Source organism: Diadema setosum, chromosome 14 (assembly GCF_964275005.1).
Source record: "Diadema setosum chromosome 14, eeDiaSeto1, whole genome shotgun sequence".
NCBI classification, from domain to species: Eukaryota; Metazoa; Echinodermata; class Echinoidea; order Diadematoida; family Diadematidae; genus Diadema; species Diadema setosum.
Genome location: NC_092698.1, coordinates 34153698 through 34271854, shown reverse-complemented (window position 1 = coordinate 34271854; position 118157 = coordinate 34153698). Strand labels below are relative to the sequence as shown.

Sequence of the window (118157 nt, the reverse complement as noted above, 5' to 3'; positions counted from 1 at the left end):
CATGAATTTTCCAACGTCATGAATTTTCCCACTGTGCATTCATGAGGAAATTCTAGGACGTACATCGGGTTTCATGTCACCCCCTTGGGAAGATATCATGATGCCTATAGCTGCTCTTGAATAGACATTCTCCACACAGAATTCTCTCTTTTTTTCCCCTGGTTTTTCCTTTTCTAATCAGAGAGCGACCTTTTTGAACATCACATTGCTTCGGGTGCAGCAAAGTGTATGTACGTATTGCAGTTCCGAAATTGCGCAGGCCCACTAACAGGTATTTGTGGTACGAAGTGCTTCAAGCATAACGATGCGGTAGAAACGCAAAATGAGGAAGACTAGGATGGGGAAGAAGATTTATCATTTACCCATATAACCATGGAACCATGAGTTTATACGATTGAGACACGTTTGTCTGCTTCTAATCTCACGCCAAATTCATGTAAATACCTCAACGCAGTTTGAAAAAATATGGAAAAGCCAGATATACAAAAATACAAACAGAAAAAAAAGGCAAACAAGTTTCTACCAACAAACATAACCTGTAATGAGAATCTTTTGTGGAAGCCAATGAACTCATGCTGAAAGAATGTTTGTTTTATATTAGTCCTTGCTGAATTATATGCTCTCGTGGGAGGAGAAGATGTCGAATCTTTTGATGTTGTCTGAGATGAACGTAAATAAAATCACTGTGAAGAGAAAAACAAAATAAAATGCATCAAAATGATGTGTAGATAAATATGTGAACCACGTCAATTGGAACGTGTGAAGTCAAATGAAAACAGAAGGGAAAAAGAAGGGAAATCTCCGAACTGATGAAGAGCCTATTGATTAAATGCATCAGTATATCAATCAATCAATCAATTAATCAATCAATCAATCAATCAATCAATGGCAGAAAGGCATTGCTGATACACGGGGCCTGATGTTACGTACATGTCGACGGTGTCCCAAACAGCGAGCTTCAGATCTGTGACGCTAATTGCTATACGCGCTTCGTCCCGAATTGAACACAAGAGATTATAATCTCTTTGGTTGAACAGCTGTCTCGCGCATGTGCAGAACACCATTTTCGCCTAATAGCCGCGTTGTATAGGATTAGCGTCGCAGATGCACAGCTCGCTAGAAGTGGTAAAAACGAAGGTGATAGGTTTAAACCTAGTAAGATTTAACTTGCTAATCATGATGCGCCGTCAAACACCGGGACTGTGGGTGTATAGACGGGAGGATGGGAGCTGTTGCTCATCCTTGCCCGGGTTCTCAAAGGACCTGGCAAACAATCCATTTCTTCTCGGGAAGCGTGTAAACAAACCAGCGGGTAATGATTACAGCCATGACGTTATGGCTTTCCAAATAGACCTCCGTATTCATTCCGAGGAACAGCAAAGCGTGCGCAATGATAGACACGATCCATAGAATAGATAGAAAGAATGCAATAATTATAGTCATTACATGGATGCAATGAATAAAGGCTCATTTGCATCTTCGAGTCTTGCCTATCGCTAGTACTGCGTATATTGAAGATTTACAAAATATATATCGAGGGTAGTTTACTCAACTGACACACTACAGGAATGTGATAGATGCATTGAGAATACTATTACGTATATAATTATGTTTAAATTTCTTTATAAAAGAAAACAACACAATCACCATGGTTGTATTATGAAGAGAATCGCAATGCGCGTGCGCTTTAGCGCATTGGTTATACAATAATACTACACCACGCAGTGAAGATGATTAGAATGTAATTTAATAGTAAATCCATCACATAGAAACACACACACACACGCACACACACACACACAAACACACAGAGTTTATGGTAAACATGTATAGACACATAATACGTACATGCATAGAACTATCTGAGATTATAGGCAAATCTAAGCAGAATAAGCGCTTACGGTACCTTCGCGCAGTCGTCTTGTTCTGTTCATTTCGCCACCCATTATGGAGGTCCATGGTTCTGTAAAAGCCGTGATAAAAGCGGACCTACAAGCACAATAATAATATCATCAACTCCCGCTTGCATCAATCCGTGGCACCTGAGTAGCACTATACATAAATGCAAAAACATGCTCTCAACTACGGGGAATAGCAGTAATCACCGTCGGTTCGCAGAGGGTTAAGTACCCATTTTGTCATTAGGCCAATCTTCGGCAAAAAGAAAGGAAGAGCGAATGCTGTTCCTCGCCCCGCCGCGCAAGGCTGCCCGAAGGCGAGGCATGCGGCTGGACGGTAAAGTGCAGGTACGGTTGTTTAACGCGATGAATAATGATTCAAGGACCAACTTTCTCAATTATTTGAAGGAGGAAAGCCCCGAGCACATGTTGGTCTCTCATCTATTTTTCACGCAAAGGCCACTGTCTGACATTTCGGGATTTGTTTTGCTCATGCATCCTATATAACGTGCCTGGCAATAGCAACAAATTAAGTCAGAAAGTCTTCTTCCTTCCTTCGCTCCCCCCCCCCCCCCCTCTCTCTCTCTATCTCTCTTTGTTTTTGTCAATATCCTACACCTTCCGACTATTCGTCACTCCAGTTCCTTACTCTTCTTTCAATCTCCATTTTCTGGTCTCGTTTTTACAGTGCATTTGTATCTACAAGTTGAATAAAAATGTTCTTATTTGAATGTTCACGTAAAGATAATCTACAGCAAGGGTTATTCATATATACATATATATATATATATATATATATATATATATATATATGATAAAAAACACCTACACCTACACCCACACGCACACACATGCACACATACGTTTGTATCGTATGTGTATATACCAATACGTGCGTATGTGTATGGGTGTGTGCATAAATGCGCAGCCACCTTATCCCTGTCCATTTGCATCATAAAATGCTCGCACACACCAAATATTTCTGAAATTGGCTGGCTCACACGTAACTTGTCTTTCCCCAGCCACAAATCTCGTCTCTATATAATTTCCGCGCCAGACGAGATACCACTGGGGGCTCTCGCGAGTCACTAACCTCGCCCAATGTATAGGAGTCAGATGATATGATCTAATAAACTTTCCGATCGTGGCGTAAGCAGTGACATAGCCAGTCAGCGAGGGGGGAAAGTGCATCGTCATTACGGGGCCCGACTGTTGATTCAAGAGATCGATCCATTTGTCTCCACATGCAGACGGGGTAGATACATTTCCCTGCTGAATGCTAAGAAATCCACATTCGGAGCTCCCGTACCTTTATCGCTTTTACGACGGGCACTTATTACACATGCGGTACCCGTCCACATCAGTTAAGAGAGTCGGATGCAGAAATCGTACTTTTATATGGGTCTCTGCTATACGTGTATGTATTCTAAATATTAGTGTGACATTACGTTTACATTTGCGTGGTGTATATGATGTCGTAACAGGGATGAACTGTAGTCCATATTATATGTTGAGTACCTCATTTATGTAAATTCATGACCAAAGCAATCAACACTTACCCCGATATGCCTTCTGCAAAATGGACAAATTGCACTAGAATTTTAGTATCAGTTTGTAGAAGACCGGTTACAAAAATTAAAGAATCATCACAGACTAATATTTTTTGTCTGTTATTGTTTTGCTGTTAAAATCCTGCTTATTATGTAAAAATGAAGCTTTGAAAACACACGGGTTGGAAATTGGTATTAGATCATTTCAAAACGGTAGACGAATTTAATGTTGTGAATATTCCGTCAGAATACACCCGTTCATTGGTATAGTTTGTTATCGGTGTTACGGTGATAAATACAATATTTTTGGTAGAAGCACTCCTTTCAAAACTACTATGTTTTCTCATCCATTCATACATCATCATAAGCCAGTACAGTTCGATAATAAAAGAAAGACGAAGAGATATAAGCCACCTTGATTTCAAACCGTGTCTTTCGGATTTCGAACTATCTAACGAAGATATGAAAGAAGAGGGAAAAATGTGATAATTATAGTCGTATCAACCATTTCTCCTGGGCTAGTTGAAAAGATTTTTTCAAAGATATATATCACTGTAATCATGTAAAGGCCACACAAAATAATCTTTTCCTTGTTTTCACTTTTCTACTCAACCTTTACATTCTTTACAATGGATATAAAAATTAAATTATGTGAATCTTCATCCAGATATTGTTTTAAAAAATATTTCCTATGGGTGTCGTCTAGACATTTTAAAGACTTTCGGCATGAGAACAAACATGACACGGAATTTGTGTGTGTGTGTGTGTGTGTGTGTGTGTGTGCTTCCATTTCCTTTTGGTTTGTTCTATTTGTTTGTTTGGTTGCTTGCTTGTTTGTTTTGTAGTATTTTTTTAAGACCACAGTTAGACGCGTTGATAAATATACGTGGTCCAGGTGGACGCTTAAGAGCTTCTCCTGGAAGCAGATCTGATGTTGATCAGCATCCATCCTGGCGGAAACCTGCCGCTCTTCTCAGCCTTTGGGAGTATTTTTCACGCCAGTGCCACCCGCGAATAATGATAGGTGGATGGCGAAGAGATAGCAATGAATATCAACTGCCGATGCAACGTATTGAAATGGGTCCCAGCACACAATATGTGCAAACAGACATCACAGAGGCATCCTATCATCGAATTGCCGATGGTCTAAAGTGTGTTTATGAATAGTCGGATCATTGAGTATTTCTGAAGTGATTTTCATCGTTTGGGGCTGTTTTTTTTTTTTTCAGCTACCCGTATTTCCCTCGGTACTATTCAACAGCGTCGTTTTTAGTGCGAAACACATACGGACATATCCCGCATTCTCTTCAACCGACAGACTCGCCCAATTTGTTTACGTACATTCCCAATCAATCGGAAAATACAAAAACCATGAGACTGTAATAGAGTGAGCTCCTGTCTGTCGATGTGATTGCCCGCTGTCGTTAAGCACGTCATGTTCGAGACCCCCTGCCAGAGACAATCACTGGAGCCTCGTCAATCATTCCGTAATGCCACATATTGAATCAATGTCGGCGCGAAAAGTATGTTGCTATGACAACCGACAGTCAAGTTGCTCTTTCAAAATGTGATCAACGGATCCCTTGATATCCATGTAAGATTGCCAGTTCTCATGATTGCTCACTATTGCTCTAAGTTCACTTTGTAAATGTCGACTGAGACTCCTCCAAACTTTGAAGAATATTGTGTCTACACACATCTGATAGGTACATCGAGATTGAATTGACAAATTCGGAGTTCAAGACCTTTGATTTTTCATTAAAAATTATAACTTATTGAAAATATTACAGTAGTTCTATGTATTAATCACTGTTTGAATATTTTCTTACAAGATCTCAAAAATAGTACCCCTTTGCCACAGCACGTAAATACTTTAATACTCCTGCATATTCAGTGATGACTATAATTATGGTGCTGCTCTAGACAAACATTCTGGTCTCAATGTCTGCAAAATTAACTCGATTAGTTTTGAGATTTTTTCAAAGTTAGTTCAATGTCTGGCAATAAGTAATGACATGTAACCCAACAATTTTTGTCCCAGGTGTATCTTCCGTTTCAGGAATTCGGGTTAATTGCGTGTAGACGAAGCTTATTACCGGCACCCCGGGATGAATTTGAGAATCATTCAGCACCAACTTTTACCACAGACGGCTCGCGCATGGTTGAGTCTGTTTGAGTTAAGGGAGCACGGCTTGGCAATTACCTTCGATTATTCCACACATTGCAAGCCGAGTTCTGAATCTCGTTTGGAGAGAAGATGAGAGAAACAGACAGAGAGAAAAAGGAGAGAGAGAAATATATAGAGGGTGATTTGTAGAGAGAATGAAGTAGAATAAGAGAGGTATGGAGAGCAGTTGGAGAGAAAGAAGAGAATTGGAGAAGGTGAAAAAGGAGATGAGGAGACGAGGTGGAGAGGGAGATGAAGAAGGAGGAAATAGACCGAGAAAGAGAGGGATAGAGAGAGAGAGAGAGAGAGAGAGATGGGACAGCTGACAATAGCGGAGGAAGAAAGAATAATTATGAAAGAATTTTAGAAAGAAAGAGAGCAAAGGTAGGTAGGTAACAGAGAGAAAAAAAAATTGATAGAAAAATGAAGAACTGGGAAAAGAAACAAAGATACGTGGAAGACTTCTCAAAGTTCTTTATATTCCTTGTCACATCATTTCGCAACTTTGTAAAAGCCCTTTAAGGTTTGTGAACAGCACTGCACATTAAAGATAACGTCGAAATCAAGCTTGTAGCATTCGCGTTTTCGACAAGGGTATGGACTTCTGCTTAGAACAGAAGCATAATGATGACAAACGGGACACATTCCAGGACCAAAATGTCATTCCAAAGAAGTGATTATATATCCCCGTAAGAGGGTTATATAATGTCTAAAGCCACGTTTCAATCTCTCTAAATTAGACTGACATGCTGAAAACGTTTAGCTGGTTTCCAAAGCACATACCTACAGAAGCATGCGGGGTGAGATCAGATAGGTACAATGGCACCAAGTGGAGAAAACTGTGACTAGTCATGAATGAGCATCATTAACCAAGCGGAGACAGCACTTTCGAAAAGACGCCACGAATTAATTAAGGTCATTCGTCAATAGTTTGTCCACTTACGATTGCTTTCTTTTGCAATGTATATGTCATGTACATAATAAGAATGATGACGACGATGATGATGATGATAATAATGATAATGATAATGATAACAAAAATGATAACGGGGCATTTTCAATGCGCACGAACAATATGAAAGTTTGTACTCAAACATTGAATAGAAGATACATCTATGAGTCTGGGTAAGAACACATAGATTGTTACTATCAAGGACAGATCCAAGTATACAACATAGCTTCGAACATGTCAAATCTTGGAAGATAGTTAGCTTGAGGCATTCATGGACACATTCGTGATTATTAATGAAAAACACCTTTCTACTCCTGTCATAAGAATAGCTGAATCCTAGGTTCAATTAACATCAACTCCGCCAAAATATGGCATGTTATATCCAGGACTATCTTTAGTAATTAATTAATGTGTTTTAGGTTAAAGCATAAGAACGCATAATGATATACAACATTGCATTACATACAAAACCTATCTTAACTATCAAGTTCTCTACTGGATTTATGCATCCTATGCCCAATTGCGATCGCCTCTAAAGGCCACATTTCACAAGCTTGAACAGAATATTAGGGAAAATTCAGACCTTCTTTCCTTTAGTCATTTACTCTGGTCAATATAGTATGTCACTCTACCTGTCTAATTTATAGAATTCACATAATTCAGGAGTGATTATACGACGAGAGACTGTATACATGTAAGGCAAAGATATTGGTGCTTATAGTCTTTAGTTAAAAACCTCCAGCTATCTCTCACTACTGTAAAACCTGCGTCATTATAGTGTATCGTAACTACGGACACTGACATCCCGGCTGTATATGGCACTTTCACGTAAGAATTTTGTCACATGTAATAAAATGGCTATGATGTCAAACGAACAGTTAATCAGGCGTTTATATTGATTAGGAATACAAAGCTAAGTCGGTTTTTTTTTTTGATATAAATTAACACAGGTACTTACATTTGTTCGGAGTTTATAGGCCGGTCAGCCATGGACACTCTGCGTAATATTCCTTAAGTATGCAGGCCGTGGCAAGGCTGTGGTATGAGCCTGCCTGGGGAGGCATGTTGGGTTACCGTCACCATTAGCTCGGGACAATCTGATGGGGAATCGGAGTTCTTTCTACCCACTTGTTGACCCGGATAATCTCGGTGCTGCATTGGGCACAAGAGTACCTCGTCTGCTGCTGTCCGTCCGTGCGGGGCGCCTACTTAGTAGTGCCGAAGGCTTTTACAGCAACCACTGGCCTACTCGTGGCGAGCGCTTCCTTGCTCCAGATCGATATTTCGGCTCTCAGCCGTTTTTGCGGAGTAGTGCTGAAAAATGCTTGCCAGGATATACAGCACTCCCGTGCACACTCTTCACGTTTGGGATTTATGTGGACGTGAGGCCTAATGTAGTATAATCAAAGCGATGTGCTCTCCAGAACGGCCAGTGGGATGCCTTTGCTGCAGGCGACCGGCGGAGATTCGGGAGGCGTGTGTGAAATTCAACAGAATTCAAGGCGCCTCACACTTGAATGCGTTGTCGACCCACGCCAGCAATATCCTTCCGATCGAGAACACGTCCGCGGGTAAACTAATAATGGGGATTCGTAGCAGGCATGAGTTCAATTTAGAGAGCAGGAGACTGCTCAGCTCCATTCTAATGAAATGAACCAGCCTTATTTGTCTCAAGCCCGACAGCAAACGGTACTCCGATCCCTCGTAAATAAGATCAATATCACCAGCCTGGTTACCAGACTAATACTGCCCGAAGAGGGTCCAGGAAACTCAACATGAGAGGGTCAAATTTAGGAACATTGTGCCTTGCAATCTTTCATTATGAAAACCGGAGCCCCCGACAGGCTATATGCCCATTTCACCTTTGTCAAAACTGAAATGAATCACCCGAGACGCCTTAATTTGAAATGCCTCCCTTGCTTCTCGCAAACTTGAGAGTCTCGAGTCAAAAGGTGATCTGTGAGAGTCGGGATTGTGCGGAGCGGAACGTGAGTAGGATTTTTCGTGCCTGATTATGTGCTCTCTTACAACGAGGCTGGCGGATCGGGTGATGCGATCATGTTCATAAAGAGCCCGGCGGTGGGGATATCCTAGGCCAGTGTATTGCCACAACAGCCTCTAGCTGTCCCTCTATCCTTGTCTCATTAGCTCTCCCCTTTATCAATCAGCGATGATTTAATTAAGGGAGAGAAATTTGCAAATGAGGGAGTGAAAGTCGGGGGAAAGAATCAGCATACATAATAATAATAATAATAATAATAATAATAATAATAATAATAATATATATATATATATATATATACATATATATACTATGTGTGTGTGCGTGTATACACAAATCCACATAATTAAACGTTAGGTGTGTGTGTGTATGTGTGTGAAGCGAGTCGGTCGATCACTGTTAGCATGATCATACCTTGATGAACGAAATCGTAAAATGACTCCTTACAATGCAGTCTTCAGGCTTTATCAAAACTTAATGCTATGAAACAAGAAAAAGAAAGAGATATACACAATATATCAAGGTGAGACTAATTTTTGTTTGCTCAAGACCATTTTTAACTTTGGTTCATTAAAGAAAATGGCATCGGCGTGTCTTAAACCAACTGATCAGTATTATTATATTCTTGTTACAAAGATGTTTGTCATTATTGTCACTAACGTGACTCATCAGAGAATATTACATGGTTAAGGATGTTTTAGAAATAAATATCAGAGATACAATATCAGAGTCACTGAAGGTCTGACAATGACCCATCCAAGCACACAAGCACACGCACACACGCACACACAATCTCAACGCAAACTAACGCAAAACGTTCAGTGTCAGTGCGAATTAAGAGTACACTTTCGATGACACTGACATGAATGGATGTGTCTTGACGCGCGAGCTCAGCTGTTGTGGTACTTATACCCCAACTGCGTCCGCATCGGGCGGCGCACGCATGTCACTCTCTTGGCGTCATCATTAATCAAACTGTTTGCTCAGGCGAGATCGAAATCCCAAAGGATTGCGAGTGAATCTGAAGCTACGTTGAATCACACCAAACCATACAGCTACATGGGGACCAGGAAAATGATGGGGTTGACAACAGAGAATTCTGAAATTTTCCCCAGGAAGGACTGGAGATGCACTTCACTCAAATTGAGATAAATAAGGATGATCATATTGTGTGAAAAGTCAGGCCACATAGATGTTCACTGGATCTACACTATTCTCTTCCCCATACACCTAAGTACTTTTTTGACGATTGACATTAAAAAAAACCTGTGAAAAGATTTTTATTCATAGTGTCTGAAATCGCAGAGGATTGGAAAACTGTGAAAAACACATTGTAGTGTCACTTCATACATGTCCATACATTTTTTTATTTCGCCACAATGTCACTAACCGAAATACATGTATCTTTCTCTCTCTCTTTTTTCCTTTCCTTTTCTCATCATCCATATCAATCTCTTTTCTCTTCTCTTTTCTATTCCTATCTGTTCGGAACTCTTCTTTTCTGTCATACTCTTCATCCAATGCCACTCCTTTTCTTCACAGCTCTCATAGTATAAATTTGCTTTCTCTATCCCTTCTCTTATACAGTGATATGTCATAGCAATTCCTTTCCTGGGGACAAAATTGAGCAAATATTCTTTTGTCACATTGAAGGTGCGTAATTCGGTTCATACTTACTGTTAACACTCACCATAGCATTATTTTTTGCGGCTTTGATGATCTTTTTGCATGAAAGTGTTTGTTAACAGTTGCTTTGGGTGCAATTACGATCTCGTACTTGTCGTAGCTTTCCTGATAAAAAGGCCCAAGTGAACTTTTGCAATCACTCATCGTCAGGCGTTCGTCCATCTTCCATCGTCCTTCGTGTGTCGTGGTTAACCGTTTAACATTTTCATTCCCTTCTCCCATACAGAATTTTATTTTTTTTTTACCAAACCTGACAGATAGCATCACTAGGGTGATAATAACTCAGTGTATTCAAATTGACACAATGACCCCATCCCCCGTCTCCTAGGGGGCCCCAAACCCCAAGTTAATTAAGAAATCTGGTTAGATATCTTTTTCTCTAAACCGAAAGTGATAAAGCTTAGTTAATATGTAAGTAATGTGTAAGTACATCTATGAGTATGCCTACAGTTTCAAGTTTGTTCATGGCCGATAAGGGTGGGGGCAGGGGTGCAAAATTAGTCCCAGATTTCTTTTTTTTTTCATATTTTTGAAAGCCCATCTTCAAATTGATACCAAGCTTTGAAGGTATCATAATTGGTAGAAAAAGGGAATAAATTCTTGCAAAAATGGACGCCATTCCCTACTTGGGGCAAGTGGTAGCAATTCCCGGGGATGGGGTAGGGAAGACAAAGAACGAAGTTAAGGTATCTTGGAATATCATATCTGAAACCTTTACTCTTTATGCACCACGGTGTAAACCCCCAGTGTGCCACGTTATTCTGAGACTGCAAGACAGGCATCCTTTGTGAAAAACTTCCGTTTGTCATCTTGATGATTTTTTTTTTTTGTATAGATTTCTGTTTTGCTGGATATACTGTGATTAAGGTTGTAGATAAAAATCCAAGCGTCGACTTTACTTAAGTCTTAGAACAATTCTATGAATGTCTTTTTTCACTGAAATGACCAGTAACTATACATTATTTTCCAGGTATGACTTTTGCACTGAAAACAGTGAAAGAGACTTTTAGAATTTACTCGAAAAGGCATTAGGAAACACCGCGCAATATTCAATCACCACACAATAGAAGGTAAGTGTGAGAGGAATGGGATACCGATTGAAGCTTTGATAGTAAATGTTCCATTTGTGATTTATCGACTTAGAGCAAACTATGCGAATTGAGAAAGGCGTCGTCTGAGTCGGGTGTGCAAACGTGGCACATAAAGAGTTAAGTAATAACTAAGCTGGAGATACAATTGAATAGATTGGTGACTGTAAATTTTGATCACTTTTTTCTTCATTCAGAGTAAGTTGTCATAATAATTATTTTCATCTGACACGTCTGAATTCATCAAAATCAGTGGCGTACCGCGGGTCAAGACATTGGGGGGGGGGGCACCTCATGGCAGCAACACCAGAATTGCATAACGGTATGAATAAATGCGAGCGAACGGAGCGAGCGAGCTTGAAAATTTTGACATTTTACAGTCCCCAAACTGCCGTTTGTAGCTATATATAATAATATATTTGCTTTTGAAATTAAGGGCGTTGCACTGGGCGCAACTGCTGGCAGTTACTGGCAGTAACATGAATGGCATTACGATTAAATGCGAGCGAGCGAAGCGAGCGAGCTTGAAAAATTTGTCATTTTACAGTCCAAAAACTGCCGTTTGTAGCTACATATTTTCGCTTTGGAAATTATTGGGAGGGGGCGCACCGGGCGCAACTGCTGGCAATTACTAGTACTGACAGCAACATCAGGGCCGGTATTCCATAAACGCATTTAAGCAAGAAATCTAAGCATATTTGCTTATATTCAAGCAAACCTGCTTAAATAGTATGAAATTTTGCTTAAATTGTAAGCAAGTTTGCTTACAAGAGAATTTAAGCAAAATCTCCCGATAAGCACTTTTGCTAAGACATTTTGCTTATTGTGAGCAATTGTGCTAAGCCTTTTTACTTACAATGAGCAAATTTGCTTAAACTGCGTATAAGCAAATTTGCCTAAACACGCTTTGGTATTCCATAAACATCTCAAGGTAAGTACTTTTGCTTAAATATAAGCCACCTTTTTACTTTGCTTATCTTTCTTCTAGCAGTAAGACTTATAAAAAGAGTGTTCAATCCCACGTAAGGCCGCACATGCAGTTCACGATTGACGCGTTGAATAAGGCATAATTGAGAGTCTGTGATGGCGGCTTTTCTCCGCATTCACGATCACGTGAGGGATCGCAGACAAATCGCCGCAAACGCACGCTTTCACCCGCTTCAGATTTATAACGACGTAGAGCTGATACAGAGATACCGTTTTTCGAGAAACGGTATTCAAAGGATTGAGAATCTAATTCACAACGACATTGTTGCGAAGGCAAATCGAAACCACCCAATAGAGCCCCTTGACAAGGTATGCGCTGCTCTTCATTTTTTCGCAACTGGATGTTTCCAGCGAACCGACGGCGACACTCTTCATCTGTCGCAGGCATCCATGTCAAGGTGCATCGCCCAAGTCAGCGATGCCCTGTCGAGACGCCTGCCAGACTTTGACCGTTTACCAGACGAAGATGAAAGAAGAAGATCGAAGATGAGGTTCTTCGAGATCGCGGAGATTCCGGGGGTGGTAGGCGTGATCGATGGTACTCATGTTAAGATTATTGCTCCTACCGAGCATGAAGACCAATTTGTGAACAGGAAGAGATACCACAGCATCAATGTGCAAGTCGTGATGGATGCTGAATGCAAGCTAATAAATATCAACGCTTGCTGGCCTGGAAGCACCCATGATTCCAGAGTCCTACGGGAAAGTAGGCTCGAAGAGCGTCTAGAAAACATCGATGGCCATCTCCTCGGGGACAGCGGGTATCCTCTCCGCCCATGGTTACTCACTCCTGTATTGCGCCCGCAATCTCCGGAGGAGGGGCGATATAACCAGTCACACAGAAGAACACGTTCTTTGGTAGACTTAGAGAGAGGTATTGGGCAACTCAAGAGACGATTCCATTGCTTGCATGAAGAACTCCGCGTGCACCCTTCACGAGCAAGCAAGGTAAGTGTAAACTGTTATTCTGCCTGTGAAGATGTAATTGTGATTTGTGTATGGTGCTTTGGTTAATATCTCAGTCTTATTACTGAGCATCCAACTGAATTAGGCCTACATCGTCACCTTAATTTCAATATACATATTTGTACTTTCAAAGTGACCCCGTTCTTTCAGGTATAAGGGAGCTTTAGATTTTAGACGCGCGGACGTTCAAAGAGAAAAAAACATGATCTGAGCGTGCGCAGTAACTTGATCCGCCCTACTGCGCACGCTCAGATCATGTTTTTTTCTCTTTGAACGTCCGCGCGTCTAAAATCTAAAGCTCCCTATATATTATATATATATATATATATATATATATATATACATAATATATTAATAGATTTTTGTCGTCGCATTACGTGTATCGCATATCTAATTGTTTTGAATTTGTACAAATTTTCTATAGAAGGAAATGCGTATCACACGTGACTCCTTTACTATAATATAACGTAGTCTTCGGGAGCGGCAGTTTCATTTCGGTATGTGATATACTGTATATAATTATGTGTATATATACCTGTATATACACATACAATATATATATATATATATATATATATATATATGCATATATATATATATATATATATGCATATATATATATAATTTATATATATATGTGTGCATAATTTATTCATTTCAAGAATATATACACATATAATATATACCATCATTTCGTTCTAGCCAAGCATATGAGTATATAAAGATGTAATGATAATATTTGGTCCTTAACAATCTTTTCCTTGTAATGATTGTTAGTACAGTGTTTAACAGTGTGTTACAAACGGGATTACAATGAATTTTCATTTCTCCTTTATACATGTGTTTGTTATAGATCATTGCTAGCTGTGCCGTTCTCCACAACCTGGCGAAAGATATGGGCATGCCCGATGTAGCTGACCTACTGCCAGCATATCCCCAACCTCCTCTTGAAGTTCATGCAGGAAACAACGCTGCTCGAGCTCAAGAATACAGACGGCGCATTATCCAGGCACACTTTAGGTAGTCATCTTTTCACACGTCGTGAAGGAAACCAAAACTCTTTATATTCAAGTTTGATTTATGGCTTAATCATATTTTTCATCTGCTTCATTCCAGGCCTAATTCAAATTATATGTTGGCCTGATTAAGAAAAACGTTCAAGATTAAAAGTATGCACAATCATACATGTATATCAGCCTTGACACAAAATTTTTGGTTTCCTTACAAATGAACAAAATTCTAATTCTCTGCAAACACTCCAATTCTCAATTTCTTCTTTTACAAGACAGACATGGAAATTCAATCAATATGAAAAATAATCATAATTTCTTCTGTCTTATGGTAGTACTTTATTAAATTTCTTCCTCTTGAAGCAGAATCTTTCTGGGCATACGTCGTGCAAGTGACAAAACATAGTATGAATGGAATCTCTAACTTCCTTTTAAACTGTTAGGATGAGGCGAAAATTGAAATGAGGATGAAAAGGCATATATAATGTAGAAGCTGTTTATTATCAAACATTTTCAAAAGTAATTATGATAACCTGCTAGCCTTTTAAAATGCTTTTCTTCCAAACACAACTGGCTGAAATAATTCCTCTACTCAACCATTCTCAACTTGATTTGAAAGAATCAATAACATTGCCTGGAATAAGACATGTTGACTGAAAAGAATAAAAAAAAAGGGAGAGAAATTACATATCTTAACTTTCCCTATGTGTATTATGAAGGGAATCACTCCATATGCACATGACCTCACAAATGTAGCCCTATATCTTGACAAATAACAAAATAACCAAAAAAAAAAAACCTCAATTCTGACATAAATGCTACATCCGTTCCTCTTTACATTTAAAGGTGAGCAGGTACAAGGAGTGTTCCTAGTCAAATCACTGTAAAATAAAAGTCACAGCACCATACTGCTATCATTATTATTTACAGATTTCATTTAATACCCGAATATATAACATGAAGTAAAATCAAAGCATACAAAAGATAAAATTTATATGGTTATATACATTTTGATAGCAAATCCTTTGAGTTTTTAAGTATCCTGAAATTTAGAATCAAAATTTAATCTTGAAATGTTACTGAAGGTTAATCATTTCTTTATATTACCCACAGCACTTCCTTGTACATGTAATACATGTACAAACAAGGAAAAGTAGAAATTACGCGGTGCGTAATATATGTCCCCGCCAGAAGTAGCATTTGTAGCAAAATGTACAATATAGGTCAAAAATCAAGGTCAAAGGTCAAAGAAGTCAAATGTCAAAATTCTTTGTAGAAGTTTGGAAGCCCTCACCTAGTGCCATAACATAAAGCAAACGGAATCGAAATTGTGTTAGAAATGGCGAAGGAGTAGCATTTTGTAGCACAATGTACAATATAGGTCAAAGGTCAAGGTCAAAGGTCACGACTGAAATTCTGTGTAGAAGTTTCAAAGCTCCCATGCAGTGCTATCATATAAAGCAAACAATCAAAATTGGCTCATAAATGACAGAGAAGTAGCAAATTGAACATTTTGATCACACACGGACGCACACACAGACGGACGGACGGACGGACACACACACGTACAGAGCCCGTTTCATAGTCCCCTGCTCGAACTCGTTCGGCGGGGACAATTATGTACAAGTTGATTAAAATGTCAATACGTTGAGATAAGCTCACAAAAACACATCAAAAAATTGTAGTTTAGAAAGAGACAACCATGACTACCCTTGGCTATTAACAATTGAAATGGCCTAAATGCATTATAAAATCTATGCGAATTACTGCTTATGTAATCTCAAAATAGCCTGAACCATATCTACCTCATAACCACAGTCATGAGTTTTGACAAATAGCAAAGGCTAAATATCAATGAGATTAACATGCATTCTCAAACTCATGAATCAATAATTTCGAGTATTAATAATAACATGAATGTGATCCATTTGCAAGGATCAACATTCACACTTGCCTGGTTTCCCAAATAAGTAATATCGCACCTTGAGAAAGTCATCATCATCAGATTTGAAATAGTTTCTGCCCCATTACATAAAGTAAAACTTGGACAGTATATTACTAATCTGAAACAATGGAAGAGTTTTTGTTGGGCACTGCCTATGAATAATACAAAGCAGCAATAGAATTGCATCTGTGAAGACTTTCTCTTTTCCCCATTTCCCTCCACCGAAATTTGAACAATTCATTTTTTTTTTTGTGTGTGTGTGTGTGTGTATTGTGATGACCAGCTTTGAAACAATGTGTGTTGGCACATGGGTGAATTTGATGTGGCATGAATGTTCAAGGTTATGCCTGATCTATCATGCCAATGTTATTCTTTTAGATAGGCACCAAGAAAAAAATACAAATAATCAACTGCCATAACAAACTTTTCAGAAATATCACATTGTCGTACTCTTTGGGCAAATTACTATTCAATACAGCAATTACTGTTGCAAACACCAATAACAAAAAACTTTCACCAAAGAAGTTTTGACAATTTTTGTTTTGCATCGAGCAGCAACAAAACTATTCAGAGTGCTTTGTCAAACCTCTGTAACACCATAAACTGTGCTATGAGCTGCTTAAAGGGAAGATAAACCCCAAGAACAATGTGGATTGAGTGAAAGCAGCAACATTAGTAGAACACATCAGTGAAAGTTTGAAGAAAATCGGACAATCGATGCAAAAGTTATGAATTTTTAAAGTTTTGGTGTTGGAACCGCTGGATGAGGAGACTACTAGAGGTTATGACGTATGAGTGGACTACAATATCAAGAAAATATAAAGAAAATACTACAAATATCAATTTTTCATGAAAATTACAAATTCCATCAACTTGATATTGACATATGTTAAGGGTAGCAATTATTCCCCCTGCTTTCTGAAAGCGGTTGGTCCACTGCTCTTTCATAATTCTAGAAAAGTGAATTTTTGTTGAATATCCTTTATATTTTCTTTGTATTGTTGTCCACTCATACGTCATATCCTCTAGTAGTCTCCTCATCCAGCGGTTCCAACACCAAAATTTTAAAAATTCATAACTTTTGCATCGATTGTCCGATTTTTCTCAAACTTTCACTGATGTGTTCTACTAATGTTGCTGCTTTCACTCAATCCACATTGCTCTTTGGGTTTACCTTCCATTTAAAGGCAAGGTACAGGTTAGGTAGAGATGTGGCTTCAGGTTTGCAATGTTTTATGATGGTGATTTTTTTTTTGTTTACATAGTGAGAAATCACTTATGAAATATGGAAGATTACTAATTCTAAGACAAATTCAAATGCTATTTGATGAAAAGTGGTTTTGAAATGGCTGAAATATCAAAATGAAATCAATGTTAACGAACCCTTATATTGGTATTGCTTTGTTTTACTTTGTTTTTCAATATCTCAGCCATTTCGAAACTGATTTACGTCAAAGTAACTTTGAATTCCTCTTAGAATAATATGCTCTGAAATATTTCAAAGATGTTTCTAAGTATTTCACAAAAATAAAAAGCTGTTACCTCATCTCAACTAATACTATGTCATCACAGAGAAGTATATTTTCAGGCTCATTACATTACAAGAATTTGTTCCGTTGCTTGAAAACAAAAATGTAACTTCTCAAAAAAATGTTGAGAGGGTTTCATGCATCACCAAAGGTGCACCCACTAAGGTCGATCAATTCCGTCTTGAATTGTTTTCTCTCTTCCAAGTCTGATTTGAACTTTTGCATTTGCAATTTAATGAGGCTTGCCTCCTCTGCCAACTTCTGTTTTTTTAGCTACCATCATTTCCCTTCCTGCATTTAGCTTCTTGACCTCAGCATCAATTTATTCATGATAAGAATCACCCTTTCGCTTCTTTGCAGATGAAGGCTGGTCAAGGCAAATCCTGGCAGGCCTCGTCAAAGGGGTGAGGGAGATGAGGGTACAGAAGATGTTGAAGCCCCCATGAATGAAGATGATGATGGTTGAGTTGCTGTGAAAGGAGGAGCTGCAGCTGCTCTGAATCCATGAGCTGAAGTTACTGTTGCGGGAGGTGATGCAGAAGAGGGCCTAGTAGCTGTACGTGACGGTGTGGAAGATGAACTGCTGAGAAAATTACAAAAACAGCAACAACACAGCTGTCAATGATTGAAAATAATAAATACTGAAGTACTTCATATACTTATCTGCATATAGTTTATGATTTTGTCTTGCACAAGAAACAGTATGCCAAAAGGTTTATGTGCATGTACGTCTGACGTGAAATATCCCGGAATGATATTGTGTACAGAGTCAGAGAGTGTACTTGATTCATGGTTGATGCAGTGTGAATTGATTACAATCAAGGGAGGAGCATATGAGAGCATACTTTATAAAAGTCTTGGACCCCAACAATGTAAAACACTCTGCTGATCACACATCACTATGATTGGGTGGAAGGACGGGAAACATTTCATGGATGCAATTTAGGGACATCAGACATGTGAATACTCGGGATATAATACTGTAACTTGCGTGAAGGGCTAATAGTTTTGGTGGAGACGAGGCTTTATATTTTTATCCTTGTTTTGTAAGATAATGACAAACTTTATTAAACGAAGAAAGAGCATTTATACTTATTTTAAAAGGAAATGAACTCAGCAATTTCAAAAACGGATTTTTAACACATTCTATGTAATAACTTTGAATTTTGCTTAAAATTGTATTTTATTTAACTTTTCATTGAAGATTTATAGTAAAAAAAAATTCATTGCTGAAAATGTAACTTAATTATAAGAATTTTGTTTCAGAGACAAGTGCTCGAAGGGCTTTAAGGCATACTCTTTTTTTTTTTACCCATTTCAATGATACAGACAATATACAATATGTATACATGAGTCTCTTTTTTAAGTTTATGCGCACACCCAGCTCTCGCTGGCTCTGCACACTCTGCACTGGCCGTGTCACCCCTGCACACACCCAGCTCACACTTGGGTTTGCATACTCGGTTACTACAGCAATGACAAGTTTGAAGTACAAGATCAGCAGTATCAACTTTGATTCTTTAATTTGTCAGTTTTTTAAGTGCACAAAGTCTTTATTGTACTGATTTTTTTTTCACATGTATATCAATCAATAATTGTTTACAGAAAGAAAAGGAAGTTATGCGGAAAGCAAAGCAATTTGATGGTTTACCAAGTGGTGCTACGGCCTCTGTATGGACAAAAACAAAGATAACATGACATGAAATACATCTTTATGTATTGCAACTATTCTTAGATATTTTGTCACATCAGTTGTCATATCAATATCTTCGTTTCTAGTGTACACCGAGGCCCGAGCATTACTATAGTGAACACATTAAATTGTTTTTGAGACCAGATGTCGCCCAGCTGGACTGTCGGTGCCAAGAGTCGTGTTCATCAGAAGGGTTGATTCCCATCTGCGTGGTCTGTATTTCAGCGATACTTAGTATCGCTCGAGGGATCGAGAAACCTGTACCTGTACGGAAAAATAATACAGGAACAACACATCGACGCTTCATGACTTGAGAAATCTTTGTAAAAGGGTTAGAAATGCACTTCCGTGATCGCCCTGTCCAAAATATGAAGAAAATGTCCATAATTAACACATTTTCCAATTTTCCAAAGTGTCTTTTTTCATACTTTTCAAAACTCGATTCAGGTCAGGTGGAATTGTCCCCTTGTGACTTTTGTTTTTAATGAAGTTAAGCACAGAACCAAATCGAACGAAATGAAAATTGTAAAAGACTTACTCACACTTACTTGTACTTCCTCACAGCGATAACATATCGATAATGGTATGCCAAATACTAGCGACTTGCAGTATTGTGTACACGGTCGCAGGAGCTCAAGGAGAAATGAACACAAAAAAAAAATGTACCAGCAAATCAGTTTCGTGATCATCAATTCCTGTAATACGGCCTGTAATAGCCACCCTTGTATTTTAGTGAGATATGCATGCATTCATTATTATAAACACAGCACAAATAACTTTAGTGGACTTGCATTTTGTACAAAAGAGCTGTGATCAAAGAGATTCTATATGTAATAGAGTAAGCGCTCACCATTCAGTGCGTACAAATGAAAACGGGGCCAACTGAACAGTGGCGCGCGCGCACGAAAGAGGTCGACTACAGAAGCCCGAACCCGGAAGTGCCTATAGTAATACACGTAAAGTACAGCTTCGAAGATGGGGTTGGGTTGGAAAAATCATTCTAATTTTAAGGAAAATCAATATTTGTCCACATGCCTCCGGATTTTATAAGTGAGATACATTCTCAGCACAGTATATGTGTTTTGATGAAAAAAGGACTTGCTCTAATGTGTCAAATATATGCCTTAATATGAAGCCAAAATTGCCAAACAGGCATTCATGCATTCATACTATAAAGATTGCAGAAAGGTACTAGTGTATACTCTTTGGTATGGGAGTACTGATTTTACATAATATACGTCACTTAGAAACATCAGACACACATACCTACAACACACACTCTAACAAACATACAACACACACTCCCACACACACCTACAACAAACACACACACACTCACAACAAACACACACATACGCACACACATGTACACACCAAACCACATTCTTTTTCACATTCCAACACACACACACACACACACACAACACACAGTGTGTTGTGTGTGTGTGTTGGAATTAAAAAAAATGTGGTTTGGTGTGTACATGTGTGTGTACGGTGTGGGTGTGTGAGTGTGTGTTTGCTGTGGGTGTGTGTGGGAATGTGTGTTGTATGTGTGTGGGAGTGTGTGTTGTATGTGTGTCTTATGTTTCTAAGTGACATTTATATTATGTAAAATCAGTACTACCATACCAAAGAGTATACACTGTACCTTTCTGCAATCTTTATGTAGTATGAATGCATGAATGCCTGTTTGGCAATTTTGGCTTCGTGTTAAGGCACATATTTGACACCTTAGAGGAAGTCCTTTTTTCTTAAAAAAAACACCTATACTGTGTTGAGAATGTATCTCTCTTATAAAATCCGGAGGCATATGGACAAATATTGATTTTCCCTAAAATTAGAATGATTTTTCCAACCCAACCCCATTTTCGAAACTGTACTTTACGTGTATTACTATAGGCACCTCCGGGTTCAGGCTTCTGGTAGTCGACCTCTTTGAAAATGGCGGCGGGTCGTTCAATTGGCCCCGCTCCTATATGCGAGCGCGCGCTCTATTACATATAGAACCTCTTTGGCTGTGATTAATTTCCCTCTACCTGCTTCTCAAAGGTCAACTAGGTTAGCCAACATGGAAGACACAACCTCCTCCCAAAAGAGTTTATCAAATACGTTTCACCTACAGCTGTTTTGATTGCCGGTCGAGTCCACTAGAGACCTCTGCCAGACTCCCGGAGGGATGATATCCACGCAACGGCCGCCTCTGGTCAGGGAGGTGAGACCCTCGCCTCCATGGTCTGGTCTTCTCGCTCCACGCCAGCAGGTATATCGGCAACCAACTGCTCGTTCCTTGTAGAGTAGTACGAAAACCATGCGACTCTCCTTCGGCGATGATTCAGGCTGGTCTTTCCTAACACCCAGCTCTCATTCGTCCCCTTTTAAAGGTTTTCTTTAAACTACCCCCTATAGACAGCCAATGAGATGAGTAAAAACTGCACTACCCGCCCACACGACCAAATCCCTTGTGTTAATAAATTGTGCAGGTTCTCCAAATCTCTGATCACGCTCCCCAAACTGGGCCTAGTTAACATTCCGAGCGCCAGGTAAATCAAGACAAAATATCCGCACCTGATGTTATCTGAGGCAAGCTATGACGAACAGAACAAATGGAGCAAAACGCCCCCTCCCTACCTTTATTACATTACCCCTCGATTTCATTGGTGGAAACAACAGAAGCAGTTTCTCATACATGGTCTCTTATCATGCGACCCGAGCTGGATGCGTAAATCATTGTTTTGTCAAGTGATTCCTTTCATAAGTTGAATTTTATTCAAATACATACAAACTCCCGCCGTGTAATGCTATGTGAGGCGAGCTGTTAAGAACATTATAAAGGGGCAAGATGCCCATGCCTTGCCCTGTCAACAAAATGCCATGTATTCATGGGTTAAACGAAAACCATAATGGGTGCGTGCAGTTAACATTGCTAGGAAAGTGATTCCTTTCAAAAGCTGAATGGTATTCAAATGCATGCAAACTCTCGTCAGTTTTGCTATACGTGAGGCAAGCTACGGCGAACAGAACGACAGGAACGAAAAGAACTACTGCCTGCCCTCGTGAAAATTCCTTGTCTTCATTGGTTCTATCAAATGGAACAGTTTTCAAAGTCTTTTGCCTCATGACCTAAACTGGGTGCGCAAAACAATAAGTTGAATTTCATTCAAATGTACGCAAACTCCCCCCACCCTGTTGATATGTGAGGCAAGCTACCACGAATACTGAAAAGGGGCAAGATGTCGACCCCAGCCCTTTTTACTAGATCCCGTGTCTTCATTGGTGAGAGCGAAATTGCCAGTATCTCAAAGTCTGATCCAAACCCAAACTGGATGCTTTTCACATTTCTTGCCAGTGATTCATTTTTAAAGACAGCAGAATTTTATTCAAGTGCATGGAAATATTATCGCCACCTGGTGCTATTTGAGGGAAGATGTTATGAAGATTACACAGGGCCAAGATTTCCATTGCCTGCCCCATATAGAAAATCCTTTGTCTTCATTGGTGCTTAACGAATTAGCAGTTTCCCAAAGTGGTCCCTTATCACGTGACCCAAACTGATGCAGTTGACATTCCTAGTCAAGTGGTCCCCTTGAGAGGTGAATTTTATTTAAAGGCATGTAAACTCCCCCTCTCCTGCTATTTGCGGCAACCTGTAGGTAGCATTGCAAAGGGCTAAAATACCCACTCCCTGCCTATCGAGAAAATCCCGTCTTAATAGGCGTTTTAACGTCAGCCCGATAAAAATCCAAGCTCGAGGTATTTATCGAGATTGCGAATTAGCACGCTATATTATCATTTCTTATTCACATCAGCCCGAAGAGAATTAGCCCGAAATTTTTTCGAGATAATTCGACAGCTTAGCATGTGCAAACAGCATCAGTAATGTGTGGACTTTCAAACATTTTTCATGAGTTGTGTGCAGTTTCCTCAGTACACCTCAGTACATCTCAGTACACTCAACACCCCCTGCACATGCACACCCAGCTGCCCGCTGGCTCTGCACACTGAGCACTCAGTACACCCCCTGCACATGCACACCCAGCTGCCCGCTGGCTCTGCACACTGAGCACTCAGTACACCCCCTGCACATGCACACCCAGCTGCCCGCTGGCTCTGCACACTGAGCACTCAGTACACCCCCTGCACATGCACACCCAGCTGCCCGCTGGCTCTGCACACTGAGCACTCAGTACACCCCCTGCACATGCACACCCAGCTGCCCGCTGGCTCTGCACACTGAGCACTCAGTACACCCCCTGCACATGCACACCCAGCTGCCCGCTGGCTCTGCACACTGAGCACTCAGTACACCCCCTGCACATGCACACCCAGCTGCCCGCTGGCTCTGCACACTGAGCACTCAGTACACCCCCTGCACATGCACACCCAGCTGCCCGCTGGCTCTGCACACTGAGCACTCAGTACACCCCCTGCACATGCACACCCAGCTGCCCGCTGGCTCTGCACACTGAGCACTCAGTACACCCCCTGCACATGCACACCCAGCTGCCCGCTGGCTCTGCACACTGAGCACTCAGTACACCCCCTGCACATGCACACCCAGCTGCCCGCTGGCTCTGCACACTGAGCACTCAGTACACCCCCTGCACATGCACACCCAGCTGCCCGCTGGCTCTGCACACTGAGCACTCAGTACACCCCCTGCACATGCACACCCAGCTGCCCGCTGGCTCTGCACACTGAGCACTCAGTACACCCCCTGCACATGCACACCCAGCTGCCCGCTGGCTCTGCACACTGAGCACTCAGTACACCCCCTGCACATGCACACCCAGCTGCCCGCTGGCTCTGCACACTGAGCACTCAGTACACCCCCTGCACATGCACACCCAGCTGCCCGCTGGCTCTGCACACTGAGCACTCAGTACACCCCCTGCACATGCACACCCAGCTGCCCGCTGGCTCTGCACACTGAGCACTCAGTACACCCCCTGCACATGCACACCCAGCTGCCCGCTGGCTCTGCACACTGAGCACTCAGTACACCCCCTGCACATGCACACCCAGCTGCCCGCTGGCTCTGCACACTGAGCACTCAGTACACCCCCTGCACATGCACACCCAGCTGCCCGCTGGCTCTGCACACTGAGCACTCAGTACACCCCCTGCACATGCACACCCAGCTGCCCGCTGGCTCTGCACACTGAGCACTCAGTACACCCCCTGCACATGCACACCCAGCTGCCCGCTGGCTCTGCACACTGAGCACTCAGTACACCCCCTGCACATGCACACCCAGCTGCCCGCTGGCTCTGCACACTGAGCACTCAGTACACCCCCTGCACATGCACACCCAGCTGCCCGCTGGCTCTGCACACTGAGCACTCAGTACACCCCCTGCACATGCACACCCAGCTGCCCGCTGGCTCTGCACACTGAGCACTCAGTACACCCCCTGCACATGCACACCCAGCTGCCCGCTGGCTCTGCACACTGAGCACTCAGTACACCCCCTGCACATGCACACCCAGCTGCCCGCTGGCTCTGCACACTGAGCACTCAGTACACCCCCTGCACATGCACACCCAGCTGCCCGCTGGCTCTGCACACTGAGCACTCAGTACACCCCCTGCACATGCACACCCAGCTGCCCGCTGGCTCTGCACACTGAGCACTCAGTACACCCCCTGCACATGCACACCCAGCTGCCCGCTGGCTCTGCACACTGAGCACTCAGTACACCCCCTGCACATGCACACCCAGCTGCCCGCTGGCTCTGCACACTGAGCACTCAGTACACCCCCTGCACATGCACACCCAGCTGCCCGCTGGCTCTGCACACTGAGCACTCAGTACACCCCCTGCACATGCACACCCAGCTGCCCGCTGGCTCTGCACACTGAGCACTCAGTACACCCCCTGCACATGCACACCCAGCTGCCCGCTGGCTCTGCACACTGAGCACTCAGTACACCCCCTGCACATGCACACCCAGCTGCCCGCTGGCTCTGCACACTGAGCACTCAGTACACCCCCTGCACATGCACACCCAGCTGCCCGCTGGCTCTGCACACTGAGCACTCAGTACACCCCCTGCACATGCACACCCAGCTGCCCGCTGGCTCTGCACACTGAGCACTCAGTACACCCCCTGCACATGCACACCCAGCTGCCCGCTGGCTCTGCACACTGAGCACTCAGTACACCCCCTGCACATGCACACCCAGCTGCCCGCTGGCTCTGCACACTGAGCACTCAGTACACCCCCTGCACATGCACACCCAGCTGCCCGCTGGCTCTGCACACTGAGCACTCAGTACACCCCCTGCACATGCACACCCAGCTGCCCGCTGGCTCTGCACACTGAGCACTCAGTACACCCCCTGCACATGCACACCCAGCTGCCCGCTGGCTCTGCACACTGAGCACTCAGTACACCCCCTGCACATGCACACCCAGCTGCCCGCTGGCTCTGCACACTGAGCACTCAGTACACCCCCTGCACATGCACACCCAGCTGCCCGCTGGCTCTGCACACTGAGCACTCAGTACACCCCCTGCACATGCACACCCAGCTGCCCGCTGGCTCTGCACACTGAGCACTCAGTACACCCCCTGCACATGCACACCCAGCTGCCCGCTGGCTCTGCACACTGAGCACTCAGTACACCCCCTGCACATGCACACCCAGCTGCCCGCTGGCTCTGCACACTGAGCACTCAGTACACCCCCTGCACATGCACACCCAGCTGCCCGCTGGCTCTGCACACTGAGCACTCAGTACACCCCCTGCACATGCACACCCAGCTGCCCGCTGGCTCTGCACACTGAGCACTCAGTACACCCCCTGCACATGCACACCCAGCTGCCCGCTGGCTCTGCACACTGAGCACTCAGTACACCCCCTGCACATGCACACCCAGCTGCCCGCTGGCTCTGCACACTGAGCACTCAGTACACCCCCTGCACATGCACACCCAGCTGCCCGCTGGCTCTGCACACTGAGCACTCAGTACACCCCCTGCACATGCACACCCAGCTGCCCGCTGGCTCTGCACACTGAGCACTCAGTACACCCCCTGCACATGCACACCCAGCTGCCCGCTGGCTCTGCACACTGAGCACTCAGTACACCCCCTGCACATGCACACCCAGCTGCCCGCTGGCTCTGCACACTGAGCACTCAGTACACCCCCTGCACATGCACACCCAGCTGCCCGCTGGCTCTGCACACTGAGCACTCAGTACACCCCCTGCACATGCACACCCAGCTGCCCGCTGGCTCTGCACACTGAGCACTCAGTACACCCCCTGCACATGCACACCCAGCTGCCCGCTGGCTCTGCACACTGAGCACTCAGTACACCCCCTGCACATGCACACCCAGCTGCCCGCTGGCTCTGCACACTGAGCACTCAGTACACCCCCTGCACATGCACACCCAGCTGCCCGCTGGCTCTGCACACTGAGCACTCAGTACACCCCCTGCACATGCACACCCAGCTGCCCGCTGGCTCTGCACACTGAGCACTCAGTACACCCCCTGCACATGCACACCCAGCTGCCCGCTGGCTCTGCACACTGAGCACTCAGTACACCCCCTGCACATGCACACCCAGCTGCCCGCTGGCTCTGCACACTGAGCACTCAGTACACCCCCTGCACATGCACACCCAGCTGCCCGCTGGCTCTGCACACTGAGCACTCAGTACACCCCCTGCACATGCACACCCAGCTGCCCGCTGGCTCTGCACACTGAGCACTCAGTACACCCCCTGCACATGCACACCCAGCTGCCCGCTGGCTCTGCACACTGAGCACTCAGTACACCCCCTGCACATGCACACCCAGCTGCCCGCTGGCTCTGCACACTGAGCACTCAGTACACCCCCTGCACATGCACACCCAGCTGCCCGCTGGCTCTGCACACTGAGCACTCAGTACACCCCCTGCACATGCACACCCAGCTGCCCGCTGGCTCTGCACACTGAGCACTCAGTACACCCCCTGCACATGCACACCCAGCTGCCCGCTGGCTCTGCACACTGAGCACTCAGTACACCCCCTGCACATGCACACCCAGCTGCCCGCTGGCTCTGCACACTGAGCACTCAGTACACCCCCTGCACATGCACACCCAGCTGCCCGCTGGCTCTGCACACTGAGCACTCAGTACACCCCCTGCACATGCACACCCAGCTGCCCGCTGGCTCTGCACACTGAGCACTCAGTACACCCCCTGCACATGCACACCCAGCTGCCCGCTGGCTCTGCACACTGAGCACTCAGTACACCCCCTGCACATGCACACCCAGCTGCCCGCTGGCTCTGCACACTGAGCACTCAGTACACCCCCTGCACATGCACACCCAGCTGCCCGCTGGCTCTGCACACTGAGCACTCAGTACACCCCCTGCACATGCACACCCAGCTGCCCGCTGGCTCTGCACACTGAGCACTCAGTACACCCCCTGCACATGCACACCCAGCTGCCCGCTGGCTCTGCACACTGAGCACTCAGTACACCCCCTGCACATGCACACCCAGCTGCCCGCTGGCTCTGCACACTGAGCACTCAGTACACCCCCTGCACATGCACACCCAGCTGCCCGCTGGCTCTGCACACTGAGCACTCAGTACACCCCCTGCACATGCACACCCAGCTGCCCGCTGGCTCTGCACACTGAGCACTCAGTACACCCCCTGCACATGCACACCCAGCTGCCCGCTGGCTCTGCACACTGAGCACTCAGTACACCCCCTGCACATGCACACCCAGCTGCCCGCTGGCTCTGCACACTGAGCACTCAGTACACCCCCTGCACATGCACACCCAGCTGCCCGCTGGCTCTGCACACTGAGCACTCAGTACACCCCCTGCACATGCACACCCAGCTGCCCGCTGGCTCTGCACACTGAGCACTCAGTACACCCCCTGCACATGCACACCCAGCTGCCCGCTGGCTCTGCACACTGAGCACTCAGTACACCCCCTGCACATGCACACCCAGCTGCCCGCTGGCTCTGCACACTGAGCACTCAGTACACCCCCTGCACATGCACACCCAGCTGCCCGCTGGCTCTGCACACTGAGCACTCAGTACACCCCCTGCACATGCACACCCAGCTGCCCGCTGGCTCTGCACACTGAGCACTCAGTACACCCCCTGCACATGCACACCCAGCTGCCCGCTGGCTCTGCACACTGAGCACTCAGTACACCCCCTGCACATGCACACCCAGCTGCCCGCTGGCTCTGCACACTGAGCACTCAGTACACCCCCTGCACATGCACACCCAGCTGCCCGCTGGCTCTGCACACTGAGCACTCAGTACACCCCCTGCACATGCACACCCAGCTGCCCGCTGGCTCTGCACACTGAGCACTCAGTACACCCCCTGCACATGCACACCCAGCTGCCCGCTGGCTCTGCACACTGAGCACTCAGTACACCCCCTGCACATGCACACCCAGCTGCCCGCTGGCTCTGCACACTGAGCACTCAGTACACCCCCTGCACATGCACACCCAGCTGCCCGCTGGCTCTGCACACTGAGCACTCAGTACACCCCCTGCACATGCACACCCAGCTGCCCGCTGGCTCTGCACACTGAGCACTCAGTACACCCCCTGCACATGCACACCCAGCTGCCCGCTGGCTCTGCACACTGAGCACTCAGTACACCCCCTGCACATGCACACCCAGCTGCCCGCTGGCTCTGCACACTGAGCACTCAGTACACCCCCTGCACATGCACACCCAGCTGCCCGCTGGCTCTGCACACTGAGCACTCAGTACACCCCCTGCACATGCACACCCAGCTGCCCGCTGGCTCTGCACACTGAGCACTCAGTACACCCCCTGCGGCTCTACATATTCTTTAAGAATATTGTGTTTAAAAAAAAAAGCTGTTAAAAAAAGTGGTTGAATGAATGCATTTTTTGTACTGTCCTTTTTATCACTAGTGAAGGTAGTGATGATTTGACAGTACAAAGAAATGCATTCATTGCACCACTCTTTTGAACAGATTTTTTTTTCCTCGATCATATTTCTACATAGTGATTGTTCTATGTTTATGCATTAATGTCCCGATTGTGTGTTGTTATCCCGTTATGTGTTGTTATGTGCGTATATACACTACATTATACATATCATGGACACACATTTTCCTCTTTTGACACAGCACACTTCACCTCAAATAGTAAATGAAGAGCCCAAAACAGCATCCCATCTTTTGCTTGCTCTGCAGACAACCAGCTCACATTATATTCTTAGTACTCTAAAAAATGACCAGGTAAAGAAGACAAAAAACAGTACAACAGTTTGTTGATATTTTTTTCTTCTGTAGGATTTAGTATTCCAATTAAGAGGTCAAAACGGATTCTAGCAGAGAATATCCAATTGTTATACAGTTACTTCTCTCCGTGAATCTTCCCGGTCACCATTAGAAACGGAAGTTCAAGCAGTTAAGGCTCGTTTACACCGAGCACGGTAACGGCAACGGTCCGGGGTTTTTTCCCCCTTGGATGTGCCCTAAAAGAATGGTGTTACATCAGTTCCCCAGCTCATAAATTGTTACAAAAAGTCTTTACTGCGGTGGGTGATTTTGTTGCTGTCGATTTTGAGATAAGAATAACATTTTGGGTGACTTGGCACCGGTTAGCGATTTTTTTTTCTTGTTTTTACAACAGAACCAGACACGATTCTCTCTGGGGCACCATAGCCAAAAACAGGACAGTTGCCGTTACCGTGCTCAGTGTAAACGCACCCGGGGTGCAGCCAATGAAGATGTTTGTGGTCGGTAGTTGTCTTTGTCCCGCAGCACGCCGAGTGAAGTCAGGAATTCGAAACCTGATGCCATCCGTCACTGGCCAAACACCTAGCGACAGGAAATAGAAAAAAAACACAAACACAAAATGTGACCTGGCGTTAATACAAAATAGTTTAAGTTGACAATCGTAATAGTACATTGGCTGTCTACATTTTGAATGGTTGTAATAGAAAATGTATTACACGGACATGCAGTGGTTAATTAACCAAGTACAGTTTGTTTGTATTCTACTATAACGCATGGCCCTCCCTTTGGCCAGGGAGGTTAGGTTGTCTCTTCAACCTCCCCGTTTTAGCTACACAAAAAAGAAATGTTAAAAATGCTTGCGCCGAAAGAATACTAAATGTCGAGCGTAATCTTCCGAACAATGATTGTTTCAGCCTTCCCAATATAGCGTATACGTATCACTTACAACTATCGGTGGTTGTGGTACAGTCGAGCCCACGAGAACACCGCCCTATCCCCGGAGGATGATGTCCACCAAAACGGCTGTTCTTCTTCGCCCGGTTTACGAGGATGATGCAGGTGCAGGGACGTTGAGTAGCAGAGTAGGGCCACTGCAACACTCACACACGCTCCTTCAGAGGCGACACGATGGCAGACTGGTACATCGTCGCTGATGCACCAGACGTCATTCTCCCCCTTTTATATCATTTTCTCAAATCAAACTACATGCACCTCTATTACAGCCAATCAAAGAATCAAATTATAGCCACACCATGCTCTCGGGACAACATCCCTTGTCTTCATTGGTGGAAGCGAAATTACCTGCCCCTCATCACCTGATCCAAAGTGGGTGTGGTTAACACTCCTAGCCAAATAGTCCTTTCAAATTAGAATTACATGCAAATACATGCAAAAATCTCAGCGCTTGTTGCTAAGTGAGGCGAGCTTTACCGACTCAAGAAGAAAGGATCACACACAATGAAACACACGGTATGATACCCCCAGGCTCGGTTTGGCGAAGGACGTTAACATGCCTATAGCATTAAAGTTTCCCTTCCACAACTTAAAAGGTAAATTTGACCCCATGTTCTACTTAACAAGATTTTTTTTTTTCAAAGTAACTCATCCAAATAGAATAGTAGGCCTAGACCTTTTTTTCTCGATATTGGACGTGAAATGAGGATGAGGGATATCAGAGTGTTACATGCTTCTTCGACGATTCTGTCCCAACATCCCAAGTACAAAACGTACAAGTGAAACTAATTCTTCGAATAAGGTTCGTTCAAAACCATTGCAGATGTTCCTTTTGTCTAAAGTACATTTCTGATCTCGACTCCATTATACCATAATTGCCAGAAATTTACTTCTTTAAAGTTACTTGATGCAAAAGGGCTTATCCGTACACTTACTTCCCATTTTTTCATGTAAAAAAGGAATGCTTATTGCCGACTTCTGCACAAACACATGAGAGATTTTGAGGTGACAATTATCATCCCCTCACCTTATTTTCCCACGTAACTCTAGTTGATATTACATTTCTAGAAAGTCATGTGTGTTAAAATTTAGAATTCCATTAGATACTTTTCTATATTTGCCTGATTACACTTAAAAATTCTTTATTGCGTTTGTTTGATATTTTTATGTTCTGTTTTAGACTAAACTCGACCATAGCGTGTTTTCCCTTTAAAGGCAAGCGAGGAATTAAGGATGAAAAGAAAATCCAATCTTTTGAATCTTCCTCGTCAAGTCACCTGCCTTCCTATTCATTCCCTCAGGTTCAGTTTTCGAATAGGGCGTGAATGTCACATTCGACAGAGACAAGTGTATAGAAGAGGTTTGCAATTCTCAAGGGAATTCTTTCAACAGCCGAAGTTTGTGGAAATGCATTACATAAAATTTTGATCTCCTCGCTGACGCGCCAAGGTTTTTCTGTTGTTGTTATGATTAAAAGCTTTCATTATTTCCCTTTCAAATTACATACCGTAATTTCCTCAATCTACAGCTCGGTCAGTGAAAGCCGAGCATGATAGCCAGTCATTGCCCTAATGACAAAATCCTTCTCCTTCATTGGTGTAAAAATAATTAGCATTTCCCCAAATCCCTCCTCTACATATCCCCAAAGTGGGTGCGTTAAACCATGGAGCTACCTAGCTCCATGGTTAAACGTCCCTAGTCAAATGGGTCCTTTCCGAATTCGAATTCCATGCAAACGCATACAAAACCTCGGCGCTTAAATGAGACATGCACTAACCATGAACTCCCTTATTATCACATACCTTCCCCACCCTATTCATTCTTTCGGGTCTTGTTTTGGAATAAGGCGTGATCCGCCAGAGACAATAGAATGATGGTCTGCCATACGACATCGTCTGGCGTATAATACACGGCTACTGAATCGGTTTGCATTCCTCGTCACGTTAAGTGATTCATTTCAATAGCCGAAGCTAATGGTAATGCGTTATACAGTCTCGACGTTTGTTGCTATGTGAGGAAAGCTGTGCCGACATAAGAGGGTAAAACACACATACACAATAAAGAAGACAGGCTACTCGGAGTCGTCTATAGACCTGATGTTCAGTTTGGGTGCTGTTTTTTTTTAATCACCACAACTGGGGGCTTCACTGGTATGCTTAACGAAAGTTGATTCACGCATCTTGTTGCACTACCATTAAATCATCTTTTCTACTTACTTTGGCAGTCCCCCATTTATGGCCAACATTAGCTACAGAGTTTTAAAACCGAATTGGTCTATAGGCCTGCATGCTTCGCAGTCAATGCTCCCTACCACAATTTAAAGGTAAACTCCAATCCATGATCAACTTATCAAAAGAAAGAAGAAAAGTCAACTATTAAAGTGAATTAACAGACGCTTTATCAACATCGAATGTGAACGAGGTTTTGGAGTTTAACATTGTCACCAGAGTTTAACATATTTCACAAAAACAGTAATAACTGTCCTATACAGATGCACAAGTAACAAGGAAATAAACATAAATCATCGGAAAACTCATCATTCAAGAGGTCCGTTGAAAGAACTTCTGCGGAATTGTTCGATGTTAATTTGTCTCCCATTTCTTCTTTTTCATGTGAAAAGAAAAATATGGAAGACTTCTGCACAAACAAACAGATTTTCGAGGTGATATGACATCATCTCCTTTTTTGATTTGCCCACGTGACTAGGATCGATATTACATTTCTGGGAAAACATGTGAAAATTGGGAATTCATTAACTTTCTTAAGAATTTATTGCCCGATTGTAATGAAACATTCTTTGTTGTGTTTGTTTGGTTTCTCACCTTGACTAGATTTTCCATTTCTCCCTTTAAAGCAAGAGGGAACTAAGGGTTTGAAAAAAGAAACAGGTCAAGCTTTCTTTTGCATTTTCCTCCGCAATTCACCCGCTTCGTACCTCCGACTACGACCACAGAGGGTCTGCTAAGCAACATAATGTGACGTAATAAAATATTCAAGCCACCCCTTGTCAATGAAAGATGAGCCAATCTTTGCCCTCGTCTTCACAACAAAGCGGGAGCAGTAAACGTTAAAATATAATCAACCGAGTCCTTTCAGAAGTCAAATTCCATGCAAATTACGTACAAAGTCTCTGCTCTTGCTAAATCTCGGCGCCTGTTGCCATGTGAGGAAAGCTAATATGCCGAATGTTACTACTGAAAGGGGCAAGAGTGTGTACTGGTTGCCCTAATGACAAAGCCCCTTGTCTTCTAGTGTTGCAACGAAATATTCACTTGCACAAGCAGTTTCTCTGTCACGGGGCCCAAGCTATAGGTGGGCATGGTTAAAAGCCGTATAGCCCTCTCGCAAACATCAGGAAATTTTGCACAGTTGAGGGATAATGTCTCCCAAAATCGCGTATGGAATCCTAATACACTTCAAGATTATTTTATCTTAAGAAATGTAAAACTAATCACATGTAAGTCGAAAATACGCTCCCTTTTTGTAATATTTGTTTCGGAGTCCAAATTAATTTATTGGGAATCTAGATTCTTGCCCCCCCCCCTTTTTTTTTATACTCCATCATCAAGAAGTTTCCTGTTTTAGGGCTGTATTATCTATATCGATATACCAGCTTATTACAGAAATCTGAGTTTCGAGATCGCAAAAGGGTCAAAGAACTTTAACATTCCTAATCAAGCAAATCCATTCAAGAGGTTAGATTTTATTCAAATGTAGAGTGACTCCCGGTGTCTGTTGCTATGTGAAGCAAGGCAAGTCGAACTGAACAGAAGGAGAAAATCCGCCACTCACTGCATGCCTCCTATAGAAAAACCCGTCTGTCTCGGTGCTAATCTCCCGTTCCCTTAAATTGCCCATTACGCAAGCTATACTGCGTAATTATGTTTGACATCCCTCGTCAAATTTTTCGAAAGTATGATTACGTACGAAAATCTCAAAGCATATTCCTAAACCATCATCATGTTTACTCATCATGCAAATGTGAAGAATACCCATGTGGCACCCTGCCGTGAGTGCAAACCTGTTCTAGGCGCTGTTGGTCCCTTTATTGCTTACACGGACACTCTTCTCTGTTTTGCGAATTATTTCAGAAGAGTAAAGTTAAGCAAGCAGGTTGGTAAAAGTTCAATCAAAAGCCGAATTCTGCTTTTGATTATATAAAGATAAACTGGTTGTAGTGTTTCAAAGCTTAGTAATTGATGTTTGTTTGGAATAAAACATCCATCACAGGCATATTTGCATTTTAGCGATGAACGTGTAAACTAAAATCTCTCTGCTTGGTTTGTTCATACAAAATGTTATAAAAAACATTGTTGTCAATAACTCAGCTATTATACCACTTCCCCTTTTTTACAAAGTTACAATTGTTCGGACATTAATGAGTGCAGAACAATTGATGATAATGATTCATTTTTTTCTTCTTTGAATTGCGTTAAAGCTGTAAAGTTGATAAAGACGACTCGTGTAAAAAAAAAAAAAAACCCAGCAGACTTGTGAGAGTATGCCGTCATACGTCCTCTGATTTAGCTGCGTGGTCGTTGCTGATACATGTACCACTGTTCTTGTAAATCATAGAATGTTAACTTTTCCTGTGCCAATAAGTCAAATCTGCACAAATTTCACACACAAACTTATGAACAAGAAATTAGTATGGCACATCTAGAGGGTTAAATTCGCCTTTCATTTCTTTCTTTTTTATTTTACTGAATGTTTCGCTGAAGTCCTTGCTTAAATTTACTGATTTCTAAAAGCCAGCTTTAATGAATGAATTTCCAAATAAAGCAATGAAATAATGCGGATTAATTCTCAATATTTTGCATCTTTTCTTAGTCCTTTTGTTCTGTTTAGTATAATTCTTAGTACCTTTTTGACTAAAAATAAAGTGCAACCCTCAACAGAAGGAGCCTCATGTTATTGTACATCCAACAGATTTTTTTTCTTGCAACGCTCTCTGTACCTCCGTTTGTCGAATTCCTGTTGAAAATGAATTAACTCCATTAACGTGTGTGTTTCTGCAAGGAGGTTCGAGAGATGGAGTTACAACTGACTAATCAGCTGTCAGTTTTCTATGGATGGACAAAAGAATTTCACAGGTGCATTTGTGCCTTTGATGTTCGATGCTTGAAGCCGCCATCTTTCTGAGCAATCTGAAGATTCATTTTTAACGCTAACATAATATCGAGTATATGCTGCTCGTTTATATATCAAATGAAATGAAATTTCACCTAATTATAAAGCATATAAAACAAAAGTCAATTCCGTTCGAAAATATGTGCAAAAGTCTAAATCTGAGCTGTATTTTGTGATGTGTTTGAAATTTTACCCTCATGGAAAGCCGTATTTATCACTTTTCTCCTTATATCCACAAAATGAAACTAATATGGTATCATCTTCAAGTATAGTTCTTTATAAATTGATATGTCAGATTAGCGTACAATCACGTACATTCGAGTAATTTTGATATCTATTTCAGCAATATTTGAGCAATTTCTATTCGCGTACCCCCATGCCTTTACCATTGCCTACCGCCCATCGTCTGTAAGTAGGGATAGCGAAAAGCAATTACCATCACAAATACATCTTCCTTGGACCCCAAAGTGGCTGGTGATTATGCAATGAGATACGAGTCAATTGTCTTCGCATCTAAGCGGCAGATCCAGTTTGACACATACTTCAAATATTTTTGAGTGGCGACTTCGAGCATGTGATCAAGGCGAATAAGACTGTTGTGACTCCATTTCTCGAACCTCCTTGGTTTCTGCAAGATGCATATAGCCTTTGCACATTCATTAAAATCATTGTAGGCCCTATTTACATAGTACAAGTGTCAGCAGGGGGTTTCAAAGAGAGACGTGTAGAGAAAGAGAGCTACGTAATGTAACATATCGTTGGCTAATTACCTAGATAATTATAGAGGCTGGAACTTCAGGAATTTTGATCGGACCACCATAGTGTCACCTTTCCACGCATTCACACCAAACCGAAACCTCACGTTCCGGCGATATCTGTCGGCTATGGTATGACCTATTCTGGCGTATAATTTGCCAAGGCGGTTAACATTCCTTGTCAAATGACTTTGTTCAACGTCGAGTACCATAATGTAGGCCTATCTACCACACGCAAAATGCCGTCACTTGTTGCTGTCAGGGATGCCAAGTTCAAAACATTGTTGTGAGTGAGATTTTCGTGACTCGGCATCTCGGCGAGCGAATGTGCACGCGAGCGAGGGTGTGGGAGGGTTTTTTCCCCCTGTGGCCTCTCACGGTAGTTAGCTTTTTCAATTTTTAGCTCTAATGGTGCGATCAGGTGCTTACTTAAGTGACTATTTTTAACTTATTTTGAAAGACAAAAGGAAAATATACCTTCAATTGTAACTATCACTTTAATCCTTTGAGCTATGCTCCTTATTATAGGCCCAAATTGCAGACTTCGCCCGATGCGTGAGAAAAATGGGTGCCATGCGTGAGATCGTGAGACAGCCCCTAAATGCTTGAGTCTCACTCAGAATGCGTGAGACTTGGTAGCTCTGTGCTGTGCGAGGCAAACTTGAAAAACAGCACAAATAGGAAACGCCCAGAAAAATGTGCAGACACAAGATTCTCCCCAGGTGTTGGTTTACGTCGCCTTTCACTGCCCCTTTAAAGGAGACATCGAACCGGTGTCACTTGACACTGATTATATAGGGAGAATTATTAACAAAAACTGAAAAAGCAGTAAAACGGAATGGCAACTGGGATTCATTTAAACAGGACGTTCAAAGGAACATTATGGTATTTCAGAGTTAACATGTTTTCGCGAGATAGTCACAATCACAATCATGCATCATTATGTAAATTAGGCAAGACAATGACGTCATAATGTTGCCACTGTCCCGCTCGATACTGTAATCACACACATCCTACACACCCTTGCAAACACCTATAGCCCTATACAGTATATTGGCTATGCACGGTGTCAGTTCATCCTCAAATGAAATAGAAAGACCAATATCTTTCCTTTCGGTATCCCTGTATCTTCAGTTGTTTGCATTTATCCCTTCATTTATGTCCCCTTTCCGAGTAGTTGCATGGATGAATGAATGTGTACATGGTGTACCGATGTGGTTTTTAAGTGGCATGAGTAGGTAATGTGTGTTCATTCATTGTGGCTATTTAAAAATAAAAAAAAAACTCAATATTTCTTTTTTCATTCCATAATGTTTTACAAACGTAATGTGAAGAATTTCTGAAGATTATTCTTCAATAAACAACGCATTATGTTTTGTATTGTTTTGTCTTTAATCTTCAAAAGCAGTTCATACGTAATTTTGTTTTAAATGTATAATGAGACGAACTATGTACTGCTACCCGTAAGTTCATTCTAAATTCATAGCAGTATTGCTTGTTACGTCATCCTATATGTATTTGTCACAACACCTGCAGGTGAAATGCGAGACTTCCTCCGTGCGTTGACTCAAGGGAGGCGTGAAAGTTTCTGAAGGGAAGCACCTTCTTGTTGAAGTCAAAATGTGTGAATGGAGAGGGATGCCATTCCAAGGGGGTACCATTACAACCCTTCTGATGCTTTGCTCCCCCTTCACATTGCAATCACATTCATGTAATTCGTTCCAAACTATATCATGTTTTCAATGCTACAATAGAACTCAAAAGAAGGGAAGCACCTTCTTGTTGAAGTCAAAATGTGTGAATGGAGAGGGATACCATTCCAAGGGGGTACCATTACAACCCTTCTGATGCTTTGCTCCCCCTTCACATTGCAATCACATTCATATAATTCGTTCCAAACTATATCATGTTTTCAATGCTACTATAGAACTCACAAAAATAACGTCAAAATTACGCCAAAATGTCAAGTGATTAACAGATATTCAGCGGCCATTATTGTGACAGATATGTGTTCGTGGAATTGTTTTTCTCATTAATGTATGCAGGTCTTATTTTTATTTTTGACGTATAATGACACATGTAACTGTAAACTGTAGGTAACACGCTCATAATCACAGACAGTCAATAAAAAGTGGTTTCAGTAATTTTCATTTTGTACTTACAAAATACACATTTCGTCGACCTGCTTATAATACCGATCTGTCAGTACTCTCCGCGACTTCAAAATTTCTCAGTTTTCTTTCGTGAAATTCGTTCTACGATGATTATTATCCCTTTTTTTTTATCTTTCTTCAAGATTGTTATAACATTATGGAAATAGAAAGGACCACAGTTCAAAACACCATAAGCCACACCACACATTTTACATAAAGACGATAGATTTAGGCTGCGTTCACATAGAAGTATACTATTCGGGTATTCGGGCTCGTTTTTCGAGGGCACGCGAATAGCTTGAATCGAACGATAGGATTTCCTCACACCGGTTCACATAGGAGGGCACTATTCGAAAGTACCGAATAGCTGCGAAAAGTATAGCAAAGTGGGAATCGAACTTGTTCGATTTTCTTGCAGCGTATACCGTCTCTCGTTTATGAAATAATGACAATTTTGGTCTGGATTTGCCCTTTAGCAAAAATAAGCATGTAGACTGACATTCTGATGCAGTTTAGAAATTGTTAATAAGATTTGCTAGGATGTAGGAGGAAGAAATCCTCACTGCATGGGATGGTGAGTTGACGGTGCGGGTGATGGTGTATTCGGGGCCCGAATAGCGAATACCGAATAGCGAATAGCGAATAGCGAATACCGAATACTTCTATGTGAACGCAGCCTTAGGAAAGGCAGAATTTAGAGGAAGAAGGGATGGATAGGAGGGGGATTCGCCATACACAGTTCAATTACATTTGCATGGTCCATCGTACGCATCAAGGAGATGCGAATAGCGAATAGCGAATAGCGAATACCGAATACTTCTATGTGAACGCAGCCTAACGAAGCGTTTCTTTCACCTACTCCCTTCAATCAAGATCCTTAGGCAGGAATTCAGTTGGTTGTTGCTAGTAAGTACAGCTTTTGTGAACAAACCATGCATAGATAATTATTGTACCACTCACAATAACACAAAAGGGGAGCAATAGGCCTACGTAGTCGACAGGAAAATGGCATTAAAGAAGAAAACCACTCCAAGATTTTTTCAATTTCATAAGAGAGAGAGGAAAAATCCCAGTAGAGCAGTGCAAAAATGATCAAAATCGGATAAAATTTAGGAATTAATGACATTTCGAAATTTTAATTTTTTTTTCTGAACACTTCTTGACCAATCGTTATGAATACAGTATTTAAATGTCATGCTCTCACAATTTCTTATTCATTTCACGGACAGAAATGACAAAAATCTCATATTTCAGCCGTGTAAATATAAAACTTACCTTTTAACCCAAACTAAAAAAAAAAAGAACAAATGTTAACTCTGATATATTTTGGTAAGGGAATATGCTTTTGCCTGCATTAGCTAGAAATAAGAATCGCTCAATATTTCATATAATATAAATAAGAAATTGTGAGGGCGTGACATTATTGACTCGCTCATTTGAATATTCATAAGAACTGGTCAAGAAATATGAATTTTCAAAATGTCATATCTACCTTATTTCTTATGCGATTTTTGTAATATTTGGAAAGTTTTGAAGGGATTTTTTTTCTCTTTCTTTTAATTCATTTTTGGGGTGGAATTCCTCTTTAAGGCTTGTAAAATGCATCGTCCATGCAGGAAGTGTTTTCTGTGGCTTCTATCATTTTAAGCAGATATATGTATATATAGGTAGGGCCTGTACTGGAAATCAAGCACAATCATTATGGACCAATTCGGTTTGGGTACTGTTTTTTGTGGTAATTTCAATTTCAATTTCACAAATTTCTAACTGGGGGCTTCAAGTATGTCTAACAAAAGATATGCACTGACATAGCAAAGCACCTGGCTCATTGTATAACCCATTGAAAGTGTTTTTGTTCTCCTTTGGAAGCCCCCCCCCCCCCCCCCGCAGTTATGGCCGCAATTGCTCTGAAGTCGGATTCAACTTCACGTGGCTGCGATGTCCCCCTCCCCCCCCCCCCCCATTTGTCTTGTTTTTCGTTTGCTTCTCTGTCAAGAGACGTGCTCTTAAGGCTGCGTTCACATAGAAGTATACTATTCGGGTATTCGGGCTCGTTTTTCGAGGGCACGCGAATAGCTTGAATCGAACGATAGGATTTCCTCACACACAGGCTCACATAAGAGGGCACTATTCGAAAGTACGAATAGCTGCGAAAAGTATAGCAAAGTGGGAATCGAACTTGTTCGATTTTCTTGCAGCGTATACCGTCTCTCGTTTATGAAATAATGACAATTTTGGTCTGGATTTGCCCTTTAGCAAAAATAAGCATGTAGACTGACATTCTGATGCAGTTTAGAAATTGTTAATAAGATTTGCTAGGATGTAGGAGGAAGAAATCCTCACTGCATGGGATGGTGAGTTGACGGTGCGGGTGATGGTGTATTCGGGGCCCGAATAGCGAATAGCGAATAGCGAATACCGAATACCGAATACTTCTATGTGAAAGCAGCCTTATGCCTCCGCCAACAAAGTGGCCGGAGGCATTATGTTTTCGGGTCGTCCGTCCGTCCCGTTTTGTTTTTGTCGATATCTCAAGAACCGTGTGGTGGTTTTACATCAAACTTCGTATGAGGGTATATCCTGGGGGGATAATACTTTGTTTGGATTTTAGGGTCACGGGGTCAAAGGTCAAAGGTCAAAGGTCACAGGTTATTTTGTGAAAAAAAAGGTTGAAATTTCATGTTTTTCTCCATATCTCGCAAATGGTTCAAGGTATCTTCATGGAACTTAGTATATATGCGTGTACCGATGGGCAGTGATTATCTAGGGAAGTTGGGGGTCATGGGTCAAAGGTCAGGGGGTCAAAGGTCAAGGTCAACTCCTCAAGATATCACTACTTTCCTTATATTCATGCAATGCCTGAAGGATTTTTTTTAAACTTGATGTATGCATGTATTACCCAATATATATTCTGTGGGAAGTTTCTTGCCAAAAGGTCAAAGATCAAAAGGCCAAAGGTCAAGTGAAAGTGCTAAATTGCACTTTTTCCTCCATATCTCGAAAGTAACTCAAAGTATCATCATGAAACTTACATATTTATGCATGTTCTACCTAACAGTGATTCTCTTTGGAACTGTGAGGTTAAAGGTCAAAGGCCAGGTTTAGATAATACTATTTTGCCATTTGATACTGAAATTATACTTTTTCTCAATACTTTGAAAATTACTCAATGCATAAACTTACAAAAGGGTCAAAAGTCAAGTAAAAATCATCAGTTCCCCAAATACCTGCACTCTGACGTTTTAATCATTCATCCAATTGAACCTAGTTCTAGGAAAGTGAATATTTAGCACATTTGTGGCAAATCTGTCATTTTAATATTCGAAGCAGTTTTGGATTGGGGGGGCAAACATTGGAGGGGGCTCAAGATTAGACCATGCATATGTTACTCAATATACACATACACACACACACAAACACACACACACGCACACACACATCTATTATATATATATATATATATATATATATATATATATATATATATATATATGTAAAGTGGCGTACGGTGGGTCGAAACATGGGGGGGGGGGAACCATAAAGTAATTTTGACGGTCTGTATGCTTGTGCATGTGTGCGTAAGCAATAATGGGACTGCAATACATTACGGAATGTGATACATTCAACAACGCAGTCATTGAGGAACATTGTAAGTTTTCCTTACATGGATTATGGAATGACGGTGTGAAACGATCGACAAATTATATACTGTCAGCAACATAAGGTGAATACTGAATGACATAACAATAAAATGCGAGCGAGCGAAGCGAGCGAGCTTGAAATTTTTGATATTCTACAGTTCCAAAACTGGAGTTTTAATTGTAGCTATGTATTTCGCTTTGGAAATAAATGGGGGCGCATCGGGCGCAACTGCTGGCAATCATTGGCAGCAACATTAGGAGAATGGCATAACGATTCAATGCGAGCGAGCGAAGCGAGTAAGCTTGAAAATTTTGACATTCTACAGTCCCAAAACTGGGGTTTGTGGCTATATCTTTCACTTTGGAAATTAATGGGGCGGCGCATCGGGCGCAACTGCTGGCAATTACTGACAGCAACATTAGGAGAATGGCATAACGATTCAATGCGAGCGAGCAAAGCGAGCGAGCTTGAGAATTTTGACATTTTACAGTCCAAAAACTCCCGTTTGTAGCTATATCTTTCGCTTTGGAAATTAAGGGGGGGGGCATCGGGCGCAACTGCTGGCAATTACTGGCAGCAACGTTAGGAGAGTGGCATGACGATTCAATGCGAGCGAGCGAAGCGAGCGAGCTTGAAAATATTGACATGTTACAGTCCAAAAACTCCCGTTTGTAGCTATATCTTTCGCTTTGGAAATTAAGGGGGGGGGGCATCGCACGCAACTGCTGGCAATTACTGGCAGCAACGTTTTATAGGAGAGTGGCATAACGACTCAATGCGAGCGAGTGAAGCGAGCGAGCTTGAAAATTTTGACATTTTACAGTCCCAAAACTTCCGTTTGTAGCTATATTTATCTTTCGCTTTGGAAGTTAAGGGGATGGGGCATCGGGCGCAACTACTGGCAATTACTTTCAGCAACATTAGGAGAATGGCATAACGATTCAATGCGAGCGAGCTTGAAAATTTGACATTCTAGAGTCCAACAACTGCCGTCGTAGCTATATTTTTCGCTTTAGAAATTAAGGGGTAGGCGCACCGGGCTCAACTGCTGGATGCGAGCGAGCGAAGCGAGCGAGCTTGAAAATTTTGACATTTTACAGTCCAAAAGCTGCCGTTTGTAGCCATATTTTTTCCCTTTTATTCATATATATACATATTTATTTAATTTTCTTTGTTTATTCATTATTTTTATTATTATTATTTTTCTCTCTTTTTTTTTTTTTTTTTTTGGGGGGGGGCTTTTTGGGGGGCAAAAATGCGTTTTGCCCCCCCCCCCCCCACTTTTTGGATTGGGGGCGGCCGCCCCCCCCTGCCTCCCCACTTCCGGCGCCTATGTTGCCAATTGTGTGAAACTGTCATCCCACATTGTCAAGACATTGTACTATAGACCTATTAGGAGAACCATGCATTATGGCGGAGGCATACCAGTCGCCGTAGCGACATTTCTAGTTTCTATTATGTTGTTTGACCAGATTTTAGATTCTGCATTCTCTCTCCGTTCCCGAGCAGGCCAGTTCACATTTAGCTTGTGTGCACATTGGTACAAAACGATCTTTCTTCTTCTTTTTTTTTTCTCAGTTGGTTAGGAACTTTACTCGTTTTTAACTCAACATGGAATCCATGTTCAAAAAACAAAGAACTTGCGTATAGACCAGGTGGCGAGATGGTCCGGCAATAGACGGGTTTACTTCATATTCAGTTTAACATGGGATGTTTCTTCCGTCCTAATATGGTAACGAGGTAATATCTCTCCATACTTTAAAAAAAAAATACTTTCCAATACTTGGAATCCAGTTTGTATACATTGGTTCAGGGCCGGGGGAACCTGGGGCGGAAGGGGGAGGGAGCCCCCCCCCCCCCACCTTTTTGCACCCGTATGGCACATGGAATGCAAAGTGGTTGTCACCGCTTTGCCCCCCCCCCCCCTACTTCTTTTTTTTTTTTACCCCGGAAGTGGCACTATGGAAAAATAAAATGAAACATTTGAACGCCTTAAAGCCTTTGTTTTTGCCCTGAAGACCTTTTTTTTTTCTTCTTCTTCTTCTCTCTTTCTTTGCTTGTCAGCTGAAGAAAACTGGGAGTGGCACTATTGAAAAATAAAATGAAACGTCTGAACGCCGTAAAGCCTTTGTTTTTGCCTTGAAGACCTTTTTTTTTTTTCTTTCTTTCTTTCTTTGCTTGTCAGCTGAAGAAAACTGGAAGTGGTACCAGAAGTTGCGCTGAAGGCCCCGCTTTTGAAAACGTGGCGCCGGCCATGGTTGTTCCTATGTCAGGAAAACCTTGCGCAAGTTTTATGGTTGTCAAGAAAATAAACATTGTCAGAATAGCGTGCACAAAGTTTGAATATGTAAACCGCTTTATTGGCACTTCGCTATAGGCATCCATTCCAATATTGAGTACATTAATAACCTTTGTCTATTAATATTGCCAAATGCCAGAATTACATTTGCAGTCAGGTGGATGTGCTAGGTAGCATTCTTTTTCTTCTTCTTCTTCTTTTTTTTTTTTTTGATTGCATGAATAATCGTTACATCATGCATGTTTATCTCAACAAACTTAAAAACCATCATGCCGATTGTACCAAAAAAAAAAAAACAAACTTCTTTTTTGCTCATGCACAAAGTGGAACTGTAAACTGTCTTATTATAGTCATTGCCTTTGGATTGCAAAACGGCCGTGACGTTAAATCAAGGTGTCTGATGGGCGAGCTCTTTATCATGCTTTAGGCCTAATAATCTGCAACTGCGAGGACTAAAAAGTTTACTGACATTGTTCTCGTTCAGTACTATTATACTTTATGGATTTGTGTCTAAACTGTTACCCTGTTACAATGTCATATTACTATAAGTTTGTGTCTACTATTTACCGCTAATTTTCATTCTCCGGGCACTTATCAAGAGAAATTCAAACCTATATGCGATCATCCTAGTTTCAGGATTTTGAAAAAAAGAAATAAATTCCCTTTTCCCCCATCGATATCACTATGAATTTGTGTCCAACAATTTCCACTCCCCCTCTCTTTCTCTCTCTCTCTCTCTTATCTTAAACAACTGTGCAAGTTTCCTTGTATAAATGCGTGGTCAATTACATGTTTCCCCTTTCTTTTGCTTATTAATTAATGTTATTGTCATAATCATCATGGCATCATTATGGTCGATACATTTTGTCTTCCTTCCAAATATGATTTCAGTTGTATGTTTACTATGATGTTATTGCAAATGCTTCTGATTTTTTTTTTGGGGGGGGGGAAATATGGAAAACAATTAGATTAAAATTGAAGTAAAGTCAAATTCTGATGTTTGTTTGGTTTAAATCGTAAATGTTCACAAGAAAATTACAACACGGTGTAGAATTGCACTTAAAAATAATTTTTCTGACATTGATTATTAAACATTGGTTCTTTTGACTCCAAGTGTTGCAAATGATGTTTAGTACATACGTTTGTTTTAGTTAGTTTCGTACAAAAGAAAATTAACAAAATATTATTGTACAGTAATAATTAAAATAATCATTGTAACTTAGTTATGTTTGTTTCATACTTTTGTGAACTCAAAGTGGAAATAAATTCAAATCAAGTAAAAATAAGGCCTTAGGCCTACCTATCTTCATCTTCTTTCTCGGCAAGTTATTGTGTGTGTGCGAGGCGGGTGCATGCGTTTCGATGGGATTGCTATAGCTTTTCAACATGTGGGACATGGGCAATTATTCAATGGTTGATAGTTTTAAAGAAATAGATTAAAGTGGCCATTTTGGTGGACAAACGATTTTTTTTTTTTTCTTTATGTACGTCGTCTTTTGTGTGTCCGTGTGTATGGTACCGTACTACGCTGTCGTGGTACTGATAGGAGGCGTGTTGAGCGCGGAGATACCACTGACTGCACTGTTTCACCTTTCAACTTCGACTCCGATCCGGAACCGGTGTACTTGTACATTGTATGTTGTGGATGCATTCGACGGTACCGTGCGTGCCGTATACGTACGATCGATCAAGCATGCAGACTGGCTGGGTGGTAGCAGTAGCAAGCGCAAGCCAAGGATTGAAGGAACAGCAACAGGGAAACGAAACCGACATCGGCTTCTCCAAGCAACTACTGCTGGGGCGAAGTCACTGATAGAGGTATTGATTTGTAGCACTAACAGTATGTGAATATTGTAGATCTAACTGTTAGACAATAAATTAGATGAAAGATACAACTAAATTAATGTGTATTTATCAGACTACCACCTGCACTACCACAGGCCACTTCCAGGCCGCCGTGCAATGGTGGCTGTTCAGCCAGGTGCGCACTGTCTGTTGTGCCGTCCGTCCTGGTGCAGAGCTGAGCTGGAGCATTGAAAAAAAAAAAAAAAAAAAATCTGTTACTGTATCTTGCTGAAGAGAATTTGAATTGTCGGGCAATCCATCCAGGGCGCAATCATGAACTTTGGGAACCTAAACCCTGGTCCTAAATCTAGACGAGAGTAGAGCCTAGAGGTCTAGTCTACTCTTAGTCTTATTTGTGAAGGTGTAACAACCGTTAACATGGTTAAGTTGTTTGCTAAGCTGAGCAGCTAGCAACCTGTTTACAGTACCCAGTATGCAGTAAGCCCCTACAACCTAGTCTATATATTCTATGTATGCCGGTATATGTAATCTACAGAACGCTGTTTGACAATTAAAGTTTCTAAAATCGTGCCTAGATCTATCTATTTAGATAGATCTTTATGCAATTGCATGTGAAATTACTGAATTTACTAAGTAAATAATATGGGGTCATATTATAGTTCATTTAGGCCCTATATTTATTGAATCGTGTTTTGATGTTACAAAAGCGTGCAATAAGCAATAAGAGTACTCTGTACTATAAATCCGTTTGCACACACTAGTACTGTCTAAGAAATAGAAAATTTTGAAAATTGATCAAATTGTGCAATTACATGTGGCTACATTTATGTTTTCATACTTTAAAGGTGTCTTACCTGTCGTGTTCCGTAATTGGTTTACCCCAAATAGTGCAATCCATGCCTACAACACTAGATGTGCCAACGAGATATGTTTACCTTTTTGCAGATATAAGTTCTCAAAGACTACGATTAGATACACTGGATCAAAATGCTGGAATGAGTTGCCAACTTTTATTAAAGAGAGTCCAACACTGTCATCTTTTAAACGTAAATACAAAATGCTTTTAATCCAAAGTGCCATTGAGTAATTATTGTAATAATTTTGCCACTTTTTCCTCTTTTTCATTGTTGTGATGTTTCTCTGTTTTTGTTCCTTAATGTATATTTGGTGGAAATTGCGTCCTATTTTACACTGCTTGTAAGGGAATCGGCCTCGATAGGCTTCATACAGCCTTTTTACTGATCCCTCACGTGCTATGTTTGTATATATTCTTCTCTTCTGTTTTATTGTGAACGTGATGTTTTCTTTTTAGCATGTGAAATAAATTTGAATTTGAATTTGAATTTTGAAAAGTTTACATCATACTCGTAGGCGAGCCAATTTGTATCATGGGGGTCGGCAATTGTGCACTGTACAGCCCTGTATTATCGATACCTCATTCAGCGTATGCCAAGGTGATATCCCATGAACCACCACACATTGAGCAGCTGGCGAGCTTCTCTTGCTGTATGGAACGCCGATTGACAAGTGATCAGGTCACTAAAAGCCTGCCTCATCACATCACATGATGAGGCGGGCTTTTAGTGACCTTATCACTTGTCAAACGGCGTTCCATACTGCGCTTCTGCGGAGCTGACACATCGAACACTGTGCGTTCACAAGTTCGCATGCCTTTGCTCTCCGCTGCAGGATTATCGAGCTTTATACAACGTTGCATCGCAGAAAATTGCCATGATCATGACGCAAAGTGTGACAAAGTTGGCAGTAGTCTGCGATACAATAGATTCCATTTTTGAACATCCTAGCTTGCGCCATCTCGCCACAACAGTTATGTGAATATTTCTATGGATCCGACCTCATCACAAATTGCGCAAACCAACTACGCAGGCGAGGCTTGTGTGTGTGTGTGTGTGTCCATGTAATGGCTGCCCGTAAATCGGTAGCTATTCACACTTCGCACGGCGTCTGGTCGGGCTCGTTAAACAGCAACTGTGTAGACGAATAAACTCTAACAGACTGACGAATTGGGATAAGATTTGGGTTTTTTAAAATCATTATTTAACAGATTAATTTCCCCAAGGCTGCGAGTGGACATACATGTACGTCCTCTGCAATAGGTTAATTAGTGATCCCCTGCTTCAGGTACAACGCAGAATTCATTCATTTAAAATCGTGATTGAAGCACAGAAGTTTACCACTCGTTGCGTTCCTGTTGTGTGCCAATGCACAGCACCCTGTTTGTCTAGGGTCTGCTCGATCACGCCATGCCGCGCAGGGAATACCAATGGGCGTTAGAGACCATGTGGCGTACCGTAAGTGGTGGGTGGTGGCTGATACGGTTGGTACTCGATTTGACATGCACTGACTGATTTAAAGGCATAATTTACCATTTGCAGATGAAAGCATTAGTCCTATAAAACAGTTCTAAAATGTGAGTTAGGGATAGAAACAACCACTGTCAAAATTTGAATCCGTATAATGGATGTTAAGTGTTGTTGAATACACAAAATGTGAACAATAGTTATAATAAAAAAATTTCCAGACTAAACCGTATACAGTTACGGTTTATTGAGAAAAACCCTGATATCTCCTTATATTTTAGGTTTTATTGCAAATATTTCATATGGTAGGATGTTTTATGATACAACAGACCTACACATATGCATCACATATGATATCTTGAAAATTTTTGAAATCACTGCTCCCAAAGGTAAACTGGACCTTTAAGGGTGCTATTGTAGTACTGATAATACAGGTCCATATATACTGTATAACATGATTGCCCCATGCAGAGACTGTTAATAGAGTGGTTGGCCATGCTCAGTTGTGACCTCATGAAATGACATTTCTATCCAATATCCCCTGTTTAATGACAGATTTCTGTAGACAACAATACTGTTCTTATATTGGAACTTCATGTCTCTCCTTTGAAAGAGAAACATTAAGATGATACGGTGTATTAAAGCCCCCTGTGTGCCACATTACCAGTATTCTGAGACTGCTACACACAAGCGATTTGGGAAAGCACTTTGTTTTTTAAATGCTATGAGTTAAAATTGGAGAGAAAGTGCCAAGCTGTGCTCTGATATAAACTTTATGACAAAGCTATGATTATTTTTCTCACAAATGGCCAGTAACTACATTATTGTCCAGGTCTGGGAGGCATGACTTTTGCAGAGACAACAGTGACAGAAAGCTAGAATTTACTTGAAAAAAGCCCCTATGGAACGCTCACAAGACAACGCAAGTACATGTGTGAGGAGTGGAATTCTGCAAGTGAGTCGTTGTACTGCATGGCATTTGGCAAGTTATCATTCAGTTTGGGCAAGTTTGTGCATTTGAGCAAAATGTGCGAACTTGGCACACAATCAACTGAGTCAGGCGCGCGAACGTGGCACATAGAGTTTATGAATCATAGAGCTATAATTATGGGGCTTTACATGTAATTGGTGCATACACATGACACTCTGAAAAGAGTGTAATATACTCTTGATTTTCTAGCCTGTTTGGGGGTGTCCGACATTCCTTATGTACCACTAAATCCTTACAAGGCTAGTTTTCATGCATATTGTGTTTGCAAATTGCACCCATATAATGTGCTCTAATAGATATTTTGGTGTATAACTTTACAAAAAGTAAGCTGTATTTTTTGCTAGTTTTACGCATGTAGATTTTGCAAATCGCACCCATTTGACCCATGATACGCTCTTATGTCAATTTTGATAACTTACTGTAAAACCAGTAAACTGTAATTTCCCCTGAGAGGGAAAATAAAAAGGAGGAAAACAATGAATAAATGCCCTCATGCATGTATGTCCGTAGTGCAAGGAGCATTATGTATCATAAGTCTACCATGCCCTGACAAAGCGTAGTTGCTAGTTTCAACCAAACATGAACCTTGTGTACAGAGTAGCAGGTGAGTACACATGATATCAACTCCAATTTCTGTTCACCTCCAGCAATATAAATAACAATAATTAATGTCATTATTCATCACCATCCATACTATCATCTAAGTGACATCATGGGAAAGCTTTAAAAACATGTGAGTATATAACAGTCTGTAAATGAAAGTCAATCTTGGGTAGGGGTCATACATGTAACTGTGGAAGGTCCCTATACCTGAGATTAAGTATGGAATAGGATTAGAGTTGGCATTAGAAAGGATACAATGTAGATTCTGGTTTAGCCTTGCAGTTAAACTCAATGTGGTCCATATCAAAGGTGGAAACTAGTACATATTGGAGACATGGGTCAAAATTTCATGTACCTCCCATGGATGTGCATATGACTCCATGACTTTGCCCGTCCATCCACTGGCAATAGTGTAAGATGATGAAATACCACTTACTATATGTCAATTTGCAGGTCCAAGTATTAAATAAATCACACTTAGGAATAGCAAAACTTTCAAAAAAAGTAGCTGCTATCAGATTGCCATCCATCGTTCTCTAAAGTATGTACAGTGTGAGTGAATGTGCAACCTCTTTTGGCAACTGCCCCAATATTGTAATGTACCATGGTTTTTCTTTGACAGTTGATGTAACATGTAACATGCATGTGCAGACAAACACACACAAAACACCTTGTCACTGCACAAATCATTACAGATGTTTCTCTATACCTCACTGTACTTCATTTTCCATTTGGCATGGATGCTGGATTGTTTTCTTCTCCACTCGATAAACTTGTCTAGAAAGTACTGTATACGCCATATATTTTGCGAGTCTAAAATTTCGCGAATCATGACTTCCCAACAATTTCGCCAGTGGTTAAATTCGCAATCGTGGAGCTCTGTACTGAATGGAGAAATGTATCGCGTACGTCACATTCATATCGGCATGAGAGTCAATATTTTTGCGTGTTTTTAATTTTGCGAATAGCAGCTGACTCGCGAAGTTCGCGAAAATAATAACCTCGCGAAATATTTGGCGTATACAGTACATGTGATTGTCAATGAATGGAGATTGTCTAATCCCCCTTTAGAATCCATATTGCGTTATCAATGTGGCCTTTCTGTTGGACTGAGACACATTGCTTCATCTGAATGGGCTTGCTAGGTTGAGTTTGGATGGAGTACTGAATGCTGAAGCTAATTCTTGTAATCTACAAATCGCAGGTTTTGACAAACATTGCAATTAATCAAACTTGTTTCCACTTTTGTTGAGTTGTGATATTTTGAAAAACAGAATAAAATCAATACCCTCAACACAACACCTCTTGTTTCAGGTCATTGTAAGGATGGATGAAAGTGTTATTAATTCAGTGTATATATACCAAAATGTCTGTTTTCAATGTTTGGTGCAATGTTGTTCTTTTGTTGCTTTTGTTGTTGTTGTTGTTTTAGAGGGGGGTATGGGGTTAACATACTCTTTTCCTCTCATTCCTGATAACTAGCCAAACCACTTACATGTACTTCAAAGTCAGACAAAGTCAATTGCACTGACATCATCAGTGTGCAACCTGCATGCAAGAATAGCAGGAAGGAAGACATCAAAGTCATTATCCAGACCCATTTTCTATTCAAGATACTCCCTTCCACACACTGCACCTACACAACTTACTGCTTATTGGTCTCACATACACCTTTGTACTTGTACTGTACTTCACTTCTTGCTATGTATACAGTGTAGCCGACTTGTGCACTCTGATCTGTGCCTGCAGACGCCATATCTCAGCATCTTCCTCGCATCAACCTTTGGAGACCAGTGTTTGTCCTGCTTTGGTGTCCAAGAATGTCTGTGAATAGTGTAAGTATCGATCACCAGCTGCAACAGACAGTATCATCTCATATGATATGATGTTTAGTTAATGATTTGTGGGAAGGGATTTTTAATGGATGATTTGTTTAAAAACAAAACAAAACGAGGTTATGTTTATCAGAGTCAGTTTAGGTTTTGAGAAAATGGTAGTCACTCTACATTTGTTGCATTCACCAAAGGTGCAGTTGAATTCTCCTACTGTATGTCAGAATGTGGTCTTATATAAATTCAGTTTTATAGTTGTAAATGCATGTAGCAGTACTTGGCAGACAAATATGCAATACCTGGTATGTACAAGTAGTCACCATTCAAAAAAACAAAACAAAACAAAAACACAACAAATAAAGCACTACTACCTGACATTACATCCTATCAAGATAAGTAGACATACATTGTATGTACAGCGGGTGAAGCATTTTATTTTCTGTTTATTATGTGTATATGTTTAAATGAATAGAGATTCATAAGCCTACTCTGTTATTTTTATTTTATTTCATTTTTTTTACATGTGAGTGTAGCACTTTCCATGAAGAAATTGTGGCAAGACATGTATGCGTATGGTATGATCATGCATTGTTATCATCACTTCCTTGTGTTTCAGTTAACAGTTTATGTATTAAAAAGTGAACTTATTGAATGACAACCATGAAAGGGGTGTTCTTGACTGTGTCATTGTGACTTGAATGCTGCAGCGGTAGTACCATAGTTTCATAATCATTCTCATGCAGATTTTCTAACTATTTTATGATTTTGTGAAACTATCTCGTTGCTTAAAGCATGCTACTGAAACTCTTTGGAACTTTCAACATGATGCAAGAATTTTTTTTTTCTTCTCTCTGATTAAAGCTTACTGTTAAAGAATAGCTTCTCAAAGTCGGTAATTAAATCATGTATTTTTTTTTGGGGGGGGCAACTTAAAACTTGCTTTTGTTATATTATGAAATCCTTTGTTGTGTCAAAAGTTACATGTCATTGTATTATTAAAAGCTCGATACCACTTCTTGATTTAATAGATTAAACTCTATCAAGCAATCAAACAAACCAAATGACAGAGGTTTCAATGAGATGAGCTCAAGCTATGAGATACCTGATACTTTTGCCAAACAAGCAGAAAAATTATAATTATAAACCAGTAATATTGGGCACAGTATGATAATGTCATAGCCTTGAAAGCTTCTTTTTGACCTACATGCAAATCTTCACTAACTTTTTTTTTTTTCCAGTGGATTAGGAATATCCTGAAATTACTTGAATCCCACACATTGAATTGTTGTAGCATTCTAAATAGGAAGGTATTGTAGGTATTTCCCCAAAGTGTCCAGCAAAACTAAAACCAAACTTATCACAAGCCCTAAATTTGACCATTCTGGATAGCCAGATCCAGAATATTGCCAGTAATTCGGTCAAGTACATGTATTGTGATACTAGAGAACTTCCTATGTTGTAGGCCATGTTTTCTTGACCAAGCATTATGGACATATCTCTCCAAATTTTTATGAATCAGAAAACCGGATCAGAATTTATGCCATACGATGTTTTGCCGATGAGCAATCGGCTTCTGGCATTCTTTGAATGGAAGGACTTCCTGTAAAACTTGATGCATATATGGACCATACTTGCACTGGAAGAATGTCAGAAGGAGCCGATTGTTAATCAGCAAAATGGCGCATGTCGTACAAGTTCAGATCCAGTTTTCCAATTCATAAGAATTTGGAAGCTGCAATTCAACTGGGTGAATATTAATTTTGGAGATTCTTTGAGAAATCATTTTATCATCATCACTATGTGCTCTTTGTGTTTTATACTCTGTTGGGTTGAACATTACGTTTTCTTTGTGGCTTTTCTCTGGTCTGTCTGGTTTGTGATGTCCATCTGGATGTTCACAGTTCCCTTGAAGCTATCTCTTCTCAGGTCATGCCGTCTTCCCTGAAGGAAACACCAAGTCAAGAGGTTTGTAGCCCTCTGTAACCAGTGGCTGCTACTAATCTGTCCTTCCTACATGCACATAACACCTCAATCTATCAAAAACGTTTTTGTTTTTGTTTTTCTCTCTCTCTCTGCTACTCCAAACAAGTTTAGAAACACTAGGAGTTCTTCTGTCCTTTTCCTGTTCTGAAGGAAGGCCATGCTCATCCACCTAACCATCCTCATTTCAACCTTCTTCAAGCACTGAAGGCTTGACGTCTTTGTCATGGCCGGCGCCATGTTTTCAAAAGTGGGGGAGCCCACTTCCGGGTTTCATAAGCTAACAAGCAAGAAAAAAAAGAACAGAAAAGGGGGCCTTCAGTGCAACTTCTTGTACCTCTTTCGGGTTTCTTCAGCTGACAAGCAAAAAAAGAAAGATGTATGTTTTTAGCCCAGGATACCCATCAAGTGTTTCATCAGTGATTTTCACTAACAAATTTTGCTCTGGGCCAATCAGATGCAAGGATTTCAGAGGTTAGAACAAGTTTCATGAAATGCTGCCCAGTACCTGCTGCTGTATGTCATGCCTTTCCTTATGTATGCATCATACATGTACAAGATACATGTTGAAATTGCCTGTATCCTGTAATGATAAGAATTCCTTTGAAAATTCATATATCCATGTCCACTTTGCAGTAGACTGACATGACTATGTTGATACTTACACCCACCCTACTTAGTTTTGCTGGATGACCCAGCGCGAGTACGTTTGGCTGGAAAAAGACACTGTCTCAATTGTGCACAAGCGCACATTTCTTTAACCATCTCTTGTTTGTTAGTGGCCACATGTGACAGAGCAGCTACAAAGTGGAATTTGCAGTGGTCTCATCCTCAGGGTATGCACAAATTTTTACTAATTTGTGGTATCTTTCCTGGTTTGCTTGTTGCAGTTGTTGGTTGGAGAATATAACTACTGTATAGCTTTAAAGTGAGAGTCATTTGTCAGGTTTCTACTGGTAAAAAGTTTTTCTTTTTTATTCTGGCCCATCAGTGCAGTTACTTTCAGAGTTAATTGTTCCAGAGATGACTCTTTACTGGAATACTGTAGATGCATGTTGATTTGTGTTTATTTATGATACCCTCAACATCACTTCTGTGGTGAAATGAATATCTAGAAACATTCCATATATTTTTAACTAATTTTTCTTCTATTTTTTTATTCAGATTACTTGGAAATGCCCACAAAAAATCCTTCCAAACCATTATTCCTGTTGTGACCTCATCTGTCAATCATTGCTAAAGTATTGATATGTTTAACAAAAGACATTGGAATGCACCTTCCCCTCAACTCAGCATATCTCGCATGTTCCCTCGCCATGTCTTTTTTTTAGTCACATTAATATCACAGAAACATGCAAGAAACACACGCCATAGCAACGCTGGGCATATTGGCGTGCTGTTCGAAAGAATACCGAAACTGATGAGTGCGATCCAATACAGGATGTTTAGAATTCCATTTTTGATAGGAAAGACTTAGTCTTATACTATGAAATTTAGTGTAAATGTAGAAAACATATAAAAGATTCTAATTCTGCGACAACAAAAATAGACAAAAATAATGGTCAAAATCTTTGTACCCCACCTACTAGGAGGGAATTTGCTCTTGCGACTTTTGCTTGAAACCATTGTTGCGGGTCACATTTGTATGTCAGAGAACCTTTAAACTTGGCAAAGAGAAGTTGCTAATCATACACTCCCTTTGTGTAGTGTGAAACTCGTGGGTGCACACCTGTGTAGTATCCTTTGCACAGATATGCAACTGTAAGATGCCCTGCACTTAATCCCCACCCCCCTTGACAAACAAATAAAAACTGAGTCCAACACCTCTTTTGGTAGTCATGATGAGGAAATGTCTACTTGTATTGTGTCATGTGTTTGGAATCAAGGAAATATTTGTAAACTCGAGAAGAGACATCTTGAGCATCCACCTCTGAATTTGCTTGGGCAGGTGTTCCTTCTTGCGTTATAATTTGTTGAACTTTATTCAGGCATCTGTCCACTGTTCACACACTTTTCAAACTTTGCTATAGCAGCAGTGCTGTTATGCATCTTACCACATCAAAGTTTACACTGAATTAAAACAGTTGAGTCTGTAAGTAATGCTAAAAAGGAAAACAAAGGAACAAATTAGGGAAAAAAAAACACTTTGTTGTCTTGAAGATGCTTGAAGTCATGGTGATTTCCCTCCGTGAAAGACCACAGCAAAATGTTTGCACAACGTACCTAGATACAAACTAGAGGAACATGTTTGTTTGTGATAATCATGAATTGTTTCATAATATCATGTAGAACATACTACAATGAGTACATGACTATATGGAGGAAAAGATGCCTACCATGCAATAACATCATCCAAAGGTTAATATGTAATGTTGTGCTATTGTGCACGGCTTGCAAGCTTTTTGCAGATAGGAAAACGTGAATATTTTAGACTTTGTGTTTCTATTCACTTTGCATACAGCCTAATGACCGTGCCCTCCTGGATGTGACTTCGTCTGCCAGCTACAATGCAAGTTGCCCAATACTTCCTTTCAGCTTTGTTCAGCTACGTGTAGACCACCAGCAACACTAACAGGCTTCTTGTTTAGCTTTTGATTAACTCTTTAACTGATCCTTGTCGTGATTGCTGCGACTAACATCTTTTGTCTAGTATAGGCCAGTTCGTAATTAGCTCATGTGCTCGTATGTGCAAATTACATTTCTTTTTCTCAGTTGGTTTAAAAGGCACTTCACTCGCTTCAAAGCGACTCAGTGCATGAGTGTGCCAGCTTTAACAATTTATGGAATTACACGTATGTTAAAAAAAAAAAATGGACTTCTGCAGACCATATGACCAGAATGGTCCATCAATAGACTTTTTCTGTAATGGATTACAATTTGTGGATATTTCTTTTCCTGCAGCCTAGTAATAAAGAATTTTATTCACCTGCTCCCTTAAGTTCCATAGGCAGGAATTTACATAGTTGTTGCTAGGTACGTAGGGCGAGTCTCCAGCAAGCTTTATGGTTGTTCAGGTTAACTTTTGTGAACAAAGCATGCATGAAATTTTATTACATTACAGAACTGGTCTATTAACATTAAGGGAAGCATCCATTTCATTGTTTTGCACTGAATGCATTAACAAATTTTCCTATGAATACTGCCAAATGCCAGGCTTTAATGAACATTTTGTTGCTATCAGGTGGATGTGCTGGCAAGCACTTATAAGGATTACATGAATAATCATTACATCACAGATGCTTGAATTGTCTCGGTGAATTCAAAAAATTATCATGCCTGTTGGTACAAAGGACCTTTTTCTGCTCATGGGCAAAGAGGAACTACGAACTGGCCTATTACATGCTATTAACACAGTCACGTTCTTATCCCCAGACTTTTTATGACGTCTTGAACATGCTACATTTCATGATATTGAACATCATATCTTCCCGTTAGTGCAGCACTAGTGCCATATCCTCATATGTATTCACTTTGTTTCATTTTTTTCTATCCGTCCAATTAAAGCATAAATTCTGGAGGGTTTTACCCATGTTACAGGTTGAAATCATGTTCTCTCTGTTTTCACACAATCTGTTTGAATGTTTGTTCATTTGTTTGTTGTTCTTCCGGTTTGCATCATAGTGAATCAGTCCTTATTTCAAACTGTTTGTCGTCGATGTTCTGGCAGTCCAGGTGCTTTTTTTGTACATGTACATGTAGTACTGTGTGATACGGTCAAACCTGCACATAGTGGTCACACTGAGGAAACTTCAAAGTTGGCCACTACAGACAGGTTCGCAGCCCTTTCTTGTACTTTATGTCATGGTATCTGTGATACTTGTCACATGCATCTGTCCATCTCCCCAAACATATGTCATGCAAAAATTAATAAGACTAAGTACTGATCATAAATTTGGAAGTGAGGGAATAATTGTAACCTGTTTAGCTGTGTGGTACCCTGACTGATAGGACTGGACTTACAGTCTGTGGCTGCATTAACGAATGCTAAATTATTGCGTATAGGAGACAAATTAAGTTGTAAGTGGCTATGTTTGGTAGATGGTCACCGTTCCAGGTCTTTATGACATGATTTGAGTTGAAAAAAAGATATTACTCAATGGGGTGAAAGTTCAGGTGTGAGTTTCTTCACTTTGACCCCGTTTACAGTGCGGGGCTGGGCCGCGGCTCGGCTGTGGCCGAGCCCGCCTTCATTTCAGTGTAAACGTGCAAAAGGCCAAATGCGGGGCCAAAATTGGCCACGCATTTGGCCACGCTCTGGAGGTGGTCTCGGCCGTTGCCGAGCCAGGCCATTTCTCAGTGTAAACGCAAACTGGGCCAAATGCGGTACCAAATTTATTCTGGCTTCCAGACCCTTTGTCTGTACTATTTCGCTATTCAGAATATTAACGCCCTCAACATTGAAAACTAGTATAGTTTAAGGTGGTTTTTGTCCTGCAAAGGATTTTTCCTTTGGCAAAGGCGGCGACAAAGTCGCCGCCGCGGAGTCCAGTTGGCAAAAGGTCTGGAAACCAGACTATACCAAGTTGCGTTTGTTTACAAGCAGAGCGCCACTACGACAAAATATTGAAAGGTTTGAATTAAAAGCCCAGGCCTAGCCCGGCAGTGTTAACGGACAAAATTGCGGGGCTCGGCCCCGCAATTGAAGCCGGGCTCAGCCGCGGCTCGGCCCAGCCCAGCCCCGCACTGTAAACTGGGTCTTTGTCTCCCTCTATGATTGAGTTGGTAGGAAGTTGGTAAAGAAGATGACTGCTATAGACGGGTTTAACTGAATATTTGCAGTAATTCAGTAAAACAGTTTCACAATTTCAATCAACTCTGTGCAGATGTTACAAATATGATGGCATTTTGCTGAAGCGTAGATAAAAGTTTGGTTTTCTGCACCTGAGGTTCTGCCCAGATTGTTTGAACTTCATGTAATGTTGGACTAAATACTTTATTCAGCATAATTGATAGATTACAAATGTGTATATACTCATGTATGGATTAGTAGCTTTCATAAAACTGCAGAACCTCACCAACAAAAAATATTGGCCAAACAAGGACTGATGTCAGTCTTGCTAGACAATGCTAATCCTTTTGAAATTAGTCTTCTTTGTGTGTGCCTAAACTCTCCTATATGATTGGGCATGCTTTTAATACATCTTTTACTGATTGGTCAAATAGCAGACAGCAGTTGACTATAAACATGATCAATTGTTTTGTTCTCCCCAAAGCAGAACATTCTTGGGATTAGTACATAATGTACTGTACCTCTCTGATTAGGCGTTTTCACATCAGCCCGACAAAAATCCAAGCTCGAGATATTTTTCGCGATCGCAAATTAGCGGCTATTTCATTTCCTATTCACATCAGCCTGAACATTATCAAATAGCGCGCTAGTTCGCATTAATTATCCTGCTATTTCTGAAATTTCCCAAGTTGGACTCGAGAAATTTTCTCGATCATTCAGCGCGCTAAGTTGTGTTCACCTTATCAAGTTGCGCGCTATTTCGTGATTGGGTTGATTTCCTAAGTGAGAAAATAGCGCGCTATTTCGAACCATCGGGCTGATGTGAAAACGCTTATTGAGAACATTTTTTATGCAAGCAAATGGCAAAAAATGCCAAATGATAGAATGATAGCATTTTGGGTGCAATCCAAGGCATGCATTTTTATATTGTGTACAATGGTACAACTTGAGCAGGTGATGATTTAGGAAGCAGATGCTAGTGTGTTTTAGAGAAGCAAATGTGGACACACACAACACATATTCATTACAAAGACCACACTAAGCATGCTCTCAGCTTGGTGTTGACATTGCAAAACTGACTTAACACAGAAAATTCAAGTTCAAGATACTTGTCACTGAGTGCTATGACTAGCCCTGAATATCTCGGACACCTTCATCATGACTTTTGTTGTCATTAACATACAGAATGCTTTAACCTCAAGGTTCAACGCTATTTAGAGCAGGATATACACACTTTGACCCCGTTTACAGTGTGAGGCTCGGCCGCGGCTCGGCCCAGCCCCGCTTCAGTGTAAACGCGCAAAAGGCCAAATGCAGGGCCAAAATTGGCCTCGCATTTGGCCTCGCTCTGGAGGTGGTCTCGGCCGTGGCCGAGCCCGGCCTTTTCTCAGTGTAAACGCAAACTGGGCCAAATGCGCAGCCAATTTTAGTCTGGCTTCCAAACCCTCTGCCCGTACTATTTTGCTATTCAGGATATTAGCCCCCTCAACGTCAAAAGCTAGTATAGTTTAAGGTGGTTTTGTCCTGCAAAGGATTTTTCCTTCGGCAAAGGCCTTTGCCCGAACGGCGACTTCGTCGCCACGGAATTCATTTGGCAAAGGGTCTGAAAACCAGACTATACCAAATTGCGTTTGTTTACAAGCAGAGCACCACTACGACAAAATATTGAAAGGTTTGAATTAAAAGCGCGGCCGAGCCCAGCAGTGTAAACGGACAAAATCGGCCGCGCAATTGAGGCCGGCCGTGGCTCGGCCGCGGGCAAGCCCGGCCCCGCACTGTAAATGGGGTCTTTGTCTCTTGACTTTCACAAAAGCATTGTAAACCCTTGGGTGGATATTCTTTTTCCCTGTTTCTTCGCACATCAATCATAGTGAACCTAATGAGGAGATAAAGTCTGAAATGGTCTTATACTTTTCGTATCATTTCCATTCATCCGAATAAAATTATGGCAGTGTAGCCATAAAATCAGTCCATAACGTATTACTCCATCAAGTTTTATGGCTTCATAATGTCTTGCAACACATGATTCTAAAAGGCTTTCTGTAGACAGTCACTGGTTGTGCTTCCTTGTTTTCACTTCCATCGTTTACTAAAGATTCTATTTCATGCAGTCTTATAATCATATCCAAACTGATAGCCATGAAAGTCTGAGATCATTTCTCTTTTATGATAGGGTGCTACACTGGTGCCCGGTGATTTGTGGTGTTAAAGTGGATCAGAGCTGATTAGATGGGTGAAGGCCACATATGTTGTTGTCCCTGGTTCAAGAGAATATTGAACCGAAATTTGATATAGCATCACAACACTTCATGAGTGTTTTGAGAAAGCACAAATTGAAGTTGACATTGGATGTGTGCTGTCTGAATTTAGCGGCGGAGCATGTCCATGTTTGTTTTGACATCAAAATAACATTTTTGTGATGTTTGTGATTGTAGCCAGTAGGTAATAATTATGACATGATACAGTAGTTATTGTGGTCAGAGTTTAAAACATCATTCATCACTATTTTATACTTATCACTAAAACCACAAAATAATCACTTTTATTGCTCTTCAGCATCTTGTTGTTATCATGTCCATATTTGTCACATGGTGGTATCAAGTTAACATCTTTGTGATGTAGCCAGTAGGTAACATGAAAGCTTAGTAGTTATTGTGGTCAGAGTTTGACATCACTAATCACAAAGTCATTACGTTGATTGCTCTTCAGCATTTTGTATTAAGTTGATGTCATTGTCTGTTTGTTTGTTTGTTTGTTTTGTTTTGTTTTTAATGCCTCCACCTGGAAAGATGTTGGAGGCACTTTCTGTTCAGTGTGTTCCTCTGTCCATCCAGCATCTCGGTATTGTCATTTAAAGGGGCATAGTCCCGGTAGTATAGATGGCGCTGTTCATGATACTGCCGATCACCGTTAGCATTGATACGAAGGTTACCGAAGTTGAGCTGTCATCAAGAGTAAAGTGCGTAGGTTTTGCTAAGTAACGTTGCCTTTGTTGTCTTCTTTGCGCATCGCGCAGTCTGTAGTAATGCCAGGGTGCGTGCATATATGCTTGTTATTATGACATCACAAAAGAAGTTTGCTTAAGCTGTCATCCTCCTCAGCCGAATCATGAGCCGAACTGTGATCGGACCACTGACTACAGTGAATCGGACTTCTTCAGACTCGGGAAAGTGGGCCAAAGCGTAAGCGCCAAAGAGAAGTCGATAGCGTAGGTCTCTATAGGAAACTTGCACCGTGCGCCCGCGTACACATTTGACTAAAACACCGGGACCATGCACCTTTAACACAGAGAAAGAAAGAAACGCTCGATGAAATTTCTTAGTGCCTGGACTAGGTATGCTTCATGAGGTGGAGATGCTCTGATTAGATTTTGGTCATTTAAATCTCTCAAGGTCAAAGGTCACTGAACTTGGCTATAATTGGCTTTTTTCTTTCAACTGTAATATTTATCAAGGAATGTCTAGTGGCGATATGAGATGGTAGGAAGAGTGAATGAATCAATAATTGTTTCCATGAAATGATGAAATATCAAGAATCATTATACTTTTACAGTTAAGCGTCATTTCACGTCGGTACTTCAGCTAGATGATAATCATGTAAGATGGTGCATAGGGTAGATAGGTAGATAATCGGGAAATGTTTCCTTTGTGCAGAGAGGGATAAAGATTCATTCTTGACTGTTGGTCTGGTGAAGTGTTCAATGAGCTTTATCAAAATGTAGATAAAGATCCATGATTTTAATGGCACAGTAGTGATAGAGTGACAGCACAGCCATCCTAGTGGACTTTGCACACCAGTCTGTTTGCTCTAGTTTGATATTTATTTTCGATCAATATTCTGATTTTACATTAATCATTTTTTTTTTTAATGTCTAGTTAACAATTGGGAATATCATAAAAAATGGTTGCAACCTAAGATCATTCACACGTCAAACTGAAAATCGCAGAGTTGGAACTGGGCAATTCCACGCCAAAGTGGACATGACATCTAAAATTTCAAATTCACATTTCCCACGCAATTTTGGTATCAAATGAAAGCTTAAAGTGTGAATTTTATTGATTTGAGTAAAAATGTTTAGTATTATAACATATTCGGGGTCAATTTTTCAATTGTTTAACTAACCTTATTAATTTTCAAAAATGCATAAATTATAATACAAATGTAGCATGGCCTGTATTCAATATTTGAGAAATAAATGTTATGAATTGTTATATTTAGAACTTAGTAATTATGAAAGAAACAGTTCATTTAATATTTTTACGGTTTCCATGATTTGTAACGCTTCAGTGACTTCCTAAAGGTGACCTTGTATTTTGTCCTTCCGTTACCACAAAAAGAGGTCTTTTTAATATTTTATGAAAAATAGTAATATAAAAACCATAAAATTTTCAGTGTAAAGCAAGTTTAGGTAGGCCTATAACTTGGCACCCATCCATCCACGAAACCCCTCCTCTTTGAATAATTATAAATAAATTAAAAATGTCCTTCCGTTACCGAAGCTGGTAACGGAAGGACAAAGGTGTGGTAACTGAAGGACTTAGAGTCTGTTTTTAGCTATTTAATATCCCTAAGATGAGAACACAAATGTGTCAGAACCTACTCTAAGTACCCTTGACTAAATTCAAATAACAAATGAAGCCACACCTCTTTCCTGAATGCAAGTCGACCCAAAATTGGCTCAATTTTGTAATTTTGTGTACAAACCCTATGGGAAATAGTGCTCTTTCATAAAACTCATAAAAATCTGATAATTTTTTTTCTTTCGATCACTTTGATTACTTGACTTTCGCTTAACTATGTTTAAAAAGTGGTCTGCAACAATTTTCTTTGGAAAAAAAACCACTTAAACAACAAAAGGGAAAAAACAGAAATACAAAAGAAATTCAAGAAACAATAAAAAATAAAAGAATTGAGATTGATTTTGCAATTTTTTATCACTACATTTGTTTAATACCTCAAAATGAAGATCCACACCAAGAAATGTCCATAAATTGCTTCACATTAGTATTCTATGGGCTAAAATGTAATTTATTGAATAAATTTGCATAATCAATTCATATGATTAGGAATTAGCAGTATTTTGAACAATCTAACTATGGTCTCGTGTAGATTACTCTCCAGGGTGATGTGTGCAGATTTTAATCATGATTTATTTACGGGGGATTAAGCAAAAGAAAGAAAAAATATCACATTGGACTACAAGGATTAACATTAAAGTTGGAAATAACATCCTTCACTGTATGCACACGAAGCTCTTTGTCCTTCCGTTACCACACATTTAATGAAAACATTGTGCTGTAATTAAAAAACCAGGTGACATGTTTCAAAGTTGAATACATAAAAGTAAAGCTAAAACTATTCGGATCAAACTGTATACCTGCCACATATGAAAAAAATTATTAACCTTAGAGAGGTTTAATAAAAACTAACCATAACCCATCTTCCCCATACACTTTACACAGACGATCTGCATGTCCTTCCGTTACCGTCCTTCCGTTACCACACACACATGGACATTATGTGGTGTAATTAAAAAATAAATAAACATATTTGAAAGTCAAATATATTCCATTATAGCTAAAACTATGGCAATTAAACTGTATACCAACAAATTAAAATAGCTCCATAAACTTCACAGAGTTTTGATAAAAACTAATTTGCCTGAAAACCCATGTCCATTTTGATGTCCTTCCGTTACCGACCTCATTAATATGCATATTTCATTACTCTTTAGCAGGTATGACAAAAATTTTGGTGGAAATTATAGTCTTTGGCTCTGGTAATACATCTCTGTAGTTTGAAATGCTGTATCCATCAAACTTTTCTTAGAGTACTTTTTTAAACTGTGAAAATTCTGTCTGAATGTCCTTCCGTTACCGTGGAATTGCCCAACTGCTGTATAGCATTTTTTGTGCATGTGCAGTCAGTTGCGATGCAGCTACATGATGGCTTAGTAGGCCTATAGCATAAGTCTGGAAAGCTAACCACAGGGAGGAATCCACCCTCTTGAGTAAAAGTCACATGATGATTGTTCCGATTTTTTTTTTTTTTTTTTTTTTTTTGCAGTCATTGTCTGCTTTCACAAATTTTACGGCAAACTTCATGCAAAGTAAAGTGATATTACATTGTACACTGGAGTTTCTTCTGGCAGTGATTCAAATAGATTTTGGCACCATTGCCAAGCAACTTCCCATGGAAGTGTTCATTGCCGTCTGGTTGCATGATTATTTACTGTGAGTGTGAGCAAGCCTTTTGAAGAACCATGGTGACTTGGCTACCACCAGACTAGCTAGGAGAGACTACTAGTAACACTTGCGCAACTACCAAGCAATCACTGTGGGCTCTAGCACTGAGAAAAGAAAGTATGCAAGAAGAAGGGGGGAAAAAAGGGATATCTGTAATTCAATGCCAAACTTTTTTTTCACTGAAAGAAGCTATGAATTTTACATAACTGTTGGAAATAAAAAGTGTGGGCTCGGGTCATACAGAGATGATACAGGGAAGAGGTACACATGATTACAACACCTTTATTGTACATGTTGTACACCCAAGGAGGTACGAGAGACCTTTTACCTCCTTGGTACACCCAACCTGGACACATACACATTATACATTTGTACACTATGTACTGACAAACACACACATGGGGGCAGGTGTGAGATGTTCAGTGATTTTCAAGAGGGGCACCTGTGAGCAGTTTCAGGCTAATTGCGTTTCATTGTTTGAGTATGAGAGGCTGCCAGTAGTTGCTTAACTTCAATGTACACTGTAGATGCAGCTCAAAACACATTTGATGCATAAAGTGGTATCTCACTGAAAAGGATTATACATTATCTTTACTATGTCCATTACCCTGCCTACAGTGTAGTTCATGTAATTTGTTTATGTATTATTGGTCTGATATGTTCTTAATTAAACTTTATATTGTTGTGTCTGTTTGTGTGTGTGCACAGTATATTGTGACATGGCATGATGTACATTTGTACAAGCACTGTCTTATGAATAGTGTGTGAAGTATGATATGGTTGCAGTTTTATCATTATTGCTTTTTATCATCATTGCTAAACCAATTACTCCATATTGTCGTCAGTAGCAGCCAATTGCTTGCCCACAGTCATGTCTCTGTTTACAACAGGAAGTCTGACCACTGCCGATGTCAAAGCGTAATTAGTGTACATATAGATTGACCATTTTGCAGTTTAAACTCCTCTGACTGTGTGTGCCTACTGCAGGATAGAAAGCAAATGAAGAAAAAAGTAAAAGTATGTACAACTGTACTTCATTAAAAAGAAAAAAATAGAATAAAGTTACATTTAACATGTATTTTTTTTTTCCCTAGCTATACAATCTTTGAATAATGAAAGCTTATGAGACTGCCACTGGAATGCCAAAACATAAGAAGGAAACATTGCATTGTTACATCGTCATAATCTGCAATAGCAGATGCAGATGATACAAAATGAAACAAACCAACAACAAAAAAGCTAGGACACTAAGCTTTAAGCATATATACGTGTATATATATATTTTTTAAACTAATAAAAGCTGCATGTCTTAATGATTAGATGCCACTTTAGTTGCATTTCTAGCTCTGCAGCTGGTCCAGCCTCTACCATGGTAGCCTCGCATACAGTAACTCTCCAACAGCCTTAACCCATTCATCCTCTTGAACCATCCATACTAGCCTTTCTTTTGCAAAATCACTGAACCATCCACAGCCACCCTTTTGAAAATTTAGGAGTGCCGATTTAGCCCAAGACTTAGGATCGTAGTAAGTGAAGTGTCCCAAATCTTATCTGCCAAATGAGATGGCATGTCTAGGCCTTGCCAGTTAATATCAAAGTCCTTTCTTTCGCAGAAAGATGTCAATCAGTGGGCCTATGTGTTGGGATTCAGTGCAAGTGGTGTTTTGTAGCATGCGTTGTCTGACCCACACATGTTCATGCCACAAGATGTTTGACTCATTACCGGTCACTATCTCAGTGTATTTCATGTACAAGGTGCTTTGTCCATCAAACACGTGTCACTTCGTCACTAAACCAGGGCAAGGTCTTGACCATGTACAGCATCCTGCAAGTAAGGTTAAAATTTGCTTTTTGTTGCAAAGTCTTACGATGTCATTTCTTTCCAAGATTTTACAGTGTTTAGCAGAGTACATGTGGAATGAGTTACAAGAAATATACCACATGGTATCCTTTGACCTGTCCCTTTAATACACAATCTGTATATCTGTCGTCTGTGCCATGAAGAAAGGCAAGAAATGCTGAGATCAAAGATTGATAGCTCAATGACTAAATAAATTTCCTGAAGAGTGGCAAGAAATGTGGAGATCAAAGTTAGTTCAGTGGCTATTAAATGAATTTCCTTTACTTCTAAATACAGTGCAAAAAATGTCTAATATTCTACTTTAGTTTAATACACAACAAAAGAGAGACAGACAGACAGACAGATAGGAAGAAACAAACAAACAGATAGAAAGGTCTTTATTTGTTAACAGCCAAAAGTTGCTATGAAGTTTCTCTGTTCACTGTCATATTCTTCCACACAGACAAGACACAAACACACAGTAGCATGCATACACACACACATACACACATGCTGTATTGCACCGTAACATACATACACCCCTTCTTGTTCAAAGTTCAAGAGATGTCATATCATGAAAAGAACACCCCCCCCCCCCCCTAAAAAAAGAAGAATAGATTAAAATAAGTAAAAGAATATACAGGACCTGTAGTACTGGTTGATCTGCAGGGAAGGCAATGATCACTTGACATCACTCTTTATTTGAACAGTGATACAATATCACTTGTGAAATGGTCTTTGAAGTGTCAGCAATGATCTTTTCAGATTAGAGTTTAGCCCATTAAAAGGAAAAAAGAAAGCAATGAAATGGCCAAGAAATGCAAAAAGTGTATCTTAAGGTCTTGTCACTATTAGGGAGCTTGTGTTCAAAGGTAGGGGTCCTCTGAATTGCCAGCACTTTACAATAACAAAACACATTATATTTTTATCATGAAAAGGGGTCATTTTCTGAAAGGGACAAAAGCCAAGAGTAAGACCTCTTTCTTCCCCCAGGCTTTGGAAAATGACCATCTCCCCTCCCCACGATAAAAAAAAAAAATAATTAAAATAAAAGATAAAGAAGTACATGGTAATACATTGTAGATGTTTCATACCACTGATATCAAATGAAAATGAGTACTTACGATCCTTTTCAGCCAAGTACCATTCATAATGAATAAAAGAAAGAAAACTGAATGGCTCACAGCTTGGCTCTCTAACGTTCTAATGTCCAGTAACAACAATGCTCAATTCAAGCTCTCATTAATTCACTTAATTTACATTCAAAATTAACCGCTTCAAGTTTTATTGTTGTCTGCATACGATGTTCAAAAAATGTTCAAATAAATCCTGTGCATTCACTTTGCTTCCTAGATTAAATTTGTGAGTCTTACATTGTAAGAGACAACAGCTTTGCATTGGATGTTATTGTCAATATAAGGCCCCCCAAAAAAATGGTTTGCCCTTCGCGACCAACCGAAAATCACAGAAATTTCGGGTCGTTTTTTTTTATTTATTTATTTATTTTTTTTTTTGCTCTTTCTCAGTTTTTTTTTTTCCACAAATTTCATCTTCTGCAAATTTGTGAATGGTTTTAAACCCAAAATTATCCATTTTAAAGGTATTAGCCCACATTTGTAAACCTGCAGCAATTGGTCTCATAGTTAGCATGGAGTTTGGGTATGATTGCAGTAACACCTGTGCAAAATTTCGTTCCAATTAGTCCATTACTTTCATAAAAATAAATGAAAATGCACCGTAATCCGTATGCATGCGTATAACGCTCGCTAGCTCCGGTCCACGTACGTGTTACATGTACAATGTACGTAGCTATAGCCCGCGCTCGTAATTCGATTTTGGGTCGGGTTGACCCGGTTTGAAAATTGATTTTAGAACGATGATTTTCTCTCTTTTATCGAATGGTATAGACAAAGAGTGACAGGTGAGGTATGTTACTCTTTAGTCCGGGAGCCAGCGGGGGTCAGCCTAGCTGAAAAGGTTACCAATTTTTATGTATATAGTAATTTAGTACATACGCCCCTAAGTATGGAAATGCACGTCTGGCTGGTCATCGGTGGTGGGTGTGGCCAGGAGGGCCAAAAAAAGGACCCCTCAAAATTAGGCTAGCCTAGCTGGAAAAGTAACCCCATGAAAACAACTGGAACTTGTTCGTTACACTTACAGGATAAATGAATGACCATTGCCAGACGTTTTAAGTGGTGGGGGGTAGCCGCCAGACGCCCTTAAAGACCCAAATTTTTCCAGCTAGGCTAGCCTAGCTGGAAAAGTAACCCCATGAAAACAACTGGAACTTGTTCGTTACACTTACAGGATAAATGAATGACCATTGCCAGACGTTTTAAGTGGTGGGGGGTAGCCGCCAGACGCCCTTAAAGACCCAAATTTTTCCAGCTAGGCTAGCCTAGCTGAAAAAGTAACCTAATGAAACCCACTGGAACTTGTTCGTTACACTTACAGGATAAATGAATGACCATTGCCAGACGTTTTAAGTGGTGGGGGGTAGCCGCCAGACGCCCTTAAAGACCCAACTTTTTCCAGCTAGGCTAGCCTAGCTGAAAATATAACCTAATGAAACCCACTGGAACTTGTTATTTACACTTACAGGATATATGCATGGCCATTGCCAGACGTTTTAAGAAGTGGGGGGGGGGGGGTAGCCGCCAGATGCCCTCAAAGACCCAATTTTACCAGCTACTCTCTAAAAAAAAATCGAGTGAAAATTTTCACTCTAAAAAGAGTGACTACAAAAAAGAGTGAAATTTCGAGTGAAATTGGAGTGAATTTTGAGTGAAAATGCTCATTTTCACTCATTTTGGAGTGACGTCAGGGATCACTCGAAGATTTTGGAGTGATCCCTGACGTCACTCCAAAATGAGTGAAAATGAACATTTTCACTCAAAATTCACTCCAATTTCACTCGAAATTCACTCTTTTTTGTATTCACTCTTTTTAGAGTGAATATTTTTACTCGATTTTTTTTTAGAGAGTAGACTATAGCCCTGATGGCTGGAAAAGTAACCTCCTGAAACCCACTGGAACTTGTTCTATGTTTGTATCTCACCTGATAAACACTGTCGACATAGTATTCTGGTGTTCTTTCAATAACTTTCCACACTTTTGAGCTATATGACCACCAAATTCACTCCTCAGATCATCTAATGATTGCTGTCAAGTGTTAATATTGGTGAAGTCCGACTACGTCAACAGTCAAAAAGTCAATGAACTAGGCCTATGCCATTTGAAAATCTCTGTAATCACAAAGTCGATACGTGGACGAGATATCACTTCGCTTTTGCCTTGTTAGATGGTGAATATTTGTAAGCTTCCGTTTCTAATTCATACAGCACCAACATACATGTCTGGGAATAGCGGTAAAGAAGATTAGAGTCTTTGGCAACAAGTGCAAAATTAAATTCTGTGCCTTATTTGCTAAACAAACGTGGTATAGTGATAGGAGGACAACGACCTGTTAGGCAATATGGCGGACCAATAGCTCTATATTATTAGTGTTATAGAATAAATGACAATGATGTAGTTCTAAAGCATACTTTTCATTAGATGCTTTTGCAATGACTCAATGTATACTTTTAATCGAACTAAGTATATATCCATGACTTGCTCATGAATTACGGCAGAACGATTCGGTGAGGAAAGTTTTATGTCATGTCATTACGGAAGAAGTGAACGTGTCAATATTTTGCTATTTGTTCTGTTGTAAGCTGGGTTAATGATGACGCTGACAGTCTCCAGTTGACGTTGCATAGATTTTATTGAACAAATCAAACAGTCTCAGTCTGCCGATACATTGTATAAACTCCGTTACTCCGTATTATCCTCATGCGTACATCCAATGCGCCAGGATAACTAGACTCTATACAGAATAACAAATATAGTCGAACTTTTGACTATTCGACATCAAAGAGCTCGCAGAGACTATGTCCACGTCCATTTGTCTCACAAGTCAAAATCAAAGTTCAAGAATCAATTAAATCTGCGTCATCTTATCTCATGAAAATAAAAGTTGCGTTGTGCCCATGCCAACGATGCCAACCACACGCAAGCTGCGTCATTGGCATGGTCACAACGCGCATCAACGCACTGACGCAACAATAACAGACCGCATATTTCCATTTACCACAGTTCCATAATTATTTCTGAAGTGAATGTATTTTCCTAAAACATTTTTTCTTTTATATATTACCTACGTTGCATCCAAATGCCTATTCGTTGAAAAAATGCGGGCCATGTATTCAAAGGTCAAAGATCATAGGTTAATGGAAGTAGGGCATACATTGTACAACATTTCACTAAGTTGTTGGTTTGTTTGTTTGTTTGTTTGTTTGTTTGTTGTTGTTGTTGTTGTTGTTGTTGTTGTTGTTGTTTTGTTTTTTTTTTTTGGGGGGGGGGGCATGATTCAAAGTGTCCTGAAACCTTGTATAATACATGTATTTAGTTTTGTAGTCACGACTCTTGCTATGTATGATGCCAAACTCTTCCCTCTCATACAAATGCAGCCGTTTCAGGGAAATAATTATGATAATGATTGTTAATGCTGAAGTGGTTCATAACATTCCATTGATACTATTTATAGAATTAAAGTGAATTTGACAATGGTATATGATATCCGCAATTTTCTCTTGACAGGTTCTATCATCCGATTAATAATGTATAAATTGAATAAACAGTAGTCCCCTATTCAGTAACTACAGGTTAAGTTAGATAAGCTGCATTCATTTTGCACGCGACCATGGCGTTATAGCCAAAGATGATTGAATTCTGTAAAATCTGTGTGCCTGCACAGGATTGGAAAACGAAACAACTTTCTGTGTATAGAACAACGAAACAGAAACTGGTGCATGCATTATTCTCAGTCACTTTGTTATGCATAATGATGGTTTGCTCATTGCAGTTCCGGAATCTCAGCTCGAGGGACTCGAATTGATCCCAAATCAGTCGGCATGCGTGTATCACCCAAAACAATATCTGAACACAATTATAACTGCAGTCCTCCATAGTCTCTATTGGTTGCCGATAAGGGCTGGTATCAAGTTTGATTTTCATATTATTTACAGTTCCTTGTATTTAAATGTTTTCATCGAAATGCCCGTATACGGTATGCGTATCTCAGTTAACTCTTTAAACCATAGTTGTAATCTACGTGCCAAGAATCTCATGTTTTCAATAAGCGTGAACTCCAAGACATGTCGTGATAAGGACTTTCAGACAATTGGCATCGTCATTATAAAACGAATTCCCCTTTAACAAGACACGTTTTAGATTTTAGATAGAAATATGGATTTGTTTGAATGCATACAAACAGCTTCTTAAATCCTCTTACATTTTGTTTTTGAGATATGGTGTATACTTTAGAAGTGTAAGAAGCATGCTCTTGTTTTAGAGGCTTTGAGTACTGGTAAGAAGCATAATATGTTATTCTTATAGATTATGTGAATAAGTATGCATTCAAACGTTTTGAATAAAACGTATCCAGACAACTGCATATCATATTTTCACCTCTTCCGTCATGCAGATGTATACTCTTGCCGAGAAGGTTAACTGTTTGATAGATATAGTGCTCACCTTTTTTTAATATTGAAAAGGTAATTGGGTAAATTTTTGGTTTCAGTATATTATTCAAACACAACTAAGTTAACTTTTACATTAACATTTTCACAACTCACAAATTCCACACGCACACACATTTCATGATTCACAAGATCCAAGTTACACTAATCCTATTTACTTTGCAGAGTGCAACAACATAAGTCATATTCTGAGCAAATAGGCTTACATCAGTTCGCACTATTCAAGGTTTAGAGTAGTTAAGGAACTAAATCGTACCCGATTATGTGATGCTAAGTTGCACCTTGAGATGATGGGCAATATTGCCCCTATAAAGGAGCAGGCGATGACACTGACTTGCTCCTTTAAAGGAGCAATTTTGCAGCAGTCATGGAGCAAATAAGCACCACATAGGTGCAGCATCATACCAATAAGGCACAAGATTGCACCCTCAAGAGAGGGTACATTCTTGCATCCTTCGGGCATAAAGTTGCACCTAAAGGAAAGAGATTGCGCCTTTTTCAAGGGGGCAAAGTTGCTCCCGAGGGTGTAACTTTCACCCTTTCTTGAGGGTACAAAGTAGCACGCAAAGTTCCAAGATTGCACCCTCAAAACAAGGCACAATCTTGGAACTTTGGGTGTTTCTTTGCACCCTCACGAAAGGATGTAAAGTTGCACCAAGATGTAAAGGCTACACGGGGTGCAAAGGTGCGCTGAAAGGTAAAGGGTGCAAGATCGCACCCTCAAGAAAGGTGCAACTTAGCACCCCTTAGTGTGGGTGGAAAGATGCACCCTCAAGAAGAGGTGCAACCTAGCACCACTTAGTGTGGGTGGAAAGATGTATCCAAGGGAACATTTTCGCACCCTCAATAAAGGGTTCAACTTTGCACCCTCTCTGCAGCATTATTTTATACACACGTGAATTCCTTGTTCCTGTGAGCTACGTTTAATATGAGCGTGACCCAGTATTAGACACGTGTCAAGCCTTTGCAGACACATAATTTTTTTCTTCATATTGTTTAAAGGTCATTTAAAACAAATTTAAATATATATTTATTTCTTTTAAGTTAAGAGGAGCAAAAATGTGAAGATCATGACCTGTGATACATGTTACGGAAAGTCTATATTTTTATGTGTACTCGGGGTTTTTTTTTTTTTTTCAACTACAAGGAATTACCTATGGGCTAATTGGATAAAGAAGCTAAGCATTACTTTTTTTCATCAGTTAATGTCAGTGCTAGTGTATTATTCTTGAAAAGTTGGCATCTAAATGTCCTCCAAACCAAGTACTTTTTACACTGTATAAAATTATATTCCTGTGAGTTACGTTTCTACACATGAGCTCATTATTTGCTAAAGAAGTTGAAGGATGTTTAATTGCTGGTAGCCACGTAGGGGCTTTTGTCATAACATTTTGCATCTAAATCCCTCGAAACTAAGTACATGCAGTATTAGTTTATAGATAACATAGTATTTTTGTTGTTGCTGTGAGCTTATTCATATGAATTTTAGACATGTCTCTCATATGTTTCTGTCATATGCTTTACTGAAGAACAGCAAATGTTGAGTTTATTGCCAAGAGAGGTTGATCATTACTTTACAGTTAAGTTCATTGAAGTGCCGGAGCATAAACTTGTCTTGAAATATTAGCATCCTAAACCCTCCAAACCAAAATACGTGCAATACTAGACACGACAGGAATTCCTTGTTGTTGTGAGTTATGTTTCTTAAAAACACTGATTTTTTTCTGCTTTTGCAATGTACTATGTTCAAAAACACTCTTGAACAATTTTCAGATTTCGTTTCTTTCTTAAGAGAAGAAAACGGTGAGGTCATGTGAAGCATGTTCCTATAAGTTTTATTTCGTTAATAATTTTCTTTACCCATCTCCTCAACCGTAAGGTGATACGGTACCTGAAAAAGTCATAGGCCAAAGGTGTTGAGCTTTAATTCCCCTTTTTAAAGTAAATTTAAGAGCTGGGGCATTATTTTTAAAAAGTTGGCATTTTAAGCGATGTACACCGAGGACGAGTCTTACTGAATGGATTTCTTGTTGCAGTAGAATTGTATTTTTTATGAGCTTGATGGAGTATTAGACAATTGTATAAAGTGTTTGCAAAAACTGTTAATGTATTCCCTTTTGCTAATGTCCAAAGAGTTCATTTGCCAAGTTTTGATTGTCTTTTGTTTTAATCATCAGGGGTTTGTTTTATCATGGTCATAGAGGAAAGAAACTTAATTATAAAAAAAAGCCTTCATGATATAAGAAGAGATACTGTAGGAGACAATTTCATCAAAAGTTGTGATTTCCAACATTTCCAAAATGCAATTGCTGAATATTTCTCCCCAGGGCACAGAAAGAAAGTAGTTCTTGGTCTTGTTTTTTTTTTTCACGTCAGTATGTTATAATACCCGCGGGTTTACGCCCATCCCACCAATTTCCATCCGGATACTGTATCCGGCCCTGCATTTTTTTTTTTTTTTTGTTTTACACTGCAAAGAAAATGAGAACACTGATGTTTGAGAAAAATCCCGACATGTTTGATTGGGCAATTCTTTTTTGATGTCTATCATTCTTTCCAAATAAGTTTTTTGGTTATCACTGAGGACAAATAAAGATACCCTATTTCTTCTACCAAAACCACAGCACTGTATATTCTCATATTTCTACAGTATTTCGTCTCAACACTTGCCCTATTGATATTTCAAAGCATGTTTCCCTGTGCGCTCAAGAAACTCCCCCATTAAAGGAGACCTCCGGGTGATTCTCAGATTTTTACATTTGTACAACTATGAATTAGTTATACTGAGGACAGAGTTTCAGAATTTGTGATAATTGGGATGAAGAATAAGAATATTTTCAAAAAATAGAACAAACTGCAATGAACAAGGATGATGACATGGGAGAGTCACCATAAGAATGCATGAGTTGGGGCTCAAGGAAGCAGAACAAAAGAATAAGGTATGCATAGACAGGTGAACTCGCAAGCAAGCGGTATAGTTATGGAATTACACTGCTATTATTTCTGAAATATGTGAACCTTATAGCTGGTAAAATTGGGTCTTTGAGAGCGTCTGGGGGCTACGCCCCACCACTGAAAGCGTAAGAACAAGTTCCAGTGGGTTTCATGGGGTTACTTTCCTAATTTTCAGCTAGGCTAGCCTAGCTGGTAAGAGTTTGGTCTTTGGGCGTCTGGCGGCTATTGTCTGGCAACAATCATTCAATTATCCTTTGAGTGTATCACAAGAACAAGTTCCAGTGGGTTTCAGGAGGTTATTTTTCCAGCTATATATAGGTTAGTCTAGCTGGTAAAATTGGGTCTTTGAGGGCGTCTGGCGGCTACCCCCCCCCCCCCCCCACCACCACCATTTAAAACGTTGCTGGCAACGGTCATGTATATATCCTGTAAGTGTAAAGAACAAGTTCCAGTGGGTTTCACAAGGTTACTTGTTCAGCTAGGCAAGCCTAGCTGGAAAAAGTTGGGTCTTTAAGGGCGTCTGGCGGCTACCCCCCACCACTTAAAACGTATGGCAATGGTCATTCATTTATCCTGTAAGTGTAACGAACAAGTTCCAGTGGGTTTCACAAGGTTACTTTTTCAGCTAGGCTAGCCTAGCTGGAAAAATTTGGGTCTTTAAGGGCGTCTGGCGGCTACCCCCCACCACTTAAAACGTCTGGCAATGGTCATTCGTTTATCCTGTAAGTGTAACGAACACGTTCCAGTGGGTTTCATGAGGTTACTTTTTCAGCTAGGCTAGCCTAGCTGGAAAAATTTGGGTCTTTAAGGGCGTCTGGCGGCTACCCCCCACCACTTAAAACGTCTGGCAATGGTCATTCATTTATCCTGTAAGTGTAACGAACAAGTTCCAGTGGGTTTCATGAGGTTACTTTTTCAGCTAGGCTAGCCTAGCTGGAAAAAATTGGGTCTTTAAGGGCGTCTGGCGGCTACCCCCCACCACTTAAAACGTCTGGCAATGGTCATTCATTTATCCTGTAAGTGTAACGAACAAGTTCCAGTGGTTTTCATGAGGTTACTTTTCCAGCTAGGCTAGCCTAGCTGGAGTTGGGCCTTTAAGAGCGTCTGGCGGCTACCCCCCACCACTTAAAACGTCTGGCAATGGTCATTCATTTATCCTGTAAGTGTAACGAACAAGTTCCAGTTGTTTTCATGGGGTTACTTTTCCAGCTAGGCTATCCTAATTTTGGGGGGTCCTTTTTGTGGCCCTCCTGGCCACACCCACCACCTATGACCAGCCAGACGTGCATTTCCATACTCAGGGGCATATGTACTAAATTGCTATACACATAAAAATTGGTAACATTTTCAGCTAGGCTGACCCCCGCTGGCTCCCGGACTACTTATAACCTGTACTTGAAGTCATATTGGACCTGTTTTATGCAGTTTTGATTTTCGTGGGTTTGCAAATGTGGGCTAGTACCTTTAAGCTAAAGAAAGAATGAAAAAAAATTCTAAAAATGTTTTTTCATCTCATCGACCTGTCGTAATCGTGTACGGGCTGCGCGGGGCCGCAGGCTACGTTTTATAGCATGCATTGCATGCTAGCTACCTTTTTGGCTCACGTGCATACAATGCATAGGTAGTGCGCGAGCTAGCTAGCTACCGTACTAACTGCGACCAGCAGCCCCATACGCATAGCGTATTAATCTATGGGGCTGCGGACTGTAGCATTCAGGATCATGACAGGGTAGTATCGCGGACAAATATCAACTTAAAATCGAAAAATTTCTTCAATTTGAAGACTTACCAGTGAAGTTGAAGTATTGACAACAGGATTCGTGCAAAGTCGCAGCGCGACTGCCAAGATGGCTACTTTTGCAGCATCCGTTACCAGCTGTCATGGCACCAAAACTGTTTTGAGTTCAGTTGCCAGCATCTCACTGGAAGGTACTTTTTTTGGAACTGTTCGCAAAATTTAACAAAGATGAACGTTATAAGTGTCTGTCAGTGAGTGTTTCTGCCTCGCCTTCCAGGCCCTGGCAAGACGTAAATTTGAATGAATCCCTTGGAGGTTTTTTTTTTTTTTTTGCGCCACATCCTGTACAAAGTTGAACTAGAACTCGATGTATTGCCAGAAGGATGAGTGTATTACGAGATGCCCTGCCAAAGTTACAAAATTACATGGGTAAAAAGGGTATTAAAAAAAACCAACCAAACAAAAAAACAAACAAACAAACAAACAAAACGACCTACCGACCCTCTTGGGTTTTGACAATTAAGGGCAAACAAACACTTTTTTTTTTTTTTTGGCCTAATGAAAGTGCAATTGTACTCCAACCCTCCATAACGGACATGCCCTTCCTGTATGAGATGCTGACACATGACAAATCATAGACTGAGTTATAGAAAGAGAAACAACAGTTTTTAAAAATTTTCCTCCAATTTAGCTTGCAGCTCAGCTCTGACTGGTTGTGAAAGACATAACAAGTACACTTGAACTTTGTCTGTTAGTATCAGTCACATGGCTTGTAAAAAGCAGAGCAGGAAGACAATTCAGTCACACTTTAAATGTCAATATTCCTACTGTGTAGACATACCATGTACATGCAGACTGCAGTTTAAGACAGTGTACTTGTACTTGCTTGATCAAAGGTCATCACAGCACTGGCTGTGTACCATTAGAATGGATTACGTGTGTCCCTAGCAGTATCTTGCTATTCATATTGTATTATTGGCAGGGATCGTACTCTGTTTGGTTTTACTTATCTTTGACGGACACTGATTTTTACCAGTGAATCGTTCTATGGCACTCGAAAAGGACTGAAAGACCTGGAACTTGTGGACTCATTTGCAACTGTCATGGTTACTGTGCAATATGAGTGTAAGCCAGTTTGCTCTTGTATGAAAATACTCGTGCTGAGTGTACCGTGAATATAATCATTTGGCCTAAACTAAATTTTATTAAGCAATCACCCCTATCCATTCCTCTGTCATTTTGGAATCATTCATCACTTTTGTGAAACATGCACCATCTGTCATCGACCCAATCACCATAGTACACAGATGTTGAAAGCATGCAGTTAGTCTTTTCAGAGTGTACGCTGGGTGAGTGTTCTTCAGTTCAGTGGAGCATAATACACCGGTGTAGGTCCTAGGGACTTCTATTGTCTATTTGTTGAGCATGTTATGCATGAATTGCTTGTACAATGTACATGTACCCATTCTCTGAATCATTAATGAGTACTCTTGTTCTTTCACTTCATGGAACAAAGATTTATGATGTGTGTATGAAAAATTCATATATCTAAAAGGAATATATATATGTATATATGTATATATATATATACATATATATATATATATATATAGTTATAGCAAGAGTATTATGAATATATACATTTATGATGTATTCATGTGCACGGATGGGATTGATCAGAGTAGTGGAGAAGTTTCTATTTGTTTTAAAAGCTACAAGACCTGCATGTGAAAGGAAAGATTCCAGAACTTTCTATGCAGTGCCTACATACTGTAAAACCAGAACTAGTCGCAGCATTAAGTTTTCGTGAACTGCCACTGGCATTCAATGCATATATACTGTGGTAGACAAGAACTTTCGGGTGCATTCTGATTTTGTAAATCTTGGATGCTCACAAAATTTGTGAAATTTAAAGGACAAGTTCACCTTCATAGACATGTGGGTTGAGTGAATACAGCAATATTAGTAGAGCATATCACTGAGAATTTGATGAAAATCGGACAATCCGTTCATAAGTTATGCATTTTTGAAGTTTCTGCTCAGTCACGGCTGGATGAAAAGGCTACTATAGCTTGTGATGTCACATGAGTACAACGATATAAAGAAAGTATTTTAAAGATTCAACATATTTTCACTTTTCTCGCATAACAAAAGAACACTCGACTTCTCTCTTTTAGAAGGCAAGGGGAATAATATTTCCCTTAGCATACATCAGAAACGAGTCGAAGATATGTGCACTTTATTCAAAAAACAAAGTTTTGTGAAATTCTCTTTTTATTTTCCTTATACCGTTGTACGCATATGTGACATCATACACTGTAGTAGTCTCCCCATTCAGCAGTGATTGATTCATAACTTCTGAATGGATTGTCGGATTTTCCCCAAACTTTCACTGATGTGTTCTACTAATATTGTTGCATTCACTCAATCCATATGTATATGAAGGTGGACTTGTCCTTTAAATCCACGCTAAAATTTCTGAATTTACAGTAATATATTTAGCTACGTGTACTGATAGAAAACAGTAGAAAGTGCTTGAAATATGTTCAAGCACAGCACCCCATGAGGGAGTTCCCTTCATACATGTGTACATAAATAGGTAATGAATCATGGTGTGTGGAAAGCTTTGGAACTTAGAGGGAGTTTGGGGATCCTTATGGAAAGTTTCCCAGTGGTTGAAGGAACGTACCTTTATAAGTCACAGAATTTGCAAAGTAGGTAGAACGCCTCCAATACCTTCACTCCAGGAGTAATGTCCTATCCTGCACAGAAGCTGCATGTTATAGTTTGTCAGGACTCTATTACCTGCTGACCTGTTATATTTAGTGGAAATAAGGCCTGGAGATATCATTTTCTGCAGAGAGTAGATTTGCCTTCATTTGTGGCCCAGTTCCATCCATTTATGTGGACATTGCTACATTGCAGCTCAGTGACTTTGCTGGATAATCACTTGTTGGATTTTCAGTCACACATTGACATGAAACTCTGGTCGTCGCAACACAGACTTTACACGTATCATCTGGGATCTTATATTTTGGAGTACGTGCCCCTTGATTTACATTGGAGTGGATTATTCATCTGTTCATTAGTGCATTATTTTGCATTTGTGTAACTGCACTTGTAAGTGATTGTATTGAAGTAATTGTGCTGAAGTGATTTTATACCAAAAATATTAATTTGGTGTTTATTTGTGTGATCATTTTCAATGTGAATGTGGTCAGAACAAGAAAAGTTTTGTGTTTACTTGCATGTTTATTGGGACCATTTTCACATCATATACGCGTAGGATTTGACCTGTACATATTAACTGTTGTCATGTCATTTCTCACTAAGGCCAAAAAAAAAAAATTGTTGCATTGGCGTAACCCGCCCGACCCTAAAAATTCCGCCGACCCCATGTTTTTTTATTATTTTTTTTTTGCTATCGATATCAAATATCTTGTTGATTGCGATCGCGATCGCACAAACCCGGAAGTGGAAACGGCCCTGGGGATATCAGATGTACGAGGGAGAGATCTAGCATTCAGACTGCGATGTATTGTGCACAGTTTTGCCATAGGTTTCTTGTGTGGAGAACTTACACGAATCTGTATATGTGGGACTGTAATAGAGATCGCCGTGTGCGATGAAAAGATCGTACATATGGGTCAATTTGCATCTATCTTATCTAAGTCAAAATAGTAAAATATGAAGTGAAAACATTCAGGATAGGGATTTCAACATCTTTAAATTCTGTGAAGGGGTATAATTCCAGTAATATCGGCCTCATAAATGATTTGTAGAATAGATGAACACAGCACATTCGGTTCAGCAGTTGTAACTGTTTACTGAGCTGAGCACGAGTTTTACACGTAAAATGCAGGTAGCAAAAAAAAAAAAAAAAAAAAAAAAAAAATCCGCCCGACCGACCCTATTTGAAAATCTCATGTTACGCCAATGCAACAATTTTTTTTTTTTTGGCCTAACGGTATACATACACAGTACATTACTATTAATGAATGACAATACTATTATTTGAGTGTAGTCAAACCAAGGAGGTATGAGAGGGGTTCTCTCATACCTCCTTGGTCAAACATGAGCTACACGTTTTACACCTGCTGTAGCATTTTTTTTTTTCAGTATGATTACAAAACATCCAAATAGCTGAAAGCATTGGGGTAAATGTTTATAGTGGAGTGCTGTGTGGTTTGATATAAAAATGGATACTCACCTGTACATCACCTGTACAAAATTTCATCTACATCAATGAGCATAAGCTTTTTCAACTTCTTCATTCATTAAAGTTGACCCATTATGGAAGAATGTGTGGATGGAGCATTTAATCTTTAAAAAGTGTTCGTGCTTGTCATTGCGTTATACAGTGCTTCTAATTCAACGACTACATAAATACATACATGAGCATTTGGGATCCATAGCAGTTTAAAGTGATGGTACCTAGTTGGAGCTTCCATAACAGCATCCTAGAAGTAGCCACTCAACAGTGAGGATAATTTTGTAATGACTTCAGTGTAATTCAAGCCTACTTTTGAAAAGGGACTGCCATTGTTGCAGAATCATTGCATAACGTAACTCTGTGCCTTCCATTAACAGTAAAGTACCGGTAATACATACATACATATTCATATGGCTGTGAAGACAACTGAGTATGGAAAGCTACAATGTGACATCTTAGACTATGGAATGCTGTAGAGGTCATTCCGGTTAAGTGTCACTTGTGACTTGCTGTATGTTCTGATGAAGACTCTTGCAGCATATAAATATTTGCAAGGCTGATTAAGAAGGGAGTGATAAAGAAATGGATCATGTTGTATTGTGATCAGAGTGATTCATCATCTTTTCAGTGCAAATGGTCATCAAACACTATCAGAAACTTGAAGTTGCCTCATGTGAGGATGAACTCTTCAGGTGGAGAATAATTTTGACCCAGACCAAGTAGAGGAAAATTACACTCCTTTGTCTTTCTGTCACAAGCTACCGTATGCAAGAACATGAAAGGAAAATACATTGTAGGTTGGCTTCGAGTGACGGCGACAGTACTTGAGGTTTACGTGGTATCAAGGATATAAAAATCACCACAGCATGTAGTGTCCTGAAAAGTTGTGTCTCTACTTTGTGAAGGAGTTTGATAATAAATGATATCCGTCAACATTGATTCTTTTAGTCCTAATCAAATGCTCTCTTCTTTTTTATCCCCACCATCTCCTTTTCTGTTCCTACCATCTCTTTTTTACAGGTTCATGATGCTTAAAAACGTGTCATGCTTTGTGTTAACCTGTTGAGGACAAGTCCCAAGTATACTCGGGGCAGGTGTCCATGGGAAAATCAGCTTGTCCTCAACGGGTTAAAGGGATGGTACAGTATTGGTGGAGATGAGAATTGGGCTTCTAACTTTTTGAGAGATACCAAGAAAACACTTATGAAATAGCACAGAGCACACCATTTTAAGAGGAATTCAAAGTTTATTTGATGAAAATCGGGTTTGGAATTACTGAAACATCCAAAAACAAAGTAAAACAAAGCGATTGTAATAAAATGTGGGTCCCACACTTCATTAGAATTGCTCTGTTTTGGATATCTCAGCCATTTCAAAACCAATTATCGTCAAATAAACGTTGAATTCCTCATGGAATTACATGCTCTTTCATATTTCATAAGAGGTTTCTCATTATCTCACCAAAAAATGTTAGAAACCTGAAATTAGGTCTCCACCAAAACTATACGATCCCTTTAAGAGTAGAAACACTGAAATTTTCAAATCACACACATAATGTTGTATTGGGGCACTGCGGCATGGTTGGTGAAATTCTTCACTTTCAATTGGAGGTTCCGAGTTTGATTCCTGTCAAGTGCCTTTGTCCTTGGACAAGATGTTTTAGTCACCATATCCCTCTCTACTCAGGTAAAGTTGGTACCTGGCAATGTGAGGGTAATAATGATGGCACAGCTCTTTGGGAAAGCAATGGTAATAGTGAAGAGGCTACCCTGGATTAAGAAGATGAAATGATTTAATGATAATTATATTGATGATGACAATAGTGATAAAAAATATGTATGATAATAATACAAATGATAGTAATAATAATGATAATTTCATTATTGTAATTGTAATTGCTATCATTGTTTATTTAATTACTTAGTCATTGTTGTTAATCATCATTTTTATCATCATTTTACATGTTCTGTCTACAGTACGCCATGTCTAGGGAGCAGGAGGCAAGAGACCACAATGCTCGGGTCGCTGCCCAGCTCATCTACAGCAGCACAGGGAATGACCCGCACCCCTTGCCCCCACCCATGCCTCCCGGTCACCCCCACGCCAACATCCCCAATGTAGCCACAACAGGACCGCCAAGTGACCAGAACAACTTCTCAAGCATCCGCCGTCTCTTCTGCCTGATGGCCACCTTTGACTTGCTGCTTGTTGCCATCTTGTGGTTTATATATATCATGGTAGGTTGGATGTAACAAGAGTTTCCAGCATCTCTGCTGATTACCTTTTACCTTTTTCTAATAGCCCTTTACTGTATAAGTGGTTATTTTCGCAAGGGTTTGATTTTCGCGAATTTCGCAAACCACAGTTAGATCGCGAATTTAACAACACAAGAAAATGTCACCATACACTAGAGTAACAATACATGCAAGATAGCGTTGGTGTCAATTTGCGAAATCAACATCTCGCGAAAATGTCTGTCACCTTCTAATTCGCAAAAATATCTGTACGCGAAAATAACAGCTTATACAGTATTATTTTTTTTTTTAAATTGTGGTAAAATCAGGTCTACAGGCTTACACGCTTGAATTGTAGTTGTACAAATGGAGAAGCCAACTGTTCCCCCCCCCCCAAAAAAAAAAACAAACAAACAAACAAACAAACAAACAATTATTCACTTTCTCTTTATGGTGACATGATGCTATCCACATGAATTAGAAGTCTCAAACCCATATTTTGTTTTAAACCTGCCAGTTAAAAATTAGGAATGGTCACAATTACAGCTTCCCAAACTGATTTGATTGATGTTGCTCTCAGCAATCTGTTATGTACATCACCTTCTAGGATACACAGTTGATAGATACATGTAGCAAAGCAAAGTTCCACTTCAAGTGTATGAGAGTGCACATATGCTTAATTGTGGGCATGATCAAATGAAATTATTGGTGCATGCACTGCATAAACAGCATGTACTGTGCTGGTATGTTATGGCATTTTCAAAATGATGAGATTTTCTAGAAAGAGTGATGTTTATTCCTATTGTTGTCGGAACATGTTTATTTGTGCCTCCTTTTTAACAGTAAAGCACTCCTTTAATGTGAATATTCTATTCAATTTTTTTTTTTGTGTGTGTGTGTGAAGGGGATATATCCTTTTCATACAAAATCTTTTCGTGAGATTTTTCTTTTCAGATATTCAACTTTAGTTCAAATTTCATATCCGTATTTCGACAGATCATAGCATACATTTGACTCTATAAAAAAATGTAGCAAAGGAGTAATGTAGACAGTTCATTGTGAGATGAACAGAGTATACAACAATGGCAAAACATTGTAATAATAAAACATTCTAATGAAACACCATAGCAAACAATATGTATAATGTATGTAAAATGTATCCACGAGAAAGATGTAGAAGGAGCTTTTGAGTTTAAAACTGTGAGAGATCTCTGGATTTTTTTATGCTTTTTTTTCTCATTAATTACCCAATTTATCTGCAGAAGGGTCTTTATTATGGGATATTTAAAACAGATTTTAAAGATTAAAAAATCCTATTCATGCCCACACACATTCACACAGCTGACACGCCTGGGAATCAAAGAGGGCTTCTATTGTCAAGTCGGATTATACAACTTTACCACCTCCCTCTTTGACATCGTTGCCGTGGCGCTGTTTCGGATGGTGGTTCTCCTCCTCGCGTATGCCCTCTTCAAAAGTAAACACTGGATCTGGGCTGTGGTAAGGCTTTCTCTGGAATGTGGCCATCAAGTCACATCAAGTCAACAACACCCAATTAAAGGACAAGTCCACTTTCATAGACATGTGGATTGAGTGAATGCAGTAATATTGGTAGAACACATCAGTGAGAGTTTGAGGAAAATTGGACAATCCGTTCAAAAGTTATGACTTTTTGAAGTTTCTGCTCAGTCACCGCTGGATGAGAAGACTACTACAGCTTGTGATGTCACATGTGTACAACGATGTAAAGAAACGATAAAGAAAAATCAACATATTTTTACTTTTCTCGCATAATAAAACAACACTTCACTTGCCTCTTTCAGAAGGCAGGGGGAATAACATTACCCTTAACATACATCAGTGACAAGTCGAGGAAATGTGCACTTTTTCCAAAAAAATTAGATTTTGTGAAATTCTCTTTATATTTTCCTTATAACGTTCTACGCATGTGACATCATACACTGTAGTAGTCTTCTCATCCAGCATTGACTGTGCAGATAATTTAAAAATTCATAACTTTTGAACAGATTGTCTGATTTTCCTCAAACTCTCATTGATGTGTTCTTCTAATATTGCTGCATTCATTTAATCCACATGTCTATGAAGGTGAACTTGTCCTTTAAGCAAGATGATGTTGATATAGTTCCAGTGTCCCAGTTGAATGTGTATATGTTAATATGATGTACTTTGTGTGTGTGAAATTTCTGCTTCACCCAGAATGTAGCAATGGGCATCAAAGTACTGCTTTGCCAATGGAAAGGCACAGTTTTCAACCAAGAGTGAAAATTTCATTTTTACATTGTTAAAACACTTAACCAACATGTGTGTATGATTGTTTTCCTCGTGTTAGTTGGCAAGTTGTTCACAAAATATGTGTTGGCCAGTGCTGAATGTGATATATTGCAAATAATGCTGACTGAGTTTCATTTTGCATTTGCTGCAACGTTCACATTAATGATAGGGAAGTATTGTAATTCTTGACTTCTCTCTACATCTTACAGATCACTACAATAGCCACCAGTGGTTTAGTCGTCGCAAAAATCTTCCTATACGTTGACTTTACGGTAAGTTGTCCCAGTTCTGTCGATACTGAACTGGGCCAAACTCTGGGTATGGAGATTCTCTCCCCCCCCCCCCCCCCAAAAAAAAAAAAATAATAATAATAATAATAATAATAAATACATAAAAAAATAAAAATGAAAATAAAAATAAATAAATAAATAAAAAATAAACAAATAAATAAATAAGTAAAAAATAAAAATAAAATAAGTATTTTGGATTCAGATAATACCAAGTTACAGGGAACATTTTTGCTCTCGTTATGTGCGAGGACTGGGTAAATTTCCCATACACGTGACTACATTTAGTTTAACTTTCATTTTTCACTAATACACAGTGCAGTTCCTCTTCATATTCCTGGTGACTTTGATAAGTAGATTGATATCAAACAAAACAGATGGTGTTGCTTTTCATTCAAATCTGAAAAGAAATGAGGAAGTTATGGGATTTTAAAGTGAAACATGTTTTCATACGATACTGATATTGGTGAGAACCGCTTACACGAAGCAGATGTGATGACGTCATTGCCTCACAAGGCTCTTATTGGCAGTAACACAAATCTCCACTTTGTTTCCTTTTCATTTTGTTAATTAAATTAAAAAGTAATAAGTTGTTCGAAACATGCCAAATTATTGCAGTGTTGTAATAATAACAATGATAACTAGACTTGGAATTTGTCAACACTGACAAATTAGGTGATCCGATCTGTTCGTAAATCAACGATTTGAGTCTCCTGATCCCAATAGGCATGACCATACCGGTTTCATCTGTGTTTAGTGGACATTGGCCGTGTGATGTTTGGATTCTCATTTAGAAAAGGTAGTCAGACCTGACATCTATGGTACACAATTCCGTATACTAGTACACTAACGAAAATACAGAATGAAGTATATTTGACCTTTGACCCCAATTTGCACAGACAAGTTGGCATCTGAGCAAAAAGTGGTTATTTTGTGAAATGATCCTTGTAACATGGTCTTTACGTGTGCAAAATATGGGAAAGGTAGGACATGTATTCACCAAGATACAGGATGATACATTTATGACCTTTGACCCTAATTTACATACCCAAGATGACGTCTGATCAAGTAGTTGTTATTTTATGAAATAATGTACGTGACATGAACTAAACATGTGCAAAATATGGGGGTGATAAGGTCTGTTTTTCTTGAGTTATTGTAAAGAAAGTTGCAGAAAGAAAGAAGTATCTCAATACATCGAAGATAAGCTTTAATTTCAACCACGTTTTTTGACGTGATCCCGACATCGTATGAAAAATGGAGGGCACATTTTCGATAGCCCAAAGTCTCAGCTACAACATATTAAAATCTGGGAGAAATTCACCGAAGCATAAGTGAGCTAGTGCTCGATAAAGACAATCATGTCAATTTTCACATCTACAAAAATTCCCTCCCATAGAGATAAGACGTCATAACGAAGATAAAGAAAGAAGTACATATGACCTTTGACCCCACTTTGCACAGCCAAGATGGCATCTGAGCAAAAAGTGGTTATTTTGTGAAATGATCCTTGTAACATGGTCTTTACGTGTGCAAAATATGGGAAAGATAAGACATGTATTCACCAAGATACAATATGATACATTTATGACCTTTGACCCTAATTTACATACCCAAGATGACGTCTGATCAAGTAGTTGTTATTTTATGAAATAATGTACGTGACATGAACTAAACATGTGCAAAATATGGGGATGATAGGGGGTGTTTTTCTTGAGTTATTGCAGAGAAAGTTGCAGAAAGAAAGAAATATCTCAATACATCGAAGATAAGTTTGATTTCAACCAAGTTTTTTGACGTGATCTCGGCGTCGTATGAAAAAATAGAGAGAACCGTAACGACAGCTCAAAGTCTGAGCTACAACATACTAAGATCTGGGAGAAATTCACCGAAGAGTAAGTGAGCTAGTGCTCGATAAAGACCGTCATGTCAATTTTCATTTCCAGAAAAATTCCCTCCCATAGAGATAACACGTAAACTGGTTAAATTTGACAAGGTTACATTATATCCATTTTCACGAGGTGAAGACATCATCCGATTAAAACTTTGATTCAAGAAAACTTAAAGAGTATTACATTGGCTACAACATACTAAAATCTGGAAGAAATTCACCGAAGGATAATTGAGCTAGTCGTCGATAAAGACAATCATGTCAATTTTCACATCTAGAAAAATTCCCTCCCATAGAGATAACACGTCATAATGAAGATAAAGAAAGAAGTACATATGACCTTTGACCCTACTTTGCACAGACAAGATGGCGTCTGAGCAAAAAGTGGTTATTTTGTGGAATGATTCTTGTAACATGTTCTTTACGTATGCAAAATATGGGAAAGATAAGACATGTATTCACCAAGATACAGGATGAAACATTTTTGACCTTTGACCCTAATTTACATACCCAAGAAGGTGTCCGATCAAGTAGTTGTTATTTTATGAAATAATGTACGTGACATAAACTAAACATGTGCAAAATATTGGGCTGATAGAGCTTGTTTTTCTTGAGTTATTGCAAAGAAAGTTGCAGAAAGAAAGGAATATGAAAATACATGGAAGATAAGCTTTAATTTCAACCAAGTTTTTGGGCATGATGCCGACTCCGTATGAAAAAACGAAGGGCACACTTACGATAGCCCAAAGTCTCAGCTACAACATACTAAAATATGGGAGAAATTCACCGAAGCATAAGTGAGCTAGTGCTCGATAAAGATAGTCATGTCAGTTTTCATTTCCAGAAAAACTGCACTCCCATAGAGATAACACGTAAACTGGTCAAATTTAACAATGTTACTTTTAATCCATTTTTACGAGATGATGCCGTCATCCAATAAAAATGTTGTTATTATATTACCGAAAGAGCATTTAATAAGCTACAACATACTGAAATCTAGGTGAAAATTGGCAAAGGATTAGTGAGATACGCTCGAATGAACTTAAAATTTGATGACGTCATTTTGAAAATTTACTTTTTTTACTTTATTAAGAAATTTGATATCTTTTAATCATTTTTTCAGCATCGTCAACCCATGAAATGACATGTACAACTCATCAGCTTTCAGAATATGTAAAGAAAATGGGGGGTCACCGTCCATCCTGACGAGTAAAATCGGATTTGAAATTGGCGGTTTTTTGGCATTGTTGGACTGTATATCGCCATTGACGCGCGCGCGGAATTTCAACTTTGACGGGTCTGTATGACGTCATATTGAGTCGGATTGACTTGAAACTTGGTAGAAATATTCCTTGACATTTCAGGCATCCGATAAGTGTGAAAAAACGGGAAATTTCTATTGCATATGAGCTGTGCGTGCGTATATATGCGCGCGCGTACGCGTCCGTCCAATTTTTTCAATTTTTCAAAAAATGCTCCAAATGGTCTGAAACGTGTGCAAAAAAATTTTGAGCTCGATTTGAGCATACAAATATTTCTACGCGCGCGTACGCGCACGTTTTAAGAGAAAATATGAATTTTGAGAATATGAGTAGAATCCGCATAACTTGAAATATATGTGACGTAAATTTCATTGAAAAACTCCATTCCATTAATGAGATATGAATGAAAATGTGTTTTCATATAATGACGTCATAGTGACGTCACGGTCGACTGATCACTATGATTTTATTTGACCCGTCGTCTTTGGGACATGATACATATATGGTATAATTTTGACATTGATAGGAAGAACACTTTCTGAGCTAATCGATACACAAATTTTGTCCAGAAATAAAGAAAGAAGAAGAAGAAGACCCAACATAGAATCCGTACAGATACAGAAGGTGATCCGAGAGGATACTCGGATCACCTAATTCCATGCAGATCAGTTATACACCCAAATCATGATTTTTATAAAAACTTCCCGTGTAAAAACCAGACAGAAAGTTTTAAAGGGATGACATCCTTGTCTCTTCTCCTTTGCATGAAAATGTAATTGTCATGAATATATTAAACTTGATGTTTTTGAAAGGGGTTTATTTTTATGCCTCCACCAACGAAGTGGCCGGAGGCATTATGTTTTCGGGTCGTCCGTCCGTCCGTCCGTCCGTCCGTCCGTACGTCCGTCCCGTTTTGTTTTTGTCGATATCTCAAGAACCGTGTGGTGGTTTTGCATCAAACTTGGTATGAGGGTATATCCTGGGGGGAGGATACTTTGTTTGGATGTTAGGGTCACGGGGTCAATGGTCAAAGGTCACAGGTTATTTTGTGAAAAAAAAAAAGGTTGAAATTTCATGTTTTTCTCCATATCTCGCAAATGGTTCAAGGTATCCTCATGGAACTTAGTATATATGCATTTACCGATGGGCAGTGATTACCTAGGGAAGTTGGGGGTCATGGGTCAAAGGTCAAGGGGGTCAAAGGTCAAGGTCAACTCCTCAAAATATCACTGCTTTCCTTATATTTATGCACTGCCTGAAGGATTTTTTTTTTCTTAACTTGATGTATGCATGTATAACCCAATATATATTCTGTGGGAAGTTTCTTGCCAAGAGGTCAAAGGTCAAAAGGTCAAAGGTCAAGTGAAAGTGCTAAATTGCACTTCTTCCTCCATATCTCAAAAGTAACTCAAGGTATTATCATGAAACTTACATATTTATGCATGTTCTGCCTAACAGTGATTCTCTTTGGAACTGTGAGGTCAAAGGTCAAAGGCCAGGTTTAGCTAATACTATTTCATCATTTGATACTGAAATTATACTTTTTCTCAATACCTTGAAAATTACTCAATGCATAAACTTATAAAAGGGTCAAAAGTCAAGTAAAAATCATCAGTTCCCCCAAATACCTGCACTCTGACGTTTTAATCATTCATCCGATTAAACCTAGTTCTAGGAAAGGGAACATTCAGCACATTTGTGGCAAACCTGTCATTTTAATATTTTGCCAATTGTGTGAAACTTTCAACACACATTGTGAAGACATTGTACTATAGACCTATTAGGAGAACCATGCATTATGGCGGAGGCATACACCAGTCGCCGTAGCGACATTTCTAGTTTTTTGTGTGGAACTGCTCACCTGCGTATGTGTTTATTTTTATTTACACATAAGATTGCATTTCATGTGAACAGACATATTTTGGTTGACTGGGGTTAATGATACAGTTTGTGCACTGTGAGCCGTTTTTAATGAAAAAAAAAAAATGAGAAAGAAGATGGATAGTGCATAGGATAGAAAAAGTGTGTATGTTATATTATATTACTGTATAAGCTGTTATTTTCGCGTACAGATATTTTTGCGAATGAGGAGGTCATGGACAATTTCGCGAGATGTTATTTTAGCGAGTTTGACTCTTAGGCTATCATAAGTGCACTAATGCCTGTCAATTTGAGATATTTTCGCGTGTTGTTAAATTTGTGATCCAACAGTGATTTGCGAAATTAGCGAGAATAAGAGCTTATACAGTACACTGAAAGGCATCTTTGAAGAAATCCAACTGTACACATATATTATAAAATTCTAAACTCTGCTAGTAAAGAGTGAATATAGTCCTATTTCAATGTTGTAAATCAAAATGGATAATGTCTGTACTCCTGAAACTTAGAAATACTGTTTCAAACAACATACTGAAGAAACTTTGTTGCAACTTTTTCACATAGCTGTTGTGTCCTCATAATCTCAATTCTCCCTCCACTTGGTCTTGTAACCAAAACTGTTCTTTGAATCAATCAATGCAGAAATGGGATAAGTTTTAAAAGAAGAAGAAGAAGAAGAACAAAAAAGCAATGATGTGTATGTCACAAGATATGTATATATATATATATTTTTTTTTTTAATACCCCCACTGACACAAAGTGTGTATGGGGGTACATAGGAATCACTCGGATGTCAGATGGCTGGGTTGTCGGGCGGTCGGGTGGTTGGTCTGTTGCAAAATCTTGTGTATCAAACTACTCTCTCATTTTTTGAGCAATTGACCCCAAATTTGGCATGTGTGACCGCTATCAAAGGTAGATGTGCAAGACACCATTTACGTTAGTATTGCATAATGCTTTGCCATGGCAACGGCAAATTTTTATAAAAACTTGTGGATCAAACTACTCAAAAGACATTGGAATGCACCCTCCCCGAGACCAAGCATTCGTAGCATGCATGTTCCCTCGCCATGTCTTTTGTTAGTCACATTAATATCACAGAAACATGCAAGTTATGCTGAGTTGAGGGGGAAGGTGCATTCCATTGTCTTTTATTAAACATATCAGTACTTTAGCAATTATTGACAGATGAGGTCACAACCAGAATCTTGGTTTGGAAGGGTTTTTTTTTTTTTGGGGGGGGGGGGGCATGTCCAAGTAATCTGAAGAAAGATAGAAGAAAAATTATTAAAAGATATATGGAATGTTCTAGATATTCGTTGCACTGCAGAAGTGACTTTGAGGGTACCATGAACCAACACAAATCGACATGCATTTGTATGTCATAAAACCTATAAATCAACAGCCCCGTGTATAGATTTGTGGAATTGTGGTCCTTGAGCAGAGAAACCAATACTTTGAAAAACCTTAAAAAAATTACATTGAACAATGACGATGACATAAGAGACTCGCATATTTCAGAAATGTAGCAGTGTTATTTAAATTCCATTGCAATACCGCTTGGCTTGCACATTCACCTGTGTATAATCTATGCATGCCTTCTTTTGTTCTGCTTGATTGAGCTCCAAACTCATGCATTCTTATGGTTAGGCTGCTAAAGCCATGCGCAGACGTATTTCTAGTTGGAGTAAAATTTTATGGCGCAGCAATTAAAATAAAAATTTATACTTATCTTGCCACGACCCTGTGTCCACATCACGGTCGTAGGAAGAAACTCCGACCAATTTAACACCGCATTCGCGGGGATCACCATGGAGGGTTGATGTAACTTCCGGAAGTGGTAGCGCCGCGCACGTCGATCATACGATTGTTTTTTACCAGCGGCATTTGTCTTCTCCATTCTTGTTGATGGGACTTTCTGAGCGCTAGCTTCTTCATAGTGATCAACTAGGTTATAATTGCACTACATGCGCACGTGTACTCGCAAAATGTCAACATTGCGGTTTGACCCCAGAAGTTTTACCTAGGTCGAAAGGTATGTAAGTTCATAGATACTCCGAGGGCATGTCTGCACGGGCAATTTACTCCGTCCAGCTAGTCATGGTAGCAAGATACTCCTGAGAAAACTCACGAGTATCTTGGATGGAGGAAGAGGTCGTGGTAAGTTCCTCCGACCAAACTGTCTTCGTCTGACCACAGCTTATGTCATCATCCTTGTTCATTGCAATTTCTTATTGTCCCCGCCGAACGAGTTCGAGCAGGGGACTATGAAACGGGCTCCGTACGTGTGTGTGTCCGTGTGTCCGTCCGTCTGTCTGTCCGTCCGTCTGTCTGTCTGTCTGTGCGTCCGTGTGTGATCAAAATGTTCAATTTGCTACTTCTCTGTCATTTATGAGCCAATTTTGATTCTGTTTGCTTTATATGATAGCACTACATGGGAGCTTTGAAACTTCTACACAGAATTTCAGTTGTGACCTTTGACCTTGACCTTTGACCTATATTGTACATTTTGCTTCAAAATGCTACTCCTTCGCCATTTCTAGCCCGATTTCGATTCTGTTTGCTTTATGTGATGGCACTAGGTGAGGGCTTCAAAACTTCTACACAGAATTTTAACCTTTGACTTCTTTGACCTTTGACCTTGATTTTTGACTTATATTGTACATTGGCTACAAAATGCTACTCCTTCGCCATTTCTAACCCGATTTCGATTCCGTTTTCTTTATGTGATGGCACTAGGTGAGGGCTTCAAAACTTCTACACAGAATTTTGACCTTTGACTTCTTTGACCTTTGACCTTGAGTTTTGACCTATATTGTACATTTTGCTACAAAATGCTACTCCTTCGCCATTTCTAACCCGATTTCGATTCCGTGTGCTTTATGTGATGTTACTAGGTGAGGGCTTCAAAACTTCTACACAGAATTTTGACCTTTGACTTCTTTGACCTTTGACCTTGATTTTTGACCTGCCTTGTACATTTTGCTACAAAATGCTACTCCTTTGCCATTTCTAACCCAATTTCATTTCCGTTTGCTTTATGTGATGGCACTACAGTCTGTAGGTGAGGGCTTCAGAACTTCTACACAGAATTTTGACCCTGGGCTTCTTTGACCTTTGACCTCGATTTTTGACCTACAATTGTATATTGTACATTGGCTACAAAATGCTCCTCCTTTGCCATTTCTAACCCGATTTCGATTCCGTTTTCTTTATGTGATGGCACTAGGTGAGGGCTTCAAAACTTCTACACAAAATTTTGGCCTTTGACTTCTTTGACCTTTGACCTTGATTTTTGACCTATATTGTAAATTGGCTACAAAATGCTACTCCTTCGCCATTTCTATCAAAACCCGATTTCGATTCCGTTTGCTTTTTGTGATGGCACTAGGTGAGGGCTTCAAAACTTCTACACAGAATTATTGACCTTTGACTTCTTTGACCTTTGACCTTGATTTTTTACCGATATTGTACATTTTGCTACTAAATGCTACTTCCGGCGGGGACATATTTTACGCACCGCGTAATTTGTACTTTTCCTTGTAGATTTTGAAAGCGTTCTTTTTCTTCATCCCACTCTTTATGAATTCTGAAATTCTGTAGTCGGTTTAACCAATTTGAGGTGGTTCAAAAATAAAAGTCTGAAAGTCATCTGGAGGTCTCCTCTAATATCCCTTGTGTTTCTCTCCTTCTTTTTGTGCTTCCACAGTCCGCCGAGGATTACCCCGAAAATTGTCAGCCAAAGGGGTCCACAGTCGTTATGACCATCTTCCTCCTGATCTGCAGCGTGGTTCTGGCCTGGCTGGAGCTGTGGATGCTGGATTTTCGGGTTCTGCCCAAGGAGAAGAGAGAACTAGAAAGTAAGGCTGAGCTCTTTTATTACCTCCACCAGGAGATGAAGTTATGTTTTATGTTAAATGTTGTTAACAGATTTGGATGAAACTTACAGGAAAGGCTGAGAACGGCACAAAGAACAGATGATTAAATTTTGGTAGCGAACCGGAAATCTTTTGTGGATTCTATGAAGAATTTTAAATATTTTGACATATCGGGTCAATGAACTTGGGAGTTCAAGCTGTGCATTTTTTGAGGTTTGCATACAGGCACTCGTAGTTTCTGGTAGGGCGAGGCGCGCCTTGCAGCTGGAAGTTGATGATGTAACAAAAGGCTTCTATATTGGGAAATCGGTTGATTTTCAACATGCGTACATATGGGTGGAAATCCCTGATCTCTATGGAAGAACAACATCAGTGGTGGAAATGAGCTGCTTGGTGGAGGTTTGCACCCTCAGAGCGCTTCTCTGGTGTTTATAAATGCATATTTTGTACACACTATGTAACAATTGCTGCAAACTGTCATACTCTTACATGTACATGAGATCCTTGTCGTACTCATCATCTTCGTCTTTAATTACCACTCTTCCTTCCTCTCCTCTTCCTGCCCCTATCCTCCTTGTGCCCTCTCCTCTTCCTCTTCATCTCCATATCTTATCAGATTTTGTTTCAGGAGATGTTATAATTTTCTTTGGATGTACAATTTCTTAGTTTTTATCTCTTTTTTTTTTTTTGGGGGGGGGGGCTAAGGAGAAGACAAAATTTGTCATGAACATAGGTACCCATTCAATTTATCTTCATGTTGAACTCTCAAATACTGACTGTAAAAGAAAGCTCACTTATGTTTTACTCTATCAAATACTGAATCTAGTATAAGGTGTTTGTGAAGAGTTTACACTAACTTGACGGTAAGTAGAATATGGCTGATGGAAGATACATGGGAAGTGTCCTAGCCAGAAAGTTTTCATTTCTTTACCATGTACAATTATGTGAATAGGAAATTATAGAATGTCTGAGTAGGATTTTCAGAGCAGTAAAATGTTTTTATACATTGTATACAGCAAATGTATGTCATGCAGTGTACTGAACAAGGTATCTATTCATAATTTCAGCCATGTTTGACAGAAATGATGTGGATGAGCGGGCTCCACTCATAGCATCAAATGGCATCCGGTCATACAACCAAGGAGGTGGCCAGCAGTTCTATTCACCTTATGATACTCCTGAAGGTGAGATTACAAGGCTGATTTTACTTCTGGAATCTCGTAAAGGACTACATTGAGAGAGACCCACTTTGCACATGTGCAGACATATCCCTCATAATACACATTTCTGCTGGGAAGTAACTTCCCAATTGCACATAAAACTTTTCTTTTTCATTGTGATTTGTGTTTCCACATTGATTTTTTAGTAGCCTCTAATAGGGGTGGAATATACATTTCTTCAGTTCTTCTGACTCCAACGACAAAGTATACCATAGTGTACAGCACTGCAACTCAGTAGGCTATAATTGAGGCAAACCAGGCTTCAAAGCATGTAATGCCAGAAGCAGAAACCAGAGCAAACGGGATCCATGTAACATTTTCTATGCTTGTTTTGCAGTGCATGTGTAGAAGAGTTGAGATTACGGTCATATCAACCTAGTACAAGATAATACCAAAGTGTATACCTGCACTTGTCTTCCATTCACTGAAAGATGATTTTGGGTGGGGGGGGGGGTGGTGTTCTGTCCTGATAGTTAGTTATCATGTGTGGGAGGTTTTATCTAGAGTGTATCCTGTAGCAAACTGTTCATGCTTACATTGTTTTATCTACAGCAAGCTATTTGAGTGATATGTTGTGTCTCTGCCCCCATTAGTGCTAGAGGCACTATTTACATAGTCATATCATAAATTATGGCACTGTAGAAACAATTGCCTGAATGTGCCTACCAGTTTTGTATCAAATGGTTCAACATATCAGTTAAGGGTGAATGTTAGAGTAAAGTACAGATGCCAGTACCTAGTATTTGGTTCCAATGTCCATTGAAATTTGCTGTCATGAGTACTGACATACAGCTTAACTGGTAATGCACTAGATCTATCACATGGCACCACATGGCATCTTGCTTCCTCCATAACAAAAGGCACAATAGAATCCACAGTGTAATTATACTATATTGAGTGGCAACGAATGGGATACCAGGGAATATTGGCCCTAATGAGTGCAGTATTCCATAGTATTCCACGAATCAAAGCCATCCAATATGATTACTATTATCAATAATCATTATCTAGAGAAGGCCTAAACTAAAAAAGTACCACACTTCTACTAGACTTCAAGTTGACTCTGCACTGAAAAGTGGAGTGACTCACACTTGCATATGTAGCAAGATACTTGTGCACTTCTAAATTGTAACAAGTGTTCGCATACTTTAATAGTACAGTAGCAAGTGTTCACGCAACAGTTGAGACAAAAATATTAGACCCTGTTTACAGTGCAGGGCTGGGCCGCGGCTCGGCCGTGGCCGAGCCCGCCTTCATTTCAGTGTAGACATTCAAAAGGCTAAATGCTGGGCCAAAATTGGCCGCGCATTTGGCCACGCTCTGGAGGTCGTCTCAGCCGTAGCCGGAACCTGGCCTGTTCTCAGTGTAAACGCAAACTGGGCCAAATGCGCGGCCAATTTTAGTCTGGCTTCCAGACCCTCTGCCCGTACTATTTCGCTATTCAGGATATTAACCCCCTCAACGTTGAAAACTAGTATAGTTTAAGGTGGTTTTGTCCTGCAAAGGATTTTTCCTTCGGCAAAGGCCTTTGCCCGAACGGCGATTCGTCGCCACGGAATCCATTTGGCAAAGGGTCTGAAAACCAGACTATACCAAATTGTGTTTGTTTACAAGCAGAGCCCCACTACGACAAAATATTGAAAGGTTTGAATTTAAAGCGCAGCCGAGCCCGGCATTGTAAACGGACAAAATTGCGGGGCTCGGCCTCACAATTGAGGCTGGGCTCGGCCGCGGCTCGGCCCATCCCCGCACTGTAAACGGGGTCTTATTGCACAGTCACTAACAATGATAGCCTATAGAGAATTAATACATTAGCTTATGCATTTCGTTCAATACGCTCTCGTATTGCACAGTGAAAACCAAGCGGACAAGAATATTCCATTGTAATGCCCCGATAAAACGTCCTATGAGATAATAATCTGCATTATTGCATAATCAGTGCTATGTTGGTGTTCACATGAAGGTAACAACAAGGGTCATGTAAGTATTCTTGCTTATTCACTGCATTTTTCCCAGACTCTGATGACTCTGCGTCAATCAACAGTGAGGTGTCCAATTCTAGTTTCAAATCATCACGGACAGCAGATTTCCAGTCGCTGCCAAACAGTCAAAGGGGAAGTACCGTAGACCTCGCTGCAACGGCCAAGGTAAAGATCACCATCCAAGTACACACCTAGCAATGTTTGTAGCTAGCATCAATGCGATATTTGCAAAGTGTGATAGATGTATACTATTTTAATTGAATGCAAGCAAATAACATGCTAAGGAATGCAGTCCAAAAGATAATAATCAGTCCTTTAGCTGTACGTTTTGACAGTAAAGCAGAGTTGTAACCATTTAGCTGTCATCCATTTTTGTCTCAACCTCGTCTTTTCATTCTTCAGATGTACCTTTGAGTGTTTACTGTCATGGTAGTATGATAATCTAGTAATCTAATCTTCACCCCTCTGAATAATATCTTTCTTTCTTTCAATCTAGTAATGATTGGTGATGAGCAGTTGTAGCAGTGTCAGGAGTGTCACTATGTGGCATATTGTTATTATATTATCAATATCATGATCATCACTATCATTAGGGAGTCGTTTGGTCATATCATACAATCTTACACCATTTTTCTCCATCTGTGACCCACTCAGGAGCAGGAGTACATAGAGAAAGCCAAAGACTCCCTCCGCCAGCTGCAGGGGATCCTAGATAAAGGCGAGATCTGGAAGGAGGTGGTTAGTGCCGATGAGGCAGTGGTGTACTGCGGCTCCTACCCTGGCATCTCACAGAGACTCTACAAACTAGATGTGAGTGACATTGACTGTATTCTGGGAGACACACCCACATCAGGATGCTCATCAATTATGCATGAGTACTTCCACATAATTTATTCTCACCTTACTCTCACCTGTGTGCTGGGCAAGATCTGATTTTAAATATGGTTCACGCCCATTTAAAGACTACTCTTGTGTTGACATCTTGACCACTGCATGCACTCTGTGAAATTATGGGCTGTTACTTAAATTGATAAAGTTCTAAACAAAGAGTGGTTGTGTATCCCTTTGAAGTAAGTGTAATAAACGCAGAAAGCCCTACCCTAGGGCTGATTTTGTGCATGGTCACATGTAAGAGTATGGTAGCAGTTGGATTTCGTACAGTATAAGATTGCATGTTATTTTTTGTCTTTGAAATTTTACTGTAGTCAATGTCAGAACAATTTTTTGTCTGTGTCTTGATTACTCTGGACAATTATTTCTTTGAATGATGTTTGCCCTGGTGCCATGGAGGCTTTTTCCAGCATGCCAAGTATGTATATTCTTGCAGCACACCATCCAGTCTGTTTTTGACCCATCATCACCAAATCTTGAAGTATATTGCCATCTTAAAGGGACTGTACAGTACTGGTTGAGGTGGGGATTCATGGTTTGAATATTCCTAAGTGAGATAATGAAAAGCCTCTTATGAAATATGAAAGAGCATGTAATTTTAAGAAGGATTCAACCTTTATTTGATGAAAATTGGTTTGCAAATGGCTGAGATATCCAAAAAAGTGCTAATAATAAATTTTCAATTTCAATTTCAATTTATTTTCGTATTTTTCGATGGAAAATACATGGTATATAACAAAATATAATACAGAATGTCCAGCTTGGATACATACAAGACGAAATAGGAATACAAAAGTAATACATAATGGTCGATGTGTCATTTTCAATCAAAGTAAAGGATGCGAAGAGAAATACGATGGAACCTACTAAAAAGCAAAGCTTGTTGAGTGTAGGTCCCAACAAAAGCCTAGTAAGGGGAACAGGATGAGGAGCACGGGTACAATTAAGACCAAAAGTAAGGATAAATAAAAGAGAATGACTATTACTCGAGGCTCAGAAGATTCTTCTCACATGTATTTATGTGTGTGATAAAATGAGAACAAGTAACCACATGCTGCACACTATAGCAGTTGCTCTAAAAGCAATTTTGACATGGGAGTGATAATGACGTGAATACTTAAGTACTATATAATTTTAGGGTTTAAACATTCCGGCTTCCATAGACACGGGGAAAGATTTGAAAAATGGAGAACATGAGTCAATTGCAATTCCCTTATGTGATATACCAGCCAGCTGCAATGATGCATAAAAGAAAGGAAAGAAAGAAAGGAGGGGAAACTATGCGACACGACCAAGGTCTTACTAGAAGTGGAAGGAAAAACACCGATGGGAAGGAATTTGAGAGAGCATGCAACTAAAATGTATATGCATGAGTCTGTTCACATGGCAACAACCGAGTAGTATAATAGAGCAGCCATCAGCATAATAAAAGGGAATTTTAGTGCACTTGTGTGTTGTAGCTATTCAATACATGCTGTCTGAGTTTACGCTTAAAAGATGATAATGACAGACAGCTTTTAACCTCTGTTGGGAGATCATTCCAATATTTAGGACCTGTATACATAATTGTGTTTTTAGCGAAAACTGTTCGAGTTCGTTGAAGGTGATAAGCGTCACTCTGGCGAGTTGGATAGTGGTGGACAGAATTGTTTCATATGAACATCTGTAAAAAGACACCAGGAAGATCTTTTGAGGAAAATTTATACATAAAAATACCTAAATTATAACCAAACAAATCTATCAGTTTTAAAATCTTATTTTTCTGAAATAAAGCGTTAGTGTGAGATAAATACCCAGCATGGTTAATAATTCTGATCGCTCGCTTTTGAAGAAGAAAAAGTGAATCCAGTAAGTATTTAGATGCGTTACCCCACGCAAGAATTCCATAATTAAGATATGGGGAAATCATGGTTGAATATACAATCTGCAAAATATGGTTGGGCAAAAAATGTTTCAGTCTGTTTAGGATTCCTGTATTTCGTGACAAAATTTTGCTTAAAAAATTAAAGTGAGTTTTCCAGGACAGGTCACTATCGATGTAAAGTCCTAAAAACTTTGTACTATCTACTCGGGTTAGGTTAATATCATTAATCTTAACATCATCAGGAATAACTTGCAAGGAATTGCTAGATAACATATAATGTGTTTTATCAACATTTAATGATAACTTGTTAGCGTAAATCCAGGACTGAACAGACTTCAATTCATTATTCATTATACTTACAAGGGTATTGGGATTGCGGTGAGACAGAAATAGATTTGTATCATCAGCGAAACAAATAAAAGAAAGAATCTGTGACGAATTTTGGAGATCGTTGATGTACAGGATGAATAAAAGTGGGCCAAGAAGAGAACCCTGGGGGACACCGCAAGAAGTTGACGTCATACCTGACTCATAGCCATTTATGTAAACAAATTGTTTTCTGTTTGTGAGATAGTCTTTAAACCACTCTAAAGCCCTCCCACGGATACCGTAATGGCTTAACTTATAATGCAAAATATAATGGTCAATGGTATCAAAAGCCTTCGAAAAATCGAGAAAAACACCGATGGTGTGGGAAGCTTCGTCTAAAGCATGAGCTACTTTATCAATGAAGGCTAATAATGCGTGAGTTGTGCTATGCTGTTTTCTGAATCCAAATTGGAAATTAGAAAGAATATTGCAATTAACAAGAAATCTAAGAGTTCGTTTATAAACAAGCCTTTCAAGAATTTTTGAGACTGAGGTTAAGAGAGATATCGGGCGGTAATTACTCACAAATTCTTTTGGACCCTTTTTGTATATGGGAACAACTCGAGCGATTTTCATATTATCTGGGACTTTGCCACTAGATAAAGATTGATTGAAAATATAAGTGAGTGGAGAAATTATTTCATTTATTATATTCTTCAAAAGAAAAGCCGAAATACCATCATTACCTATACTTTTCTTAATATTTAGGTTATCAACAATTTCTTTGATTTCTTCTTCAACAATAGGAATGAAAAACATGGTTTGTACATTCCTGTCTTTTAAAAAAGAATGAAAAGTTGTCTGGGTATTTGGTATTTTGCTAGCAAGATCAGGTCCTAAGTTAACAAAGTAATCATTAAATACATCGGCCATTTCCTGTGGATCATCAACTTGATGACCGTCATTCAAAATATGAGTAGGGGAATTTGTAACAGTGCTAGATTTCAAAGCTGTGTTTATCACCCTCCACGTACTCTTAATGTCAAACTTGCATTTTTCAAACTGATTTGCAAAATACAGTTGCTTGGCTAAGCGCAACGAAGAAGTAAGTACATTACGGTAACGAATATAACGGGATTTAGTTACATCATTTGGAGATTTTCGGTATCTGTAAAACAATTTATTCTTCCTATTGATAGACCTAAGTAGGGACATTGAAATCCATGGTTGTTTTGGTACTCTCTTATAATTCGATCTGAATCGTCTAGATAAGGGTATATAAACATTACACATATTTATAAGGATGTTCATAAAAACATCAAAGGACGAATTTACATTTCTTTGGTTATAAACAGAGGACCAATCAACTGACCTCAATCCCTCTCTAAGTCTATCAAGATTACATTCGGACATATCACGAGAACCTGAGTTAAGGGTTGGCATTTTCCTAATAGAAAACTGTGGTACAAGCGCATATATCGGGAAATGATCGGTGATATCAGAAACTACAATACCAGAAGTAACATCAGTAAAAACGTTATTAATGAATATATTATCAATGAGAGTAGAAGTAGCATCAGATATCCGAGTAGGTTTCCTGATAAGAGGAATGAAGGATTTTGACAACATGAAATTAAGAAAATCTTGACTGCATAAATCGTCATTACAATTTAAAAGATTTATATTAAAATCACCCATAATGAAGCATGTCTTATTATCAAAGTAATCATTAGAGAGAAGATTGTGAAACAGCTCAGTGAATTCATTAAGGTTGGAATGTGGAGGTCTGTAAATTTCCCCAAAAATGATTTTCCCCTTAGTAGGGGTCATCACCTCAATAAAAATACTCTCAAGGCATTCAGACATGATACAATATTCATTTAACAGTTTATGGTTTAAATTTTGCGTGACATAAAAACCAACACCACCACCTCTTTTGGTAATCCTGTTGTTGGTAACTAATTTGAAACCGTCTATGGTAAATAGAGAAGAAGGTGACGTTTCCTTGAGCCAAGTTTCACTGAGACCAATTATGCTGTGTTTAAATTGTAATTCGTTGAGAAATACAAGTAATTTATCAAAATTTTTATTGAGGCTTCTTATATTGAAATGTGAAACAAAAAGCTCGTTAGAGTGTGAATGAGAAAGTGTAATCATTTCTTTTTCCAAGTGATAGTGAGAAAGTTGGCCTTCATTTCGAGCAGACGCATCATTAGCGTCAAAATCAAGCTTCAGATCTTGGGTTTCTGTGTTTAAAGAAGTAACAAAATCGGAGTCTTCACCTTCTCTATCATAAGAATGTGAGAGGGAATTCAGTGCAGCTGGCTGATAATCGTTTATATCACTATCTATAACAGAAGAAGAAATAGCGTTTATGAACTCATCCATATTCAGAAGTGCACAAACACGAGTTGAATAATGAGTTGTTTATCAGAAATACATGTTCATGACTTAGATTACCGTATGTCTCTTGGAAACGAGTTACAAAAACAACATTCAGTTGGCAAGCATATGCATACCACACTGCGTTCACCTGAGGTAATGACCTTGCAGTTGGTAATAACTGGAATGCACAGTGAATAATGAAACCGTGTTCTCTAGGGATGGACAAATACAAAATGTCGAGGGACAGACGGAAAATAAAGGAAAATTCCGTGTGACGTAAGAAGGAAGCGTCATGAGTGATCTGTGTCACAAACACAAGAAGACACGGAGTAAGGAGAAATGTACAAGCTCTTATGTGGCATAAGATTGTAGTAGAAAAAGCAGGTGGATAAATTTGTCTGAACATATCAAGCACAAACGAGGACATAAAGCTTTTTTCAAGAATAAAGTTCAGAGTGAGTTTTTTTGAAGCCATGTTATGGGTGTGCGGAAAATTGCAATCAGAGAACATGTATAACAACGATAACGATATGAAGATTTGGCTACAAGAGTTTGCAGACATGTGGTTTAACATAAAGCCGATCGAGAAGACCTGGGATGCATGCATGGACAATGATTTCTGGTTGGCATAATTGTTACGAGGTTGCAAAGTAACAATTGACTGATACGCATTCTTAAAGAAAAGTAGATCCAAAATTATGTACAAAAACAACAATGGCTCTAGCTTTGAGCATATTAGTATACAAAAATACGCAATCAAGAAAAGGCTCAGGACAAACATAGTTTCGTAAACCGGGTTCTGCGGTTTTACGGCCACCCACCCTACCCTCCGGTCTCATTATAAATGCCAATTAAGCCATACTAATTGCTAGGAAGTTGGAGTTTTTGACTAATAGAAAAAGGGATTCGGCTGAAATGAGGCTACAAAAATGCAGACATAAGGAGAGGAGTCGAGACTCCTATATCAGAAAAGAAGTTGTGACATAGTTTATATAGGTGAAAAACCTTGTAGACATTCTGAGGCGACTGAGGTTTGATATGTGACTTTGGAAGGGCCGTAACTATACATCAACCACTGACATCAACACACTCAATACCTAGCAGGCATTCTGGGGGACTATTAAGCTTGGCTCTGTGACATTGGAAAGGCCGTAACTATACATCAACACACTCAACACACAGAAGAACAGTGTGTTAAAAGAACCGACTGTATCAGCTTGATAATGTAACGGATATAGTAATTTTATGGCACTTCGTGATAGTCAAAATGATACACGACAGTAGAGAGTTGAAAAAAACTTCATCGTCGCACAGTATTGCTCATCAGAGGCGATGCTGTTGGAAATAAACAGTTAATGGTGTTATCACTTACAGTAAATGGATAAGGGGTTACAAAGTATTAAAGGATGCTAGCACAAATCGAGATCTTCGCTAACCGAAAGGTATCTATTAAAGTATTTTAGGTAAATTAGATCACAAGAGAAAAGATTCACATGAGCAAAAGGTTAATCCTCATACAGGTTCCATCTGGAGGTACCCTTTTCCTTCCAGTGTAGCAGCACATTACAGCCGACAACTGAGATTTTCGTAGAGACGTGCTTCTCTTTGCGCAGGTTGTAGGCAGCTTTAGCCAGGACGCTCCTTCTGGCTTTCAAAGCTGGGGGGAGGTCTGTGCGGACTGTGATCCTACGCGGGTTCTGGTCCGCGGTGGCGGCGTGAGATCCTTGTGGTCGTCGCTGGCGTTGACGGTCTTCGAATGCGGTCAGGATTTTGTTGCGATCTCTCATGAACACAAACTTGGCAATGATAGCGCGTGGAGCTGAGTCATGGGACGGACCTCCGCTGGCCTGGTTCGCAGCGTTGTCACGGCGTGGGAGGCGGTGGGCATTAACCAGGGCAATGTTGTCAGCGTCCCCAATCCCAAGATAGGAGAAGGTATCCCGAAGGACGTCGTCAACGTGCTCATCCTGGGTTTCAGCAACACCACAGAAGAGAAGATTTGTACGTCTACCGTGGATCTCCATGAGTGTCAGCTTTTCCTGTAGCCTGTTGATTTCCTCTGCCATCTTTTTTTCCATTTCTGGGATTTTCCTCTGCTCCAGCTCCGTAATCTTATCTGAGTTCATTGTGACAGAATCCTCAAGGTCGGAGATCTTTTTGTTGATAGAGGCCACTTCACTGGACAACGAATCGAGCTTTGCACAGACGTTATCAGAGGAAAGTTTAATGCTGCGCTGGATGTCAGCCAGTGTGGGGTCAGCGGACTCGGTGTCACTCGAGGACTCGGGCCGAGCAGAGTGGGCCATATGGGCGGTGGCGCTCAGTTCTTTCGTGGTTTGCCGAGTTTTGCGGGAAGCCATAATCACACAGTTTTGTGTCGACCAAGCAGAGTTCAAGTTGCCCGAAATACAGCTCCAGGAGGGTAGAGTAAGGGCTTCCCAGAAATAATGGTGCAATTTGCAATAAATTAGGAGCACGACGAATTGTATAGTTACGAATCTTGTGAGAGGAAAAGGCTGGAAAATAGGGCGGCGGCCGACAAACCGGGAGAACTACAGCTCTACGTCCGTCTCCATCGAGAGTTGGGAATGGATTGGAATAAAAGGCGACATGCCACAACTTTATTAGGATCTCTTTGTTTCACCTTGTTTTTGGATATCTCAGCCATTTCAAAACTGATTTTTCATTGAATAAACTTTTGATACCCCTTAGAACTGCATGCTCTTTGACATCTCATAGAGTGATTTCTGAATATCTCGCAAAACGTTAAAAGCTAAATCCTCACCTCGACCAGAACTGTACACACCCTTTAAAGAGTTTTTTGTCCATTGGTGGTTGTTTAGACATTATTATCATAGTATTATTGTTATTGTTTATTTTTTTTTGTGGATAACTGAGGCGTCTCCAAATGTTCTCTTATACTTTAGTTAGCATAGTGCATATATGCAACAGCTATTTCTGTGAGTCTTTTAAACGTGCTGATCTTACTTGCAAATACACCGCCTAGAATGTCAGTAGTGTTTTAAACTGGAAAAGTTTGACTATTTGTCCGAATCGCAATCTCTTGCATGGCGACTCCAAGGCAATCCTGCCCGTTCCCGTGGAAACCATGGTGGAGCTGCTATGGAACAAAGTGGATGAGTCAGCCTCATGGAATGGGGCCCTGCTGGAGATCTGTAGGCTGCAGCAAATCAACGAATTTGTGGACATTGTTTACAGCTTGGCAGCTCCGGGAGGGAAAGGAGTATTCAGCAGCAGGTACTTTGATTCCGTCACTAATCTCAAGTTTTGTTGAGTTGATAATTCTATCAGGCAGATGATCTTTACAGTTCTATATTGACTCCTCTTCAGGTTAAAGTTGAAAATTGTCCCTTGAAATCAGTCAAGAATTAATCAACATTGAAAGTATATTAGTACAGTTATGTTCATGTGAATGTTACTGTATTGATGGATAGGACGCCAGCAAGAGAGAAATAGATAAGTGTGTTAGTTTAGTTTCTTTGTCAGTTTTTTGAGGGGTGTTGTCTTGCTGTTATTTTACAGATATGAAATTAGAGTCCTGTAGGCACAAAAAAGTTGTTCTACATAACAATCTTCTAATTCAATGCAGCCTTGACATCAACCATGCAATCATTGGTATGAGTTTATTGGTTTGTTGTAATCATTTGCAATTCTTTATGCTGAAAAGCCATGATGAATTGCAAGAAGGCAGCCAAAATTTCAAAGTTGGATAAATGAGAAGATTTTAAGGTGTTACAGCTGGAAACATAAGAAAAGAGAGGAAGATCAGGGAAGAAAGTGGTCCTTTTACATCAGTGTTCTTGACTGACTCTCCCACTTTTTCCTCAGGGACTTTGTTTCCGTTAGGCTGTGTGAGCAGAGAGGGGAGCGCTACGTGTCCAGTGCGATAGCTGTGGAGCACCCAGACAGACCTCCCCGGCCAGAGTACGTGCGGGGCGAGAATGGGGTCAGCGGCTGGGTGCTTGAGCCAGTGCCTGACCGGCCTGACCACTGCAGGTACATCTGGATCATCAACTCCAATCTCAAACTCAAGGTAAGCATGCCATGTGCTTGGTAGCTGTGACCAGTTGTGTGGGGAAGGACTTTATTTATGATTTAGAAGTCAAGAGCCGGACCATTGCATCAAAGTGTTTGATGATGGAGAAGGTCCTCATCAGAGTGAATATGTAGAATGAGTGACAATGTCATTGTGATTACTGCCTCAGAATATGATTAACAACCACCGTTGTTCATCATCAAGGTTGATTTTGAATCTGATGAAGGTGTTTGTATTGCACTGCTCTAAGAGATGTATTCCATACTGACGATACTTGGTTGCAGCTTGATCAACATCCGCACAGAATGTTCCTGCATACCTTGAGCAACATATGAGAGACAACAGGGAGATAAATGCATGATGGAGGAGGTTTTAAGTGATTCTTTCTTTTGAAGTTTTAGTAGACATCTTTCCAACCCTTCACCGTGTTCTTTTGTCATTTGTTCTTGATATCCATGGCAGGTTTGGACACCCAATAACATCATGGATCCCGTGATGGGTGGTGTGATCCTCGACTCCTACAAGGACCTAAGGAATCACCTCACCCAGCCAAGAGAGGCCTCCGTCTCGTGACGCAGGCCAGAGGATGTTGTCTGACCAGTGACCGGACAATGCCATCGCAGCTGAGCGGAGAAGCCAGATCTGTTGTCCCTGTTCTCACAGTACTGTAGGCTTGTTTGCTCTCAAGACTGCACTCAAGGTGTGTGTTTGGCAAGAAGAAGACGTCTACCAAGCAAAATGATAGATATGGTGATGATAATGATGTCTATGATAATGATGATAGATATGGTGATGACAATGATAGATATGGTGATGACAATGAATGATGTATATGATAATGATGATAATTATTAATGGTGATGATAATGATGATGATGATGATGATGATGATGATGCAAACTAATCTGTGGAATGATGATGATTTTTTAATGCCTGATCCCAAGTGAGGACAGAAATGAAGGAGCAGTATGACCAGCACCAGTCATAGCCCTGATCCAACCTCCTCTGTAAAGATTGGAAGATGTCTCTCCATTTATCTTTGTTTTGAAAGACTCTCAAACTCCAATATTTTCTCTATGTATCGCCTCCATCATTGGTATAATTTCTGTTATACTTGAAGTGCTTTACTGAGTGGAGAAAAATGTAGAAATGCATCCATTTCAAAAATAGAAGTTACTACTTTATGGAGAAGTTAGTGCAAGGTCTTGAAAAATAGGAAATTGCTTTGCAACTTTCCAGCTACATGTGACTTGAGTGATGATACACCCTGTAAATGTGGACATTTTTGTGTAAGTAATGTCTCTGACTCATCCGGGTGAGATGAATTTTGCATGTTTTTAATTCTGTTTAGTCAAAATATCAAATGATGTTATCCATAGCAAGCAAAAATATTTGTGAGCTTTTATTTTTGCGCTAGTTTCCTGTCGTGCGAAATGTGCAAAAGTTTCCACACTGCAAAATTTCCACTTTTACAGTAATTAGGTGTAGCTTTAATATCATCGGTTTGCTATGCAATATGGACATGATGGACACATGTGAAGTGTTGAAAGTATGCAAAAAGACCCATGACTCGCCCAAGAGCAGCCGAATAAACCTTTGCCAAGCCTGATCTGACCCTCGGCATATAGATTGGGAGGTGGGTATTGAATATAGGAGTCGGCATTTGGTGTGTAGGTTTTAGTCATCGGTTGCGTATGATTTGTTTATGTAGGTAGATTGGAAGAGCATTCATTCAGAAGAGAAGGGTGTTGTGGTCTAGTGGTTTGTGCTCTGCTGTGAGGAGGTCTCGGGTTCAAGCCCAGCCATGCCACTTTTGTCTCTGAGCAAAATGCCTGTCTGTGCCAAGGTGCATAGATATTGTACCTGGTAGGAAAGTAAACAGTAAGTGCACTGTCGGTGTGGGTTGGACTCCAGATACTAGGTACGAGTGTGTACTTGTAGGTGCTAAAATATTTTAATGTGCATTGAACCACAGTGTGATGGAAAGGCACTATGACTTCACATTACAAGATGTCTTCCATGTGATTGATTAGGATTGTATGCGTGTATGTCCGAACATTACTATCTCACGGCTTGCATTTTTTTTTTTAAAGAGAAGTTTTAGATTTAACCTTAAATACCAATTCCAAAATACAAGGAGGGTGCTGTGCACCTGTTGTGTGACATCAGTGTGTCACAGAAAGCAGAATATGCATAGTGTTTGTAGAGCCCTGTGTTTCCAGGTCAATGTTTTAAAGGGACATTCCAGACGATTTTCATAATTTCACATCATGTAGTACATAAATCAACAACTCCACGTATAGATTTGTTGAATTTATTGTGGTTCTTGAGCAGAGAAACAATACTTTAAAAAACCTTAAACAAATTACACTGAACAAGGATGATGACATAGGAGGCTCACATATTTCAGAAATGTAGCAGTGTAATTCCCATTACAATACCGCTTGCTTGCGAGTTCACCTGTGTATAATCTATGCGTGCCTTCTTCTTTTGTTTTGCTTCCTTGAGCCCCAACTCATGCATTCTTATGGTGACTCTGCCATGTCATCATCCTTGTTCATTGCAATTTGTTCTAAGTTTTGAAAATATTCTTATTTTTCATCTGGATTATCATAAATTCTGAAACTCTGTCCTCAGTATAACTAATTTATAGTTGTTTAAATGCAAAAATGTGAAAATCATCCGGAGGTCTCCTTTAATGACGGTAGTACATGTTTAAGGGCTCTCCATTGCTTCTAAGTAATCAGAACTGCAACAGTTTACTCTATATACCCTCAGTTCTTCAACATACGGGATTCTGTGTGTGTTTCAAAAGCAGTGTGATTGTTGTATGCTTTATGTTTCTGTCTACTAAACCCTGATTACACTCACAGAATGATGAAAAGCTTTTTTTATTTCCTTGTAATTATCAGGTTACTTGTATGTCTATTTATCATTTTCCAAGATCCCATGATTGGAATTATTGGTAAGATGCAATATCCAAAAGGCATTGATATATTATTGTCCCCGTGCTTAGCCTGTGTAGAAACTGGTGCAGTCAGGGTTTTATTCTCACACCCTATTTGATGTGAATTATAAGGGGTTTATTCAAATTGCAGGCATATAGTAACCACTGCAACGTAAGCAAATTCTGTATACATGTTCTCAGAGCCTTTATCAGATGACAATCATTTTTGCATGTGGGACCAAAGCTATAGCTAACACTGGGACATACATGTACTTGACTATTAAAGGTATTAAAGGACAAGTTCACCTTCATAAACATAAGGATTGAGAGAATGTAGCAATATCAGTCGAACACATCATTGAAAGTTTGAGGAAAATCGGACAATCCGTTCAAAAGTTATGAATTTTTGAAGTTTTTTTGCAGTAACCGCTGGATGAGAAGACTACTGCAGTGTATGACTAACTTTAGATGTCACATGCGTACAACAATATAAGGAAAATATAAAGAGAATTTCACAAAATTTCATCTTTTGAAAAAAGTACATATTCCCTTGACTCGTTACCGACATATGTTATGGGTAATATTATTCCCCCTGCCTTTAGAAAGAGGCAAGTCAAATGCTTTTTTATTATGCGAAAAAAAGTGAAAATATGTTGAATTGTCTTTACATTTTCTTTATACTGTTGTACACATAGTTATGACTCACAAGCTGTAGTAGTCTCCTCATCCAGTGGTTCCAACACAAAAATTTTAAAAATTCATAACTTTTGCATCGATTGTCCAATTTTTCAAACTTTCACTGATGTGTTCTACTAATATTGCTGCATTCTCTCATTCCTTATGTTTATGAAGGTGAACTTGTCCTTTAAAAAGGGAGGAAAGAAAGAAAAGGAAAGGCACCACAAATTTACTGAAATATAAGAGTAAGGCCTGTACATCAGAAAAAGAGTTGACTTGGTTTGTCCAAGATCCCTTAAGTTGCTGGCATGTATAGTCAGCCCTGGACTGAAAATGCAATTAAACACAACTAATCATATACAGTCACAAGTGAGAGGTACAGCCACTTTCTCTTTTTCATTTTCCTGGCAAACTTGCTTTTGTGTGTGTGTGTGTGTGTGTGTGGTTTTTTAATATAGTGGATCGTGAAAATTTGGTCATTTTTTCTCCATATTCAAATTTGGGCATTGTTTCTCCACACCTTGGTCTTTTCGTTTCATATTGTAGATGCAGTAATCTGTTGCTCACCCATTTTAGATCAGGCCACTGGGTTTCTCATCCACAATGTGACTGCCTTGGCACAGTTTATGACAGTGTAACATTCTGGCCAGGCATCCACAGCAATCATGGCCTGTTACATTTGCCCATCCTGTGCCACCTTTTGGTCTCATATCCTTCCCACTTTATCTATGATGGCCTGAAACAGAATTGCCATGGCCACCAGGAACATAATGTAAACCCATAGACATGGGGCAAGAACTTTGGATGGGCTGGGCTATTCCCATTGTTAGCTCCGCCAAGGAAGGAGGTTATGTTTTCATTACCGTTTGTTTGTTTGTTAGTTAGTTTGTCCGTTTGCAAAATAACTCAAAAAGTAGTTAACGGATTGAGATGGAACTTGCAGGAAAGGTTGAGAATGATACAAGTAACAAACTATTAACTTTTGGTAGTGATCTGAGAATTTTGGGGGAATTAATGAAGGATTTTTGATATTTTGGCAGGTAGGGTCAAGGAACTTTGGAGTTCAGGCTGCGTGTATTTGAGGTTTGCATGCGCACACTGAAGTTCGTGCTCTAGTTTCTGCAAGGGCGAGGCGCGCCGTTCAGCTGAGGGTTTATGATGTAACAAAGGCTTCTATATTGGGAAATCGGGCAACTTTCAGCACACAATGCTATAAGTACGCATGGGTGGAAATCACTGATATCTCTATGGAAGAACAAGATCAGTGGTGGAAATGAGCTGCATGCTTGGCGGAGGTCTGCACTCTCAGAATGCTTCTCTAGTTATGAATGAGTTCTTGGTTAGATGATGACTGTTATTAATTACCATTTTTATAATAGTTATACTACTGCTGGTGTCAGTACTTACTGTCTTTGCCCTCCAGTGAGGTGGCACAGAAAATGGACAATTATGTGTCTATGTTTTTTAGTATATGATTTATTTCACGCGGTGGATGTGAAGCTGGTGCTTTGGTTCTCTCTGACAATCCCAATCTGACAATCCCAATAACTTATTAGGTACAAGGACTTTTGTTATAAGACTCTTGATATATGAGTAAAGGGACTTCAGAAGAGTCCACATGAACCTTAACTTATATAGGTCTCATAACTTTTTTTAACCCAATGCAATATGATGTAACTGTAAGCAGTGTAGGACAAAATGCTGAATACATATCAAATTCCAGACTCTTTATGCATCATTTTATTGAGATTTTTTTTTTTTTTTTTTTTTTTTTTTTAATGAGCAATGGGTTTTGAAGTGTTTTGTACTGAATGAAATATAAATTTAGTCTTGTACTCAACAAAATTGTATGAATTTTATGTGATGTACATGGTTTAAAGGTCCAGTTTACCTTTGGGAGCAGTGATTTCAAAAATGTTCAAGATATCACATTTGATGCATATCGGTAGGTCTGTTGTATCATAAAACATCCTACCATATGAAATATTTGCAATAAAAGCTAAAATATAAGGAGATATCAGGGTTTTTCTCAATAAACCGTAACTGTATACGGTTTAGTCTGGAAACATTTTTATTATAACTATTGTTCACATTTTGTGTATTTAACAACACTTAACGTCGATTATACGGATTCAAATTTTAACAGTGGTTGTTTCTATCCCTAACTCTCATTTTAGAACTATTTTTAAGCACTAATACCGGGTTTTTGTTTCATCTGCAAATGGTAAATTATGCCTTTAAGTAACAACCAATGCAATTTTGTATTTATCCCCAGGAAAAAAGTAAATGGTTGTGTGAACTTGAAGGTGATAAGCTGTTCCTTTCTGGGTAATATTTGTTTTGGAGTTGCTAGTATATTCGTTTGATATGAAAGTGCATATGCCTATGAAGTTTGTGATGTGAAGAAGTATATTTGATGCATACTGAATCATAGCATGAATCATAGCATAAATTTTCTATTTCTATTACTCTCATAAGAGATATTTTGAAAAATGCTTTGTTTCAGTACAAGGTATTTTACATTTGTTCTCCTAGGCAGAGAGAACATCCATTGATATATTAGAGTCCCCAGAGTCCATTTGAATTCTCCATTAAGCCTCATAACTTTTTTCTAAACTTGATGTGCTGTGAAGTTACCAGCAATGTTACTTTCATTCTCAGGAATACAATGGAAAAAAAAAAAGAAAAAAGAAGGATGCTATACATTTATCTTGAGTGGATCGCCCAAATACATTCAGATTTTTACTCTTGAATATCTTTTAATTCTGTACATTTAATGAATTGGCATTGAAGTTCCTTGTGCCCATTTAACATTGTTGCACAGATTTTAACATCTTGTATGAAACTTTATGACCTATTTTATCCAGTTTCCCACCATCAGTATTTGTAAACGAAAGTAATGATTATCTAGACGTGGAGGATAGAAGGTAAGCTATTCACACTATCTTACAAATTATGGCGACTCTTTCTCTTTCAAGAGGTCTGAATGAAATGAATGTATGTCGTCAGTGAGTGCGTAGATATTTTTTACATAGCTCTAGAATGTAAATCTTTTAAACGATGATTATATTGGTATAATACGCACACTCTTGTAATACATGATCATGTACTGTACTTATCATGTCTAATGTGAACACAATGCACTTGATATTGCATTGCCTGACATGTATTCTTACATTCCTTCAAGAGTTCTACATGTGCTGTTTTTTTCTTTGTGTGTGTGTGTGTGTGTGTATGTCAAGATGTAAAAGTCCAAAAGCCTTTGATTTTCCATAAGATTATCTGTATGCTCCCCATGACTTTCTTTTTCTAATTTTACATTTTCCCCCAATTTTAACATGCTGTCAAGTTTCACTCTTGGGATTGGACAAATTTCTCTTGTTTTGCTGAATATTGATAGGTTCAGAGTGTAAATCAACTTTTTCTTAAAAAAAGATTGCATTTGATTCCCAAAGTACCTAAGTTGATGCTATCATAGGATCTGACAATCGGATACCGGTAGCTTTTTTAAAAGTGCCGCTTAGTGTGAAAGTTTCGTACTGTTCTGGGATTTTGATGAGATGATGTGAGAAGCACTGGTGTAAAACTGCATCTTTGATGGCATTTATTGTTCATAAGTGACATTATCCTGTATTTTCTCATGTACTTGATGTATATGCAAGTGTTGTGAAAGAGATTGTAGCCTTTAAAAGGTTCTTGTACTTAGCACACAATTATGTCATCAGATTTTATAACCACTTCAATGTACAATGTGTGATCTGACTGCACAGCAGTGAGCAGTAAGTATCAATATTTTGTAAATGGAATAAATTATAATGCTATACATTAATTGTATTGTGAATAATTTATAGTGTGTTTATCTGCATTACCCAATTTGAAACTTTATATTGTAGATCACTCACTTACCTTTCTCATAGTCGGTACATTATATCCTAAAGGGAATTTCCATTACATTATATTGCTTTGTATGAAACAAAAATCAGAGAAGTAAATCAGTGAAAATTTTGGGAGCAAGTCAGACACATTCACAAAGCTATGAATTGATGGAGTTATGAGATTAAGACAAATTACAAATTGGAAACTCTGTGTGCTCTAAGTTGAGCAGCTCTCTCATTTGATTTGTTCACAAAATTTCACTAATTTTCATTTTTTTTTTTTTGGGGGGGGGGCACAGACAGAACTTATCCGCTGACGAGGACATGCTAAAATATATTACTCTTAATAAAGCAAGAATGGACATGTCTGAAGAAATGTCTTCTTTGGAGAAAAATGAAAATTTTAAACTGAATGGAAAGTTACTCAACACTTAGATCGGACAGAGTTGCTAAAATTTGTCTTAACACTACTCTCTAAACGTATACCATTAATAATTTTTTTGTATCCAAGTTTTTTAACCAAATTTTTACTGCTTTATTCTTTGATTTCATACAAAGCATAATACAAAGCATAATACCAGGATGAAATTTCTGGAGAAGGACTTCTCTTAGCACATTAGAATTGCTTCTCTTTTCTACCCTTCAGAGCTTGTCAAATACCTGATATAAACAGCCCTCATTTTGACCATGTCATGGACATAATTTCTTTGAGTATAACATAATTATACAAAATTAAAACAAAAACAAAAACAAAACTTGCATTTAGCTCCTTATGTATATGTATGTTTGTATGTAAATAATATATTCATACAATATGTATGTATATACATATATATATATATATATATATATATATATATATATATATATATATATATATATATATATCTATGGGCCGTGACTCGAGAAAAGGGCCCTTAGGGCATTAAATACCGAAAATGAGTTTTTACCTCCACATTGTAGAAGGAACTCTGACGTATTTAAATATGCAAACCTTTTTCTGAAATTCCGATCCTAAATGACCCCATTACGACATTCAAAAAAGCGTGTTTTGTCCAAAATCCTGTCACTTTTTTGATGCGTCTATGGATGTGCGCGCAGTTAGCAGGTTTATTTTTATTTTTTTGCGCGTACTGCTTTGTCAAACTTCCGCGCCGTTTTCTGGCGTTTGCGCGCAGCGGCGCTAAGGGCCTTTTTCTCGCGTTACGGCCCATATATTATATATATATAATATATATATATATATATATATACACACATATACAGTATTATCCAATCCACATATTCTATAAAGACATGACAGACAGAGACATGCAAGGTAAAAGTGTCAAATATTTCCATCTTCCAGGACTCCATCACATTAAAAAGTTGATATGATAACAACTCTTGCTGGAATGGCAATTGTCATGATAATGACAAGAATCCAGCTTCCTGACTGGTTGTTGCTGCAGGAAGTTGCTATTCCAGCAAGAGTTGCTAACCTAACATCTTTTATGAAATGGAGCCCAGATGTCGATGTGATAGTGTTTAGTCCTGAATAAGACACAGCCGGAGTGAAATCGCGAATCTGAATAGCGCCCTCTTTTGATGCCTTTTGAGCAATTTGCAGTCCCACACTGCCACCATCGATAGTAGTGTTTCGATTTCTCATCACTATATGCAATATGATCCGCCAAACCTCAAAGACACGACGATCTCTGTTGTATGAGATTGACTTTATTCACACATTTGGAGATTGCAAATTATGATGATGAGGAAGAAAATAGTGATGACAATGAAATAGTTGAATAAACCATGCTATGAGTTAATTTTAGTACCAGCTTGACGTTGAAAAAGAAGAAGATAGAGCAGCTATGGTGGTATTGTTGAGGAGGCTGATCTAGTATATTCACCATAATAATTTGAGTACCTTAAACAAACCAGAAAGCAATGTGGAAAGAAAGAATAAAGAGAGTAAAAATTAAGAAGCATTAAGAGCCGAATGCAAGTTCTGTTTGTTTTTGTTTGATGGTTTTGTTTTGATTCATTTTGTGTGGGTTTAGTTGTCTTTGCTTTGGGTTGTTGTTGTTGTTTTTTTTATTTCTTCACAAACATTGGCTGCTCCTTGTAGACGTCAAGTCAAATCATTTTTAGCGCTTTTCACTTTAGTAGCAGTGCTACGCCAGGAGAAGACAGGAGCGAGAGGAAGAACATCCGGGCCGGTGGAAGGATGTCATGGTTTGTGCGCCTCGCCGACTCGCTGGCTACTTACACGGCTCGTTAACTTATCAACGAGCCACGCTCCATGACCATTCCAACGTCGGCTAGGAATAGATGAGAAAGGCAGGAGAATCATGTGCTGTTATGTGGTACATGGTAAAGCTTTGTGGAAACATTTTTTGAAGAATATATGTAGGAAATGTACTATTGAGTTTGATCAGACCACATGGCGTAACCGAATCGTCACTGAGAAACGACGAATTCAGTCTCTTGAAGCAATGTCCATTGAGCGGAGAAGTCTACAGCAATTTCTCCGTGCAATTTACATTAATTAGAACAATATGTCATGTAGCTGCCATAATGCTGTGATAACAGGATCCTTATGTACCGAATAATACAATATATTGCTTTGTATGTATGTATGTATGTATGTATGTATGTATGTATGTATGTATGTATGTATGTATTTATATATGTTTGTAGGTATATGCTCCACGCTGATCTTTCTTCAGGCTTTACTCTTCGAGCTT

The 118157-nt window shown here is 39.8% G+C and overlaps 2 protein-coding genes across 2 annotated transcripts; both read left to right on the top strand.

Moving 5' to 3' along the window:
* The first annotated feature begins 12426 nt into the window (after window positions 1–12426).
* LOC140237536 (putative nuclease HARBI1) lies at window positions 12427–18182 on the top strand. The gene is made up of 3 exons (XM_072317470.1): window positions 12427–13278; window positions 14150–14316; window positions 18141–18182. Exons 1-3 carry the CDS (start codon window positions 12427–12429, stop codon window positions 18142–18144), a joined length of 1023 nt encoding a protein of 340 aa, XP_072173571.1. The 3' UTR covers window positions 18145–18182.
* Window positions 18183–52156: 33974 nt separating this feature from the next.
* Window positions 52157–108710, top strand: LOC140237982 (stAR-related lipid transfer protein 3-like). The gene is made up of 11 exons (XM_072317912.1): window positions 52157–52216; window positions 83475–83735; window positions 85074–85232; window positions 86234–86296; window positions 95052–95202; window positions 96288–96404; window positions 98457–98587; window positions 99077–99232; window positions 106954–107129; window positions 107721–107925; window positions 108391–108710. Exons 1-11 carry the CDS (start codon window positions 52202–52204, stop codon window positions 108499–108501), a joined length of 1545 nt encoding a protein of 514 aa, XP_072174013.1. The 5' UTR covers window positions 52157–52201; the 3' UTR covers window positions 108502–108710.
* Window positions 108711–118157: the final 9447 nt, after the last annotated feature.

What these genes read in the sequence shown, in the direction of transcription:
- LOC140237982 (XM_072317912.1), top strand. An exon ending in TCCTATACGTTGACTTTACG is followed by an intron (nt 86,297 to 95,051) that starts GTAAGTTGTCCC and finishes GTGCTTCCACAG; the next exon opens with TCCGCCGAGGATTACCCCGA. An exon ending in AAAGGAGTATTCAGCAGCAG is followed by an intron (nt 107,130 to 107,720) that starts GTACTTTGATTC and finishes CTTTTTCCTCAG; the next exon opens with GGACTTTGTTTCCGTTAGGC.
- LOC140237536 (XM_072317470.1), top strand. Translation starts at nt 12,427, where the DNA reads ATGGCGGCTTTTCTCCGCATTCACGATCACGTGAGGGATCGCAGACAA. An exon ending in ACCCTTCACGAGCAAGCAAG is followed by an intron (nt 13,279 to 14,149) that starts GTAAGTGTAAAC and finishes TGTTTGTTATAG; the next exon opens with ATCATTGCTAGCTGTGCCGT.